Here is a 128,709-nt window from a genome sequence, read left to right on the forward strand (position 1 = left end):
GCGCCTTAGACCACTCGGCCATTTGTCTTCTTGGAATTCATTTGAAACTTTTTTGAAGGTATAATCGCAACTTCAACATAGGCCTACCACGTGACAAGCAAAGGCAGAAAACGTACCATATTTTGGAATTTTATTTGCCTAAAAACATTTATGTGTATTATTAGCGCTCAATTAAGTTAACTGCGTGTTTTATACAAAAAAAATCCAATAATAAACAGTGATAACTGGGCGTCTGTATGGACAATACATTATATCGATTTTGACACGTGCTTGTGTCTCAGTACATTTCCATGGTCAGTAAAATACTATAGAGGAAAACCTACCATTTTCTTGTATCACGTTCGATGTTTTTATCAATTACATAAAAATTCCATTTTAGACCCCAAATGTTTTTTCAGGAAATAAAAGATTAGATTACCATAAAAACGAAACAGTAATCTTTTGCCGGGTCTAATGTAATATTCACATAAGATTTTCAACGTTTTTTCTATCCTTATTTTTGCTCAATGAAAAAAATATTTTGGCGTATATAAAATTGAAATAAAATTCTCTGCTTCTTAAACGACATCAAATGTGCCACAATTGGGTATCACGAATCGTTATATATGATGTGCAGTTAATATTCATATTTTCTTTTATGCAGAGGATGCTTCAGTTTTGACAGGAAAATATTTTCTTGAAAACCCTCTCACTCGGTTATTTTAAAAGGTAACCACGCTTCCCTAGAATGTGCAATAAATTAGCATTAAAATTTTTCTTATTCTAACAGCAAGCGTTTCTAGAATGTATTTTGGCGAAATGTGGTGTGCACACCACTTATGAGTGACGTGCATCAGTTATCACTCCCGACTTACACTGACAATTGACTGACATATAACAAAGTGCTATAACAATAGGATGTATCACCAAAGGAACGCCCCTCTCATCTAGCTATTATCGAATAAATAGATCTGCGTTTAGTCCCATTTTCTAATCCATTGAGCATGTTAGTAGCAAAACAACATTAGTGACAGTTCGATCATTTTTACGAGGACACTGGACACTATACCACGAAATTCGCAACCACAGATATTTTTGATGATCCACCACTATTATTATACCAGTCAACATCGTGATCATCATCCATCTCACCACCATCATCATATATTTTCATAATTTTACACTCACTGGACATAATTCATTCTTCATGATGAGGTACGCACCTTACAGCAAAAACTTTGAACATAACAGTGGCGGCAACACACAAATTACAGATTCTTTTTCGGAATACAACTACCGGTGTCATGAGGATAAATTGCAAGACGGAACAGATTACCCTCCTGAAGGGGTCCGCGTTATTAAGCAAGAACCTCGAGGTCCAATCAAGGAGCATCTGAAGCGGCATTTTACGCCTTTAACTACGGTTAGTCACCACACGGCGAGATCAGATGGAAGCGTAAGTCCATCGTCTTGGTCTAGCGCAGGGAGCCCTGATGGAAATAGAGAACCCCTAACTGCTGTTAAGAGGGATTTTGACGATGGTAGTAACATGTCGGTAAGTGCATTTTATGCATTCTAGTCAAAAAAACTAACAGCCCAGCAAACACTAAATTAAATGTGTTACAGAAAATGTCATGTTATATAGGGTAAGCATGTAACGCGTTTTAATAACATTAATCCGAAAAATATTTGAGGACAAATAAACAGAATGTTATTTAAATCTTGACCAAATATATTACAAAATTGTTTGCCCAAAATGCTCTACAATAACATTTTTAGTTTTCATGACCTTTATATAACCCGACATTTAAATGTTATTAACACGCGTTGAATACATGTTTTAAGAACATTTTTGTGTTTACTGGGAGACAATGATAAAGACACGAAATAATAACTATTTGAGAACAAACAAATCAACACTGAAAGACAGATAGGTGCCTAAATTCCAAGAATGAACTCCGCAGGCCCATTATACTTGGGACCATACAAATACATAAACAAATCTTTACGGTTATTATTTCAAAATAATTTACACGTGTGACTTAATAAGCTGTCAAATACACAGTAATTTCCGCACTCTACATGTAGAGTGTATCTTTCGCTTTCCCCATCTGATCGAAGCCCACTTGTTTATTTGCTTGTAGCCTACACACCCCTACACAAACCAAAGTAGACCTACACAAATAAACGAAGTGCATGATTATGCAATTTCAAGTCCACTCAATCTCTGTACAGTTCTCGTTTGGCCAATTACTTCCCCCACCGCACCATAGTATAATTCATATAAAGTTTAAGATTAATAGATTAAGATTGGAGTTTAGGATTAGGATTAATCTATCATTCCCTGATTTTTTTACCATTACCTGATTTTTTTACCATTACCATCATCGTCATCATCACTCAGACTCGGACATCAAATACCAACAAAATATTTACCGTACATGCTTGAATCATCTGAATAGAATATTAGTGAAACCATGGAAATAGTAGGCCTACTATTTCCATGGTGAAAGTCATCGACTCATCGCTGAATCTGGTAAGACAACGTTGTGCAAAATGCGTGCAGTTTATACACTGTCCGTGCAATACGTATACGAAGTTATGCGATTACACCAGTTTCCTCTCCGACTTGGAAGTGTACTTCTAGTTCATACTAACCTTTTCCAATCAGGTCTCCACATACATTCTAAAGACTTAAAGACCCTTTCAGTGATCCCAGCGCAAGAGTAAAAAAAATTAAATTGTTTATTGCTTAACAGTGAAGGATAAGTCATTCAAATTGTCATTTGGTATTTTTGAAATGACAAATTTGGCAAAAAACAAAGAAACTAGCAGTACTGACGAAGTTGAAGCCCCATTCAAATACATGTAGCTAATTTAGATACTGTCAGTATCTAAATTACAGATTCGTGTAAAATGTCTTATTTTGTCTTAACAGCTTTTGGCTGAACCACTCGCAGGCTATGTTAGCACAATAGCACATCTATATGACAATGACAAAGGTACCAAAATCTGAATTTTGATGATTTTTACGATCGTCTGGATGAGCAAATCACTGAATGGGCCTTTAAACAAATTTAGTAATTTTATTCTATTTGGGACTTGCTAACAGGGAATGTTACGAAAATTAATCAGAATTATTTTTTGCTTGAATTTTCTTCTGCACAGACAAGACATGAATATCGTAAATCGAGAAAAAGTCCCTGAAAGCCGCAAGTAGGCATCATTTTATATTTTCGATAATGAAGTTAAGAACACTTAATACATCACTAAGTGTTTGTATCGATTTTAAGCACGTTCGTGAAAGCAAAACAACCCGAATTTTTCGAAGAATAAAATATACCAATACCCACATTTTAGTTAAATCAAGGATGTTTACCCGCCAAAATATTGATAATCGTTCATCGCCGACGTCAGTCCTTATGAATAATGATCACTCGTCAATTTAGAGCACCATTTCGCTAACTTCCACCAATTCATTCACAATTTTATATGGGAATTCTAGTTTAGGCATGCTTCGTGCGCCCTGCTATCACATATATGTGCCCTAACCTGAAGGTCCCGTGTCCCAGTCCCGAGTTACTCCCGACCGGGGTACCGACCTATAAAAAAGTCCCCAACCTAGAGTTTTTAACAACTTGTAAATTGGCGTCATGACGGTCATGCGTTAATAATAGTTTTCGACTATTTTTCCCTTCCTCAGAGCAACGAAAGTTGTGAGATGTGCAACGGTTGTGGTACTACCATAATCGACAAGTACCTACTAAAGGTTGGCCCTGGCATGAGTTGGCATGTAAACTGCTTATACTGCTCAACGTGTAACGGCAATATGGGTCAAAACTTAGAGGAGATGACATGCTATATGAAGGATGACAGGGTCTACTGCAAGATGTGTTATGCCAGGTAAGAGGGGTTTTCTTGATTCTAGCAACCTATTTTTATGGTATTAATAGATATCTACGAAAAAGTTTATTTCTGAACTGAATTTGCAGTGAAATAAAATTATGATAGGCTTTTTTTGTACTATAAACCCGTATACCGAACTTTGTTGTCGACTCTTTAATGTTTAGCTAACTATACCCGCCGTTGGCAACACCTATAAGCGTTATAGCTTCGTGTTTTTTCTGCAGTGTTCATTGTAAAGTTTCCCACATGGTATAGTGCGTAGTCATTCCCTTTAAAAGGGAATTTTTATTCTGAATACGGATATTACTGAAGACAACTACAGTGATGATGGAATTATCTCTCAGCTAGGCCTATACATAAATTCCAAACTTTTGATTGATGATACAATTTATTAAGTGACCAAACATAATGTTCATGATTTAATTTCACATACTGTCAATTTTGTAAAAGTTAGAATGTTCAGATTCAATTCACTAATTAAGGCGAAGGTATGCATCACAAGAGATGACAATGCGAAAACATGCTTCAATCAGGTGGAAATACCATAAATTGCAGTAGCAACCACGTAAATGATAACTCAAAAGTTTGATTTTATCAATGGGTCATTCAATACCCCATATTATCGTAACCCCGTTTGAACATGTGTGGAGGAGCTTGGAAGATTAAGTTCATGTCCCGGGTTCATGTCTTTCATACTCTCTAAATGTAAAAGAGTGAAAAACTCACACACCAAAAGAGTAAATAACAAAAAAAAAAAAAAAAAAAAGAGTGAAATGTGTTTTTAACTTTCAAACCACTCAAAATAGAGTGAAAACCACTCTAAAAGAGTGAATTTCAACTCGTTCAAGGAGTTAAATGAAGGATAACACATTTTGCGAGTTGTCCTTCATTGAACTCCTTGAAAGAGTTAACATTCACTCTTTTAGAGTGGTTTTCACTCTATTTTGAGTGGTTTTAAAGTTAAAAAACAAATTTCACTCTTTTTTGAGTGGTCTTATAGGTGAATCACTCTTTTGGGGAGTGAGTTTTTCACTCTTTTACATTTAGAGAGTAGGTGTGTATGTAGTTCAAAAGATATGGTATCTGAGATAAAACTTTTAAGTTTAAGCCCGTCTTTGGCACAGTGAGTCTCTGGTCATACAAGGGACCGAGTGTGTTTTCGCTAGGACCGACCGTTTAAAGGCCCAAAAAAAGGATTGGCTCTCAAACATTTTTGAAAAAAAGCTATGTGCTAGTGCTTTTTTGCCCTTTTTTTGTAGAAAAACAAGCTATTTTATGTTTTTAGCCACCTTTTTATGTTATTAAAACGGTATACCTTTATAACCCGATATTTAAACGTTTTCTGGTAATCTTTTCCGCATTACACTTAAATCTCGTTACGTACAAACATTTTGTTTTTTGCTGGGAATGCAAGTTTTGAAAATGAGCCTAAAATCCTATCTTTTCTTATTTTAGTTATATTTGTCCGAATCAAAGCCTTAGCCAAGTATAGTTTTCCTTGTGCTATTTCAAGCTTATAAAAATGAATGGTGACCATGGTGACAATTTCTAGAAACAAAGTATTTTTTCCTCGATAGGACAAAATAAAAGGGCAAAGAAAGTCTTAAATCTAGCGGAAAACCCGCCGAATTAATGTCACTATCAAACCACAAGATGTTGATCATTTATTTTCGATTCGATTTTGATTCAAATTTGATTCAATTTCAAGATGAAATGATCACACACTTCAAGAGATGTAATCAAATATTTTACAGTTTCTTGTGATACGCGTTTCATCCGTCCGACGGTCGCATCATGCGCGCGAGCAAGTTTATTTGTAAATGTTAGTTTAACGAACCGCTTATAGACATGCCGAAGAGAATGTGACTGTTAATGAACTGGAAGAAACCAAACAATATTTTCCATTCTTTTTATGATCGAATCTTTATTAAATCAAACAGAGAATCAAGCGATGATATCATTGTTTTGTTCATGGAATTCCACTGAACGAAATAGCCATCGTATTGATATTTGTAGAAAAAATGAATGTTTCGGGTAAAGTTTGAAAATTCGCTGAATAAAAAGATAAAATCCCGTCAAGCATTAGATAAAAACCACAAGATTATGAATAAAAGAACAGGTCCAGGGAAATAAAGGAACATTATACAAATTAACAAATGAAATTATATGCTTTTGCGCCTTTATGAATTTATATAATAATGTCTTTGTCATACACCCATAAGTTTGACCTGGTCAAAGGTTGATAACATGATTGTAGGAACAAAAGCAATATTGGTATCACAATTATTTTATGTGTTTGTTTTTGTTTGTTATTGTTTTGTTATTCTTCTTCTTTTTTTAAATAAAAACGTTTGTTTTTCTCTCTTTTTATTAGACAATTTGGCGTAAAGTGTTCGGCATGCACTCGTACAATCCAGTCAACGGATTGGGTACGGAAAGCCAAGGGTGCCGTGTTTCATCTAGCCTGTTTCGCATGTGATAGCTGTAATCGCCAGCTTTCTACAGGAGAAGAATTCGCCATGGTGGACCATAAAGTGGTCTGTAAAACCCACTATCTTGAAATGACTAATCCGTTGGAGGGAACAGAAGTTGATGGTGAGTTAATGCCTATTGGTATATATACGGTATTGAGGAATTTCATTCTTGTAATATAATTCCAAAATAAAGGCACATAACAGCCCTTATATGTATACACTCTTTCACTCGACCTCTATTTATGGATAAAGAAAAAAGAACAGCATCGACATTCCGATTTAGGATGATTTTCCTGTATGTACAAAAATGCAGAGTTTTTTTTATCAATAAACATACGTAGGGCATGTTAATAAAATTTGCTATAGATAAATGTTATATAAATGCTTTGATCCATGACTTAGGAACCGATGACATTTACAAACTTTTTGTTGTGCTATAGAAATGTTATGATATTTCAGAAAAGCACATTTGCCAACGGACGTATGCTTAACCATCCGCCAAACATGTTAAACGTTATATTGCTCATGTCGGAACTCGCGCTATCTACTGAAGATAGCACGTACGTGTCGTCAATGGTCAAGCGCACCATGCATGCATCATCGGTACTGATCTTGCTTCAACCATGCGAGCTCATGCGTTCTGTTATGGTTTAAAAAAAGATACTTGATTGAAAAGCAAGGAAATAACGTTTTTGTGGACCAAAATTAACCATAATTATAACAAATCACTGGGCAAATCACATTGCGCAAATCAGTGAAAAGTTAGACTATGCCATAGTCGATTTTTGATAAATAAAAGCATGTTATTAATGTTAATCATGATGAAAGCATTCAGTTGAACTCAAAATTATACTGATATTTATTACATCAAAATACTAGTATAAAATTGTTATGAAAAAGTTTATATAATTATATTAGTGACAGTAAAAGTAAAGTGTACGTAGCTACGTAGGCTTATATTATTGAATGCAACATATCATAATGTCATAATTGTATTGGCACTTCAATACTGAACAATTCTGATTTTAGAATCTGCCAGTTTATTAATCGCGAAATTCTAGGTTAAAATGGGAAGCTAACAAACAGAGGGAGTAGGATGACTGAAAAGATCAGATGTGAAAATCTATCAATTGTGCACACATTAATTAAATCAAGAGTTTTAAGCTTAAATTCTTGTTTAAATACAATATCCAGAGTATGCACAATGGGCAAGTGGACTACGGGATAGTCTAGTGAAAATTGCTCATTTTTAATTCAAGAGTTTTAAGCTGATTCAATTAAGCTGATATTCTCAGCATGTAGATATCGGCGTTAAGGTTATACACAATTTTGCCATTTTCAGAAGCAAAATGGGATGCACGTAGCCCCTTTAAACTTATCTATTTCTGGAAATAAATATCGGAGAGAGAAAACGCAAACTACGTCTAAAAGCTGAAAGTGTAAGGGTCATTATTATGCTTGAATTTTCCACTTGGCTCAAAATGAAATGTACTTTTCAAACATTTCAAATTTTTTCAATATCCGGAGCATCAAGATTTTTGGGAACACGGCCATAATTTCTCATTGGAAGTGGCGATTTTGTTGGGAACTTCGACGCACATTACAAACAAGTCAATAAAAGAATGTGCATATTCATTCTTGATATTGGTTGTCTCGATTTTTTATGTAAGCTTAAAATGTTGGCCGAATTTGAAGTAAAATGGCCTCCACTTGTATGTCGTTTTGTAACCAGTAATAATAATTCCGTGCAAGATTTCATAGACAAAATTCTGACCTACATTATTTCTATAAACCCTCTTCTGCATGCAGGTGCTATTTAAATTTTCATTTCGATAGCAGAAAATTGAGATATTTGCTATTTTTCCGACTCGCTGCTGCCAAATTGTCTAGTTTCGCGATAAAAAGATACAGCGAAATCAATTTTTTTTTCGAACCATGTCACCTCGTTTCGGCTTGTGCTTTGAAGTACACACTTCAAAATTGATATAGTGATTCTATATTTCAAGCTGCGTCATACTGTGTTTTTCTTACCTCTGATTGTCGCTGCTCAAGGCCAAAATTCGAAATTTTTTGGACAGAAGTGACACTCTCATTTCTTTTTAAAACACATGTTTACGTACGACATTGTTACGACGGGCTGTATTTGCCAAGTGGTGTTGCCGAGGGCAAGTGGTGTTGCCGAGTTTGGATTTTAAAATATTTAGGTATTTTCTAGCTTAAAATCCAGCGCCAATGCTGCGCTTGCAACAGGTAGATATTTAGAAATCCATTTAAGGTATGGGTATGGGTATGGAAATTGGGGATCCCAAAAAATTGGCATATGCCTATATATAGGCTATATGCAAAGGGATGGGGCATTTTGGCAGGCCAAGGGGAGGGGCCACAAAAATTTGGCAGTCCAGGGGGTGCGGACAAGCGATTTTCGGCTGGCCGAGACGGGAGGCAAGCGATTTTTAGCGAGTCGCTTGGAAATTTTGGCTTATAATTAGTAGGCTAATACCGGTACTGATTGCACAGCCTTTCGAGAAAGCAATTTTTTGGCAAGCCGGGGCCGGGGGAGGGAATAAAATTACTGATTTTGGCAGGTCGAAAGGAAGAATGACTTTGCACACATTAAAGGGGCATTTCGTCACACCACAGCCTCATACAACCCCATAGGCCTACGTCCTTTCTCACAAGTTAAGATTTTTATACCAGTCATCCGCTCTGGCCACATGTTTAGGCATTTTCACGCAGATCAATTCATTAAGCAATGGAAAATATTGCCAAATTTGAATTTCGTTTTAAAAGCCTACTCCCCATTAAAAAACCCACTAATTTTGGGGATTAAAAAGTTCTGTAAAATGAAACAAAAGGCTGCCTCAATCCTAATTATTCATTTAATAGGCCAGGCCTTCATTTCTGAAAATAGCGGGAGCTCAGTCACTCTCCTATGTGTAGGCCTACTGAGGAGCTTGACAAGGAGCTCAATTATATAATATCAATATTAAACCATAGGATTTTCAAGAAGTGAGCAGCTCAATAAATGCCATTAGTAAAATTATTGGGCCTACGATTTTTATATTTTATTTGACTGTGATCCGTTTTTCTATAGGCTATATACATGCCTACACTGTATATAGGCCTACCTTTAAAATTTCTAAAATTGGCGGAATACGCTCTAAATTTCTCATACGTCCAGCATAACCAAGGGCAACGGGGGGGGGGGACGCTATGGCCATACCCGTAGTGGCGGAACCAGAATTTTTTTCCGGGCATGGGGCCCGGGGGGAAGTGAATTTGAGACGGGGGCACTTATTGCACTTGAAATTGCCGCAAAAAGTGGAAAATTACATAATTGTGGGGATTTTGCCTAAAAACTGGATGAGAAAGAAAAAATATTGGGGAAATACTGCCCCCCCTAGCGGCGCCACTGCATAGCCTATCCATCCATGATGCTAGAATGACGGAAGTTCTGGCGCTGAAATTCAATTTCAATATCACGAGTTTTTATCAGGGATTTTACCAAGGGAAGGCGATAGTGTAGGATTTTGCTGATATACCAGGCAACACGAGAAAGGTGTGGCTAAATAAGGGAGTGTTCATTATAAATTTTTTCCATTATCATACTTTTGACGCCGAGAGCATAATTATTTGAAGCGTACATCGTGTCAGTCACATGGTCACATTATTTTCTGTTGAAAGAGAAACGCACATGTCTCTGATTAGCTCGGGGATTAGCTACTGCGCGCTGCGTGCTGGTCTGTTGTTGTCGAGTGGAAATGGGAAATTTATGAATGAACTTCCGCAAGTTTGCAACATCATCACGCAGCGGCGTAGCTGGGATTTTTTCCAGGAGGGGCAAGACTGTAGGCCCTATGGGGAGGGGCCCAAATATCCACCAAATTTCCCACTGGGGGGGGGGCCCAAATAGACAAGTTTTGCCAGGCTTATCATAATCGTATATGGTAGGCCTATTGAGCTGTATTGCATATCGTTTGGATTCCCCATCTCTCTGCCCCTCCTCTCACCCTCTCTCTCTCTTTTTCCTCTTTCTCCCCCCCCTTTCCCTCTTTTTTCCTTGCACTAGGGGGGGGGCCCAAATAGGCAATTTTTGCAATTGCCCCCCCCCCCGGCAGCTACGCTACTGTCATCACGGTAGACATACGCGGTAGGCCTACAAGCAGGGCTGTCAACTCTCACGCATTGGCCGTGAGTCTCACGCATTGGGTCACTTTCTCACGGTCTCACGCCAAGGTAGTATAATCTCACGCCTACGTAATAAATCTCACGCAAAAAGCTGGAAAATGAGTAAAATCTCACGCATCGTCCTGAATAATTTGTTGCTCTCTCCCCCCCCCCGCTTTTCACATTCCCGAGCGCCGTGGCTCAAATATTAATGGTTCAAAATGAACATTGAGTCGGCAAATCCCGGTACGCCTAGCTCTTTATACAGACAAATATAGTAGGCCTATCAAAATGTTGTATTTTTATATTTTCTGGTGGACTCGCGGAGAATATCATGTCATGTAGGTCCCGGCGCTGGGTTGGGGGGGGGGGGTCTCAAGGCATTTTGGTAGGCCTACCCATGCTTGATTCCGGGAGGTTTTTTAGCAGGCCCGACCATTTTTTTAAATAAAAACACCTCGGGCGGGTCTCTTCAAAACATTTGTACCGCGGGGATCAAAGTCATCAAAATTTGGCCTAATTTGACGCTTTTTCTAAGGGCACTTTTGCCAAAATGCGCCCAAAAGTTGGTCTTCGCTGTAAACCCACCCATCATAGTCGTTGAAAAGGTAGGCCTACCCCAAAACTGTGGCACATCCACGAACCCGAGGGAGAGACCTCCGCGGGTAAAAACACACCTCTAGCGGGACCAGATTTATAATTTGAAATAGGCCTACATTTTGGAAGCCAGTCATCACGACAAAACGGGCCATGGCAGTGTTAATGGTATTAACACTTTGATTTTAGGCTTAAATAACGAGTGTAGGCCTATAAATTACAAATTTGCACACACCCGGGGAACCTTCTCAAGCTGGTTTGGGTAAGGATGTGAGGCTGTGACTCCGAAAAACTACGGTACGATTTTAAACCAAATTTGAAGAAAACAGACCCAAAATTGTATCAACTTTTGGACTGAAAGTTTTCGCAAATATTTACTTTTTCGAGAAAATTATTGAAAATACCCTTCTTGAACCTAATTTTCATGACACTGAGGGTCAATAAAATCATGGCTAAAAATACAACAGAGTCTAAACTAAATGGCTGAAAATGCACCCCAAATCTGCCGCACCCAGTCCCCACGACACATTTCACCTTATAGATTTTGAAAATTGTCGCAATAAAATATGCCCGAACTTATCCCAAATTATCCCCCGAAAAAATATTTTTTTGCAGGTGAGGTTGGAGTCTTATTATTTTTATTCTCAGAGAGGATATGGGTTGATATTTTTAGCAGGGTACAATTTGTCTTGTTTTTTGACGTTGAAGTTCCAGATTCTTTTTTTATATGTTATTATTCATTTATTTATTTATACCCAGGATTTATACCCTGTACGTGGGGAAAAGTACACACGGCAGCTACAGAGAAACCACGAAAAACTCCTGTAAACTCCATGAAAATGCCCCGAAAATGTGCCAACCGAAACACCCGAACAGGAAGATAAAATTAAAAAAAAACACCAAAAACCCAGGAAATTTCCCGAAATAAGTTCCAAATTCTTTGTCCCCCACTAAAATATATGAACACTCCCTTATGAAGTCTGCCCTCTTCCGGCTATTCTGGTAGTAGGCGTTGACAATTACCTTCATATTTTTGAAGCATGTTTGAACCCGATTTGTTCTCTATTCACATTTTTAACGTTGCAAGTAACATTTCAAGACCTCTATTTGTGACAGGTATTTATTACCTTGCTAGAGATGTGCCTAAAGTTGAAATTCAATATTTCGGATCGCAAAGATCGAGAGATATAAAGTTGTTGAATATCAGTTTAACACCATGGATCATATGGGCGTCTTATATGAACGATTACGATAACTAGGCAAAAATGGCTGGGATACAGGTTGTGTAAATACTACATGAATATTCATGAACTATACAGATTCCATTCTTCTCTAATAATAAAGATGTCAATCACTCTCCCAGACGACAGTTGCTTGGCGCTTGTAAACAAATCGAATAATAGTGCTTGATAACAGCTAAAAAATAGGCTAAAAACACATTTTCACACAATTTTTTCCGGATTTTTTTATTTCACATGATAAGTAGACATATTTTCTTACGTATAAGGTAATAATATATTTTTTCTGGAGGTAAAGCCCTTCAACACTTTGTTTAACCTTAATTAACCCTGTAGGCTATAATAGAGAAATATTTCAATCAATTTGTTAAGGGGTGGGGTATGAACGTTTGGACAGTATTTATTGTGGGACATTAGAGCACATCAGAGATATCGAATTGCATTCTGAATACGAAGAATGTCCTTCTGATATCAAATAATTTTGATTTTTGAAATTCGCAATGTAATACACATTTTATGGCAAATCATTAAAATTGATATTTTGATATTTAACAGTACTCGAAGTAAACTTTATAAATCTGATGATTTATACTTGAAGTGTATGTAGGTAGGATGAAAAGCCGACGGTCAATTGAAAATTTTGACCTTTCGTATTGAAGATATGGATTTTTTTTCCCAAAACACCAAAAAAAAATTAGGTCTTTTTGGGAAAAAATCCATATCTTCAATATGAAAGGTCAAAATTTTCAATTGATCGTCGGCTTTTCCTCCCAGCTACATACACTTTAAGAATATATGATTAGATTTATAAAATTTACTTCGAGGACTGTTATATATCAAAAATGTGAAAAATATCAAATTTTAATAATTTGTCATAAAATTTGTATTATATCGTGAATTTCAAAAATGAAAATTATTTGATATCAGAAAGACATTCTTCGTATTCAGAATGCAATTCGATATGTCTGATGTGCTCTCATGTCCCACAAAAAATACTGTCGAAACGCTTAAAACGCTCATTCCAGATCCCTTAAACCATTAAAAAGTACATGGAACATTATTATTATAACCGAATGCTCTAACTTGAATTCTGCACCTACATTTGAATGGTACATCGAATTTAATTTTCATACTCCGGTCAACAAGAATACATTAATCAGAGGGAAAACTCGCACCGTCATTCATTGAGTTTTTGGGGTTTTTTTGACATTATTTTGAAAAGGCTTTAGAAATGGTCATCAACAAAGCGCTGCTGAACCAAGAGAAATTCATAGTATGCGTAATCATTAAACTATGTCAAGGCATATGTTAGTAACAGCATGATGTAGACAGTTTTGGCTGGTGTTTTTTCTTCTTTGTACTGTACAATAATTCAATAATTATATCTACTTAGCTATATTCATTATTAAATAACTTAATAAAGTGTGATAGTCTTCTGCTGACTTTTATAATAATTTCATAGGTCTCGTGCCATAAATCGATTAAGTTTGACGCTGTTGGAAGCCAATGTATCTTACGTGCGGAAAATGACATGTTGCATTAATAGTTAAGCACAGATTATGTTATTATGACTGAGCGAAACCTCTTTATCGCGATTATCACCTACACATAAGATGTCTTTATGAAACCTCTTTATTGCGATTATCACTTACACATAAGATGTCTTTATGCCAGAAGCTCTACATCAGTACATAGGCAGGTGCGCACGCGACAATATTATAATTCAAAGGATTTATTCATGTTTTTAAAGCCTCTCATTATGATTTTTTTCCATAATTATAATGAATTGAAAAGTTTTCATGCAGTGCCTTTGTGTAGTTACTCATTTTACATGACATGCATGTCAGATGGTATATCTGATTTTTGCTTCAATTATTTCGTCATTTACCGCAGGTCGAAATGCAAAATAATATTGTGAACGTATAATTTTTTAGCCATAAAACCAACAAAGTTTGCTAAAATAAATGTTGTTGAAATTTCATTACTTCCAGATGACTCGAGCTGTGGGCATGACGGTAACTTCCCAATAAAAACCAAACGGATTCGAACCACGTTCACAGAGGAACAGGTTGAGATACTACAGGCTAATTTTAACTTGGATTCGAACCCAGATGGACAAGATCTGGAAAGAATAGCACGGGGTACTGGACTCACCAAGAGAGTCACCCAGGTAAAGGAAAATGTGTAATTATGTGATTTACCTCAAAAACATAAACACATGGCATTATGGCAATATTGTTTTGGACCACTGAACATGCAGAATAAGTTATTCCGGCACCTTTTATTGGGCGGGTTGATTGTTTGTTATCAAATGTGGAGACAGAGGGGGAGAAAGAATGGGAGAAATACAGAGAAACAGCGGGGAGATGGGGAGAGAGAGGAACGTGGAGGGGAGAGAGAGAAAGAGAGCAAAATGAGCTATTCCAGTTAAAATTCATACACCCCCTACGAAAGGCATGACCTTCATCTCTCACACAGGGCGTGTGCATTTCAAATAGGGTTACCTGAATATGTGACTCCATTTTTAATGTACACCCATGTGTGGGATATAAAGTCTGCACAAAAAGAAACTCAACTGTTATAAATACGCCTATAGCTTCAGATCAAATAATTGTTTCAACAATATTTCTACATAGAAAGAAGGATGGTTTATTTACGCGCATTTTGATACCCCATTTGTCAAATGTTGTTCAATATTAACAACACAGCAGTGCTTTTAAAGAAAAATACCCGAATTAAAAAGTTGCAGTTTACAGCGATCAATGGTTATTACGCAATCATAGTGGCACGTAAAACCCTCCATTTATCTTCGCGCTGACTTCAAAGCAATACAAGTAGCTGCAACTTTTTAATTCGGTTATTTTTTCGTTAAAACGCTGCTGTGTTGTTACTATTGAACACAATTGGACAAATGGGGTATCAAAATGCGCGTAAATAAATCATCCTTCTTTCTATGTAGAAATAATGTGGAAACAATTATTAGATCTAAAGCTATAGGCGCATTTATAACAGCTGAGTTTCTTTTTGTGCAGACTTTAGGTCGTATCTAATGACGTTTGTGGATTTGAACTGGAATAGCACAATCGAAAGAAAATGTGAAGAGAGAGAACGAGATGGGTCGAGAGAGAAAGGGGGGTATGAACAAGATAGAGAAATGATCACGGGAGAAAGAGAAGGCAGCGGGCACAAAGAGATCAGGTGCAGGTGTGAGGGCGAGAAGAAGCCTTTATGTGTAGTTTCTGTAAACCTAACATGAATAACCATGGTAACATATCAACTAATTAATTGTTGGGTTTTCTCTTTTACCAGGTTTGGTTTCAAAACTCTCGAGCTCGCCAGAAGAAATATAGTAACGTGAAGACAGTTAACGGAAAAGATAAAGGAGAGCCAAACAGGAATGGTAGGTACTGAGTCTTGCACTTCAATTCAGTGGCGTAACCAGGACTTTTTCAGAGAGGTGGGCAAAGGAGTGAAAGTTAACTTTCAGGGGGGGGGGAATTTGACAAAAATGGGCTAAAAAGTACAAAAATGCCTAAAAATATTAAATATAAGGGCTGACAGCATCCAACAGGAGGGAAAGAGTATAGGAACTTTTTGTTTGTAACAGCGGCTAGAAAATCTTTAACCTATAATGATATGCCAAAAAATAAAAAATAAAACAAATATAAAAAGATATTTGGATACGTTTGTCGTAAACAACCCCTCCAAGCAAGACGTGGGAGTTTAATTTTGTTGTTTGTTCATTTGGTCATTGTTTTGCAGTTAATTAATTATCACGCAATGCATTTCTTTTTTAAATATCGTTCTCAAGATTTCCTTTTCACGTTACAGATGGTAACCATGGTAACAATGCAATCTATAGTCTTGTTTATATCAAATCACGATCAAAACGACCTAATGAATTGAATTGTACTATGTCTGATTACTCACTTAATCAACACTTTAAACAATAATGTTCATCAGCATTTATTCACCTTTCCCAAATGTTCGTCAGCCAGGGTATATATAATCGAGGCTTATTATTATAGGCCTAAACCCTCAATCTCAGATCTCATATAATTTCGTGTTATTTTTCATCCTATAAGTTTGTTTTGTACTGTTTGATTTCACCATCCGTTCTATAAAACCTGGTTGCTGCTTCATTTGTTTGAATGCTTGATTGATTGTTTATTTGTTTTATTGATTGACTGATCTGTCGATTTATTGATTGATCTATCGATTTACTGAATGATCCATTTGCAAGATTGATAGATTGTTTGATTTACGAATTGATTCATTATTTTTTCTTCTTTCCATCTTTCCTTCCTTTAGTTTTATTTCCTTCCTTCCTTAGTTCCATTATTCTGTCTTTCATTTCTTCATTCAATCAATTTTCTTGGTAATGAACTTGACAAATAAGCCCAATCGCCATTGTAACTTCCTGTTTTTGAGCAGTTTTGGGACACTTTGGGAAATTGCTGTAATTATTATTTATTAATTTATTATTATCATAATGTTATCATTAAAAATATTTAAATAATTAATTTATTCAATAATATTGTTTTTTGAGTTTGTTTTCATTCTTGTAAAACATTTTAGATTAGGCCTATACTTTGTATGCACATAAAACAAATTTTCTGAATTTTCCCAATAGGTCAGAGGGCAAAGTGTCCCAAAACTGCAAAAACTGTCCCACAATGCATTGCAAACTTCTGTGTATTAAATGGTTATTTATCCGGAAATTATTCCTCTTCGAGGTAACATTCTACGTCATAGAATTAGCAAGCCAGTATAAACATATATTTTTAATGAAGCTAAAATCTAAACCCAAATTAACGAAAATCATCTTTGTGCTTTTTATTCACAGCCCCACCATCCACACATGATCCATGTAAAAAGTGCGGCGTCGTTTACTGCACTTGCCGACAACGGGGGTACCACGAGGTTCGATCATTGGTCCCATCTTCGCCATCACCGGTCAGACTTTCGCCACATTAACGTACAACTCCATAAACTACACATATTCCAAACAATTCTTCACACTCATTAAATCGGCTGGAACTTCTGAGGAATTAGCAGCTGATGGACTTGTGTAGTAGCGGGAATGAACCCATCATAATTTGATCAGCTTTTGTAGCACAAGACAGATCACATAATTATGCAGATGAATTTATTTAACATATTATTATTAACAAGGACGCACAGTGTTATGTGATGATATTACACCGTAATATCAGCAACATCAGCATCCTTCTTTTAGCGGGGATTCTGGATTGGTCAAAGACTTTTTGAACAAAATTGTAACGAAAATGATTTTTTTTAAAGAAAAAAAGATGAACGGTCAGTGTGGTAGACTGATCACGGGAAAGGATTGATTCATTATGCTCAAGAATAGAGATCAGACAATCTCGTTCGGAATCTTGTTTATCGCTGATGCATTTAGCTTACAGTATCACAACATAGTTGTAACATATCATTTTAGTTTTATGTCGTTCAAAATTAGTTTTATTTGTTGTAAATAAGAGATGTATTATCATTGATTAACAACGATGATATTATTTTGATGTTAACTTTTATAAGGGACGTGCAATATTATATATCATGTTATTATAGAGCAAACGAGTTTATTACTGGTTTAGCATCACAACGTTGATTCGGTAGGCCTTTTGCTAACCAAGTGAATTTTATTACGTTTGTTCGTGGATATTGTTTCTATGTTTAAGGGGCATTGTGGGATTGGGTGGGTGGAATGTCATGGTCGGCCTGCGGATAAGTATAAAAACTGCCAAGCTTTCGTCAGATGCAGAATAAGCTCTGACTTCTTTAGGAAAAACATCTTGCGAGTTCCTCTTGTATAATGGGATGCTCCTTTGCCTAATATCAAATATATTGCACTGCTCTTTCTAAGATGGTGCTCTGAAAATAGTGGTATAAACTAGGGAACACTTTCATACTGATGTTTCGATGGCTCTGAAAAGACTCATTTCGAAGAGATAGCTTCATCATTGCAGGCATGCAGGGCCGGGTTTACATTTTTGGGGCCCTGGGCCGGGCCAACATGTGTAGCCCCTCCCCCGTGAGGAAGGCATGTGCGCTGAAAGTGGTTTGCTTTTGGTTTTCACTATAAGCCTACACTATAAGATCGACAGTGCATGGCGGAGGAATCATCAACATTTAGTGGGGGACGAGCATATTATTTTTTGTTTCCGCGATTATAGACATTCTACCCTATTTTTGGCCCAAACATTTTTGGGCTAAAAGAAAGATGCGCAGCAATTTTGGGACCTTTACCTGGGTTCTGGCCCAATGGTAAATGACCACGTGTTCGTGCAAATCAGTGGGCAAGAACAATCGCTTGAAACTTATACTTTAATCAATTAAACTTGATTTAATTAATATTGTCAATGAGATTGTATTATTAATTTCAGTTGAAATTTTTGTAAAAAATTATTGTTAATGTCGACAAAAACTTTACACATTATGAATAATGTGTATTATAATTATAACAGCATTCTTGTGCCTTAATTTCTTACGCATGCAGTGACTGACACTGTTTTACTCTGTCTAATTCTGTAACATGTGCACAAGTCTACGCATTGCTTAAGTTTATAAACTTGATGAATATATTGCTTTGTCACGTAAGTTCTTTACATGTTTTGTAAGTTATATTTTGATGTCAAACAGCAGAATTAAAAAAGCAGTTTCACGTGGAAAACATAATTTGTGGTGTTTGAGTTGTTATTTATGTTATTTGAAATAAGAGAGGGTTGTCAAATGCTGAAAAGATGTAGGAATTTAATATCGATGGGTACCCCTATCTGATTGGTGAAATCGATGTTGGTCTCCAAGATTAAGGGATCATGAGCGTTTATGGCGTTTCGATAGTATTTTTTGTGGGACATGAGAGCACCTCAGACGTATCGAATTGCATTCTGAATACGAAGCATGTCTTTCTGATATCAAATAATTTTCATTTTTTGAAAATCACAATGTAATACAAATTTTATGACAAATTATACAAATTTGATATTTTTCAAATTTTTGATATATAACAGTCCTCGAAGTAAATTATATAAATCTAATGATATATTCTTAAAGTGTATGTAGCAGGGAGGAAAAGCCAACGGTCAATTGAAAATTTTGACCTTTCATATTGAAGATATGGATTTTTGTCCCAAAAAGACATAATTTTTTTGGGTGTTTTTGGGAAAAAATCCATATCTTCAATACGAAAGGTCAAAATTTTCAATTGATCGTCGGCTTTTTCATCCCACCTACATACACTTTAAGTATAAATCATCAGATTTATAAAGTTTACTTCAAGTACTGTTAAATATCAAAAATATCAATTTTAATGATTTGCCATAAAATGTGTATTACATTGCGAATTTTAAAAAAAATCAAAATTATTTGATATCAGAATGACATTCTTCGTATTCAGAATGCAATTCGATATGTCTGATATGCTCTAATGTCCCACAATAATACTGTCCAAACGTTCATACCCCTTCCCTTAAGAGAGCATCATGAGCTATCATTCTATTTTGGCGGACTTGCGGCTATTTCACGCATGCAATGTGTTATCGTCGTTGTTCTGGCAAAACCTCTTTAACTCCAATAGCTGCTAGGTGTTAAATAGGTATATTGTATTGTACATATTTAACACATATAGCAGATATAGGAGTTATGAAGTTTGGCAGCAGAACAGCGACATTTATTAGAATGACGCTGAATTTATACTCCATCGCTGAGCGACAAGCGATTGGTTTATAGCCAAACAAAAAGCGCGCTACCTCATTGGACAAACAGCAATAAGTGGTGAAGTATAAATTCAGCTTCAGGGTTCCAATCAGCCTAGTAGTACTAGTAGCCTGCATACTCAAATCGTGCTATCTTCTGAAGATAGCTAATTCTGAATATGAATACAAAAATTATTAATCCGATTCCGCATTTCATGTTTGTTACTACTGTCTGTTCAATTAGCTTAGATTCTTGTATTTTTAAGATATTTGAAAAAATAACAAATTTTGGTCTAAGTCATCAAAGAAAAGTGTTAGCACAGCCTTAGACCCATTGTGATTTTAACTTTTCAAATTCCAAAGTTCAATTTAAAACCCCATTTCTTTTCAATTTTGCCTCATTTTAGGCAGTTACTTGGGTCCACCAAAAGGGTTCGCGACCTTTTCACAAATCGAGTGGGATGGTCCATTCTCAACTTAGGGCATAGACCCTATCCAATTCAGCAAAACAATCTGTCCTGCCATTTCAATTGTTATGTCGTTCCGGGTATTGGATAGGGTCTATAGGTGACGATTGTCCACATGTTTTTGTTGCACGAAATTATATGCGCGAATACGTTTTATGCATAACATTATGTTGAGCATTATCTTTTTCCTAAACAATGACATTAAAATTATGGATTTCGTTCTTATTTCAACTGGTTTACAATGTAAATTGAGTTTTGTTTAACACCATCATTTCTTTCCAATAATAAATATAAATACGCAAGAAATGTATTTATATAAGCTGGGCCTATTCTGGAAAACCTTAGTTCATATTCACATTTTTATAATAACGTAATGATTCAACGGTTTCAACATAAATAAAAATTCCCTTTAAAAGGAAAGCCAGCCTCAATGTAGAAGAGGTCTTGTAATTAGTTTTGGTCAATGTGAAAGGCATTTTTAGGATCACGCTTACATCTACATGACAGTCCACCAAACCATCAACGATGAGAACATGCACACTGAAACAGCAGAAAACATTAATTCCTAATCTCATGTCAACTCTTTTAATTCATTACTCCAAATTGTTCTGGTCTGTTTTTTGTTGTTGTTGTTTTGTTGTTGTTTTGTTGTTGTTGTTGTTGTTGTTGTTTTTTGTCTTTTCAGCTTTTTACCCACGATATCTCAATTTCCAATTTTGTAATACCAGAACTTACGAACTCAATATCTTCGCTTAGGAATGTCCGATTTCACTGCTTTCGATATACCACTTCACAAATACACTGCCGGTTTGAGTTAACTTACATGTACATTTTATTTTAAAATAACTTAATTAATTCGCAATGTATAGTTTAAGCCTACTATATTATAATAGATAGTGGCCAGCACATTTATAAAGGACTGGTTACTCACTACAATCTTCACTCTTAAACTGTGTTTTTCTGAATGGGCTGATCATGTTGATTGCTAGTCGGAAACTCCTGCGAAGCTATGGACATGGCATCTTACCTACTCCATTCTATAACAGTCTGCCTAGTGCCTTGTGGGTTTTCTCTTCAATCATTTTGTTGAATGTAATTTTATGAATCAACTAGTTATGTGTCATTTTATTTATAATAAAGAAGTTATTAAATTAATAAAGTAAGACAATTTATTTATCTATAAGTGCATGTCAAATGGGGTACATTGTTCAATACTATAGGCCTACATGCATAAATTATGCCCATATTATAGCTAGGCCCTAAAAACTTTATTTTGCATCGGATTTTTCCTGTTGAAAAGACAAAACTGATGTTTATGATAGCAACCATTTCATCAATAACATTTTGAGTCATTTTTATCCATAAAACGACACAGGATATGATAGATAACTACTTTCACATCAATATGGTCCATATGATCACAGATTGTTGAGAATCTGTGATATGATCCGGGGGATATGATGAAGATTTTGATTCTATAGATCTGTTATCAACATGATATCACGCTGTTCAGTGGTCAAGGAGTAAGGACCCCGGTCAAGGACACTGATATGACATCATAGGTGATGTCAGATTTTCTTCTGCTGACCATATGATGCTATATATTAACTATTATTGTTACATTTAGGCCTATACCTAGAACTTTTAAAGTCATAATTAGTTCAAACATAACTTTGGTAATACTCACTCGTTTTCTTTCGTTGAAACGGCAAAACATACTTACTTTTCCTTACAAATCGAATTAAAATATTTTTTTAAAAATTCAACCACAAAAAGTTTTAAACAAAAGTCATTCCAATACCAATAAAAATTAATCTCTTGAGCATACAAACACCATCCCAGAAATAGGTACCAGCCCGATGGGCTGGCGAAAAGTTAGGCCTACTGGCAAATATATCTATTTAGCTGGACAATACTTACTGATGCGGATGGTCGAATACTATATCTCAGCGCATCTAATTATTATGACATTCGTCCCCATTGCACTAAATGGATTGATTAAAAAAAGTTTATGGTACCTGACGTTCTACGGCTTTTTATAAAAATATCGCGGGAAAAGACCAAAATTGAAAAGAAATGGGGTTTCAAATTGAACTTTGGAATTTGAAAAGTATAAATCACGTTGGGTCTAAGGCTGAGCTAACACTTTTCTTTGATGACTTTGACCACCGTGTTTTAGTTTTTCAAATATCTTAAAAATACAAGAATCTAAGCTAATTGAACAGACAGTAGTTATGTTTTATAGGCATTCGATTGCAATATTGTGGCATGCAATATTATTATTATTTTAGATCTGATTCGAAGCCAGGTATTTTCGTTTAGTGTTCAAATAATGCATCTTCCTTGATTTCTGATTTGAGAAATAATTTACAACGTAACTTCATATGCAGTGTAGAAGCCGACTTAATTTTCGTGGTATGTGCTGCATTTAAAAGTAAACATGAAATACAATGGTTCAATAACAATTCAATAAATCTTTAAAAGGTTATCAATATTATTTCTCTAAGAGACAGAGACTTCTTTCAAAAGATAACCCTCGCATGTCAAGATTAGTAAATATTGGTATGTTATCAATTCGATGTTCAAGCACACATTTTTCTTAAAGTTAAGGCCGTGTAAGTGCACTCAGAACTTCAGAAGGCAATAAATAAGTTGTGATGATACAGACGGTTGCATATATATATACCAATCGTGCTATCTTCAGAAGATAGCTTCTGAAGATGGTGATGTTGATGATGCTGTTGATGTCAAAAATGACTGTGACGACGGTGATGATGACGACGACAATGATGAGATGATAATAATAATGATGATATTGCTGCTGCTGATGACGACAAAGACGACCATATCATTGTCATCGATGCTGATAGGGATTGATGGGGGTGTCGTTAGACCTTTTACTCGGGCTTTTAGTGCCCATGGCATCGTACATCTAAGGTCCTGTGTTTGATTCATTGTTTGCCTTTTGTAAAAATTATATGATGTCACCAGTGTTATCACTATTATTCTTTGATGATAAGAAATTGGAAAACTTAAGTTTAACAGTTATGCACTGCTGTGCTTCTGTTCCAGTATCGACCATTTTTAAGGGTTTTACACATTCATTGACAGTTTTAAATGTTGATTTCTGATATTTTAACTCAACATGGGTCAAGATGGTCACCTAGAACAAATCATACATATGGATTTATTATCATTATCATATAATCTTTACATGCCAAACTTTATCCGGTTTTCCGACACGAACTTTAACAGCACAATGGCTGAAAATACGCCTGTCACTTTGGAGGAAGATCGCCCACTGAGTTTGACTATTGTGATTATTGGAGATTGATATTGAGTGATTAGCAGCAAGAAAGCCCCATCTGCAATAGCTGCCAGCTGTCACTTGTTGATGTATACATGCAATATGCAATACAGAATTAGTCAAAATGTCAATAGGGCAGCTATTGCCGATATAGGTCTTCTGCACTAACTCTTGATATATGCCATTTAACAAACATACAAATACATTGAAGGTTGGTGATTATTACGATTCGTCTACTTATACTTACAGATTAGGTGCACAAATTATTGGATTGAGGTGAACTTTCCTTCACTTTTCCAATCTTCTGCCACGCGCTTTTAAATGATAATCCGCAGAATTAGCTATTTTTGTTGTAGTATGTTTGTGCGAATTTTACTGAAACCTGTGTAAATATGTTTGTTTAGTAAGTTTAATATATAATTTTTTAAAGGTACCAAACATTTTACAGGAGGAACTGGAGTTAAAAAGAACAATGCCGAGGAAAAAAAAAAAAAAGCAACACAAACATGATGGAAAGTGGATAAACAAAATAATAACAACACTTATGTCTTCTATTGTCTTGCTATTTTCCTTTTCCTTTATGTCCATGTCCCTATATGCATGTTTGTGTGTTGTCTTGTCACTCTGCCTTTGATAAAGATCCTGCTAGGATCGAAAGCTCAGGTCCCTAAAACTTTTTGAAATTTTACTTAACAGGCTATTTTTGTGGATAAGCAGTTTACAACAGCTCACTTTTTAACGTAACAAATAAATAAATATTTTTAAATATGTATTTATTTGTTAATTTGTTTATCAAATAGGTGCGCGCGTCCTGTCTGCTGTGTAGTAGGATGCATCAGTCAAACAAACAGAAATTCAGCCTGGATTCCGCATCATGACACTGCCCATGCCATTTTCTTGCCAAAATTTCAAAACTAAACAGTTGCTGAAAGTGCGAAAAACAAAGTTCTTTATATGGAGGAGGTTGACGCATAGGCCTATAATATAGGTCTACTCTCTAAATCGGAGTGGAAATAATGAAAAAAAAGAGTGAAAGAGTGAAATGGAGGACAACCCTTTTTGAGTGGAAAATTTCACTCCAAGGATTGAAAAAAGTCTGCATTAATATACTCTCAAAAGAGTGAATAATATAAAGAAAATGTGCTCTCTTTCATATTAGAGTGTTTTCCACTCAACAACGGGTAAATCGGTTGTCTTTCGTTCAACTCCTTGAAAGAGTGGAAATTCACTCTTTTACATTTTAGAGAGTGCATGAGCATTCTGAAGATCTGACATCTGATAGCGCGATGGGACTATCTAGCACAAACTTCTGACATGTCGAGCATTTGGGCCAAATTCGATTTGTCTCTCAAAGCTCCTCACATGGACACGCATTTTAATCGATATTTCATAAATGTTATCAATATGATCAATACTTGATTTACACATGCCTGGGCGCGTACCTAACCACGGGGAAAAACGCATCAATGAAAAATATAGAAGATTAGCATTTTGTGAACAAAATCAAATAATGCCTTAAATAGAATGAAAAGCTCTCAAGGATCATCTAAGATCAACAGGACAAGATTGCCAGGCGCCAAGTCGTCTCAGTATTGACTTATCAGGAATCGTTTAAACCGATCGGTTCGGGGAAGTGGTCGGAGGTTAGCCATATTGATAATTTTATTAAACTTATATCATTACCAATTATGTGATGTTATTAAATGACACATAGTTTGATCCTCATCATCCCATTTTATCCGCTCCACAAATTGACATCAAACAAATTCCCTTACGCCAATGTCCTTTCTCCATTCTCTAAAGTTCCATCTTCCAAGCATCTTTTTTGCTTCTCTCCAGGCCCACAGCCAGAAGGACACACCCTTTCATAAGGCAAAAAGTGTACCTTTTCTGTAATAGCAAAATTGGGCCCAAAATGTCACAAATTTAGACAAATGTACTCCGAATCATAAACTTTCTGTGCAATTTGTCTAAAATATAGGCTCAAAATCAATTGTAGAGAGGGTAGAGGTCTGCTGCTTTGAGAACGAAGATTCTTGAAAAGGTTGGAAGATTCGCACATCCACAGGTCCTGGCTAATGGCCTGCTTCTTTCTCGTTCTCATTCGTTCCTTTCCTATATATCACCTTCTTCCCCGGCCTTCTTCTCTTCATCCTTCATGTCTCCACATTCAATACATTTTACTGCAAACACATGCAGTGTCTAGATAAGATATTAAACACTTCTTAATTAATTGCAGCTTTAAGCCAAATTTTGTCCAAATGTTTTAACATATCTTTGTTTAAAAACAAAGATATCAGATCAGAAGACAATCGCAGACATCACATCTTGAATTCCTAAACACAAACCATCAAAATTCTGTAAATGTTTAGTTTTAAACATGTTCCAAGAAATCCAATAAGAAAATGTTTTAAAAAAATCTTTAAATCTCTATATTGTTTTCGCACTGTTGACTTTACACCACTCCTACTTTTCTTACCTACTTTCATTTTTGATCTAAATTCATTCATTCATTCACGGAGCGGAGTAGGCCGCGCCTAAATTATTTTTCCCGATTCTGATGGTCATAGTTCAAATATCAAAAATCAAAACTTGTGCCGAAATAACTGATAATCACATTAGCAACTTGAAAATTAATAGTCCAGAAGATTTTGATATAAACATGATAAAAGGTACAAATTGAAATGATTTGAGTGGTTCTTTTCAAAATATTTTGATAGGCCTCTATACTATTCACAAAAATGATAAATGAACAGGATTATAACTTATGGCCGACGGTTAAAGTACTATTTGTTATTGAAAATATCACGTCCATAATTACTCTGTTTTGATAAATAAGTATTTTTGATCTAATTGTCTATCCACAAATTCGGCAATATTGAAGGCTTAATCTTTATAGTTATGTGTTGATTAGCAGATTGGTTCAATTCATCGAATCAAAGACCATCAATTTAGCAATAATTTCTTTAACTTCACTATTAAGTCATTATTATCATGTTATTAAAGACTTTTGAATTGTTGATTTTTATTTCTAATTCTTAAATTGATTTATAAAATAGACTATTGGAGTGTTGATCCTTGACATGATACTTAGGAATCTCTTGAAGATACTTGAGAAAGAGGTAAGTGCCAACAGGCGACCAGCAGACTCCAGGCACTGATCTCAAATCAAAATGAAAACAGTTTGGAGGACAAAACGCAAATGGTAGTCAATGGTATAAAGCATCATTCAGTTCGCTTCATTTGACAGGTTTATCCTGCCTCTGAATTTTAAACCGATAAAGCCGCATTACATTTAAATGCGTTGTCCTTTCAAATGTGCAATGGTAAATTTCTGGGGGGGGGGTGCATATTTAAAAAATCGTCCTGCTCGAATCAATCAATTAATCAATCAATCGGGCAATCAATCAATCGACCAACCAATCAATCAATCAATTTTCGGTATGTCATAAAAGGGGGGGGGCGATTCTTGGCAGACCATTTTGAGAATCCACCACCGGGGGGTACACATAAATATTGCACATCCCCTGAAATTAATAAATACGAATGAAGCCTAATCAATCAATCAATCAATTTATCAATCAAACAATCAATCAATCAACTAGACTTCTTCGTAGTCCACTTGCCCATTTTGCATACTCTGGCTATTACATTTAAGCATAAAACTCTGATTTATATTGATTTGTGTGCAACTGATAGATATTCACATCTGTATCTGATCTTTTCAGTCACCGCACGTCACTCCCCCTGTCTGTTAGCTTCCCACGTGGATTTTCGTGGTTCGCTATCAATAAACTGGTAGATTCCAAAATCAGAATTGTTCAGTATTAAAGTGAGCCATTATAATTATGCAAGATAATGTTGCATTCAATTACTTTTAATTGTCACTAATCATCTGATATTCTTAATTCTTTATGACCATTTTACTATTGAATACTTTAATTCTGGATCTGGATCTGGATTATTTACTGCCCAACGCCCCTAAAGAGGAGTCACGCGAGCAGGGTGGTGCTAATCTGCAGATGCTTTGGTGGTTGCTTATTCTTTGCTTTCTTTGAAGTACTGTTTCACTGTTGTCTTAAACTTGTCCTTATCTTCTATGTCTGTGATGTAATGTGGTAACTTATTCCAGTCAATAATAGTACGATTGATAAATGAATATTTCAAACAGTTTTTCGTTGCTGGTAGTTGAGTGAATTTACTGTGTCGAGAGGAGCGTTGGACCGGGCGAAGGATATTATGCATTGGAATGGCGAGGTGACCCATTAGAGCTTGGTGGAAGACTGAGATTCTTGTTGTCATCCTACGTTCTTCGAGGGGCTCCCAATCAAGTTTGTCTTTCATGGTTGTCACACTGCTGAATCTTTCATAATCGGCCATTGCAAATCTTGCGGCCCGATTTTGCACCGCTTCAAGTTTCTGTATGAGTTCCTTTGTATTCGGATCCCACACAGATCCACAATACTCCATACCTGGACGAATGAGAGATTTATAAGCCAGGCTTTTTATGTGTCTTGAACATGAATACAGGTTTCTTTTAATAAATCCCAGAGTTCTGTTTGCCTTTGCAGCAGTATTATTAATGTGCGAGTTCCAAGTTAGTTTTGAGTTCAGTGTTACCCCCAGATATGGGTACTCACTAACTTCCTCCAATGGGGTGTTATTTAAGGTGTATTTATAATCTAATTGTTTTCTAGCATGAGTAATTTTGAGGACGAAGCACTTTTTGGCATTAAATCTCATTTGCCATTTTGACTGCCATGCAGATAGCGCATTCAAATCATTTTGTAACATGTCGGCATCTTCAGATCCGGTTATTTTCCTAAAAACCACGCAGTCATCTGCGAACAATTTCACAGAAGATGTTAAGTTCTGAGGCAGATCATTAATGAAAATGAGAAAATCCAAAGGGCCAGTAACCGTGCCCTGAGGGACACTAGATTTAACGTCTACCCAGTCAGAGCACTGACCATCCACAACAACACGTTGTTTTCGTTGGGTTAAAAATGCTTTAGTCCATTCAAGTGTTTTCCCCCGAATCCCGTAATTTTTCAACTTCAGTAGCAAGCGTTGATGTGGCACCTTATCGAACGCTTTTTTCGAAATCCATAATTATGACGTCCACTTGTTGTTTTTGATCAAGGTGGGTAGCTATTTCCTGGATGGTATTGATTAGCTGAGTCTCACAAGAGTGGTTTTTTCGAAAACCATGTTGGTTAGCGCACAAAATGCCATGTTCGTCCAGATGTTTCATGATGTTGGATTTTAGGACATGTTCAAAAATCTTGCTGCAAACTGAGGTTAGATTTACAGATCTATAGTTTGCTGGGTTTGTCTTGTCTCCCTTTTTGTATATCGGCGAAATGTTTGAAATCAACCAGTCACTAGGAACAACTCCACTGTCATAAGAGTGTTGGCATATGATTTTTAAAGCCTTTCCTATTTCTTTTGCAGTTAATTTCAGATACTTTGATGAGATACCATCAGGGCCTGTTGCTTTATTTTGATTAAGATCTTCTAGCAACTTGATCACCCCATCTTCATAAATTTCAAAGTCTGGCATAGATGGAATTTCACTATCAGGCATTTTAGGCATGTTTTCCAAATCCTCCAGAGTGAATTGGGACATGAATTGTTTGTTGAGAATATCAGCTTTCAGTTTACTTTCGGAAACCAATTTTCCTGACGATGGATCTCTCAGGGCGGCAATTCCTGAATTATCATTTTTTAATGACTTGATAAAACTGTAAAGCTGTTTTGTTGACTCTAAACATGTTTCATGTATGTATTTTCTATAGGCTCTTCTTGTTTCTTTCTTGACTAACTTTCTTAACTCATAATACTTGTTCCAATCCTCCTGTGTGTTTCTCTTTACTGCACTATTATATGCTCTCTGCTTTCGTCTCTGATACCGCTTAATTTTTGTGAAATCCAGGGGTTGTGTTGTTCTTCTTTACTATTTTTGAAGGAACATGTTGCTCAATCGATATGTTTCCACCTTATCTTTGAACTGACACCATAGGTCGTTTACATCAGTCACTGTAAGATTTTTACGCTCAAAATCCTCACTTATCTTAAGTGCATCTGCCTTCAAACCTTCGGTGTTAGCTCTGTGATACATAAACACTTTCCTGGGGATTTGTTTTGATTTTTTAACACAAATATCAATGACTACTGATGGTATGCCGTCATGATCGCTCATCCCAGGGACGGTTGTTGCCTTGACAACCAAAGTAGGATTTGAGGTGAAGAAAAGGTCCAAAGTTTTCTTCTTCCTTGTTGGCCTGTCAATAAGCTGCTCTAAACCGAAATCATTGGCTAAATCAATCATCTCTTTACACAGACCAATTTTTTGGCCTCCCGGTTTGACGGACTGGGTTGGCCAATTTATGTCACCCAGGTTTACGTCACCTCCGATCCATACGTGGCCAAAGTGATCTTTATTGATCTTATCAAGGGATTCTCTAAATTTACCCAGGTAATTTGAATAAACATTAGTATAATTTTGAGTTCAACGAAATGGGTTCATCATGACTAATATAATATGTATATTTTTAATAAAATTCGACTATGGCATAGTCTATCAATCAACCAACATAACCAGAACCTTCTGAAAGTTCTGAATGTTTAGTCAGCAGGGCGGTTTTCCGCAAGTCGCTAACTTGTGTGGGTTGCGCGCATTTAAATTGCAGGTGTGCCATCGTTTTGTTGTAAGTCTGCGTCAGTGTCATCATTCTGCTTGAAGTCTATTGTGTTTTTTGCTTGAAGTCTACAGTGTCTTTGTGTTTGAAGTCTACAGTGTCTTTCTGCTTGAAGTCCACAGTGTCTTTCTGTTTGAAGTCAGTGTCTTTCTGTTTGAAGTCAGTGTCTTTCTGTTTGAAATCTGCAGTTGCTTTCTGCTTGAAATCCACGGTGTCTTTCTGCTTGAGATCTACAGTGTCTTTCTGCTTGAAAACCACGGTGCCTTTCTGTTTGAAAACCACAGTGTCTTTCTGCTTGAAGTCTACGGTGTCTTTCTGCTTGAAGCCCACGGTGTCTTTTTGCTTGAAGCCCAAGGTGTCTTTCTGCTTGAAATCTACAGTGTCTTTCTGCTTGTAGTCCACAGTGTCTTTCTGCCTGGAGTCTACAGTGTCATTCTGCTTGAAAACCACAGTGTCTTTCTGCTTGAAGTCTACAGTGTCTTTCTGCTTGAAGTCCACAGTGTCTTTCTGCTTGAAATCCACAGTGTATTTCTGCTTGAAGTCTACAGTGTCTTTCTGCTTGAAGTCTACAGTGTCTTTCTGCTTGAAGTCCACAGTGTCCTTCTGCTTGAAGTCCACAGTGTCTTTCTGCTTGAAGTCTACAGTGTCCCCATTTTGCTGGAAGTTTACAGTGTCATCATTTTGCTTTAAATTTACAGTGTCATCATTCTGCTTTAAGTTTACCGTGTCTTTCTCCCATGGAGTTCCATTTCTTCAATGTTCTTGGAAAAAATGAATATTTAGAAGCGTCTGTTCTTGCGAGCGGCACTTCTGCTTTCTGCTTCCTAGTCCTAGTGGCAGTTATTTGCGAAGGCTTAATATACGTCTCCTTGTTTATACCAACCAAGTTGTCTTGAATTTTGTGTAACATTTTAGTCGAGCACTTTCCTCCGCTGCTCGAGTGTTTCCCAACCAAGCTCCGCTATCATCTTGGTGACGCTTGCTTCCCTCTTGTAGTTCCTCATGCAGAAGCGAGCTGCTTTTCTCTGAACCCCTTCTATTTTCTTGATTTGTCCTGCTTTGTAGGGATCCCATGCACAGCTTGCATATTCAAGTTTGGGTCGAACTAAGGTGATATAAGCAGTTGTCTTTACCTCCTTTGGGCAGAACCACAGATTTCTTCTAATCATGCCCATAGTACGATTTGCCTTTTTCACTGTGTTGTCTACTTGTTCAGCCCAATTTAGCTTGTCATCAAGCTGTACTCCTAAGTATGGATGAGAGTTAGGAACCTGGAGTTTTTGGCCACAGAAGATGTAGTCTCTGTGTGGAGGTTGCTTTTTATCTCCATAATGGAACACTTGGTGGGATTGAAACTCATCTTCCATGTTGAGAATGAATAATTTGAAGACCCTGGTGCTAACTTGAATCTGAATGGATGAATGAATGAAAATGAATAAATTGCCGGGATAAATCGTTGAACGAACGAAGTACGGTAACGAAGTAACGAACGAACCCCGGGGAACGAACGAATGAATAAAATGGATTCATGCCCCGGTCCCCGCACTCCGTGCATCCGCGGGTATTCATGCTCGTCGAAAATTTCGCGAAATAGGGGGTGTTTTCAGATGAAGAAATGCGATTCGCGAAACACACAAAAAAGGGGTGTTTTTTCAAACCACGTGTTCGCAAAATTGAAAAAAAGGGTATTTTCATGGAGCAGCCTACGTGTTTCTGTCAGAAAAGGGTATGTTAGAAATATCGTTCGCGTTTTAGCGAAAATTATTGTCGAAGGGCAAATAATTCGCGAAATCGCTAAAAAAGGGGTGTTTTTCCCCTAAAAACTTCGCGAAATGAGATGCAAAAGGGGGTGTTTTTAAAGTTCACCGACAAGCATGAATACCCGCGGATGCACGGAGTGCGGGGACCGGGATTCATGCATACAAGACTCTTCATGCATACCATGCACTACAAAATTATCTGGAATAGCGACCTCTTTAAAATTTAATCGATGCATTTGATTTCTTCAATAAGCTCGGTGAAAAGAGGGCGTAGACCTACAGAGAAACTGGCTGCAGGCAGGCCCTGCTGGCGCTGCTGCTCCCCTGACTGCTTCGAAACTCAGGCAGTGGGTGTTAGGACAAGGCGGTAGACGAAGCACATTCTCCCACTGTTCTCGTTGGATTATATTCTCCCAATCGATCCTGTGGTTGTTGTTGATCAATAATCGTAGTAGTGTCACTGCATGGAGCATGTGCTTTGTGTCTATTAATAGTTCACGGAGCATGTGCTAAGCGTGTGTCCACACATGAGTAAAGAAAGAAAGCCAAGAAAAAAACCAAATAAAAATAAATAAATAAATAAATAAACAAACAGACTTTTAATAAATTTTATTAAAAGAAAGAAAGAAAGAAAGCCAAGAAAAAAAACCAAATAAAAATAAATAAATAAACAAACAGATTTTTAATAACTTTTATTAAAAGAAAGAAAGAAAGAAAGCCAAGAAAAAACACCAAATAAAAATAAATAAATAAATAAATAAACAAACGGACTTTTAATAACGTTTATTAAAAGAAAGAAAGAAAGCCAAGAAAAAAAATAAATAAATAAATAAATAAACAAACAAACGGACTTTTAATAACTTTTATTAAAAGAAATAAAGAAAGAAAGCCAAGAAAAACACCAAATAAAAATAAATAAATAAACAAACGGACTTTTAATAACTTTTATTAAAATAACTTGAGACTCAATCAAATTTGATAAAATGTTTTAATAAAGTATTGTTAAAATAATATAAAATAATTATAAATACACGCATGTGTGAAGCAACAGCAGCAGGACGGCAGTGTCACTGTAGTATAAAGTCTACAATGTATGTTATTACAATTCGATAGGGTGATTGAGTCATAATAATAATCCCTCTTTATAGTCAGCGAGAACAGTGGGAGAATGTGCTTCGTCTACCGCCTTGTGTGTTAGGCGGTTAGCAGTTGATCATTTTACCCACACTCAACAAGGGAATCAATTAGAACTTTGAGTTTTAAATGAGAAAATAAATATATATTTCAATGTGGTATATAAATAAAGTATGATAAAACTTGATTAATTTTGAATAACAATGTTTCAATTAAGAAACGACTAATAAAAGAGACTACCACTTAGTTTTGATGGTACCCTTTATCTTTTTAAAAAATTTATGTGCGTGTTGTGGCAGCATGTACCCGGCAACATCACGTACCCATTAGTGATACGTGTTCTTGGGTGCAACGAGAAGGATACATTCGTCATGACATAAACAAATTCAAATCGAATTTTCGCTTTATATATCCCACAGCTGACCGCCAGGGTAGGCACGATGGGTCCCCGAATATACGAACGTTTGATTGGAATCCATCAGTGCTTCATGTTCTTGCTGTTGGTTGAGTTTGGAACAGTTGTCTCGGCCACAGTCGACAAAGCTGCACTAAGGTATAGCCGTATTTAAATGCACACACAATGTAAACAACTTTAGTCTTTAGACCTGCATGACCTTGATCAAATACAATGAATACTTAACTGTTTTTTGCGTATTCCTTTTACAAGTTAAGTTGATACTTTGGCACTTAAAGGAGTATTACGTGATCCTAGCATCCTCTTTATGACATTTTTGAATAGTCAATAGAGATCCACAAAAAAATCGTATTCCCAAAATGTCAGTTGTCGATTCAGATTTGCTAGTTCACCATGTTCATGAGTTACGCATGATATGTGTATTACACTGCTCCACATTGTTACTATAGAAAAATTGTTTAATTTGTGTACATCATGGAACATTCAACTACGCTTGTTACTCCACGACTATTAAATCATGCTAAATACATGACTGAGCATACAACGCTATATGCTACCCTACTATGTGTATGCGAGGTTATCTGCGTACAACAGCTTACTACGCACAGCCACGAAAAGAGTATGTTCCATGATGTACATGAATTAAATAATTTTTCTACAGCCACTGTGTTGAAACATGGAAATAGTATTTCTATGGTTGAAATACGTTCTGGTGTATCGGGCTGATGTCACAAAGGGGAAATAGCATTGTAAAACCATTGTGCGCAATCTGCGCATGTGCAGTTCCCCTTTCTCGAGCTGGTTGCTATGCACAGTTCCTGGATGTCCTGGATGTCCGACCGTTGAATAGTATGTGGCACAGAAGAACAGCAGTTGTTTACATTTTGAGAGAGTGCACTGCGTAAACACAAAGTGGGGGTCTGATTGGCTGATATCACTGTTTGTCAGGGGGTCAAACCCCACCCTTTTTATTTTTTTCCCCATGCTTTTTAGCCAGACACCCTTTTTATCAAAAATTGAACACTAAACACTGTTTAATTCGGAATTGCTCGAGAACTCTAGCTTCGAATTTGCACACGATAGTTACGTATTCGATGCTAGAGTACTTTACTATATGGTTTTTCGGTCGGACAGCGGTGCAATTTTTAACACCGGAGGTTATTTATTCTGTTATTAATGTTGAAATTTGAATGAAAGTTATTTCGATGAGTCAACTGTATCTTTTGAGCAAGATTTGCGTATTTTGGACTGTCTAAAATTTTGCTGAAGTGTAATTTTAGCAACATTTTTGATGCAATCGCCTGTCGTGATCGGCTGTGTTTACTTCTGACCTTCCATTGCTTTACACGGTGTCATGCTTCAGCGGATCCGACTAGATTTTGAATACAAAGGTCTCTAGCCTAGAATGTGAAGCTATCGGTGAGCAAATTCTTGGCTAGAGTTCTCGAGCAAATTCGGAAGCATGGAAGATTGAACATCGGCGCAAATTTTACAGTCACTTGTCACTTCCGGGTTCATTTATCACTATCTGCACCATCCTTGTCCATTTCAGATTCCAATTTGATGCACATAATTTATCCTCATCTAACAAACACTCATGATTTTCTTCTTCATCTGAATCATATGCGACATTATTGACACAATTACTGCATGCATTCATCTTATGAAAAATACGATCTTTGCCATTGGGTTGGAGGAGTCACACCTCTTGGTGACAGTGTCTTGATGCTTCTGACTCTTCCTGGCTAGCCCATTGGGTCTATTTCACTTTTGTTTCCTGTATAAACATGTATTGTGTAATTTGAATTTGCTTTTTGATGTATTTTAGCCGAATTTGTAAAATAAAATAAAATAAAATAATAAAATTGGATTGTGTACATGTATGCATGTGAACTAGGGTGTGTCATCAAGGCTCCCGCTAGCCTTCAAAAACTCTGCGTCCGATCGGACGCACAACTGTAAAACCTGGTCGGGAAATGTGCGTCCCACAAAATTTTTGTGCGTCCGTACATGTATGTTAATGTGTTGGACAACAGGGAATACAATTTTACAAAGCCCCGATTGCCGGTATTGCATCACAGTTTGATGCAAATATTTGACTATTTCCTTTCAGATTCCTGATGAGATTTTAAAGATTTATGTAAATATTATTGTCAATAACAAATTACGTGAATGCAAACTTGCTGACAATGTACGATAGTTAAGAAAGTTGTATTTTTACTCTCGTGTTTGAAAGCTTATCACGTCTCGCTGCCGTAAGAATTTTCCAATTTTCATTCAGACATTGACTGTGACCCAGAAGTGTTGCAAAATGGGAGTGGTTAAATGTGAAAGGTCAATAACTCGTTTACTGATTGGTCCATTGGTTTCAAATATTAATTAAGCTTTATTAGGAGAATTAGGAGTGATCAGTCAACATAATTTTCGCGATTTTTTTGATGATGAAGTTGGTAAGCTTATATTTATAATCACTCATTTTTGGGCTGAATCAACTTGCGTCCGACTGGACGCAACGGGTTGATGAAATTTGTTGAACATTGCGTCCAGTAATACAAAAATGCGTCTGGACGCAAGAATTCGCATCCAGCGGGAGCCTTGTGTGTCATGCCCCCTTTTGTCAACCAGATTTTATGTAGCTAGTCTTAAAATGTGCCAAATGATGAAATAATAAGATTCCCAAAATTTGAATTCATTCTGAGTTTGTCTCATGGGTCCTCCGTGGCCCGAAAGTTTGAACGAATAACCCATATGAACATTATGCAATAGGCATATATAGTAGCTATTCTCATAACATGTATTTTCAATCATAAAATTGGCTGCTCTACATATAAGTAATCAAGTACTTTGGGTGTTATTTTTAAAACTGTGTAATGGTATCAAATTCCATCCCCAAGTATGCCAGCAAGGGTGTTCAATGCCAGAACCTCCTGAATATCACTGCAGAATACAGCTTGAGCCAAATGATAACAGAACCAACACATCATACAGATGACTCTGACAGTTTGATAGACTTGTTTTTGACAAACAACCCCACATCAGTATCCAATATTTACCATATGCCTGGAATGGGAGTCTGTAAGCATGATTGCATCATGATACAAGTTGATATACAACCGCAGAGAACCAAAAGCCTGCCTCACAAAATTCTCATGTTCAAGAAAATGGACATTGAAGGTCTTACTAAAGCTGTTGAGGACTTCAGCTCAGAATTTCTGTGCTCCATCCAGCTACGAGTACGGTTGAAGTAAACTGGACTAAGTTCAAGAATAAGATAAATCATCTTACTGAGAAGTACATCCCATCAAAGATGATTAAGCCAAACCGGGGTTTACCCTGGATGACTAGAGAACTGAAACAAAAAATTTGTCAAAAGAACAGATGGTATAGAAAGTCAAAGGAAAGTAAAAGTCACAAAGTGTGGAGTAAGTACAAGTGGCTCCAGAAAGAGGTGAAGAAGGAAATGCTGAAGACATACTGGCACTACATCAATGCAATACTCTCACCCAAGATGGAGGGAAATCCTAAGATCTTCTGGCGCTTCGTTAAAGGTCTACGGAGAGACAACACTGGGATTGCAGCTTTACGGCAACATGGCCAACTTGTCTCAGATGGGAGAGTAAGAGTGAGATTTTGAACACCTACTTCAGCTCTGTCTTCACCAAGGAGGACCTTACTTGCATTCCAGACAAGGGAGCTCCAGCATACCCTACCATGGACAGCTTTGTTGTAACATCACCAGGAGTGGAGAAACTGCTTGCTGATTTAAATCCATCTAAAGCAGCAGGACCTGACGGTCTACCAAGCAGGGTTCTACGACTACTAGCTCCGCAGATAGCACCTGTATTAACCTTCATCTTTAACCAATCTCTTCAGACTGGATGCCTGCCATCTGACTGGAAGACCGCAAATGTCACGCCTATCTTCAAAAAGGTTGACCGGGCTGAACCAAAGAACTATCGTCCTGTATCCCTAACCAGCATTTGTTGCAAGGTTAGAGCATGTCGTCCACAGCCAGATTATGAACCATCTTGATCATCACAGCATCCTGTCTGACAACCAGCACGGATTCCGAAAGAACCGGTCTTGCGACACCCAACTTGTCACCACACTCCACGACCTCACCAAAGCAGTTGACCTGAAAAAGAGTGTAGATGTCATAATACTAGATTTCACCAAAGCGTTTGACACCGTTCCACACCACCGTCTTATCAACAAGTTAAAGCACTATGGTATCAGCGATCAACTCGTCACCTGGATTTCTTCATTTTTGATGGGACAATCTCAGAGAGTCGTACTTGAAGGCCAGTCTTCACCAACAACTGCTGTCAACTCTGGTGTCCCGCAGGGGACAGTTCTTGGACCCATGTTATTCCTTCTGTATATAACGACCTGCCAGACCAACTGACATCAACAACGCGTCTATTTGCTGACGATTGCTTACTATACAGAAGTGTTTCATCACCATCTGACTCCAGAGCCCTTCAAGATGACCTGGACAAGCTAACTGAGTGGCAGAGGGAATGGCAGATGCAGTTTAATCCCACCAAATGCTATGTTATGCACATGTCTCTCGCCCCGTAATCCTCACCATCATGATTACATGTTGTGCAACCAGAAGTTGGCTGTGGTAAAATCCCATCCATACCTGGGAGTTCACCTTCAAGATGATCTTGGTTGGAGCACCCATGTAGGCCACGCTACTTCCAAAGCCAGCCGTATGCTTGGAGTGGTACGACGCAACCTTTACGCGTGTCCAGAGTAGCTAAAAGAGACAGCCTACATAAGCCTAGTCCGACCTCATGCCGAGTATGCTTCAGTGGCACAGGATCCACACCAGAAGGGAAACATCCATGATCTTGAAAAAATCCAGAGGGGGGCTGCCAGATTCATCAAAGGCAATTACGAGCGCACCACAGGCACAGTCACTCATCTTCTGAATGATCTTGGATGGCATACGCTAGAAGAAAGAAGATGCCATGCAAGACTCGCCCTCATGTATAAGATCCACAACAACATCATCGACATCCCCAGTGATCGTTACCTAAAACCAGCAACCCGACGCTCTCGTCATAGCAACGAAAAAAGCTACATCACCCTCAGTGCTCGCCTGGACATCCACAAATACTCATTTTCCTCCAGAACTGTAGTGGAGTGGAATGCCCTTGACAACACTGTTGTAAATGCAACATCATTGAACACTTTTAAGCAGCAACTAAGTCAGTAATCCTCACACCCCCCGCACAAGCCTGGCATCATACTCTAACCGAGTCCAGCCAGTATAAGAGCAGAAGCAGAAATGATAAGGCAATCTAAAACCAAGCAGCTTTTCTAAACCCAGGATTAATCATGTAAATAAGTAGCTGCCTGCTGCCATATGCATTTCTTGTATTTGACACTTAACACAGTGAATTTGTGTATTTCTAGTGGGGGAAATGACTTTTTAAGTCACTTAAAAATGACTTTAGCTAACAATGTAATTGATGATTGGTCTTAAAATAGTGCACTTCCATTGTATCCCTGGGCACTATTCTTAAAAAGCTGGGTTTCCCCCGGCACAGATTCAGATGTATAATTATTAGACGGTATGCGAATTGATACTTTGGAGATCTTAAAGTCAAAGGCAGAAATGAAGAGAGATAACTACCTTGAATTCACTGAGCTATGTAAGGTATTGGGTGATCAGAAGGTCCTGACATTTAAAAGCAACCTGATGCAATCCACAAAGGCAAGGTGGATGGCAAAGTTACTGTCGATTTTAAAGATCACCATGTTGGAAAATATCATTGCCCAGCTGCCACAGGGAACAGTCACAACAAAACATCATCTACCCAAGATAGGTGACTTTGTTATATTTGCAACCATCATCTACAGTTCATGGTGGATAGCCTGTAGTCAGACACCCTGGAATGATCTTGACCTCTACAGGCGCCTATAGATGAGCATAGAATTCTGTGCATTCTTTAGTATCACAGAGTGCAATCAAGGCACTAAAATGCCATCTGTAGTACCTAACTGAAGAGATGATTCCTCTCACCCGCTTCAGTGGAATTGTGCCAGACACAGAGAAGCAAGTAATTGCAGTTAAACTTTTAGAGGTAAAACCAGTAGAAGAGGTTATAACTCCAAGTAACCGGTTTGGTATGGGGTTTAGTATAAACCAACTTTCCCAGACAACATCACACAAGTCAACTTCACTCGCAGACCTGGTAGGACCACAGAATTAGAGACAGAGAACCGGGACTCTACCGCCATCTTGATACAGGCATGGATCAAAAATTGGGGGTATTCGGTTTCCCTCGGAATGCGCTCGAGGCAATGCACGCGCAACACGGATGATGGGCGCATTTGAGAGACGCACACAGATGCGACCTGCACACGATACCAAGACGCTAATGATGATATGCATAATTGTTTTCGTTCGTCTCGGCACAAGACCGCCGGCAAGGACCCGAATACCCCTAATTTTCTCCCCATAGCTGACAGCGCGATTGTACGTGGCGGTATAGGGAGTCCCGGTTCTCCTTCTCTAATTCTGTGGGTAGGACCCATCTCATGGTTCATGATGAGGATAAAGTACTGCAGATCACCCATCAATTTCTTGAAGAGAGAGAGAAAGAGTGGGGAACTGGCTATGTGTGCTACTTATCAGACTTCTAAAATCAACATCAGTGCCATCAATGTTGTCAATGATGCAGCTGAGTGTGCAGTGAAATTGAGCTTGGAATTCTTCAGCACTGCAAAATCTGAACACCATTATCAAAATGTTCTACAAGTTGTTGAAAATGGACAGGAAGAACATGCTGCCAAACCTGCGTAAACTTGCAGACATTGACATTTCTGCCCTATTACATGTACATTTCAATTAAGCATACATTGACCAGCATATAGAGAGCAGAATAAAAATTTATGCAAATTACAAACATGTTCTGAAATTTTTGATGTATACCAACAGGAACAAAGCACAGCCCAGGTTTGTGAGCAGATGTAAATGGTGTTCATGTGAAAACCTGATGCTTGTGTAAACATACAAATGTTGCTCTTTATTAATGCTATTTCCTCATCCTGTTTGAAATTGTATACAAATTTAATGTAGTGTAAAGTGTTTAACCTGGCTAGGATGTTATACGTGTAAACAAGGGCTTTACTTTCATTTGAACCTTAGACCCCTCGCGTGTCAACCACAGGATCGCTGACCGGTAGTCACAGGTTTCACTGGCCTGGACAGCGATTCCATATGACATAGGGTGATTGCGTCATGGCATCATGTGGGATGGATGCATGCATGCGCAGTGGTTTTCCTTGTTATTTAGATTTTGTTACATTTGGAAGTACATGTATTCACGTATTATTGATGGGTTGTATATTTTCTAGAAAATTACATAAATTATGATTCATTATGTGCATATTGATCCACAGCAGCTGAAAGGAGTATCCCATCATGCATTGCAGTATATCTGCTTGCCCCATAGCAAATGTATACAAAATATAAACAAGAGCCGCTTAGATATTGAGAGCTATGGATAGTATCACAATACTCTAAGGGTCATATTTTTGCAAACAAAAGTCTAAGCTTCCCTGATTTAAGCGAGTTATTTAAAGTTGAAGTGAGGGATTTTGTGTACATTTTCTATGGCACATTCAGTTCTATTATGGTACTGCAAAGCATAATGGGATACTACCTTCAGCTGCTGTGATATTGATCTGAAATTAAATAATGTTATTAACTACAAGGCAGTTCACTCTCAACATGCCACCTTTCTTGTTTTCCGCAGTTATCTTTAGAAAAAAAAGAGTGTTCCCCTAAATTCCCCCATTCCCCTGTGGGAAATATTGAAACAATAATATAGAAACAATGAAAATTGCAAGAAAATAAGTATTATTTATTGTGACAATTTTTCCAATTTGTTTAATTTCAGAGAGGAAGTGCTGGAGATGTTTGATCATGCCTATTCATCATACATGGTGAGTATATACTATATGCCCTGTTCCCATGAAATGAGCGTAAAGTCACAAGCTGGTGGTTTTGAGACCTTCCAATTGTTGAGTTACTGTTCTTTGTTTGAAGACATCTGCATGCTCACAGGTCTTAATGGAATAAATACGGTACATTAAATGTGACCTGCTCCCACGAAAAAGTTGGGAGTTTTGAGATGTTCCAACTGTTGAGTTGATGTTCTTTGTTTGAAGACACATGTATTGGCAGTAGTATGTCCTTTGTGAATGGGGAATAGAATTTCACAAATGACATACTGACTATTAAGCAAGTCATATATTGTTTCCATTGTTTACACTTTACAGTGTTTTCTGTTACATCGCCACCAACTGATTTGCCCTTTTATGCCTTTTTCTTGTCTAAATTTGGCACCCAGTGCCCACAGCCAAAAACGGCACGAAGAAACATCATTTGGAGGCCTGTTTAAATTGCTATTAAATTTGCAATATTTTGTGAATATTTAAAATTAGCAATGGAATTGTTATGGAAATTACTGGTATGGATAGTTTGGCATTTTGGAATTAATCAGGCGGGCGCTTAATTTTTTTCTTGTTTTGCAAGTTGAAAAGTCATGTGATAGGGGCATGCTGGTAATTAAAGGAACAAATTTCAAATTTATTAGTACCAAGACGGCACCCCGGGACGGCATTATTATATGCCAATAATTATGGTATAAATCAAAACATTTGCAATGGAAAACAATACTTTAATTCAGACTCTGTATTGTAAAAAAGGAAGTTTTTGATCAATGTTATACATGTAGCCATTGTAACTCATTACTATGATTTTCTTGCTTTAAAGGGGTACTACACCCCTGACCAATTTTGTGCCTATTTTTGCATTTTTCTCAAAAATTATAGCACATTGGTGACAATTAAAATATGTATGACTACAACTACTGCAATGGAAATTTTATTTCAGCACAGACAACAGTTGGGGAGTTACAGTCAAAAATGAGGAAAACCAATATTTGATCAATAAATCAATAACTACTTGCCTTGAGTTGCTGAATTTTCAGTGCAGTAGTTGTAGTCCTTGCCCTATAATATACATATCTTACTTGTCACCAATGCACTATAATTTTTGAGAAATATGCAAAAATAGGCACAAAATTGGCCAGGGGTGTAGTACCCCTTTAATTTACGTTTTTTTCACCCAAAACTTCAACATGGTTTATAATATTTATGTTGAACAGGTGTGTATAGAAAATAATAAACTTGAAGCGGCACAAGGTATCTAGGTGGAATATTTATATTATTTGTTTGAAATAATCCATTCATAAAAAAAATCTCACATTGGCCGCATGTTCATCCGTATGAAACTGCAAGGGGTGTTTATTAGGAACAATACGGTACTACTTACCTTTTTTCCTACCTACCTATCCACTTACCTGCCTTCCTGTTTCCTACTCCTCTCTTGCTCTTTCTATCTGTACTTTCTACCTGCTTGTCTACCCGCCTGTACACTCGCCCATTAGAATACGTGTACATCCATATCAAACCGATGCACTTGTCAGCTGGTAGTGATATGTGTGTCTCATTTTGCATAATAGCTAGGAATAAACACTAGACTTGTCTCTCACTTCAAATCATTCCCAAGTCACCAATAAGACTTGGATGATTTGAAGTGACCTCCACTTGAGATGAGCTTGGTATTTATACAAAGCTATAGTATTATGTGAAAAGAGACACATGTAGCAGCCGACAAGTGCATCCTTTTGTATTGATGTACACATTCGTTTTCTTGCCCTCAATTGGATTGGGGAGGGGAGAATCGACTTAATAATGGGAATTGTAATCAAAATATAAGTCAGTGACAATCACCATGGTTGCTTTTGTTAAACATATTTGAAACAATGAACATTTTAAACATTACCATTCCTTTGTAGGATCATGCCTACCCTGCCGATGAGCTGATGCCACTTAGTTGTAAAGGGAGAGTACGTGGTCAGGAACCCAGCAGAGGGGATATAGATGATCTGTTAGGAAAGTAAGTATGGGTAGCTAGCTAACAATAACATGTATTACATCTTTTCAATATATATTCAGTTGTATTCACCTGTTGATACGGGCTTTTCTGTGAATACTATAAAATCTTATAAAAGCCCCCCTTAAACAAAACACTGCATTGAAACTTAAATAAGAGCAACATGCAATGTCCTGGCTGACCACATGTTACCAATGGGGATCAACACCATAAGAGTACTTGTCCATGTACTTTGAGAGAGCAGCATCAACAACATCCTTTTACTGGTTAACTCTTAGGGCATTCACTTATTTACCAGCTTGGGCCAGGGTTAAATTTTCTAATTAAGTGAGACTTCGACAGTTTCTTCAGGGAACTGCAGGGTACCAATGAATTGGAAGAGATGTTAAACAGCCTTAACCCAGTCGAGTATGCAGCTTTTAGCCTAGCGTAATCAGTGACATCAACATGTCAAAACAGCAGTTTAGTGTTCCAACCTTCCCAAGTGTGCGGCATCTTTAACGCGTATGTATTCCAATGCTTTGGGTGAATATGCAGTTTAAAACTGCAGAGTGTACACCGAATAAACTTTATTTTGATGATGAATTGTTTTATCCAATTTTGATTTATATTTGCAGGTTTTCCTTGACAATTGTTGACAGCCTTGACACCTTGGCCTTACTGGGTTTATTTGACAAGTTTGAAGAAGCTGTGAAACTGATCATCAAAGATGTATCATTTGATACTGATATTGTTGTGTCCGTGTTTGAAACAAACATAAGGATGATGGGGTAGGTATTTACATACAAAGGTGTGTGTGTGGGGGGGAGGTGGGTGGGGGTGTGTGTACATGTTTACCTGGAGCCGAGGACACACACAAGACATTCTGCATTCAAACCATGGACCTACAGACCTGCTAACTGTCCCTCATTTTAAGGGACTGTCCCTCATTTGGGGTTTACCAAAGTGAAAATGAGGGACAGTCCTGTTTTCTGAAAATTTCAGTGATGGCAAATTTAAATGTAAGAACAGCAGAAAATGATGAAAATGTCTCTTTAAAATTTGCTATAGCATTCTCTTATAGTCTATTGTGATAAATTCAGGCCTGCAAAACCTCTGAATTCTGAAAGTATTGCACACCATAAGTCTTTGGATTTGTCGGTACCTGGTTTGTGTACATGTACAAGGTTTTGGTCTCAATGTCCCTCATTCTGAATTCAGTAGGTTGGCAGGTCTGGACCTAGCTGCAAACAAGCACCATCCTTGTTTTGCACAGGTCTGCAGTAGGTCCCAACTGCATGCCAAATGCATTTGAGAGATACATCCTATATAGTGCATTAAAATAGTGATCTCAGTTGGCAGGCATATTTTATAATCTGTATCATACACAGCTGCACACAAGAAAAATTTGCCATTTTTGTCCTCGGTTTAGTGATTAAATGTTTATTCAGGTGTCCTCGGTTGTTCGGCAATACACAATGTCTATGGTTGCCGACAGGCATAGGTAGGGTGTGTACATGTGTGCTGTCAATCATGGGCGATCATTTGAAAACACCTCTAAATGCGGACGCACAAGGAACCGTGGATAGTCTTCAGTGCCATACTTACATGTAATAGATTAGAAACACCTTCAAATTACATGTGACGATAAGTACCGTATTGGTTAATGCTAGGCTTGTTCATGCTAGGCTTTACCTCTGAAAAGGTAGCTTTGTACAAAAATGTAATTAAAAGCAAACCTGTATGTGTGTGTTCAAGGTCCATTTAGCAATTGGCTGAACCATAGCACCCTAAAATTCATCAAAATTCAGATTTTGGCATTTTTGAAACAAGCATAGAGGTGCTACTGAAGCGGACAAATGGCAAACATGAAACAATCTGATAAAAACAAAATTGGACATCAAAATAAGATATAATGAAAGTATATCCATACTCTTATTACTTTTAAAGGCTATTAAATTTAGCATGGTACAGCACTAGCAGTAGACACCGACGATACCAATTTACACCTTCTGAGCAGGTTACATGTTTTATGTGGTAGTCACAATATTGTGATCAAATCGGTCTATAAACTATTGTTGGTTATTTTGTGATATACTTAGACAGACTTGTTCAGCCATAACTGAATAGGATGTTGAGTTTGTTTGACATTTTACATTTTTATAACAAATTTCCATAAGAACTAGAAAGAAAATACCACAGTGATTTACTAGGTCTATTCAATTCATCTATATAAATTGGTTCAATTACTGCTTGAGTTCAGCGGTGCATCATAAATATTTTGCTATAGAAGGACATTTCACACTTGTAATGGCATTCCAAAACTAATATTAGGGATAACCATCAAAATTTCATGTTGACCCTATTGCTACAAAAGATTGTTTTCTGAGTAGAACTAATCAACAGAAGTATTTTGGTGGTTAAATGGTCAAAATCGGTCAAAAACTTTTGAATTATGAATTATCAAAGTTTCCCATTCTGACCGGTCATTGGAGCGAAATAAAATGACAAGGTCCAAAAATAGCAGTTGGGGAGCAAAATTGGCATAAGCATATATTTACCTTTATATATTTCTTTATTTTAACATATTTGCAAACATGAAACAAGCATATTGTGAAAGTATCAAAGGGTTTCTTATGAAATGGCACTTAACTAGTCACTGGCATAACTTATTTTTTTCAAACCAAGGCATTGAAATCATGCATTTAGAGGACACTCCAAAAAATCATCCAAGATAGCCGATATGGCACAAAATCAAAATTGCACTAAGTAGGTGAACTTTTTTTTCACAACCAAGAATTTCAATGTTATTGGGTTTAATATGACCAATTAGTAGGTGTATGTAAACAAAATCTTAAGTTTTGAAGGTCATTGACTCATTCACAACAATAGAGATTATCCTCATCATGCTCATGTGTATTCCTGTAGTATTCCTCATTCAAACCAAAGTAGCACTCAATACATTATGAGTATCTTTGTTCAAACCAATTCAATGCTTGACCTCGGAGTTACCTGCATGACTATCGCGGGCTATTTTGAAACAGTTATGGTTGCACATTCAGGTACTTCTTTTGAAAGTCCTAAACAAGGTATAGCCAGCAGCAAGTTGTAGATGTTATAGGCCTAAATATAAAAACCCGTTTCGGGTTAAGATCAGGTGAACAATACATCGAATGAGCACGAAACTTCACATTTATGTTCAGAAAGGTGTCTTCTTAACATGATTTGAAAGGAATATAAAAATTCCAAAGGGAAGCTGGTGATTTAATTTGTAACTCGAGATCTACTTGTTCAATTTTTTTTTTTTTTTTCAGAGGGTATGATAGAGGTATTACTGGTAACTCTGCCAAATTACAGCTCAGTAGGCTACGTTTTTCACCTGATCTTACTGATTTGAATATTTTGTGCCATTCTTGAGCAGTGCTAAACTCAGCCACTGGCAATTAAGCGCACTGTGGCGATGGACCAATTTTGACTCGCACTTACAGAAAAACAAAATAAGTTATGTTGCTGTAATTTGCAAGATAGTTACAAAATATAATTGGCAGTAACTTCCCCAAATTTTACAGAAAAATATTGAAAAATAAAAGAATGAGATCAATTTAGAAATGTATGTGCAAGCAGTGCACAGTTGAGCTCCCTGCATGTCTATGGGAGTGTTCTAATCAAGTTGATGGTTCATTGGTCATCCCTACTAATATAGTTTGGCCTTGTAACTTAATAGAATTATATTTTGTCAACAAATTATATTTATAGCTGATCGCAATGTCTGCTGAACATCCCTGTCTGCTGAACTGCAAAATTGTAGTCAACTTGTATAAGTAGTGAAAGGCTATTTTTGTTTTTGCCTTTATAAGAAATTCTTTTTTAGTGTCATTACAAATGGGCAATTCCAAGCGTTGCGGAATGATGCAAACTGCCTTCGTACAAATTTCTTTTTGATGCAGCAGCCAAATATGTATTAATAGCATAAGGTGAATAGCATAATGTTAAAGTATTTTTGGTAAGTGAATGATTAAGGTAGAAGAAACTTTTCCAAACCACTCTAATTTCCTAATTTGCAATATGCAAAGTTCGTGTTGCGGAATGATGCGCACGGGAGCAGTATTTTTTGCACTAAAACATTTTTGACAAACTCTATGAGTTTAGTAATCTGAGATATTAAATTTGCCACTTAATGTAAAGCTTAGGATGTAAACTGACAATTGTCAGTATCGATTAAAAAAAAATTTGGGCATCGTCTCTTTATGCCAAATTTGCCGACACTAGGTCACGTTGCGGAATGATGCAAGGAGCCTTGCGGAATGATGCTGTGTGTAAAATCCCATAGAAAATGAAAAGCATTCCATGTTTGAAAATAAAAATAAATATATCAATAAATTTGAGTAAATTGTGTTTTATATACTTAGCTACTTATGTTAGCTGACAAATATCAATATTTATCCAAAAATATTTATCACCGATTTTTTTTAATCCGATAACTTGTGTTGCATGGTCACATTTTGAAACTAAAATTATGTCAACATTCTGCTAGTCTAAAATTCTTGGAAGTGAAATTGGACTGGATGTTAGCCATAGGATGTAACATAACAACTATCACCATCTATCAAGAAATAATCATCACTGTTTTTATTTTCCGTAAATTTAAAGAAAAAATCCTTGCAATCCATGAATCCTTATGGCGTGGCGGAATGATGCAGGGGGTTTTGTGGAGAAATGTCACTTACAATGGTTCAGGCAATGCTGAAACATCAATTACTGTAAAGATAGTTCTGTGCAATGCATTTCAGAAAGTTTTAACCCAAAATTGTGAATATTTTTTTCAAACGGGCACATTATGAATTATGCATCATTCCGCAATGTTCCACACAGGGAGCTACCTGAATGGGTCACTCCATTTGATATCTTCTCTCCCTGTGTGGGAGATTAAGATCATTATCTTCTGTATGGGGTATATGGATTTCAACTGGAATAGCCGATTGGTTACCATTTTTTGACTAGTAACAGGAACATTTGGATCCTTTCCTTGTAATGTGTGCCTTTTTTATTTTTATGTGATACAACAAAACCTATCAGTATCCAACAAGAAATTCAACTTCTTATGGGTTTCAAATCAAAAATAAGTTCGATACCTGATCAATTCACTTATAGGCACAACAAATTATAAGATATCTACAAACTATGCAATATATAACAACGACACAGTGATGGATAAAACATTGAATTGTAATGTAGGAATTAAATGATGCACTAAATAAAGATATGTTATGGGAACCTGTCAGCTGCGTGCTATACAGCCATGCCATACAGCCAAGTTTTCCAGCAATTAGACAAATTTTGTATCATTTGATTCCAAACATGTGTGATTAATGGTTCTGTTTTGTTTATAGTCCAAAGACAGCTCACATGAATTTGCTTTAAAAAAAAAATGTAGATATTTATATAGCGCTTTATGCCGTAAACAGCCTCAAAGCGCTTTACATTTATTATTAGAATATGTCAGAACCACGTTTGCTGCCTACAAAATGGCGCAGGGTTCATCAGTACAACGACTGTGACTACCCCTAACAGCTTCCCATTGCACCTGGGTGGGGTGAGGCAAAGCGTGACAAAGCGCCTTGCCCAAGGGCTTAACACGGTGGCGGGGACGGGGACTCGAACCCACGCACGTCAAGCAAGCTCTCAGATTATGAGTCCAAGGCCGTAACCACTGAGCCACCGTGCCCTCTCCACTCATAAATCAGGATTGTCTTTTGATTTTGATTTTTGGGTTGTTTCTTTGTACTTTTACAAATTATGTATACAATTTTGTACTTCAAATATGTGACCCATCACATCAGTTGTCAGAAACATGTGAAGAAAATAAAGAAAATGTGGATGCAAAATAAAGCAAATAATAAGGAATTTGTGCTGTATTAATTCATAAAATCTATGTTCTGCATCCAGCATCATGTGTGATGCGCTATTTAAAAAAACAACAGTTTATTATGAAGAGCTTATTTCCAAACTGTGTTTAGTCCACAAGATTCACTTCGAAAAAATTAGGAATTATGGCAATGAAAAATAGTTAGATTTCTATAAAATTACTGTGAAGTGAAGGTGACATACATGAGGGCGCACTATAACGTATAAACACGTATAATTTAATCGTGTGTATTGACTCAAAATAATCATCAAATATCACCATTTGGTTTTGCCATCAACATTTCATTTTCATCATCACCTACTATTTGTATCCTGTGGATCATACTTGGACCATATTTGACTGGTTTTGTTACTTTCAACGATATTTAAGTGACTTTTTGTGTCCGGAATGGGTCCACCAACACCAACAATGGAACTGAGAGGTAGGAGCGGGAAAGTTAAACCCGTGAAAGATGATGATGTGAGTACTGATATTCAACCTCAAACAGAGCCTGACTTGAAACCTTTGTCAGAAGCTCCCTAAGAACTATAATTGATGGTCAGAATTCCTTCACGTGAGTCAATTACTAGCCTCCAAAAGCGTCAAGACAAACTGGAAGCTATGGTTAAAGAAAGCGAACAGAATTTTGATGAATCGATTGAATTTCAATCATCCCGTACATCGGACATAGAAAAACAGGTCTCAGCTTTAAAACAACAAAACTCTAAGCTGATACACCAAATAGACCAACACAAAAGTGATGTGAAGAAATTGCGTGAATCAAGTGATAATCTAGAAAGGCATTCACGGCGTCATAATTTGTTGTTATGCAACTATGGTCCTGAGAAGAAAGATGAGGTCCCTGCAGAGATCGTAAACAGAGTTCTGAAAAAAGATCTTGGGCTGAACATTTCGGTAGAGGTTGCCCATCGGACGGGTAGACAGAGTCAAGACAAGAATCGTCATAGGCCAATCATTTTTAAAGTACTTTCGCTAATCGATAAAGATTCCATTATCACAGCAAAGAAGGAACTTAAAAAGGCCCGTATTACATCAAGACCGGCGAAATCGAGTCAGACAGAAAGGAGCGGTTCAGACTGAAATCAGTTGCGGAGACCGGCGTATAAAGCTGGCAAGAAAACAGTTTTCAAAGCGGTAAACTGTTCATAGATAACAAACTGTACAAAGAATCAAGTGACAACGCTGAGAATACGGGTTCTCAAGAGAACACGGGTTCTCATCACGATCATTCGGACTAGGACAGAGTTGGCTGTCATCATTCATTACTGAATTGGATGCTGGAACATTGGGGGTTGGTACTTAGAAAACTGTGAATTGCGTAAAAATATTATTGCTAAGTGTGATTTTGATATTATGTGTCTTGTAGAAACTCATATGAAAGAAAATGATGTTATAAATGTTCCCAACTATATGTGGTTTGGTCATAATAGATCCGTTCTCCATTGTAAAGCAAGAAAAGGTTCAGGTGGCGTTGGTATCCTTGTACATAAAGCGTATTCTTAAATCTTTCACAATCAAAACTGTGGAAAAAACGCATGATGGTATATTGTGGTTGAAATTTACTAACAAAAGTGCCAAGGAAAGTTTTTATGTTTGCTGTTGTTATCTACCACCGAAAATTCAAGTCGCGGTGGTCACGCTGAAGAGTTTTTTTATGCATTAATTTCTGATATTTACAAATTTCAAGATACTGGTTCGTTGCAAATATGTGGTGATTTTAATGCCAGAATTGGTGACAGTGTAGATTATATTGAAGGTGTTGATGAAGTTAAAACTCAGTAAAGTCATTGATTTTAGTACGAACTCACAAGGTAAACCATTCATTGTCTTTTGTATAAGTGCTAATATGTGTTGTCTAAGCGGTAGAAATGATGATGTAATAGATAATTTTACTTGTGTTTCAACAAAAGGTAAATCAGTTGTTGATTACTGTCTCGTTCCATATGATGGCTACGTGAACTTTGCTCAGTTTGAAGTGTCACTTGTTCAAGATCTTATTGAAAAGTATAGTGTACCTGTGTGTAGTACCATACCTGATCATTCAATGTTATCATGGGTGTTCAAAACTAATGTTTTCTCTTGTTATGAAAAATCTGTGAATAAGTCAAATGTCGACTTGAAAAGTCTGGCTAAATTGTATGATATGCGTGAAATACCGTCCACTTTTCTTATGGATGAGTCTAGTGTGTCAAAAGCAAATGAATTGATTGCTGAAATAAATACCAACCAAGGCAATCAGAGTGAGGTTGACAGTGTATATGACAAGTTTGAAACTTACATTAAGTCTGCAGTTGAAAAGAACTTTAAGAAAAAGAACAATAAGCGTGGTAAACACAATAAGGGTATGAGACATACTCCTAAACCATGGTGGAGCGAATCACTTCAATTGATTTGGGATGAGGTGTGTTGTAAACAAAAATCTTGGCTAAGATGTAAAATACCTAACATGCGTAATACCTTATTTGTGCAATATAAATCAGCTCATAGACAATTTGATAAAGCTGTGAAGAAAGCTAAACGACAATTTCAATACAGTAAGATCAAAGATATTGATGATATGTTGAATGGTGACCAATCTATGTTTTGGAAAGAGATCGGTAAAATTGGTGTTAACAGTTGTAAACAAAGTAGTAGTATACCAATGGAGGTAATAACAGATACTGGTGAAACTACAGATAATACTGACCATGTTTTAAACAAATGGTGTAATGAATTTGAATCGCTTTTCAAAGCTGATGCAAATAATTTTGATGACGAGTTTTTGTCACATATAAAGACAAAATTGAAAGATCTTGAAGCTAGTTCGTCTGAGAAAGATTATACTGCAGTTAATCTCAATAAACCTCTTGAGCTTGATGAAGTTATTGGTGCAATTAATAGAGCTAAATTGAATAAAGCTGCTGGTGTTGATGGTATTGTAACAGAATTACTTAAGAACAAAACTATGACAGTTGTTCTCCATGCTCTCTTTAGCCGTTGTTTTACATGTGGTATTTGTCCATCCAAATGGAGATTTGGTTTAATAAACCCAATACCTAAATCTGGTAATAATGATCCTAGAGATCCGATGAGTTACAGAGGTATAACGCTGATTTCAGTGGTATGTAAAATATATTGTGATGTGATCCGTAAAAGGCTCACAGATTGGCTTGAAGAAAATAACATTATCAATGAAGAGCAGAATGGATTTAGAAAGAATCGTAGTTGTCTTGATCATTTATACACATTTTCATCTATTGTACAGAATAGAAATTTTTGCAAAAAAGACACATTTGCTTGTTTTATCGATGCCAAGAAGGCATTTGACCGTGTCAATCGTGATTGTTTATGGTATAAACTTAGAAGTATAGGTATTAATGGTAACTTTTATAACTGTATTAAAAGTCTTTATGAAGATGTGAAATGTTCTGTAAGGGTTAATAACTTTATGACAAATTGGTTTGATGTTGAAATCAGTGTGAAACAAGGTTGTTTACTTTCTCCGTGCTCTTTAACATTTATTTGAATAGTATTGTGAATGAAATAAAAGAATTAAACTGTGGTGTTCCTGTGCTTGACACAAAAATTGATCTGCTAATGTATGCAGATGATATTGTACTTGTTGCTGAAAGTGAAAGTTCACTTCAAAGAATGTTAGACTGTGTATCAAACTGGACTAAAAGATGGCGTATAAGTTTAAATGACACAAAGACTCAGGTAGTTCATTTTCGCACTAAAAGCCGTGAAAAATCTAATGTACAATTTACATGCTGCGATACTAACATCTCTACAGTAAGTGGTTATAAATATTTAGGCATTTGGTTTGGCGAATATCTTGATTTTCATGTGTCTACCGAAATCTAGCTGCTTCTGCATCCAGAGCTCTGGGAATGGTCATCAGTAAAGTCAAAGCCCTGGGTGGTATCAATTTCAATTCTTTCACCAAGCTTTTTGACTCTTTCGTTGGTCCAATTTTAGACTACGGCAGTGGGGTCTGGGGTATTGATGAGTTTTCCTCGATTAATTCTGTGTTCTACGGCGCTTGCCGATTTTTCCTTGGTGTTGGGAAATATGTTCCAAATGACGCCATGCTTGGTGACTTGGGATGGGTTTCCCCTTTTGAGCGATCAAATGCAGTCAGTGGCTAGATTGTGGAGTCGTCTTTCAAAACTAGACAGCAATCGTTACCCAAGTAAAGTTTTTCAATGGTCCCAACATTTAGCAGGTAAAGGTATTAAGAACTGGTGTTACAAAGTAAGATCGTTATGTTCTAAGTTGAATTGTGATCTAATTCTGAGTATTTCTGAACAGATCGGTACTCGAAACTTAGTTAATCATATATCCGATGCTGCTAAATTGTTTGTAGAAAATCGTTGGAAAGAGGCAATCTTTAATGACCGAAGAAAGAACCCAAATGCTCTTAATAAACTTCATGACGTATCGCACCTTTAAAGCCACTTATGGCACTGCTGAGTATGTAAACACCATTATGAAGAAGTGTAATAGGCGGGCTTTAGCCCTCTTCAGGTGTGGATGCGCTCCAATTGCCATTGAAGCGGTCGTTATAATAACACTCAAGTACAGAACCGAATTTGTAATATTTGTAATATGAATTGTATTGAAGATGAGTTCCATTGTTTTATAATTTGTTCAACGTATAATGATATCAGATCCAATTTCTTTAATGACATGGTTAAATTTAACCCAAGTTTCTCAAATCTTTCAGATTACAATAAATTCATTTTTGTAATGTCAGATGGCAACCATTGTTGCAGGGTAGCAAAATTTGCAAATGAAATTCTCACACTTCGTCAATCTATTGTGTACACTAAGGGATAAATAAAGTGTAATTATTATTTAGCTGTCTCCTCATGTACACGTCAACATCATGCTTGCTTCTGCCATGTTGCGCATTTGCGGCTTCTTGCATTTATTTTGTTCTTTTGATCTAGGCCTAAAAGCATGATGGGCGTTTGATGAGGTTTCAGCTAACATTGCCTTGTGTTTATTTTTTAACAATGTATATGCATGTTATTGTTTTAAAAACCTTGACTATATTTACATGTATTATTATGTGCTATTTATATGTATTATTTATGTGCTATATTTTTATATTGTATATTATTGTTTTGTCACTCATAAGCCAGAATTGGCTGGTCTCTATGTGAGAGTGTGACGTTAATAAAGATTTAAACTAAACTAAACTAAACTAAACTATATAGGACCATAAAAACATGTTAAGTTAAAATCTGGAGACATTTAATTTGTTTTAATGAATTTGTTTTAAAAAGATGGGTGGACTTAACACGGTTTGGAAATAAGCTCTTCATAATTATGTGACTTCAGACAAATGTAATAGGTCATTATGCCATAGTTGAAATGAGTAATAAACATCTGTAGGAAATGGCTATATTTATACATAAAAATGTTAAACAACAATAATACTAAGGAAATACTTCCTTTTGTTTCCTGTTGTTTTGGAAAGTCTTTAATTGCGCATATCTTTGGAACTGGTTGTTCAATTTCAATGGGGTTTTCTGCAAAATCCAACTTTGTAAATGTTTGTTACTATCCTATAAGAAACTGAAAATTTAATATTTCCGAGTTCCGACTGATTTTGCTTGATCGCGTCACATATATGAAGTATGAACTGTACAGATTATATTATAGATAGATAGTAATCTTTCTTTATTGAGGGTAAAACAGTTTCAGTGACAATCATTGCTGTCACAAAATACATGATTATATACAACATCGTAGATATTTAAAATTTACATCATAGATATTTAAAATTATGAACTGTACAGATTATATTATAGATAGATAGTAATCTTTCTTTATTGAGGGTAAAACAGTTTCAGTGACAATCAATGCTGTTACAAAATACATGATTATATACATCATCATAGATATTTAAAATTTACACACAAATTGTACAAATTATAAAAAACTATGGTCAAGCTACATGAAATACAACAAATAATGATGCCATTATTCGCCCTGATGTGATGTCAACATGTTGAGGCGACTTTTGCTTGCGCATCTATGAGGCGTCTTTAATCGCGTATGTATACACCAGCGTTTGAGGAAATGCTAGCGATTTGAAGCTGCACCTAATGAAATGCGCACTGATGTGACAGTCACATCAGGGTGAAAAATGGTATAAAGATAAATTGTGTAAAAAAAGTCAAAATAAGTAATATACTGCAATCATAAGTTTCACTCCTTGTAAAATATCGATTTAATTCTGTGCAGTATTGTTCAAAGAGGAAATCTTTTACCCAACAAAGCATTATTAACACCATACATAATTACTTCTATTGCAGTGATTTCTAATATTAGCAAGTAATATAAATGCACCTTGATTGTGGATAATAATAGACAGGCAATAAGGCATTGCTTTATTTATAAATTTCATTATAAAACATGTTCCCGTAAATTTTGCAATTTTCAACTTTTCATGGACAAATTGAATAAAGCTAAAATATCAGTGATTCTTTTAATGTGTTTACTTTTGGTATATCTGTTTTTGTACATTTGTGAGCATGTTTGTTTTCTGTCTGTCTGTATGTTGTTTTTTTATCTTTGTGTATGTGGAGGGTGTGTGCAGGTGTGTGGGGGTGTGTGTGTGTGGGTGGGGGGTTGTATGTAATTAATTGTTTGCAATGTATGCTTTAACATTATTTAAAACTTGGAATGAATTAATGTTTTCAAAGAATTAGAAATGTGTGTAACATTTACAGTAATAAATTGGTGTGTGTGAAGCTGTTTCACATACCCAAAACTTGAATATTTCATTCTCATTTGAGAAGATTATCATTCATCCAGGTAGTAAATAATAAATTATTTTGAACTACAATCTAGGCAACTGGACTTACATTTTTGAGTGGGAAATTTTCACGTTCTATCCTGAACGCATCATCAGCCCGACTGATCTTCTGGCGGTAAAAGTTCATACAACAACATCCGTTTCACAGGTCATTGAACTTTTACCGCCAGAAGATCAGTCGGGCTGATGATTCGTTCAGGATAGAACGTGAAAATTTCCCACTCAAAAGGACTTACAAGTCCAGTTGCCTAGATTGTAGTTCAAATGAAATATTTTGTGTGTGAACCAAAAATAGCAGAATCTAACAGTTAAAATGTTTATTTTTGTTATCATTTTCAGGGGTTTACTTGGTGGTCATGTAATGGCCCTAGAGATAATGCAGAGGGGGAAATACATGCAATGGTACAATAATGAATTACTAACATTCGCCAAAGAACTTGGAGACAGACTACTTCCAGCATTCAATACTACTACAGGGATGCCCTATCCAAGGGTAAGTGCCATATGGGGCTATTCTGGTTGAAATCCATACACCCCATATGGAAGACATTACCTTAATCCTCCACACAGATAGTGTGAATTTCAATGGGGCTACCTGAACGGGAGATTCCATTTGAAAACTACACCCCTTGCTTAGGAGAATAAGGTTATGTCAACCATAGGAGGTATATGGATTTCAAATAGAAAAGCCCATACCTTGATTGCTTTAGGACTTGATACAAGTCTAAGTACTGTAGGTATAAAATGTTGTAACAAAGACATGCAATAGTGGCTGATGACAATAAACTCAGAATGTTGCATCTGTGACTTTGTCAGGCAGAGGTGCTTATGATTGGTTGCCGATTTGAGCAGTATGGCTATTCGGTGTGATTTACAAAACGTCAGATCCTGAGTTTATCTCTGCTGGTGAATATAATATTTTTCAAAAGTGAAGATGTGAGTAACAAGCAGGTGAAATAGGAGAATCCAGATACTACCATGATTGCATGTTGCTCATGGAAAAAATTTGTACAGTGCAAGTAACTATTCATTTATTTGCATGGGCCCACAGCAAGAAGACTACAAGTGATTGGAAATCATGCATAATGTAATCATTTTTCATCACAAATTAATGATATGAACGCACATGTCACATGATGTATGAATGGAATAGAATGTATGGATGGGTCAAACAGATCATCAATATTAATATTTTACTAGAAACACTAATGCAAACTTAAAACTCTGAGTCACTTGTACATCAACGTGAGAATCAAGGTCCTCAAAGATAAACTTCAATTCGTAGGATGTGCTTGTTTGTAATCTGCATATATATAATGGGTTGTACTGATCACATGCACTATAAAACACTACATGCATAAATATGTAACACTCATGCTTAAAGATGCCCACAATCATCTGATATCTGGCCTTTCCCATTAAAGACAGCTAAGTTGATCCCTGTACATTTGGCTATTCCAGTTGAAATTCTTACCCCCTATGGAAGACAGGTAACCCCATGTGAAATTCACACTTCCGATGTGGGTGATTAAGGCCTTGTCTAACATTATCCACAGGGGGTGTATGGTTTTCAACTGGAATAGCCATTTAAAATGCAATGTAGATTTTCCACATTGTTGTGCACAGCGCTGTACAAAGTCTGGTATCTCCTAGTCTTGACTAAAATAGAGGAGGTATTATTATGCTGATGTCAGTAGTAGTTCTATATAAGCTTGATTTGTAGGAATAAATGTCCCTCAAAGCTACAATTGGTTATTTAGTAATGATGCTGTTATGTAAGGTAAATAAACATATCCAAAAAAGAAAGTCCTCACTATAGTGTTCAGAGTAATGCTATGACAGATTCAAGTCAGTGCGTTGACGCGCTCCGGTAGCCAGCATACGGACAAATTGCCCTTCTACACATGTGCATACGCTACGCAGGATTAGGTTAGTGTGCATGATTGGAATCTGTCTCTGCACATGGCATCTCTCTCAACTTGAGTCAAGATAAACTATAGGTTGAGTGGTCATAGATAGCCTTGAGCACAATTAATTAAAAACAATAAGAATGATAACATTTGGAGAATTTCATTAGCTGCAACTGGTATGATACCGTACTTGTGTAAAATTAAATCAGAATGATCGAAAAATTATCAATTGAATGAACTTTGGTGTGATTGGAAAAGTTACTGCGTAAAATGACACATTTAATGGATGCAAACCATTCATAATGTTCTCCAAATTGAAAAGACCATCATAATCATAAAGGTGTGTTCTTATCGATCAGTGACACATGCTGACTGCCGCTCACTTCAGGTGAGTGGATCATGTTAGGCTATTGGGTAATCTGTTTGAATTTATAACTTCTTAAATTGCACCAAATTCTGTTTATTCACTAATTCTTTCAATAATTTCTATTCCTTTGTACACAAAAGTGGTATCATAATGCACCTTAAAAAACTCTCCAAATGTTCGTATCAATTTTATTGCTTTTAATTAATTGTGCTCAAAGTTATGTCCACTCAAAGTAGTAGGGTCTTTTTTTGGGGGGATATGTTTACTAAATTTGGATACATAATCTCTCAAATTTCATATTTCCCTGAAACTTAAATAAATAGTGTAGGGATTGTTTTCATGTTAGTTAAAGAAACAGGTAAATAAAACATTTCATCTTACATCTCTTTCTTCCCCAGGTCAATTTAAGGCATGGTTTAGGTAAAGGGCGGTCAGAGAGAGACACATGTACAGCTTGTGCCGGTACTATACTACTGGAATTTGCTGCACTCAGTAGACTTACAGGAGATCCTATATATGAGGTAAGAATTGAATACCTGAGTGGAAGAAGGGCCCAACTCCAATTTTTTACAAAAATGAGTTAGACCCAGCATTTTATTGCCAGCAGACTGATCTTCCTTGTGTGTGAAGGATGAGCCAAAATCCACTCTCCAAATAGTCTTCCACGTACACTTAATCATGGTTTTCATGGAAGAAAGGCCCAACTCCATGGAGTTGGGCCCTTCTTCCACAAATATAGTGTTAAAGAGGAATTTTGTTCATCCATGAAATCTGCTTTTCACTGCAATAAATTTCCTTGCCAACCTATTACATGAGTTCTAGTTGTGCAATTAATGGTAATTATCTAATTTCTGTAGCTATTTATAACACAGAACTGGTACTTGTGGTATATTAGTGGAAGAAGGGCCCACCTCCAGCTCGTATTAAGACCTGTACCGTTGCCATGGAAACATCATATATAATTTGAATGTATGTACTATTGTATGTTCGTGTATTAAAGGTCCCCTGAAGATAAAAACGTTCTGCCTATAAAACTTTTCCAAATATTAAGTTTTTTCTTAATATCTCAAAAACAGTTTTGATGGAGTTGGGCCCTTCTTCCACTCAGGTATTCAATTGCTTCCAATATAAGGGACTGTGCGATAATTATGAGATAAAATTCCCAAACAGTGTACTAAAAATTGGTTTCTTTTAAAGCTGCTTTAGAGAGTTTTAGTTAAAATGTGTCCCATAAATGTGTACCAAAAATTGCTATTTGCCCCTCCATTGACTTGCCAAAAATTGCTTCTCCCACCCATTTTGGCTTGCCAAATAATTCTTGCCCCCAATTTTAGCCTCCCCCTGGGCTCATAATTATTGCACAGCCCCTAAGACAAATTACAAGAATGGAACATATTGCGTTTCTATTGAGAACTATTATGAATGTTGAACCGTTTTAGAGTCTCATTTTTAACATTGATAAAATTAAAGCCCCAACCTGTAGCTGTCAATCACCATGCACAACCACAAATCCAGTGTCGGAACTACAATCCTGATCATAATTGTTGGAACACTTTAACATGGGTACTTCAAATATGCCCCCATTCCCCCGATCAATGTTGCTAGTTGTTTTTTGGTCATGCACCCCTAGAGACATCCAACATTGATTGGTTGGGCATGGGGACGGTTGTAGTAGTAGGAAATGGTTCAGACTTCACACCAAAGAAATCAAAATTGTAGTATGTAAAATATATAAATAGAAATACGGTTTACAACAGTCCTACTTTGACACAAGTGTTCCAAATTACCGGGATTGTAGGGTTATATCAGGGATTAAAGTAATAGAACAAATCTAAATATGTAGCCTTACTGCATATTTTGTTTTGCTAAAAGTCTATATGTGATTAGATCATCTACAGGTAAATTAATTAATTCTTGGCCACACTCGAATGTGCCTCTTGCGTTCATGTAGCGTACTAAGCGTGTTCGCAATGTAAGTTGCATTTTTTTAAAGGGATTCAATCAATCACTACAACTGTCAAAACTGCTTCGCCATAAGGAAAGTAATTGCGATACTTCCACCTCTTCCTGTTCCTGTTCCTCTATGGGTATTGGTTCTGAAAAAAACAAATGAAATTAAATTATATATAACTGTGAACGAGGAGTTCAGATTCATTGGTTGAACCTTGATGTAGTGTAGTGTTCCTAGTTGCATATCAAGTGAAGACTGCAAATGCAGAATGCAATATGTGACACGATCTGGTTAATGGAGGCATTTAAAAAAATTGAGTTGCTATAATTCTTCGGTCACAACACATAGTGGCGTAGAGTAATTTTTCCGAATTTTCTGTTTCACATAGTGATGTGTAAGTTTAGAGGTAGCTATATCCTATGATAGTTCATCCTTTTTAACTATTGAAGATACAGTTTAATAGTTTGAACCTTAAACTTCAATTCTAAATGGAATCGGGCCACTGAGAGATAACAGTGGAGGAGTATCGACTCCGTTATTAGTAACTTTTTAAAAACGTTTTCAGTCTGGCAATAAAATATGGTCGGTTTTGTAAAAAATCGGTATACAAGCTTAAATTTGTATAGCAGGCTGTCCAAAATGGGGAGCATTTTGCTCTGCTACACCAGGTAAATCGAACACTGGAAACTCGGTCGGTGGAGGGCAAGCAACAATCGTGTTTTTTTTGCCTTGGATGTCAAAGGTTATCTGACCTGATCTGATCCAAGTCGGCTATCATTAAATTGAGATATACATGTAACCAAAAATATGGTGAAAAATACAATAAAAACTTAATAAAATGAACAAGTGTAGGTACTGTACAAGCTAGAAACGGTAATGGGCTATTCCAGTTGAAAATTCATACATCCAAATGGAAGACATGACCCTAATCTCCCACACAGGAGGTGTAGATTTCAAATGGAATCACCCATTCAGGTAACTCTATTTTGTAATTCACATTGCCTGTGTGGGAGATTAAGGTTGTGTTTTCCATAGGTTGTATGGATTTCAACTCGATTAGCCCAATAACTCAATATTCTAAATTTCCTACTTTGGTGTGAGTGACTCAAATTATGTCACATAATTTGAGATCAAAATGTCAGTTGAGGTCAAAATATCATGGCCTCATCAATTATTATCCCCCTGGCTTTAGCCATGAGGGGGATATTGCGATAGTGTATTCCTTCTGTATGTATGTATGTGTATGTGTGTTCCATTTTGGTTAGGTTTTGCCTTCCGCCTATTTTCTTGGAGACTAGGGGTCACACGTTTCTCAACTTGATGGGTGGGTGCATCTTGACCCGAGAAAGAACCGGTTTGTATTGGTTAGTGGGTCAAGGTCACTGAGGTCATCCAGGGGTCATCTGAGGTCAAATTAGTAAAAACTGTCGTTTGGGCATGAAACTTGGTGGGTGGGTGCATCTTGACCCGAGACAGAACTGGTTTGTATTGGTTAGTGGGTCAAGGTCACTGAGGTCATTCAGGGGTCATCTGAGGTCAAATTAGTACAAACTGTTGTTTGGGCATGAAACTTGGTGGGTATGCTTGATGACCCGATCCCAACCATGTGACAGATTCACTCTAACGCCCCCGCTCCTGTTGAGTGACGGTTGTTCGGCTCGTACCCACACTGCTTCTTTGACTCCCGTTCAAACCACGGGGTTCACGGTCCAAAATGACAACGTCGTCAATGTCAAAACTGACCACTGCCCTTAAGGTGTTTGTAGACAGCTGAATCGTTGCCACTTGAACTGGCGCGTCTATGTTGGGACATGCGACTCTGCAGGGGTTGGCCGGTTTCACCAATGTAATGTTCTTGGCACACCTTATCTTCAGCAGTGTGGGTACGAGCCGAACAACCGTCACTCAACAGGAGCGGGGGCGTTAGAGTGAATCTGTCACATGGTTGGGATCGGGTCATCAAGCAACTTCCTCATCGATTGACCTCGGATGACCCTAAATCATCCACCCAGCTGAAGGCCAAAGGTTTTGGCCGAAACGTCGGTGATTCCATCTGACCAAAAACTGAGTTTTTCTGGTTGACCAGATTTAATTATCTACTAACTTGGTGGGTATACGCTGGCGAAGTTACGTAATAATCGGATTAACTACCATAGCAATAGGTACAAACAATTTTTGATTATATCGCGCTGCACAACTACGTTCATGCAGTACCTCTGCATTGAACCATAGATGTCAAAGAAATGCTAATCACTTGCACCTGTAAGATTAGTCTCTTTGAAAAGAGCGGTATTGTATTCAATCTATTATATGATTGACGACAGGTGATGAGTGCAACTTGCTTGTAGTGCAGCGCGGTATATTCAAAATTGTTTGTACCTATTGCTATGGTAGTTAATCCGATTAATTACGTAACTTCGCCAGCGTATAGTCAACATTTCAAGCCAAATTTTTTGACGGTCATTTCGAGGTCACCAGGGGTCATCTGAGGTTAAATTAGTGAAACCTGTCGGATGGGCATGAAACTTGGTATGTACAGTCGACATTTAAAGCCACATTTTTTAAAGGTCATTTCAAGGTCAACAGGGGTCATCTGAGGTCAAATTAGTAAAAACTGTTGGATGGGCATGAAACTTGGTGGATACAATCAACATTTAGAGCCAAATTTTTGGAAGGTCATTTCGGGGTCACCAGGGGTCATCTGAGGTACAAGTTTACTGATCGCCCAGCCAGGGGGATCGTGTGGTTCGAGAACCGCCTATTTTTATATTTTGTGTTTATATTGTCTTTTAGAAATAGTTTTATAAGTCCAATTGCAATCAAATTGTTAACTATTACATGTAAAATTCCTTTGTTCTGATTCTTAACAATTAAAAAAAAACTAACCTTGTGGTGGTCCTTGATGCAAGCGTCGACTATGGTTCCAACCAAGTACTGTGTCTGGGATTCTGTCACAATTATCTACTGTGATTCCGTCTAAGTTATGTTTGGTTGCAAACTGCTGTAGTTGTCTTGATACATCTTGATAAATTTCAGAAAGTTGATTTCTTGGTAGCTCTACCACATCCATAGGTTCATTTTTCAACTTTGCACTAAGTTGATGACCTTCTTTTCTCTTTTGCAAAAGTTTGATATCTTTTTCACTTGCAATTTCTTTCAGTGTGGCGCAGTCTTTTTGATAACTTTCAGCCTTGGCCTTGGATTCTTTGCACTTGCTTTCTTGTTGCCGAATGTTTTTTTTAAATTGACAAATATTTGTTCTTGCAATGTCCAGTATGTGTATCAGTTTATCAGCATCACTTGTCATTTGTGATGTATCTTTGGGGCATTCTTGTAGTGATTTCTTGAAAACTTTCATGCGATTTTCAATTGTCACTACGTCTTTATCAAATCCAGCACGTATAGCTTGTGCTTCATGCTTGACTGGTGTAACATCATGCTTTTGAATCATATGGTCATTTATAAGACAAACCTGACAGATGCATTGCTCACATGTTTTACAGAAGAAAGTAAGCGATTCCCCGGTGTGATTTGAACAGTTGCTTTCAGTTTTCTTGTTAATAATATCAATCAGACTTTGGACTTCAAAGTTAGGTTTGTACAACTTCTTTACAACTTCTTCAGCGACCCGTTTCTTCGATGATTGTGAACGTCGTGGAAGAGGATTGTCAAATTTAACAACACCTCTACATTGTGGACAATTAAACATATATTCATTTCCTTGTAACCTTGCAGTAGTTTCTATAGTTTTCTCCAAGCAGCCTTGACAAAATGTATGGGAACATGGGGTCACCATTTTTGGATTTGTGTACTGCTGAAGACATATGGAGCATGTTAGTTGGTTGGAAATATCCTCTAGGAGTGTGGTTTCTTTGTGGCAACTTGGGGAAGTGATTTCTAACTGCAGACTTTGTTGTGACACTTCTGCTGGATTATAACCAAAGGCTGGTACCGTAATTAGTTGTTGAACTTGTCCTGGAACTCCTTGTTGTGAAACTGCTGAATAGTTTGATGGCAGATCTAATCTGAACATCATATCTTCTATGAATTGGGGAAATTGTGAATTGGTGGCCATTATTTCTGAAATAAATAGTGAGAAATAAAGTAAAATAGATTTGCAGTAACACTTACAAGCTATAATTTGTGATTTGCTCCACATGTACAATTTACAAACCTTCAGACCCATCTGAAACTGAATTCCAGCATAAAACTACACACACAAAAACACAACAAAAACAGTGTGGTAAAAAAATCATTTTATTTATACAAATTTGCTCATCAATAGTAAGATATTTGTTTTGTCCTGAAGAAGTCATCAGCTAGTCCTGACAACAGTTTTTTATGTGTCTGATGGCAAACCCATTGAAACCCTAAATTTTTATAGGTATTTTTCCGACACGATCATGTACCCAACTTTATTATGTAGGCTTGCATGCAAATGTGCACAGATTGGGATACATGTACACTTCACACTTGCACTAATATACATTTATAGACACACAAATGGAAACATTCAACAAATTTTTATTCAAATATAATTTGAAACTTCCTTTTTAATCATTGAGTTGCAAATTCATTAAAAGTTTAGTCTGGTGAAACAACATACATTTGTATCCCACACATACAATATACTTACTGTGAAATTGTAGAAATTCCGTCAGTGTAATTGTGACGATAGTGCTGCCAGACTTGTCTGTTTGGAAATATATACCTAGAATGTTCTACAGGTGTGTTTAGAACAATTATTTACAAAGTTCAAGTTGTTTAGCTCCAATGCACAAAAAAAAGATGTAATGTCCTTATTTGGTAGGGACTGCTTTTGTTATTCATTGGACTGTAACTATATTCTCAGACTTCAGTGAGCACATGATCTCAATGAAGAAATGTATGTGATTGCATGATCCATTATCATATGGGGGATTGAAAAAATGTATGTGATTGCATGATCCATTATCATATGGGGGATTGAAAAAATGTATGTGATTGCATGATCCATTATCATATGGGGGATTGAAAAAATGTATGTGATTGCATGATCCATTATCATATGGGGGAAGATATGATGAGATTATGGGTACTTCAAGCATTCATTGTGGCTTGTTAGTTTTTGGTCTCACACCAATGTGTTGTGTGGGCTTACACAAATGAAAGATGATTGTGAGTTTTGCATCACCCATGCCTGTTCACTTTTTTATGCTGCATTGAAAGTCAATCATTTTGCAGAAGTAATTCATTATTGTAACATTTTATTGAAAACTTGGAATATTTCAATCTTTATTCTACTTTTGATTGTCTCTTAATATGTAAAATACCTCCAACATACAGAGGTGTACTGACCAAAGAGGTCCCCCTGGCTTGAAATACCGGGACAAAATTGACCAAAGGTTTTAATGTGTATCTTCCTTTCGCCCAGCGATACTTGTCCTCATTTTGGCCCATAGTAATTAAAATTGCACATTTGTCACGATAAAGTCACTTTAGCAGCATGTCAGCAGGAACGATTTTGAAATTTTGGCAGGCTGAGAGGGGGCAAGCAATTTCTAGCATGCCATTTGGAAATTTTATTTGGAATTTTTGTGAGAAGCCGCCAATCGATTGTCGCAGTAACCACCATCTAAATATGTGTGAATCAAACTTGATTCAAGATTTTCAAAACCAGTGCAGTAGATCATGCAAGAATCATATAATTCCTTGATAAGAATAATTTGATTCTTGCATTCTTTGTGATGCTATTGTGACCCGATGTGTTGAGGTATAGATCTTCAACAAAAAAAATCTATGGTTGAAGTGATGATGTCACAGTACAGCCTCCACTTCCTGTTTGCAGTATGTGCTTTTGCATTATGTCCCACTAAAGGCTTGTATTAAATTTTTTTACTGTCTTGTTTCTAAACAATTATTTTGGCTGTTTTCTAGTACAGTACTGTAAAAGTGGTCATTTTCATGAGTGCTACTTGACTATTTTTCTTGTTTTTAAATTAGCGATTTTGAGTTTATAGTAACAGAACATATGATATTCACATGTTTTTATTTTTGTGGTAACTGTGTTAAGCGTGGAAATTTATGATCCACAAATATTTTCATTTCGACAGTATGGTCAAAATTTGGCCAACCCTCTGATGTCTCCTTCCCATTCACGTTTTTGCAACATGCTTCTTCGCCATCCTATTTGTGGGTTTTGTGCCAATTGTGGACCTCTTGATTCCTCTTCCTATTTTTACACAGGTTCTGAAAAAAAACCAATAGATATAAAATGTATAAATAAGATGAGGTGTTTGGAAGAATTGGTTGAACTTTGATTTAATGGTGACTTGCTGTACTTATAAATGGCAAAAGTGTTTTGGTGTTTGTTACTGCAGATATCAATAAAGTCCCAACTTACGCTCATGTAAATTCACATAAGCGCATGCCTTTCATGCAAAGTTTGACTACCGTAGGTGCAGTGCCCAATTACGTACCAGTCATTCTATATCAAGTCACAATACTATGAGTTTTGGAAACCCAACGTTTCCCCCACCAATCAATGAAAAACACATATTTTGCTCATTGACCCTGTGAAATACAAGGGCTGAAGGGCTGAAAATTTCACATAGCCTCCTTCTGTATAAGCACTAGTTTTCAGCCATGACTCACCAAGCTAGGAGCGCTGCTCTATGAGTTCTTTCTTGAGTTGTTTCCATCTGCAGAGAGACAACAAAGAAGCTAAATGAAAATTACATATTAACACCAACATTACATTTTTGCATCATTGGTGGATTTGAAGAGATCACATTTTACATATTTCTTGGCCCACTTTTTAATTCTCAATGTGTACTTTTTATGTGTATCAATCATGAAATTGTACCCATGTGACTTAAGATGTGTTTGAATTTTTCCTCTTACGAGGTATCATGACATAACTCGTAGCAAACTCCCACCCTTTGATTACACAGATCTGTTGTATTATTTCAATTAATTTGATTAAATGCAAAAGAATGAATGCTTGAAAGAATGAATACAAAATGGCTCCAAAGATGACCTTACCGTTCAATAACTTGGTCTCTCTTGTCTCGAATGGCTGGACCGTCATAATGGTTGGCATTGATGAGACCATCAGCAAAAGAATTGAGTGCATCGATACTCTGCTCTTGAGCTGTGATGGCTTTGTCAAAGTCTTCATGTTTCTTGATGAGGGACTCGGCACCATCCTGCAAGCCTGTGGTGTCGTGGCTAGCAATAAATGCGTCGCAGGATGCCATCCGGGCCTCGGCTTGATCGCAGTCACGAAGGAACAGTCCCAGTTCCAAGCACTGATCCAGTTTGTTACGGCGATCATTCCAGGCCCTGTAAAATATTGGTACAGTGAATCATCTTTGTGCCTGTTTCAAATTAGCTAAATATCGGTAAAAGTGGGTAATGGTGAATCCAATGGACGAGGACATCCAAGGATCAATAAATGATACAAGAGGATACCTTGAATATACGAACACTGAAAAGAAAGAGAGCAAGGTATACCAACTTGATGTAGAGAAACAAAATACAGACTAGATGGGATGTAAAGGGGGACAAAAAACAATAGATGTAGGCATAGAATTAGGTAAAGTTCGATAGCCAAAAATTACCAATTCCAAGGCCCACAGAAGAGTTAAACCTGCAAAAACAACAGGGATCAATAGGAATACAAACGTGCACTGGAACTAGTGATGAAAATCACTGTGCACATAAGCAGACATGAAGAACCAAACAACCAATGTAGGTACAGGCAAAATTTGATGGCAAAAAATGGCCAATTAGCCCAAAAAGTGTCAGGAAAACAGTACAAAAGTGTACAAGTGATGAAAATCACTGTGCACATATAAGCAGAAAAACAAAAAAGAAAAAAATACCGGTACGCATAAAATAAATATAAAACACTAATAAGCACATGGTTCGACCATTTGACGTGGTAAAAAAAATTCTGTAACTACGAAATTTCAAGAGAGAGCACTGTTGTACATACATTTTATAAATGGAGAGCGATGAGTAATGTGCTTCATATGGATTATATGTAATGCTAAACAGTACAACATATATCTTGTCCTTTCCAGAGGGAGGATGTCAGATGCAAGGAACCAACTGATATATTTCTTTACTTTTAAATTGATGACTTGATGACTTGATGATTGAAATATAGATATTCTGGGTCTCATCCTTATTCAGCTTACTGCAGACTGGTTTGATCATTTGTATCAGTTCAAAGTGTTATTATTACCCTTGACCGGCGCACATACCTGTACCATCTTTACATGTGAGTGCCCCAGAGTTTTTCTATCTTTTTTCCTGATATGTTGTCAAACATTAACCCTAACATGCCCGAGTACTACAAAATACTACTTGATATATATGCTGTTCGTGCATGCATCCCACGTGGTGTGATGATGTAATCACCCTAAGTGATGTATAGGCATGGTTTCGCTAACCAGCGAAGCCCAAGACCTGTGGCAAAGTGTCGCCGACCATCTGCATGGCATGCGAGGGGTCTCGCATGCGAATCCCACCCAGAGCAAACAACTTCTTTCTTTCTTTTCTCTCTTTATTCCTTCCTTCTTTCCCTTCCTGTCACCAAAAAGCCCCTGGCAGGTTAGGGTTACTCCCATAATGACGAAACCATTCCGTGGATAAGATCTTAGGACCTTAGCCATGAGGGTCGATAATAAGTATGGGTGCATTATCGAACTGAAAAAGTAGCGTAAATAGTGTGAGCGTATACAGGAAAGCATGAGGAAAGGAAGTTATGCATTCCGGTTATGCATAGATGAGCGAGGTCGCCAGATTCTAACACCTGACAGCTGAACCAATAAGAAAATCCAAATCAAAGAGACTCTTACTTGTCAAGATCTTCTTGCACTTGTGCAAGTTCTTTCAACTTTTCTTGGATCTCGGGGCTGGCGTAGTGGTGAATGTGCAGCAGCTTCTTGCCTAAAGTTTCACATGCTTGGAAGCTGCCGGCAAATGTCTGGAAGCTGCCAGCTTGGGTCTCAATCTGAGCCTTCAGCTCCTGTTGAAGGCAAAGGATCAGGGTCAGTAACATGGTAGATGAACCTTTCCTACCATACACTGCATCAGTCTTGACCATTCTTAATTGGATCTGTTTAATTTATTGCTATTATTATTTTCATTGTTAAATCATCCTAGTGGCATAAAACTTTGGGACAAAATGTATATATGGTTCAACTCCAAGTACAGTAGTGATGTATGTGCGTATTTTGCCGGTCGCAGTTTTGAATCATGTGCATAAAGTTAATTGCGCTGACACACATGCACAAGGGCAGTTTCTTGGTATGCTTACGGCACAACCGCAATTAGTATTGATGTCACTATCCAACTTGAAGCGAACCAATGTATAGTCCCATAAATCAAATGTTGGGCTCATTTGAAACTTGTTTAATCCACATCCTTATGATGGCATCTGCACACTTTGCACTCTTGTCCATTCAACTCTCACCACAGTTTCAGGATCTGTGCTCTCACAGAGCATGCAGAATATACATGTAGACCATGAAGTGCCACTTTCAAAACTGCACCTTTTCTTACTTTAGCTTTTGTGATCAAGCGCAATGATGTGTGACAATGTAAATGTAACCAGGTGTGTAAAACAAAATGGGGTGTACACCAATATCTTGTATTTTTTTTAAATTTCATGCAAAACCTTTCTAATTTATTTAAAAACATGTTAGGGGGAACTGCAAACTTTGAACCCTTTACTACATCATACCTGATGGCGTACAAGCAATACCTCAGCTCCATTTACATCTTTAGCTAATTCATCACTGCACACTAAAGTCTTCATGCCATTGATCCAGGCCATCAGATCATGGAAATTACTCAGGAATCGCTGCAGATCATAGGAATCCATCAGTTTGAGATGTCTATCACTCCAGTGCCTGTGAAATATACAAGAGAGAGCACTATTGTACATAAATGCATACATATGTAAGTGGAGAGTAATAAGGAGCTTTTGAACAGATTTCACCCAAAATTTTACCTTAAACATTTTTTTTTATATATCTTGGTGCCAAAGTGAGCTACCCTTTTTGAGTAGCATTAAGTTGTGAACTTTTCTTTGCCCATTTTCTTGTGTTTTATCAATTTTATTTTTATTCCATTTGTTTTGCCTGCATCTCAATTTCATTATTTCCGAATTGGGTCTGATAACATCAGATCGTGTCACACACATAGTTTATTCTATCAGGATCTAAGAAAAGAACAATCATGGATGTTGGTTCTCAAGCATTTCGGGAGACCAATATGAAGTGAAACCAAATCAAACAGACTCTTACTTGTCAAGATCTTTCCTCTCTTGAGCAAGTTCATCCAGCTTTTCTTGGATCTCAGGGCTGGCATATTGGTCACTCTGTAACAGCTGATTGCCAAAAGCTTCAAACGTCTGGAAGCTGCCAGCATGATCCTCAATCTCAGCCTTTAGCACCTGTTGGAGGGATGGGATATATCAGTAACATGGTAGATTGACTGTTTTATGTACTCACTTGTCACATACATTTCGTACTAAAGACTACCCCCACCTACACTTTGCTGTTGGCTGTATAAACAGTGCATGAGACTATAATAATGCATGTGCATGTCTATTACATTCACTGAACGTTGCCATCAAAAGGAAGCTGCTGTTTTTAGTCCACCATTGCTAGACAACGCAATCTAATGATTGCAGACCAATGTACTTTCACTCCAACCATCCGCTCTCTACTGAGGATTATTTTTGTTCAAAACTTATTTGATGTGATAAAGGATACATCTAGAGATCACAGTTTGGTTAAATTAATGCGAGACAAAGTTGGATACAGAATTGCTTGAGGCAGATTGGAAATACCCTTTGGTTAAAAACCTGTGGAATGGAGTGGCCACTCACATTCCTGCAAATAAAATGTTTTGAAGCTGCCCACATTATGGCCATTTATTGTTAGATTTTATTAGGTAAATTATGCTAGCGATATGCGATAGAGGAAAAGCGGTGATACAAAAAGTCATGCCTATTTATTATTTCATCATACCTGGTGACGTTCAAGCAATACTTCAGCTCCAGTTTCATCTGTAGCCAATTCATCACTGCACACCAAAGTCTTCATGCCATTGATCCAGGCAATCAGATCATGGAAATCGCTGGAGAATCGCTGTGGATCGTAGAGGTCCATCAGCTTGTTATTGAAGTCATTGGCCTGTGAGAGAAAATTGTAGAATAAAATCTTGAGTTATGTAGCTCTTTAAAGATTTTAGAATATAAAGGGTGACATAGAGACCGGGGGGGCACTTCAATATGAAAGTGGCGTACCTGTGCCTACGGAGTATGACACTATGGGTCAATCAATCGGTGGGGATGTATGTGGGAAAAAAGAGGTCATCCAGTGAGGGCTGCAAGAAAATGGGGGTCATTGACCATAAAAAAGTACAGAAGAAAAGGGGATCTAATTGACAAGCACATGATGCATGCCAATATATGCTAGCACTTGTTCAGTGCAGAGGTGACAGGCCTTCTCTGGCACTATATATTTTCCCCTGTGTTTTGTGATTCAATGACCGAAAAGGCAAAATGCATGTAAATGATGTATACACTCTCACTGACTATTAATTATTATAGACCCTTGGTACCTTCGAGGGAGGTGTGTGTGAGTGGGGGGTGTATTTATATGTGGCTCAAAATAAGCTAAGGTGTCATAAAAGTGTAACACACAATTATTTTTCCAGCTCTTTTCTTTTGGTCTCCAACCAGGTTTAAATTATAGTATGCACATATATCGTTCATAATACACTAAAAGAAAGATAAGTTATAGACCATTTACTTCACAAATTTAATTTTCTAGCCCTTGCGTACGTTATATTTGGCAGACACAATTTTGATGATTTTCTGCAATCAAATAAAAATTTATAAAGTATTACATAAGGTATTTTGTGGTTATTTAGGTGTAGGACCTACAGCAACTGATTGTGGAAAAATGTGTCCAAATATTACAATAAGGAGGATAAATTGTTATAAATAAAATATGTGTGTCTGTCAAGCCATAACATACATAAGATGTCTGTCAAATGTAACATACAGAATAATAATTTGGCAAAAACAGTAGTTCAAGATGGGAAATTGAATAAAGATCACATGCAGTTTATAAATCACATCATAATGTGAACATCAAGTGATTTATAATTTTTTTAAACGTATTGCGTATGTTACTTTTGACAGACACATACAAATCTTGCGTACAAACTTGCGTACAAATGTTTGACAGACAACACTTAACAATGGATTGTGTCATCAAAAAAGCTTCTCCTCACAAAGTGATAGTGCCACAAAGCTAGGTGGAGCTAAATGCATGTCATGTAGCATAATTAGCTGTATCACCCTAGTTTAGCAGGAATTACAGCACCGTCTTGCGTATGTTACTATTTGACAGACATTTCAAGAAAAATTTTAAAATTGTTATATGTTCAAAAAAGATGGCAGCCACTTACAAATTCATTGATTATAATTAATATGGAGAAATGAGGTTATTTACAATAGATTTACCCTTTAGTTTATGCTTCAAGTCTTTGTTTATAAAAAACTGAGGGACTTCAAAATCATCAAAAGTTTGACAGACAATAGTAACATACATAAAGGCAAACTTTTAAATCCTTTTTTGATCTGTTAACTTATAATTCATAATGCCTCTTTCTGTTTTTTTGATTGGTTTACTGCACCATTTTGGGAAACAGGTCACATGAATTTCTATAAGGATCCATAAAAAAATTAAAAGCTGTTGAAAAAAGGCGTCTCTTGGCATGTTACAAGTAAAAGTGTAAAAATAGGCATTTTTACAGCTATTTTTTATTTTTTTTATTATTTAGAGTGAAAGGATTTTACTTAAATTGTGTATGCTATGTCTTTACTACCTAAACTTGCCACTAAACTAGCAAATATTCCATTTCTATAATTATTATTTTTAAAAAAAGATGTCAAAATATATGGCTATAATATGACACCTTAGCATATTTTGAGCCATGTATGTGCACACCCACAGCAATGTACTATTCAAGTGTGGACACACATTCCTGAAGTCAATTGCCATGTTGTGGAAATATACTTGAAATCATACTATCACACATTACACACATGAAATCATACTATCTAACTGTCTAACTGTAACATGTCCTATAACCCCAAAGGATGTTGGCTCTAAGTAGCATTTGTACACTATTTGTTACCTCTTGCACCTAACAGGGAACTGTGGATGTCCTCAGTTTGATGTGTGTCCACAGTTGCGATGAAAAAAATCATTATGTCCTCATTTGGAGGTGTTTGCAAACACACACCTTCTCACCCCCACACACATGAATAAAAACATAAAGCAAATTGTCATTTATACTTACTGTGAAATTGTAGAAATTCAGTTGGTATAGTCGTGACGATAGTGCTTCCAGTATCTGTATGGAAATGCGCTGACGTCAGTACATTTTCATCACTTAGCAACAGGTACGCAAAGTGTGAACCGGTAACCAAGGAATAATCAATAATAATGTACAATAATGTACTTCTGGTGTGTTGTGAATGAACAAAGTTCAAGTTGTTTTGGCTTCAATGCACAAATATTGTTTTTCTTTTTTTTTTAGTAGGGACTTCTTTTGTCATTCATTGGACTGAATTTTCAACCTTCATTGAGCACATGACCTGAAGTTAGCAGGGAGTCTTGGTTGTTTTTTGTCTGCCTGTCGGTTTAGTTTTGTGTGGGAAGTGAGCATCTCGTCGCACAAGGGTGTGTGAGGGGGATGTGCCCCCTCAGAAGTAAGAAACTTTTGCAAAAAGAAGACCTAATTGAAGCGATTTGGTGGACCATTTTGTCACTATTAGTGTATAAAATTTTAGTTTGAAAAAAAACGAAAATTTGTGAAATGACGGCCCGTCCATGAAGTCATTATTGTCATCTAGTGACTTTGGTGACATAAATGTAATAGCTGCATATCGGCAGGCCCGCAGTAATTTTCACAAGCTTTTGGTATGAGGACCAGTCTTCAAGCAATGCCTAAAATAATTGCAGGCCTATATTATAGGGCCTATTTCCTATCGACCTGACTGTGCGGTTTTTTAGGCATGGAGCTATACTCAATTACGTGCAATTTAACTTTTTCTGTTCTCCTTTTCACCCTTCTCTTTTTCTCCTTTTTTTTACCTCTTTTCCTCTTTCTCTTTTCTTCTCTCAATTCCTCTTTTTTGTGGGAGGAGGGCCCGCAAGACACAAAACATATTCAAACCTTTGATGCAAGGTTGTTTTGTGCCCACCTGCTTTTAGGCACCGGATTTGAAGTCGCGATAATGGTGGTTCATAAGGCTAATGAAAGTTGATTCCCATTTTCCTGTTACATAGTTTTTCATGACTGGGTAGGTGACTGTTTCATTATTCATTATTTTTGGCTCTTAGCGGAGCTAATGGGCCTAAGGAGTCCAACTCGATGGTAGCCATATTTTACCTCATTTTTCGGCAACTTCCGGCGCTGCTTTTTTATATATATATTTTTGTGTGTGATATTTAGATATCAAATTGGGTTCTAAGCTTTGCTGAGTTATTTTTCAATCGATTGCACTCCTTTAGAGGTGAATTTGGGGTGGGGAAAGTACTTATTTTGAAGTGAGAAAAGTCAAAAGTTGTCACGAGAAACAAGTCATTTCTATCTTTTGCTTGGTTCCCTGTATGCGCTAGAGATTATTTTGGTCTGAGTAATTTAAGTTGCGAGATCATGGCGGGAATTGACGGATTGCACTATTTTTCTTTGGGAAAGTGACCTTTTATCATGAATTTTTGCGGTGATCTCACATGGCTAGAAACGTGATTGGATGATTCCTTTGTCCAGATTGTTTATTGAGTTCTCGGGAGTTTCGTCACCATGGGACAACACTTCAAAATATTTAGAGACCAGTGGCGTTGTAATTTAGTTAAATTAACACTAAATAACCAGGGTTGCCAAAAAACATTCAGCCCGAATCAAATAATCGAAAATTTTTTCTTAACCCTTTGTATTCTATGGGGCAGGAAATTGTCCCGGTTAAAATCTTCAATAGTCGCCCAATTGGGTTACCAAATCTCGGGTTTGACAACCCTGATAACAACGTCTCGCCAGCGAAGGTCACAGCTGGCATTGTTTGTGCGCTGCTTTCTACCAGCGTGGGGTTGGGAATGCTGAAAATCTGTAAAAAGGGTGGGGGTTAAAATTTTGTGGAATAAATGGTGGGTTTCTAAAAAGCGTGGGAGCAATATATAAAGCGTGTGGGTAACGCTACCAATTGAAAAAATATATATAATAAAGTAATTTGATGATCTGTTGAAAAACATTCATATTTTCTTCATAAATCTCGAAAGAAAATGTCGGAAATTAATTTGCTGCTGTCTTCAATTCGTACAGACGTCACCCATAGTAGAATCGACGCGCCGTGAATTTTATGAATGAATCAGGAATGAATATAATTTTTAGTCTCTACACCAGCCGCTTTGGTCCGCTCGCTCCACACTAGAAGTGAAGGGACCGGAACCACAGCGGTTGTGTAGAGACTAGAGAGTGATGAGCATGACGTAATGCAATTAATTCAGGATGTCAGCCCTCTACCATTCGCACATGTGTTCACAATAAACAATAATGGCGAAAGTCATAGTTTTTGGAAAGATTAAATTGCAGTGATTCAGTTGTGCAAATAATGTCGCAAATGTTTCAGATGAAGAAGAAAATCATGAGTATTTGTTAGATGAGGATAAATTCTGCATCAATTCGGATTCTGAAATGGATCAGTGGTGCAGATAGTGATAAAATGGACCCGGAAGTGACTGTTCAGTCTTCCGAATTTGATTAAAGTAATGTTGTAAATGTAAGCATAAGCTTTGGATACAAACACTGCAAAAGAGTGAGGGTTTGATTTTTGTCTCGTCTGAACTATGTTTATATCTGGTCTCATGAACCGATACCTCGTTCAGGATGGGCCTTAGTAGGCCCTAATCACTATTTCTGTCTGTCCGTGTGTGTGGGGGAGGGGGCGTGTGTCCGTCCGGAGCTGTATCTGGGGAATCGTAAGACCTGCGGGGACGTTACTTGGTGGGAGGAAGCATATCCAAGTTTGCTCCGTAACCTTATGTTTTCGGTGAATGCGAAAATCAGCATAAATTGATAGCATGGTAAGCGAAACCTGGTGGCAGGAACGATCAGGGTATAGCGCTAGGTTGCTTTTTGGGGTCCCGGACCCACCAAAATAGAGTTCGGACCACCTATTTTTAAATTTTCTGCAAGTTCAGGGGTCCCTGCAGATCCCCAGTTTTTTTCAATCTAGCGCTATTGCAGGCATATTTATGCTGCATTTGTGCAAATCGGACTCGCCAAACTCTACTCCGGACCCCCTACTTTTTAATTTTCTGCAAGTTCGGGGGTCCCTGCGTACACTGGAGTGTTTAGTTCTAGCGCTACCCTGGGGCGATACACACCTGCTGATCACCTGGTTAGTTTTTTGGCAAAGATTATGCGCATTTAGTTGTTAATTAAATTTGCATAATTTATGCGGAACACTTCTACAAATATGGTTGGAAACCTGAAGAAATCCGCCTTGTGGGGCTGTATATGGGGATCCATAAGAACCCTTAGCGCTATGATGATGTAACTTGATATGGGTAGCATGACTAGAGGGTCTCGACCTGATTCGATTTTGAGCACAAAGTATGGTTATGAAATACTTAATCTGCATAATTTGTGCATTACAGGCGAAAGCCCATTTTCTCAGAGACTGGGGGTCACACATTCTTCAAACTTGGTGGGTGGGTGCATCTTGACCCCAGACAAAACAAGTGTGTATTGTTTCGTAGGTCAAGGTCACCCGGGGTCATCTGAGGTCAAATTACTAAAAACTGTCGTATGGGCATGAAACTTGGTGGGTACAGTCAACATTTAGAGTCAAATTTTTGGAAAGTCATTTCGGGGTCAACCAAGGTCATCCAGGGGTCATCTGAGGTCAAATTACTAAAAACTGTCGTATGGGCATGAAACTTAGTGGGTACAGTCAACATTAAGAGGCAAAGTTTCAGAAGGTAATGTCAGGGGTCATCCGAGGTCACCAAAGGGTCATCTGAGGTCAAATCACTAAAAACTTGTATATGGGCATGAAACTTGGTGGGTACAGTCAACATTTAGAGTCAAATTTTCAGGTCATTTCAGGGTCATTCAAGGTCACCCATGGGTCATCTGAAGGTCAAATTGCTAAAAACTGTCGTATTGCCATGAAACTTGTTGGGTACAGTCAACATTTAGAGTCAAATTTATGGAAGGTCAATTCAAGGTCATCCAGGGGTTATCTGAGGTCAAATTACTAAAAACTGTCATAAGGGCATGAAACTTGGTAGGTACAGTCAACATTTAGATTTAAATTTTCGGATGCTCATTTCGGGGTCATTCGAGGTCACCAAGGGGTCATCTGAGGTCAAATTACTACAAACTGTCGTATGGGCATGAAACTTGGTGGGTACAGTCAACATTTGGAGTTAAATTTTTGGAAGGTCATTTCAGGTTATCCGGGGTCAACCAGGGGTTATCTGAGGTCAAATTACTAAAAACTGTCGTATGGACATGAGACTGGGTACAGTCAACATTTGGAGCCAAATTTTGTGGGGTAGCATGTTCCTCAAACTTGGTGGGTGCATCTTGACCCCAGGCAGAACAATTAAGTTTGTATTGGTTAGTGGGTCAAGGTCAACTGAGGTCATGCAGGGGTCATCTGAGGTCAAATGAGCAAAAACTTGTATGGGCATGAAACTTGGTGGGTACAGTCAACATTTGGGGTCAAATTTTTGGAAGGTCATTTCGGGGTCATCTGGTGTCACCTAGGGGTCAGCTACCAACCTGTTGCGCATTCGACTTCAAGAACAATCGCTTTCCCACCAAAGAAGCGTAGAGCCACAGTACCATTGGTGCTCTTGTTAACTTTTATTTATCGGTGCAAAGTTAATTACGGAATGCTATGTTTTGAGGTCCAAATAAAATAATAAAGTATAGTAATGACCACGCTTCACTCAAAAAATTTTACCAACTTGGTCTTCCTACACTACACCTCACGATGGAGAGATCTGCATCACAATTCATTGACAGTCCAGCAAATAACACATTGAATGACTGGTCAGTGTCAGTGGTAACAATAGTCCATGACAGTCTGACCTTCTCCTCCTCCACCTTCACAGAAACCAACATATAGGCACGTTCAGACCCGAATTATTACTCGAGTTAAATTTTTTACAACCCGTGATAAAATACCACAAATATTTTCACTAACTCGACTGATTGTCCATACATAGCTTACCCCGATCTTTTAACACGACCTGCTGACGTGAATTTACCACAACCATTTTGTACCCAGGGATAATTTCCGGAAGTAGCGCGCAGGTTCTAAAAGTAAATATGCAGTCAGATTGTAAACCAATTTCATTAGAGTAAAATTCGCAACGGAAAATGGAAAACGTGATGCAAAACATTCTAAAAGAATTTGATTTAACTGTTGACAAAATATTTTACCACAATGTTTGCCCAAATATAATGTTTTAAAAACATATTCATGATCTTTATATAACCCGACATTTAACTGCTAGTATTAAAAAGTTTTGTATAGGCCCTAACATGTATTTCCAGGGTCATTAGGCCTACACTCTTCCGCGAAGAAAAAAACGCATGCCTTGATTCATGTAAAGTAGTTTAGAGCAAGAACTGACTGAACGCCGATGTTTAATTAGGTCAAATCTGCAGATGTTTACCTCGACTGTTACCTCTAGTGCGATCCACACAGGCATCAACCTCGACTGCTCCGGTCGGGTTAAGGATTTACCTCTGACTTTTTTCAGAGGTAAATCAGTCGGTTAAGGTCGGGATAAGCTGCCCGACTACTGTCCAGGCGGGTACAAACTCGACATTTATCACGAGCTTACCCTGACTGGGCACTTTACTCGAGGTAAATACCCCTTTACTCGAGTTAAATACCTTATGTCTGAACACGGCTATAATAATAACAGCACTTAATATAGCGCTTTTCCAACCTGATCAAAGCACTTTACAAAGATACAAAATATATACAAAAAACATATATAATACCAGAAAGAGGCTTAAAAAACAGCAACAATCAGTACAAGTGAGTTTTTAGGTTACTCTTGAAACTATCTACAGTGGGGGAAACTCTGATGTTTAATGGGATGTTGTTCCATAGTTTGGGTCCCTGTACACTGAAAGACCTATCACCAACTAATCTGTTGCTCCTGGGGACAACTAGACGAGTTGCGTCTAACGCCGAGCGTAAACCCTCTCTGGTTGGGATATAGATCGTCAAACAATCAGACAGGTAGATTGGTGACAGATCATTCAGTGACTTGTAGATGTATAAGAGGATTTTGAACATGATGCTATATTCATGTATATTTCGACAAGGACAAACACATGAACAAATAAACAAAATTAGGCCAAAAAAAAAAAGTGTTTGTTTGCCCAGACACGACTGACCCAAAAATTCAAAAAAACATCATACACTTTTTTTAAATTTTTTTACAATGATATAAAAATAAAGAAAATGGCATTTTTTCCCCATCAAAATGCCAAATGACACTTGAAAGTTAATATTCCTGGCAATCACAGCTTTCATTTTTCCCATTTAGCCCTCCCCAACCATGCCAACAATATTTTACTATCAATCAACATCAATATAGAGAAAAGAGGTTAGAAAAGTATGCGGAGTGCATTGATTGTGTATAATATGCAAACCGCGTACTACGTGCAGTGCTTTCGAACGATATCACATAGCATAGGATTTATTTATTTTTCGGACGGGTTGATGCATTTATATTTGGTCCTATTTTCCAACATTTTTAGTGCTGATAGTTCAATAAAAAACAGCAAAAAACACATTTTTGTTCTTCTTGTGTATGTGTATTAACGCGGCTGTGTACTCTAGACATGGTTTCTTTCGCAAAATTGAGTTTTTTTGATAAGTTTGTACTTTGTTATGTTTTTTATAAATACAAGGAATGAAAATCCAGATTTGCAATATTTTAAGGATTTTATTTCACTATTCCACTCGTATTTGAAATTGAAAAGGAAAGAAAATCTTTGTTGTACCAGCAGGGTACACGCTGCGCATAACCAGCGCATCGTGTTGCGATCGCGAAATTCGTTAACGCACAAATACGCTACGCACGCAACGCTTATCTACATGCGCTGGCGCATCTTATGGAAGCACCACGGAAGCACTGATTTCACAAAACCTAGCGGTCAAATGGCTCCGTTTAGCTGATAAAATGTGTGTTTTTTCAAGTTCTTTCCCCGATTTAAATATCAAGTTATGAATGGATTTCGCTCAAACTTCTCAAGGGGCTGTGGATTTACCCGATGTTCACGTTATATAAGGTAGAAAAACGAAAACTGCCGCATTCTCCTGCAAGATTCGATGAAAGTGCATAATGTGATCACTTTAAACTTCAACGGCCATTATTTCAATGTTCATTTTCTCGGTAAAATGACGATTTAGGTACACGATAACTCAATAAATACAACATCTATAGGTAAGCAAATATGATCATCGTAAAAAGCATGATCGACTCAAGAAACGGTTTTCTCATTTTTTTATATTTTGGTCTATTTATGATTTTAGGCATCATTTTGTGCAAATAGGCATTTGTGAATTTTAAAAGTACAATATGATGCATTATATGGTCAATATCTAAAAAAATAAGGCCAATATCAAAAAAATTAAAAAATCGTTTTTGGAATGGAGCCTCAAGATTGAGCTAAAAACAAAATAAAATATTTTGGAAAGAGTGTTTTTATGCCTCCACCATGAGGCATACTGTTTTTACAATGTCCGTCCATCCGTGCTTCCGCAGCTTCCGTCTTTCCGTCCTTCCGTCCGGATGCCATATCTCGGGCATGGATGGGCGGATTGACTTCAGATTTTCAGGATAGGTGGGTCATGGTCAAAAACTCTGGCTACTTTTTTTTGGGCGAGGTTCAAGGTCATATACTGAGGTAAAAGGTCATTTGAGGTCAGGGGGCTCATTTTCCTTATTTACCTCTTTTCTCGGAGACTAAGGGTCGCATGTTCCTCAAACTTGGTGGGTGGGTGCATCTTGACCCCAGGCAGAACAAGTTTGTATTGGTTAGTGGGTCAAGGTCACCTGAGGTCATGCAGGGGTCATTTGAGGTCAAATTAGCAAAAACTGTCATATGGCCATGCAACTTGGTAGGTACAGTCAACATTTAGAGCCTAATTTTTTGAAGGTCATTATGGGGTCATTTGGGGTCATCTGAGGTCAAATTAGTAAAAACTGTCGTATGGGCATGAAATTTGGTGGGTACAGTCAATATATAGAGCCAAATTTTTGGAAGGTCATTTCGGGGTCATCCAAGGTCATCCAGGGTCATCTGAGGTCATATTAGTAAAAACTGTTGGATGGGCATGAAACTTGGTGGGTACTGTCAACATTTAGAGCCAAATTTTTGGAAGGTCATTTTGGGGTCATCAGGGGTCATCTGAGGTCAAATTAGTAAAACTATCATATGGGCATGAAACTTGGTGGGTACAGTCAACATTTAGAGCCAAATTTTTTGGAGGTCATTTTGGGGTCACCAGGGGTCATTTAAGGTCAAATTAGTTAAAACTATCATATGGGCATGAAACTTAATGAGTACAGTCAACATTTAGAGCCAAATTTTTGGGACATCATCTTGGGGTCACCCAGGGGTCATCTGAGGTCAAATTAGTAAAAACTGTTGGATGGGCATAAAACTTATTGGAAGGTCATTTTGGGGTCACCAGGGGTCATCTGAGGTCAAATTAGTTTGAACTATCATATGGGCATGAAACTTGGTGAGTACAGTCACATTTAGAGCCAAATTTTTGGGAGGTCATTTTGGGGTCACCCAGGGGTCATCTGAGGTCAAATTAGTAAAAATTGTCATACGTACATGAAACTTGGTGGGTACAGTCAACATTTAGAGCCAAATATTTGGAAGGTCATTTTGGGGTCATCCGGGGTCACCCAGCATTGTATCAACTTGTGAGTACGTGCCACATCACTCCCTTTGGTGGAGGCATCACGGTCGACGCTTTGCGTCGAAAACCGCGACATCCGAGAACCGCGGTCCATCTAGTTTTGTTATGATGTACCTAACAAATATTGCCAAAAACTCACTTTTTTGTGATTTTCTTCATAATTGTTGTTTTTACCCCAAATCTGTATTTATATTAAGATTTATTGATGTCTTGCCTTCATAAAAATGTATACTTTTATATATCTTGCGCGAATAATTACAAAGTTATTGCACTTTTACTACATGCCTATCTGAGTCTGAGAGTACACAGCCACCTTAATGAACACATATTACTTGTTGCTTGAGAAATTAGACAAAATAATGCACTTGCGCTACGCATCAACATCCGCGCGCATGCATTATTTTTGTCTAATTTCTCTCCTAACAAGTAATACACATACATTTAACCTAGTATAAAAAGTTTGACATAAGTACAAAATGTAAGGCTGATTGTCGTATATTTTCTCTTACCCCACTTGCTGCAACAAGTGTATAGATCTAAAAAAAAAAAAAAGAAAAAGAAATCGACCTACCGACCCACTCCTTTCTACCCCATGTCTGGGCAAACAAACACTTTTTTTTTTGCCTTAGTGACAACACTGAAAGCAGACAAGGTATTAAACTAAATTTGACAATTTGAACATTCACATGGCGGTAGCTGGTCAAATCATCACAGGGTGCACGTGTAAATAATAAAACAATTATGCAAGAAATTGACAAATGAACCATTTTATTATAAGTTTATTTTATTAAATTACATTATATTTGTAAGAAAAACAGAATAATTTGACTTTAAACTTTATTTATTTTATTTATTTTGATGTTGTTCATATATAGCGTGCTACACAATGCACAGTAGAAATGCTTTCATATTTTTTCATACGCTGGTTCCTGCGAACTTGGCTACCTCTCTTCGTGTTGGGTCTATCCATTTTCAGTAGTAGGAAAAAATTAGATGTAGGGAATTGCTAGTCTCCAGTAAATGCGCCGTACGATATCGTCATTTTACCACATAGTTTAAACCAGCATTCGGGTTTATCAATCAGCCAGGGTCGGCGTAAAAGTGCTTAAAATATGTCTCGGACATGAAAGATGACATTAAAACTATCCTTTTTTTCTTGTGAAAATGTGAAATAATGAAATATTTGATCGGCATTTCTTTCTGACCGGAGTCGGATAACAGGAAACTGGGAATCAACTTTCATTAGCCTAACCAGCATAGCTTAATCAATAAAATCTACTCATCGCTAATTGATTATACAAAAATATACAATGTACCATGATAGTACAATAGGGGAAGGTCTTGTGGACTCTCCTTCTATTTTTATCTCCATGATTAAACATTGCCCAGTCTGTCACAGTGATGCCAACGCCGCGCCTTAGGCGCACAATTGGGCTACTTGGCGATCACTTGCCGCTACTCAAAAAAGCATGCCGCTACTTGTCTAAAATTGGGGTACTTTTGACAGTCTCAGGTCGCGGCACTAATTTGATGTATTTTCCTTTCAATTTAGCCGATTTATAAAGGTTTTGAGTCTTTGAAGCTCCAAATTGAAATTACAATGGGTTTTGTGACCATTTATTGATCGGTCAGTAACTTCCCAGTAAGTACCGGAAGTTTCAAAGTCAAGTGCCTTTCCGCCCAATTGGGTGTTTTGCGTTCTAAATTCGGGTAAATCCGCCTAAATATCCTTTATTAGGCGCTTTTTGGAAGCTTAAAAATTGGGCTACTTGAGAATCCTTTACCGCGGCCTGGCGAGTCAATGCGCCGCGCCTTGACACTGAAAAGTTTTGGCAACACTGGTCTGTCATTGGATACTGCGTTTTTACAACAACAACAACAATGCCCAACACCAAAAAGGCCTCAAGGCACTTTACAAAAGATAAAAAACTTATAACTACATCCTAAAGAGTACATCTTAAAAACTACCAATTAAAAACCAGAAAAACTATACACTAAAGTAACAAAAATATTTACAACGGATTGTCAAGCAAATGAATCTTTAAAAGTCTCTTGAAGATGGCAAGACTGCCCGCTTTCTGGATTCGTGCAGGCAGCTTGTCCCACAAAGTTGACGCAGCGACAGAGAAAGCCCTTTCACCATAGTAAGCCATCGAAACCTCACGACTGAGCGGCATATTAAGGAGAAGTTTTGAGCTTGACCGAAGAGTGCTTATAGTCACATTATGGTTACAGGCAAGTTATTACATAATTATTGTCCAATGTCCATTATAATTTGATTTCTTTGATCCTTGGCCATCATATATGAGCTGATATAACACAACTACAGCATGCATGACTGAACACTCGCCATTCGCAATATTGAATCCCTCGGATGTGAAACTGATAATCGGCGCTGAACAATATTAAGTTCAGTTAACTGATTTATTTTCGATGTATCAAATATTGCATGACTGTAATTGTGTGCATCATTACTATTTATGACTGTAATTGTGATCATCATTTATTGCATAGAATCAAGCTAGAAATTTTAATTTTAATTGGAGAGAGATGTGTTTAACAGTTATTTAATTTGTGGTCTGGTTGTAAGCTGTTATAGTTTTTGGTAAATTAGAATCATATTTAAAGATGCAAATATTTAAAAAAAATCTTCTATCAGTTGGAAACATTGCTTAAAATTCTATTTGCTAAGAAACACAATTGATTATTTTTGATTTAATCAAATTGTTGATAATTTGATTGCAATGTTTTTCAATAATCCATTTTGTTGATTAATCAATATCAAAATAATCGCTCAAGCCAGTTAACTGGAAACACTCTTCTACAGCACTCGCTGTTATTCCAGCTCTAGTCCACTTTCTTGGTCTAGTCAATGTAGACATTCTGAAAAAAAAAAAAAAGGATTAATTGATGTACACGTATACCCCCTTGACATTGGGCAAAAGTCGTCATCAACTTAAAGTTGTGTTTGGAATGACGACCGCAGATTAGCATAAATTTATTTGTTTGGTAGGTTTTTACACTGAATCAGTCGAATTCAATTCAAAATTTGCATTCAGGAAACACAATTTGTTTATTTATCATAGGTGTGGATCCTGGGTGGATGGGGGATAAATCCCCTAATTATTTTGATAGGGGGATGATCCATACAGTCATCCCCACCCCCATATTGACACCTGTATGTGGCTTTCTGTCCAAATTAAACTAGAATATTTGGCCACTTTTAGTCTGAAAAGTGCCAATTTGTTTGTGCTTTGTGTGAATTTTGCACCATATTTCACCAGTTTAGCTACAATATGGCACTTCCACTTAAACTTAAAGGTGCTGGATTCACAATACTTCAAGAAACATTTTCCCACCCAATGTCAAAAAGAAACCTATGCCAATGCCATAAGTATAAAGAAGCACTTTTTCCTGATCCTTTGTCCAAAATGTGGGCCTTTTAGTTTACTTAAATTTGCCGTTGAAGAAGCCATCATCAAAAACAGTTAACCTGAAAAAAACCCTGAAATTATGCATAAAAAATGAAGTGATTTTCCAGATTCAACAGAGGTAAAAATTATGCTACACCTGGGGTTATGGCCAAGTACAATGATCGATGCATATAGAAAAATAAAACAGCCAGCCCAAACAATCCGGATGCCACCTGGGATAGCCCGAAGTACATCAGCCAGGGGTCGCTTGTACAACAGGTAAACATAAATTCAACAACATAGTTTTTTTAAATAGCAAAAAGTAAACAACCTGATATATTTGGGCAAAAAAAGTGATATTTATAGTTTAATAATCAATTTGAACTAACCTTGATGGAGTTCGATGACTTTGGCCCCAATTATGATTGGTACCAAACTCATTTAGTGCTCTTGATGCATCTTGATAAACTTCAGGAAGTTGGTTTCTTGGCAATTGTGGTGTATTTGTAGTGTTATATTTCAATTTTGTTCTCAGCCGATGAGCTTCTTTTCTCTTTTGCAAAAGTTGGACATCTTTGCCTTCTGTGATTTGTTTCAACATGGCACAGTCTTTTTGGTAACTGTCAGCCTTTGCTATGGATTCTTTGCACTTGCTTTCTTGTTGCCGAATGTTTTTTTTGAATTGACAAATCTTTGTCCTCGCTGTATCTAGTATGTTTATCAGTTCATCAGCATCGCTTGTCATTCGTGATGCGTCTTTGAGACTATCTTGTAGAGACGACTTGAAATCTTTCATCCGATTTTCAATTGGTATCATGTCCTTATCAAAAGCAGTGCGAATTGCATGTGCTTCATGTTTGACTGATGTGACATCATGCTTTTGAATCATATGTTTGTCTATGTGGCAAAGCTGACAGATGCATTGCTCACATGTTTTACAGAAGAAAGTTAGTGATTCACCTGTGTGTTTTGAACAGCTGCTTTCAGTTTTCTTGTTAATAATATCAATCAGGCCCTGGACTTCGAAGTTGGGTTTGTACAACTTGATCACAACTTCTTGAGCGATCCTTTTCACTGACAGCTGGTAACATGGAAAAGGATCATCAAATGTAACAGTACCTCTACATTGTGGACAATTGAATGTATATTCCTTGCCTCCATCATTTGAGCTCGCATTGGTTGCAATGGTTTCTTCCAGGCAGTCATTACAAAAGGTGTGGCAACATGGGGTTACAATTTTAGGGTTTGTGTATTGGTGCAAACAGATAGAACATGTTAGTTGCTGTGAAATATCCTCCAGAAGTGTGCTTTCGTTTGGGACATTCGGGGTTGAACGAACTCGTTTATTTACAGGAACATATATTTCTTCATCAGAATATTCTTCAGATTCGGAGGAATAGCAATTTCTCTTATAACTTGCATGCCCAGCCATATTTTCTGAAATAACAATGAGACATGTAGTGAATATAAAATTCAATATTCATACGTAGTGGTATAAACTAAATTAGAAGAAAATATAACTTGAACACTACTCATTTTGATCACCTATCAAGGTTTTCGAGCCATAAAACATTGGAGCCACATATCTGGCTGAAGACGCACTTGGTCCTGTGAAAGCGCTCCCTGCAGTAAGCGATCAAATTCAGTAGCATTCTAATGTAGTAAATGGTTTGGATTATCTAAGTGGCATAGTTTGAAAGCCGATCTTGTCAGTCACTTTAGTAATACTTCAATGTTGTCATTTAGCATATACAGTCATGCAATCAAACATGCATGCACTTGTACACCCCGTCCCACACCCATCTGTCTCTTTAAATTCCTGCGAACGAAGATGTCATTCTGCATATGATTTAATTCTATCTAACCGAGGAGACACACACCCGATTTCAATCAACACACCATGGACCTACCCACACATACCTGACAACTTCCTATCCAACCATGAACTACCTGAACCCCTTAAACTTGGACCACCTTTAAATGCATTTTTACATTATTTGCATTGTCCTTGTTATATCCAGCAACCGTGGACATGCAGGTGTGTCCACGTTTGCGATGTGTGTATCCTAATGTAGCAATCACAAATGCATATCCCCCCACACACACCCTGGTTCAGACATTCACATATTATAACTTGTAAGAAAACTTACATGTACTGTAATAATATTCATGTAGAAATTCAAGCTGTTGGCTCCCTGTGCAGTAGCAGGTTGATATCTGACCAAAAATGCAGGATATGAGGTGTTTAGTAAGTTCAAGTTCTTTAGATTGCAACTTGTGATCAGTTTAGCAAGAACATGTATGTACATGTATGGAGCTTGTTACAATCCAATGAAGGGAAACTACCCAGACACCAGACACTCATGCAATAGTACTGAGTTCTATAAATAACCCTGTTATTGCAGCAAACTATTGCATGATATTCTGGGTAGTCACTCACTCGTAATAGCATAACAGCATGTAGCTATTTAGTCAGTAAAAACAAAGCTGCCAAATCTGATGCATGTTTTTATAGAATAGGATGGAGACTTAATGCAATATACACTCGAATAAATGAAAAAATGTAATTGATTCTCACACTTGTTGGCATTCCCTTACCCCAACCCTCTCACAATGATTTGGGTAAAATGGCCCTTTTGCACTCTGCCACCCTATCCCAGGGGAGGGACTCAGGTTATGGCATTTTGTGGCTCTGTAAGCAGGGATGCAAGTTTTCAGGCTTTTGCCTGAACTCAGCCTTTTTGGCTTTTCCCCCAGACTTTACGTAAATTCTTTTATTTTCAGCCCATTTTAGGGCCATTCTGGTCATTTCATACTGGCTTTCTGTCAAAAGTGGACTTTCACCCCTGATTAAGGTTAGGGCTAACCCTAATGCTAGTCTTAAGCTTATAACTTGTGGCTTAAATGTGTCCCTTTAAGGTAGGAAACTCGGTTCCCACACGTCGGCAAGGAAAAAATAATAAAAAATATTCCACCTCCTAGTGCACACACCTTGATTTTTATGAGTAAACTACACACCCCAATGCTTGAAACCACAAAATATTTGAGTTGCTAATTTGCATTAATTAATGAATATCAATTAATTAGTTCAACCTTAATTTTACGACTAATAATTATTGCTAGCAAAAACTTCAACTCTGATTCCAACTTTTACTATTGAAAAAATTGTAAATAAATATTATCTAAAATCTCTCGCCAGCTAAGTCCACTAATTACGTAATAGCATGTGTTTCTAGTCTGTGAAAATATTGATGTCATTAAAAATTTATTTCTGCTTAAAGAAGCTGAAAAGTAACAAAAGCTGGCGAGAGAATTTAGGTACTCTTGTTATGTTTAACTTTCAATTTAAAAAAAATGTCTACATTAAGCCAATTTTTGTGACAATAATTCTGAAAATCCCCTATTTTATGCATTTTTTACAGAAAACACTTTTGCGTGTGTAAGTGTCCAAATATTATGTAGCAAGTTGCAAATTTCTTTCATAAAGAAAGATCTATTTATAACAATTAATCTTTGCTGCTTCAAAAGTCTCTGACCAAACACTAATACTTTCACTGGGTGGGAAAACACTATTCAGATAAATCCTTCAAAGGTAAATAAAACTTTTTCCACTAAACAGGGAGTGTTATTAAATATTGTCGTAATTTTGCTCGCTGCCGTCTTCTTTTTTTTGTGAGTTCGCGAGATGCGTGTTATCGCAATTGGAAAAAAATATTTAGGCGATGCCCGGCGCTGCATGGGCTCCTTTAGTTGTAGTTTGTACAGCGTTTAATGGAACAGGTCCATGGCGAAATCATGAAATTTACCCGGCATATAAACCCAATAATAATGGTTCAGTTTTAGAAACATGCATATCTCCACTTTATTTATGACTTTGAGGTACTGGATATTTACCAAATTGACTGGTAAGTTAATTGTGCACGTAAACTAGTGAAACTTGGGAATCAAATGGCTCCGTATATTCGGTGTGCGGGGTGTATGTGTGTGAGTATAGGAAATGCTCACAGCTGACTTCCCGGTGACAATTTCGAGAGGCCAGGGAGTCGCTGTGCATGAGTGTGTTGAATTTTGTCGCTCGCTAAATGTTATTTCATATATTCTTACTGTATAACTCATAGCATTCTAAAAAATTTCCCAGAAAAATTAGACAAAAATGTTCAATGAAACTACGCTAGCTACGCAATGTTATTATTGCACAATACTTTTGTGATTGCGCAATATCAATGAGACGGCTAAGTTAGTGAAAATTGACATTTCGTTTTGTGCGGATTCAGAACGATTGAAATGATGCCCCGATCTGTAATTTTGGGAAGATATTTATTACAGGATAGGGCACAATTAAGGAAATTTTGAGGGGATTCGGTGCATGACACGATAGCCGACGATCCGACCTTAATGATAATATTGTTATAATATTTGAATTCAGTGATTGGTAGTATCATACATGTATGTTTTCTATTCAATTTTATTTAATGTACACAATGACATTGAACTTTGCAGTTGTTTGTTTGTAACTCTGTGTTCAAACATGGATCCTAAACAGGTAGCCAGGAATAGAGATAATGTCATAATTATATTATCAAATCAAGATTTAAATACAAATCCGGTTTGTCTAGCCATGTTTTGGCAATCCATATTTGGTTGTCTTTCTTGAAGGCCAGCTGATTCGGTAGTGGTATGCTTGTTGACATCAGATGACAATGCCTGCTCTCAGTCAATGAGTTGTTTTTTTTAATTTCAATAAGCAAAATGTTGACTGAATTAAATTCCTGATGAAGTGCTTCAATGAAATAATTATAGGTTTGTCAGGGATGCCAGTTTTCCGGATATTTCCAGAAATCCGGACCGCACGTTTAAAATTCCGGTCGGCCGGTCGCAAAAAAATCTCCCGTTGGAAGGAAAAAATCTGAGGAAATCTCCAATTTTAAAATGAAAATTCCTTAGAACCCTGACTGGATGACTCAACTAGATAATGGTACTCATTTAACATGCATGTGGTCAAATTTTTATATTATTGAGAACACCTTTTCATGCCCAAAATTGATGAATTTTAGTCCATTATCGGACCAGCATATTATACTGAGTGTGTCGGCTTTTGCGTTCAAAAACTCATCTCTTTTTCCTCAACAAATATTACCCAAGTAAGAAGTATGTAATGTGTATTAATGAACGATGACGTTTGAGATGATGCTGGACTGATGATGCTGATGCCGTATAGGCCTATGTATACTCTAATATCAAGTCATGTTTAAGTCTAAATGGAAATGAACTTCGGTCAAAGGTTTGATATGAACCTTTTAGCTGTATCCTTTGGCTTTGTGTAGCCGTCGTTGTGAACATGGGGGTGGGGGGAGGTTGGGTGGGGGTGGTTGAGTGTGTATAGGCCTATGTATTTCCTTTTTAGGCCTACTATTTTAGTCCCAATTTGTAGTGACATCACTCTGTCTCTGTATGTTTAACATACCGAATTTTACAAATTACTCTTATCATACAATGTCCGGGTACAATGTATTCTTCATGCACAATCATAAGTACCCTCCCCCCATGTGGGCCCCCTCCCACATACCCGAAGGGGGGGAAAAAATTTGATGAATCATTGTTTTTCTATTGCGCATTACATATATCAATTTCAATCATGTAGGCCATGTTATTAGGCCAAAAAAACACTTTGAAGAATGTCTCCCATGTACAAAAGTATAGGAAACAGAACATTTAAAACCACTTTTTTAGGATGAAGGAAGCATTTTTCAAAAAAAGTCTAAAACAGGTTTTTTTTATTAAAAATGGTCTCTTTTGGGGTGCTAATCTGCTAAAATGTTTGTCGTCCTGAAATTTTAACCAAAAGGTGGGGGTGGGTGGTGTGGGGTGGGGTGGGGAGGCAGTGGATGCCAAGCACAAATTGTTAATTATTGTTTTATTTTTCTGCTTCACATATATCAACATCAGCCATATTGGTCATGTAATAAAGCCAAAAAACAGTTTTTAAGAGTGTCTCTTGTGCATAAAAGTATAGGAAACTCAAAACTTTAAAGCATGTTTTCTGGAAGAAGGAAGCACTTTTTATTAAAAGTGTAGAACAAGCTTAAGCCAGGAGCTTTGAAATGCTCTTTTTACCCTCTGAAATGGCCTTTCCTGTGGTGCTAAATGTGCAGAAACCATCTGGCTTCGACCCCGCCAGGGGCCCTTAAACGGGCCCCTGGACCCCACGCCGTGAAGGACGAGAGCTCCGCTCGCTACGCTTCGCATTTAGTATTTTGTGAAATATTTTTTTCCTCCCCAACTTCAGGAGGCCACTGGTATCCCTGGTTTGTGTATCACTTGTTTGCAGTGAAATGCACACCTATTGAGATGTTGATAATTGAGATGTTGATGCATCTAATGCACAGGCCCAGCAGGGGAATGCAATAGAATCATCAACATATCAGTACAAGTGCATTATTTTATACAAAAATGATTTTTGTTGGAAAATGCGAACAAATATGCAAATATAAATGCATCAATCTGCAAGAAAATATAGAAATAAGCATAGTACACGTACACAGAGTGTGCGCCTCTGCATTATACAAAATCAATGCAGGATGCACTCCTGACATTTTCTAACATTTGCTCTGATTGGTTCTCGCTATCTAAGAGGGTATGAAATAATCTTTAACTAATGATATATTCTTTTCCTTCATATTTGTTACTTTGTGCAGATCAAAGCCAAACGTGTAATGCAGGAATTATGGGAAAGACGACAACGAGTTAGTAATCTAGTCGGTACAACCATCAACATCCACACTGGAGACTGGGTTAGAAGAGGTAAACTTACTCATTACAATGATAACAATCCAAAGATAATTATGATCAAAATTGAAAGGATTATGCTGAACCATAAGCCCAGTGGGCTGTTCCATTTGAAACCACACTCCTACTGTGGCAGATTTTAATTCTAACAAAATTCAGCAGTTTAAATTATTCCAAATCCAACCAATTTTATCCATAAAAACTGGAAAAAGAAATGGAAGATTTTGGAAATCGAAACAAAATTGTCTAATTTTAAGCCAAATTGTGCAACTTGATTTGATACCTTCAAACACTTTTCAGCTAGAATTTGACATAAATCCAGCTGGATTGACCATGAGGTGCAACTGGAATTGTGATGGCACTGACATCCTCAGGGGTGTGTGAATTTTAAATAGAATAGCCCAATATGAATATGATCTTAGGTTGTTTTGATGGGATATAATTATGGTTATCACTCAGAAAAATTATCACTTTCAATGGATGACACATTGTACATTGTGTAGGTAAACATAACATACATGTTTTTTTTGTTTCATGTCCCCCAGCCTAATGGTTGCTTGGTAAACAGTGTCATTACCGTGTACCTAAGCAAATAATTGCCCAAATTTGGTATCCCAATATCTAGTTCTAGATTATTTTTACCAAGAAATGATATTTTGATGTGATAACTGACCTAGTATTGACTGTAAAAGCTAAGAAACAAATGAAAACAAATCAATAAGCAATATGATACTAATTCCTATAGCAATATCATATCAATAAACAATATGTCATGGTATAATTTGTGATTTTCTTCTTTACAGATAGTGGTGTAGGAGCTGGAATAGACTCATACTATGAATATCTAATTAAAGGCTACATCTTACTGGGAGAAGATGACTATCTGGATAGATTTAATACTGTAAGTAGAAAACACAACTACTGTAATTAAAAAATATTTGGTCATTTTTTGTCATATTTTTGGTAAAGAACCCGATTACTAAAATCTATGAGTAATCTTATATCATTCTTTCTTTTTTGAGAGTCAAGTGTAAATTTTCCAGTGTTTTTATGTCTAGCACATGTTTTTATTACTTTTTCTGGAAGACAAGCCTATTTCTTGGAAGTTGGACCAATTGGGTCACATATCTTACCATATTCCAGAGTAGTCTTGTGATTCCACAATTTGAGCTTGTGACCAGACCGCAAATAGGGGTGAGGGAGAGGTAGCCGGGTGGTTAAGGCGTTGCGCTGTTGGTTGGGAAAATACGATATAGGAGAGTTTGAGCCTTGGGCTTGTCTTAAGCGAGAATTCTTTTCCTCTCCCAAAATGTGCCTATACGGTTGGAAATTCTGCAAGTATGTTCAGTTACGTTAGAGAATGTAATTGTATATAGAATTTCTTCTCACCTGAATACATTTTCATTGTTTTTTCCAATTTATAGCATTATGAAGCTGTAATGCGCTATGTAAGTGATGGCCCATGGTTACTAGATGTCCAGATGCATAAACCACAGACAAGAACAAGATCCTTCATGGATTCATTGCAGGCATTCTGGCCTGGTGTGCAGGTAAGACAACCAATGACATGAGCTAAAGGCAAATGGCATTGTTAAAGTAAGACTAACAATAATGCCGCGGCTTTGACTGATCATAAGTAATTATTTTCCTTGAGCTACGGAAGAAACAAATTTCATCCTTAATCTTGAGCAGGATTTGACCCTAGGACCTTGTGTATCTAGCCAGCACTCTAACCAACTTAGAATTGGATGTATCTAACGCCACATGCGTAATGCAGCAATACACGCAGTATGCCATCACGCAGGTAAACAACATATTCTATGCACTTATGAGCCAGTGGACGCAATATATGGAAGGAAAGGAGGATAAAAAAGATAAATGGATGGGTTACAGGTACAGGGTTATAGTTTATGTTAGGGGATGGGATTACGAAGACGATAAAAATCACAAGGGTACGGGAGGAAGGAAGCTAAAATAATGGGAACAGGGTTAGATAAATAAATAACATGGAAATGGGAAATTGCAACTTAAGAAGCAAGGATAGATTTAAAACAATGTGAACAGGATTAGATAAACAAATAACTTCTAGCGGAGACCAGCGTTGGCAAACTGGTATTCAAAGTGCATTGTTATTTGTGTACTAATACGTTATGCCAAAAATGAGTACTGATTTCGCAAACCTTTGTGACACTTAAGCTTCAATTATTTTATATTAAGGGCTCTTGCCGAAAAACGTGGGAGGTGCATATGTTCCCTCCATGAGCAACAAACCAAAATGGCAGATTTACCATAGCATTACACATGGGACAATTTTGAGTCAGTTCTCTTTGGGTATAATAACTTTGTATATATGCTCATCTCTGTTTATTTCTCTCCCATTATAGGTACTGATAGGAGACATCCGTCCTGCCATACAAACTCATGAGTTATTGTATCAGGTCTTGCAAAAACACAAATTTCTTCCTGAGGTAAGTAAACAGTATTCACATGTTCACTATTCAGTTCTGGAGGGTGGCTACACCTCCACAGTGAGTCTGTTACCGTCCCAGTATTGAATAAACCGGTATCCATTTGTGGGTGGGGAGAGGCAATAGGGTGAAGAGCCTTGCCTAAGTTCAACACGTTGACACCTCAGGGACTCGAACCTATTGCCTCAAGGTACCTCACACTTATGAGTTGGAAGTGTTAGACCGCTGTGCCATCATGCCTCCTTCAAGTAGCATTTCCTAACTTTAACCCTAGTGTTACTTTAACCCTACTGTTAGCCTTAAAAGCAGGTGGTCCCATTATTTCATATGGCATTTGAGGCATATCACTAAAACAATGTGATTCTAAGTTTTAAGTGAAATTGCTTCAGCAATATGGATATTAAAAACAAAAGCTTGTAGTTCAATGGACCATAGAACAGTGTAGGTGGTAAACCATGGGGCATGAGGCTTTTTTGAAACATCTTAGGCCTACAACGTAAGTAGAGGCTGAGTACCCATTTTTAACTCTAACATAAGGGTGTGTCTTCATCGACCCCCAAATGGAGCCAAGGGACTCACTGAAGTTGATGTTTCCACACGAAACTTGAGATCTGAATCTCCCTCGTTAGCAGCATACGAAAGAAGAAGAAGGGTGTGTCCTGAATTCAATATTAATTAACCTAATGTTCACACATATCAGGCATATTTAGCATTTCTTTTTCCAATATGTTAAGTTCATTGTTTCTTGTTTCAGGCCTTTACAGCTGATCTTGAGGTATACTGGGCACAGCATCCACTAAGGCCAGAACTAATAGAAAGCACATATCTCCTATATCAAGTAAGTGACACATAAATGACTAGTTTATGATTGGTTGGTCTTAACCCTGGAATTATGAAAATGTGTGGGCCTCATGACTGTTAAATTGTTGGTCTAAAGTGTGTAAAAGTGTACATATTTAGAATGGCAAACACTTGACAAACCCATCTGTGACATCATATTTGGGTAAAAATGGTCAATTTCATAACCTCATGAATACTCACGACACATTTGATCCAATCTTATTTGATTATTTGTGAACATGCTGAAGCAAATGCAGGTCATTAATAATTCACAATTCACCACAACATGCATTATTGTTCCAATCTCGCACATAAATGTATTTTATTATTGTCTAAATCACTCCCATAGGCATTACACATAAAATAAGGGTCCTGTTTCCAGCCTTAAAGTCTAGTTATCATTTGTTTTAAATATGTGACACAATCTGATCAGTTCAGTCCAAAGTTAATCAAATTAAACGTTAAATGCCTGATATTATACCAATTTGTCACATTTTGTTTGCAAAGTTGGCATTACAGGCATAATAAACTGTTGCAGTAAGCTTTTCACAGCACAAATTAGTGGTGTGGACCTTGTTTGTACTGACAGAAGAGCATAATGTATTTCCTAGTGAGAATAGCTTTCTCCTAACATGATGTCAACAGAACAGTGATTTATTCATAATTATATATCCAAACCTTTTTGTTTCCTATAGGCTACCAATGATCCCTACTATTTAGAAGTTGGCCAGAAGATCATGAATAATCTACAGGAGCATGCTCGTGTACCATGTGGGTTTGCTGGTATCAAAGATGTCCGCACTGGAAGCCATGAAGACAGGTAAGCAGGATCTTAACACTATGAAATGGTCTCATGTGGGAGGGGCATAGTTTCACTACCAGATTCCTATTGCTGCCCAGCTACTTTGTGGTACTCTAGTACCAGTAGAATACCAATCCAGCACCAGTGTATGTATTGACATGTTATTCGGATGTGTGTACTCCAGAGTACCTACACTGGTACTCTACTAATGAAGTAGATGGGCAGCAGTGTACCTTTGATGGTACCAGCAATAGGAATCTTGTAGTGGTTTTAGTAACATTCATTCAACATCCCTAGTTGAGAAGTTTGCTTCACATTGGGGAGGATGAGTTTTTGTACCTTGTACTTTCTGAGTGTACAATAATATGTAAGATATTTGAACTTGTACTGTTAGATGGTGTTGGCTTCTAACCAACACTGTGATGCTATTAGTTTAATGTAAATAAAAAATCGTATCTTGGAACTATTAATGCTAATCATCATTAGCTAAAGGCTAACTGGTAATTAGTTGCACCTGTTGTTACAAACAAAAATGCAAAGTATTCATCATATTACCAACACATACTTGGCGCATAATCAGAAATTAATCGAGATGTCATCATATGACGTCACGCCGATGTACACATCATTTAGCGATCATCGTTACTGAGCAATGCAAGTCGGCATGACATTAAATGTCAACATCTGAGGTCTAACCGCAATGAATTATGGAATTTACCAGGTCAATTGTGGAGTGGCAAAATCACATGACTCTCTTAATGTCCTGAAGTCATGTGACTTGCTATATCTGCACTATTAATCAGAGGAGTTCGACACTCTTTTTATCAATGTTATTTGCTAAACCAGTAATGTGGGCAATTCCAAAAAAATATCTGATATTAGGGTAGGCTATGTTGTCATCAGACCTGATTACCTCAATCAATAAGAGGTGCAATTTGCATGGTTTCAATCTAAGAATAAACCACTGAACCAATACAGGGCTTTTGTACTCATCTTAATGCATATATCATGCTGATTCAAAATATGGTTATGAAAATTTACAATTCTTGAAATTTTTATAAAATTTATTACTTGTCACCTGCAGTCGACACCCACGTGGAGAGGATTAAATGTTTTCAATTTGTTGTCTTCTCCAAACAGAATGGATTCCTTCTTCCTAGCTGAGACCTGCAAGTATTTATACCTGTTATTCTCTGAGCCAGATGAATTAGATATTCCTATGGAGGGTTATATCTTCACAACAGAAGCACATCTTCTTCCTCTATCCTTGTCTAAGATTAAACTGAATGCCACAACGGAGGAGGAAGACGATGACGAGGAGGTAAATAGTGTCAACTTTTGGTACTTAACCCCATGAGAACTACCTACTGATTGGCCAAAATGAATATTGTGTCTAATTTTGAACCAATCGAGGAGGGTATTTAAAGATCATCTGCAAATGCAAGTTTGACCATAAATAGTTTAAAGCCAAGTCATAATTGGCAATTAAAATGAGCATTTCAAGTTATCAACCAATCAGAAATGCTGTTAGATGATCAGTAGTGTCAAGGAGGTTAATATAAAATGGTAACGGTGCTTAGCTAGCTTGTAATATGAGAGGTGGTTTAAGCTAGTCATTGGTCATGATAATAATCAAGATTCAGGCACTTGATGAGGGAACAAGCCAAAAGATTCACTAAGCCTGATGAAAGGGACTATTTTTGTTTCATTGCTAACTTTCCTACCCTTCCCTGTCCGTAACAAAATAGTTTATGTCACAGACATCAATGAAGGGAACCAGATGTCAAACTTCAAAACTTAATTTATTCTTTACCAGTTCTTCACCTCTCTTGAACATGTCTACATTTCTTCAAACCCCACATCACAATTGTTACTGCTAAGTCTTATGACCTGAATTAAGAGTTTAGGACCCTGCAATCTTTAATTTTCCTAAAATTTTCATAGTATTACCTACTCTGCACAAATTTGACATTAAATATTTGTGATTTGAGGCTTAGGTTGAATTAAATCTTGATTCTCAAAACAAAATAAAATATGCATTTTTACATTTTGGTCACCTGGCTTGTGCATTTTACATAGGTTGGATTTTTCAAATGCGTTTCCCAGCTAGGTAAACAAACAGCTGAAGAGTTTGAAGCCCCCTGCTGTAATGTAACAGACAGTAACAGACAATGACACTATATGTAATTAGTTTGCTATTGTGTCTTAATGTGTTGGTACAGGTCCTTACACCAGGTGGTAGTTCATCTGAGCGTTCCTGCCCTAACCATGACTTCCATTTTCCAAGCTCTGGGCGAGGGTTTGCTGAGGCTATCCGAGAGCCACTTCGACGACAAGCTGAAGAGGGCGCTTGTCCTACAAGACTAAGTACTTCCAAGAAGTAAGTGACCACAGAATTTTTACTCAACTACTTTATTTTCACCTTGGCAGGTGGATATTTCATTGGGTGCAGCTTCAAATCACAAGTGTTTGCCCAAAATCCTGGTGCACACATACACGGGTGATTCTCTGAAAAGGGGAACTTTTAAGTCCCGCGACTTTCGGCGCTCATAAAAGTTTTAAAAGCGGATTTTTTATTCTTTTTGGCTTAGTCATGGACTTTTGTATGTATAAAAATAGTTAAGAACATCCAAGTGGGGAAAAATTAATTTCTTGAGTCAAAAATTCTTCAATATCTGCGACCCCCTGAAAACCCCATGTCCCGATGTCACAAACCGAATTTTAGTGATTTTGTAGTATTTTTGTGACCAAGTGTGGGAAGTGAAAATTACCACTGACTGGGGTAAATATCATGTCTAAGAAGGTTTAAATGCTTAAAACCACTTTTAAAGTCAATTTTATGGAATAATTCAAAAATTTGTGTCAAAAAATTGCTGTCCCTTGGTTTTGCATCATTGCCGTCACATTGGCATCAAAACGGCTGGAGGTGAAGACCAAATATCAGAGGTCAATAATTTGACCCTGAACGCTGCCTTTACAGACGCACGAAAAACATCAACCCGAATAGGTGCACATTGGCACTCTTTTCCTGCCAATTTTGAGGTATCTTCAAGTATACACGCAGCGTACCTTTATTCAACATCATCTCCAAGCGTTTCTGATCAATTTGATATAAGTCTTATTGTTGAATTTTTCCGGAAAATAATGATGGTTGAATATGTCCCACAAGCTGTTGTGGTGATATGTAACACGTGGGTAAGCTTAACCCTGCTATTAATCGTAAGCAATGTCTGAACCATCATCTCCGCTACATCAGTTGGCGTCACAATTTGCCGTGGCGGAGATGATTCTCTATAGGAATTCGTGTAGAAATATCATCTCCGTCACATCACCATCATCTCCATCACATCACGGATCTTGAGATACAGCGAAGTCCAGTTTAGTTTATCAGAAAATGCTTACCAATTCTAAACCTTCTCATCTGTATGAATTTCATTTTCAAGTAGTGTGAAAACATTACTGAAATCAAATGTCTGTGACGGAGATGATTCTCTGTAGGAATTTGTGTAGAAATATCATCTCCGTCACATCACTATCATCTCCATCACAGCATTGTCATCTCCATCACAATTGTTGTTGACCTTTATTTGACCTTTGACCCAGACAACATGGAATTTACTATTTGGAAATGTAATTGATATTGTATGTGTTTACTATGTCAATAAAAATTTATTTAGTTATTTCAAGCAAAATTATGAATATACTTAAGTTTGTATAAAAAAATACTAACAGACATGACATTTTCCGTACAGCCTGCCTCTCATTGTCCCAACTAAATGACGAAAGTACAAAATCATATTTTTTTTAAATGAAAAAAGCAAACATGAATCAAGCAACTTACAAGTTATCCATAAAACTCATAATTAAGAGTTTTAACAATTTTTTGTTCTTTTTTCCTTTTTCGCCTAAATGTGACGGAGATGATGCTCACCTGGCACAACCTTCAGATTCGCCCTCTATAATATAGAGGCGCCCTAAAGATGCGCCAAATATTGTTTCCATGCACTAGAGACTTACATCCTTACAGATATGTAAAGGAAACATTTTTATAATCATTTTCAAATTCCTATTTGCCTATCTTCCAATAGTACACCTTTTCAGAGAAATACCCACACATGTTTAAAGACTCTGCATAGATACATGTCAGAAACAGTTGCCTTAATGCACTGATGTCACAGACTGAAAAATAGTATGTGCACCATAAGTTCAAACAGAAAAATCCTATACTTTTTCTATTTGAGCTGCCTCATATGACTTAAATATTTTCTCATCACATTTAGGTCCAGTAACATTTAACTCCAGTAATTGAATTGTTCCATTTGGCCATACATATGATATGCATCTGTAATTTGAATTTGAATTTTTATTAATATTAGCAACTTAATGTTGATAATTCTGAACCTTTTGCACTCATAATACATAACATAATAATCATGGGGGTTTGCACCTTCATTACTGTTTCATTAGATATCACAAATTATGACATATGGTCGTAAATATAACTAAAACTGTAGGCATAAGTGGTTCTTTTGGGTTTCAGTTATATTCATTCTCAATTCTGTTGACCTCAATGACACTTGTGTACTGATAACCTAATTACAAATATCTGCTGCCTTCTTTGTCATTCTTAGATCATCACTACGTCTGAAAGCTATTGAATTCATCCCAGGCAATGCTGATCACATGGAGGAGTTAAAACGTATGGGAATTAGACTTATTACTCTAAAGGATGGTCGTGTACAACTCATGCATTCAGCTTCGCAGGTAAATGAATATTTCAAAAAGTAATGTTTCTCATAATGGGTTTATTCTGAATTTCCTCACGTCTTTCTCATCCAGGTCATTTAAAAAAAATTTGTAATTTCATCTCTCCATCTAACTTTCTGTCTTCCTGGGTGCCTAGTACCATTTCTAGGTATCCATTCTGTAACCAATTTGGTCTTAACACCCTTAACCCTAACCGCCTAGGGGCTTTTTGGCGACGGGAAGGGAAAGAAGGAAAGAATAAAAGAGAAAAGAAGGAAAGAAGTTGTTTGCTCTGGGTGGGATTGAACCGAGACCCCTCGCATGCCAAGCACTCGATCGGCGACACTTTGCCACAGGTCTTGGGCTTCGCTGGCCAGCGAAACCGTGCCTATATATCACTTAGGGCGATTGCGTCATCCGTGGGATGCATGCACGAACAGCGCATATATCAAGTAGTATTTTTTAGTATTCAGGAGCGTTAGGGTTAAGGAGCACTATAAAAAGAAGAAAATTATTATTTTCATCACGTTTTGAATGATGAAATGACTTGCTCGCATACTTTACACGTGGCATGGCTGCACTGTTAAAACGCAAGGAAGAAACTGGCCTACTAAGATTATTAAACTAAATTAATTCAGCAAAGTTAACAAACAAGTCGGAAGATAGAATTCATGTTCAGACCGAAGAAGGCAAAGATATTTTCCCATATTTTGTGAACAAATGGGGGTAACTAATAGTATTCAATTGTATTCAATTCATTGTATTCATTTTATATTTCTATACATATTGACATCGCAGGCAGCTAGTCCTGATGACGCTGAGCAAGGGATGCTATTTATGCAGGAAATGATTGAGTTATCCAAGACACAAAGTGCTGAAGGTATGAAATATATATTGATTTGTCTCTATCTCGGCAGGGCAAAGGCTTCCCTACGCTGGTGCCATTTGGTCCTGTCCTGTGCTACTCTCATCCATGTCAAGCTTGCAAACCTAAAATTTTCATATCACCATCATATTTCTTACCTACCCCTACTTCGTTAACTTGTCCTTGGCCTTCTTTCTATGCAAAGCTTTGTCCATCTATTATCATTTAATTGTGACATGTGCCCTGTCCGTCTCCATTTCTTGTTGTTGATTCCTTCAGTGATGTTTTGAACTGTACGCAGGCTTTTAAAACAAACTTACACACCCCTACACAGTTTTACAAACGTACACTGTCTTCTGCAGAAACTTGTAGTCTTTTTTAAAATCAAACATCATATACACTTTCTTTACAAGCTCATGTCAATTCCACTGCTATACATTGGACATGGAACTTAATTGCCTTTATGGGTCAATCACTAATCTTTTTTCACACAAAATTTTGCAAAATGGGGTAAAAACTGCAAAAAATCAGCCTACTTTTCATGCTCAGTAATAAAAATAGCTAGCAATATTTGCCCGTTATGTGTAGAACTAAAATAAAGAAGCATTTCAGAATCATTTCACTATTAACTCTCTCCACGAGTGTGTCGTCTGCAAACGACAAGTTTTAAATTTTTTCTTAAAAATGTCAGAATTGTACATTTTTATGGCTATATTTTGAGAAATTATCTCACAACTTGGACATGCTGAAGCCTATGGCTAGCACACAGAGCATTGAGGTACATAACATTTGATTCTGATTGACCCCAACAGCACCCCAATATAAATTGAAGAAGTGGGGTCAAAGGCAAAAACGGATAAATGATTACAAAAGGAAACGTCAGGGTGACTTGAACCCACAATTGAATGGTAAAAGGACAAAAGAATCTTGCATAGAAGGTGAGAACCTGCAATGGAATGGTTTCACTTTTGGCCAACGTTGTCTCATCCCCTTGGGCACAGTTTATTCACACCATGTAATAATCATAGTTGAAAATTTGAGCATAGGTCGTGGAGTATGAGTTTTAGTACCCAAAACATTCAAAGGTCATTATTATGAATGTATAAACATCATGGTTAAGTAACTGTGTCCTGACAGATGAGATAAGCATGTTTGAGATGCTAGTATAGAAGTAGGATCTGCTACACCAATCCATGCTCTGATATAATAGTCAGGGAGTGAAAGCAGTTTAGGTAGAATTAATTCCTCAGTCGACGATTTTTGTACCGGTGGATGTAGGATATATTGTAGTATTGTATAACAAAAATCGACTAAAATCTACTTTGGGCAAAAAAAATTACAAGCCTTTGAAAATTGCACTTATTCTAACTTTGAGCAAGATTAAATACGAAGAGGTAAATAAAAAATACTTTTGCGAAGCGTGGTCGCATCGGCTATCGCGACGGCATTACGCGCTGATACATGAGCGTCAAATTGCGTATATTGCGCATACACCGTGTTCCGCGCTGACTCGCATTTTATTATAATTATCCTTCCGCTGACACACGGCACGTAGCATTGATTGCATATATTTTGCCTTTCATTGACGGTGGACTGTTTACGTTTGTTTTGCCAATGAAATGCGGATTATAAATTGGGATCTTCAGCATTAATAGCTTACAGGGTATTTCGAAGGTTTGGTATTTAGTAGGCCCCCCTATTAGTGTAATCTTACTATAAATAGAGGAATGTTGTATGTGTATCTATCTATGTATCTATCTATGTATCTATGTATCATGTATAAAGGCTTAGTCAGTTTCGATCCAAATGTCGCCAAATTCATACGGGAGATCGAAGAACATACCTAGACGGTTATGCGAAAATTTGGTTGGAAACGGGCAAGAATTGGCTGCAAAAACAGTGAAAATATGGGTAAAAACGGGGCTTTTGTTATGAAAATCGGTTACCAGCCTACGCGTCACTGCAGCTGGTCGGCATCGACAAAAAAAGTGGAAGAGCTGATTTTGTATTTCTTACAAAAATGATCTCAAAATTGGTGGAAATAAAAATAAACTTAGGGCTGTTTTAGCGTATAGGCCTACAATAATTTATATGTCTGGAAAAAAAGACAAGGGCTTAGTTTTGTTGTTGTTCTGGGAGGGTAGGGCCTCTCTAATTAGGCTAGGCCTATGTGAGCACAAAACCTTCCATGATGTTGGATTCTTTTATTTAAAGGTATAGGTATAGGTATAGGCCTACGATCCACTTAAAAAGTTTTAAGTGGATCGTAGGCCTAGGCCTATACCTATATATACATACGTGGTCCAGGGTAGCGTGTAGTAGGTAGCCTGTATCCTGATTGACCACCTTTTCCCTCGTGAAGCAGGAAGTGCCAAGATGGTGAAAGTCTAGAATAGAATCTGGATTTGTCAATCATAACAATCTAAACGTTTTTTACTTCAATCCTACTACAAATCTGTCTTTGTACAAATACATCTTTTAAAGCTATGGGTTAAACTAAGTTCCGTCAACTTTCGCTTAGAAATAAAATAATATTTGAGCAAGATTTAATGATAATCCGCCATCGAATGTCAGTGACTCAATTTCATGGAGCGATAACATTTCAATCACCCCCCCCAATCATATTGATCTAGCGACGTCCGGGCCCCTGCGTTCACGTTTAATAACTCTTGCATACATTTCTTCCCGAAAACAAAATAACATTAATAAGGACCTATTAAACTGATATCGGATGATATTGCAAACAATTATTTTAATCAACAGATCAACATTTAGGCCTATAGTATAATCATGGATAATGGTATAGGCCTAATAGAAAATATCAAACACACGCGATATCACATGTGTAGGCTATATTAAAGCATGTGCCAGCAGATATACAATGACGTAGGCCTATAGTCATACTATTAGGACGTCAGTTTAAAATACATTAGGAAAATAAAAACACGATAAATCTACTGCATTAGCAAAATAATTGCATATAGCCAACCAGTTAGTAGGCCTAGGCATAGACCAAACTGTTAGCAGACTAAATGCTTGTCGGACAAAATCATAGGTTTGTAGACCAAATGGTTTGTAGACCAAATGGGTTATTAGACCAATCTAATAATGGTTTTAGACTTATTATGTACCGGTATTAAACTAAATGGTTATCGAACCAACTGGTTAAAAACGGAATAAAGGTGCACGGAAAGAATGCAAAAAAGAGGGAATATGAGATAGAGAAAGCCAATCCACGGAGATATACTTAGGTCTAGATAACTATTAATTTCCGTTGTATGCTTCTTATTATGTCTTATTAGGCCTACCGATCAAGTCTGGCCTATACCATGTAGGCCTAGGCCTATAATATCTTTTTCATAACAAAGTCCCATACTTTTTCTACAGAAAACAATATACATTCTTGTCGACCGTTCTGATAAGTTTGTATTTATTTAGGATGTAAGTGTTAAGCCCTATGGGTTTATAGACCTATATAAGGTTTAAATTGATTAGACGTTTAGTAGGCCTATACTATAATGACGTATAGGCTTAGCTTTAATGACTAGGCCTAATTACAATTAATTGGTAAATGACATCAATGTATTTTATACATAAAATGTATTACTTAAATATTTTTTTTTTTCATATCCATTCAACAAAATAGGGACATTTTAATTCAGGTATGACAAACAGGTAAAATTTGCAAAAACTTCAAACATGATAATCTCAAAATGGCCATTTTTGTGATATGCCACTATGTCATCCGAGCTATAGACATTGTTTGTCTTGGATCCGAGCGACAAATTAGATGCACAAGGTGGCGATCAATTAGACACCGACTTCGTGTGGTGTATGATGTGACGCTCTGGTTTACGCAGTATGCAACGCAATACGCTCACTTGTTGCGTGAACGCAAATACAAAACAGTAAGCGTGGGACGCGTTAACCATGCTGCGTAAATGCGGCTTAATAGTCGGAAACGTTCGTGATTTGTGTATTTTACTGTAAAATAGTGATTTTCAAATGCCTGTAGATTTTTTTTTGCCCAGGGTGGATTTTGGTCGATTTTGGATATGTGATAGAAAAATTGAAGCCACGTCTACCAGTACAAAAATTGTCGATTGAGGAATTAATTCCAGCAGACAGCCTTTCCAGAGCTCTCTCTCCCTCACTATAAGTCGACTCACTTTCTGCATGTACATAGCCGCTTTCGCCAAACGTTTGACAAACATTTAGCGATCAAAAGCGTTTGCCAAGCGTTTACGGGCGTTCATTGAAAATGTTTGACAAGCGTTTGTGCTCGGCAATTGTTTGACAAACGTTTGGCGAAAACGGCTGTGTATTACAAGACAGACCACAACAGAATTAAGTTACCAGTTATTTTCACCCCTGTATATCTTAAACAAAGACTGATGGGTCATAATTAGAACCAGCAACCAAAAGCAGCATCTGTTAGCTCGGAATTAAGACCGTATTCGTTAAAATCGGTCAAGAAATGGAGACACTGTGATCCAAAATCCCAATGAAGATGCAAATTCAAGGGTTGCAGTTTGCTCCATTAGATGCTCTATTGATTTGTACACAAAGCATTCTCAAACAAGAGAACTAGCGCTGTGCTTTCCATCGATTAGAACATTAAAATACAACTTTTAATTTGTTCCTTCCTTGGGTTTTAGGTCACTATTTCTTTAATTCTCAACCAATTTCAACGAATGAGGTCTTAAATCAGAGCTTAAGGATACCGGTATTGGCTGTTGGTTTTGACATATTTGCCTTTGTTTAGGATATGCAGGGGTGAACATAATTTTACTGTCTGTATTTGGCAGAGAAGAATAACACTCTATTGTACTGATTGACGCATAATTCCTGTTTATTGCGTAAAAAGAACTAGGTCGTGCTATTGTTTGGCTTATAATTGGCAAAAACAATGAGACCCATAACACTATGTATTGGTATACGAGGGTCATTCAAAAAGTTCTACCTGTTGGGAGGTAACTTTTGTTTTGTTAAAGGTAGCTACTTGAAAATTTGCGTACATATAGTTCGTAATGTCACCTACAGGTGGTGAAAATATCATGTCAAGACCATTTTCAGATTTTTGTAAGTGACCTGAGAATCACAGTAAGATATGGTACACCGGAAACGGTGATGCATCTTTGGATATTGCACTTGAAAACATGCATGCAGCCAATGTACGAACTTCCCTCTTTATACAAAAAAATCATATTAGTAACAATATAAATTTTGAATGAATATACACCTTACAGTCCAAAACATCATCTGTGACTGAAAAAGTAAACTTTTGATGGACAGAAATTACCCAGAATTCCAATTTTGGAGGGATATCTTGTAACATCTCAGGTAATGATAATCAGCATAGTGTCCATCCCTACAGCGTGACTTTTCTAGCTGCGCTTTTAGATAAGATACAAAAGTTAAAGCTACTATAACACATTTTTCAGTCAAAAAAATAAATTTAATTCCTGTTCAATTGTGATCTATTGTGGTATTTTATTCCAAAGAAAGCGACATAATGCCACCATTTTACACCATGTTTTATTAAGTCAATATCTTCATAAACTGTGTTTGTGGTCATTTATACTAAGTTTATTACACTGGCTATTTGTTCTATTAGTTTTGTGCATATTAATATCCATCATTTTCAGTTTGTGGCAACCTTTTAACCAGTACATATAAATGTATGATTATTCTTGTGTTTTAAACAGTTTTTACTGTATAACATGACCAAATCGAATAATTATGGGATCTTCAACACACTGTACTTGAGATGCCTTTGTAAATATTGTACATATTTTGACCGTTTCCGGTGAACAATATCTTACTGTGGTTTTCAGGTCACCAACAAAAATCTAAAAATGGTCTTGACATGATTTTTATACCACCTGTAGGTGACATTACGATCAATATGTATGCAAATTTTCAAGTAGCTACCTTTAACAAAACAAAAGTTATGACCCAACAGGTAGAACTTTTTGAATGACCCTCGTAGAATGGCATGTAGCATTTGGACAAAGCACTCACTCTATTTGCACATTGGGTAATACGTGACTAGCGTTTCCTTATGTAAATTTACACAAGCATAAGTGGGGACTTTCTTGATGCGTGCAGTAGCACTAAAACAAGTAATTTCCACCAGTTATAGTCAAACAAACTATAGGATAATGCAATGCTATGCAGCTTGGTTTAGCAAATTTAATGAATGAAGTCTCGATGTTTCACAGCTTTCATGACCAGTCTGTCCCAGTACTCGTAACGGTAACACACCAGTTTGTTACCGTCAGCCATAACAAATCACATCTCTGTTATGGCTGACCGTAACATATTGCCAATCTCTACTTTTTTTACCCATTCTGATAAATAATTCCCTATTTATGCACCTTTAGAGTGATAAGTTGGATTCTGGTGAAGAGATATACTACTAGTGATATAACTGGCGGTTATGTACAAGGCATCTTTATTTAGCTGGATAGGGGAGTAAAATGGGTTGATTCACATGTATTGTCCTTCAGCTTTGAGGACTGATTTAGTAATGAAGGAATCAAAATATCTTAATTGAATTGACATAAGTAAGTTATTAGGGTATTAGTTGAAGTATTTATTCATATAGATTTTGTGGGGGCGTTTATTTAAGAATGGGTACATTTTAGACTGTGGGGTGTTTTTACCATTCTTATGAAAAATGTTACGGTTGGCAGTAACACTTTTATTGAGTTATGGATATCCATAACAAATGATTGTTACCGTTAACCATAACATTTCCAGATTTGACCCTCAGCCTCATTTTGAATTCTCCAATGTGTTATGGCTGACCGTAACAAATGGTGTGTTACCGTTATGGGTACTGGGACAGACTGATGGCATCATTCAATTTGCCAAACAGACCCCAAGTTCTGAGTTAAGGGAAGGGGTATGAACGTTTGGACAGTATTTATTGTGGGACATTAGAGCACATCAGACATATCGAATTGCATTCTGAATATGAAGAATGTCCTTCTGATATCAAATAATTTTGATTTTTTGAAATTCGCAATGTAATACACATTTTATGGCAAATCATTAAAATTGATATTTTTGATATTTAACAGTACTTGAAGTAAACTTTATAAATCTCATGATTTATACTTAAAGTGTATGTAGGTGGGATGAAAAGCCGATGATCAATTGAAAATTTGGACCTTTCAGTATTGAAGATATGGATTTTTTCCCAAAACACACAAAAAAGGGTCTTTTGGGAAAAAATCCACATCTTCAATATAAAAGGTCAAAATTTTCAATTGATCGTCGGTTTTTCATCCCACGTACATACACTTTAAAATGTATCATTAGATTTATAAAATTAATTTCGAGGACTGTTATATATCAAAAATTTGAAAAATATCAAATTTTAATAATTTGTCATAAAATTTGTATTATATCGTGAATTTCAAAAATGAAAATTATTTGATATCAGAAAGACATGCTTCAGTATTCAGAATGCAATCGACACGCCTGAGGTGCTCTCATGTCCCACAAAAATACTGTCGAAACGCCCATAAACGCTCATTCTAGATCCCTTAACACTGTGTATTTCATTCTTCTCAGCAGGCACAAGTAGTGATGGACTGATATATAAATCAAGTACAGTATTAATGCACATTTAATGAAATATAGCTACTATAAATATGAAAATGTTGATATGCGGTGGAAGTTCAGCATGCAAACACATTGCAACATATTTCTCATACAAATCCCATGATTCATGTGTCACTGTCCCTATTTAGCGATATCTGTTCTGGAATTGAATGAAAATACAATGGTATATCAATATAAGGTGGAAGCTTATCATGCAAGTACATCATTGCAACATATTTCTTACACATAAACTGCATGACTCGGGTTTGCCTATTCAAAGTTACCCAGGTCTGTTCTGGAATTGAATGACAATATTTCATTATTAATTTGAGGTGGAAGTTCAACATGCACACTTTTTTGCAGCATATTTCTTATAAACAAACCATGTGATTCAATGCCAAGGTAGCCAAGTCTGTTCCAGAAATGAATGAATGAAAATATATGATATGGTATATCGATATAAGGTGAAGGTTCAACTTGTCAGCACATTGCAGGTTCCACTGGTGCACTGAAACTTTTCTGTCAGCATTTGTTCCCATTCTTTAGCTGATGTTGCACATTAAATGATTTAATTTAAAAGTGGACCTCTGATTGGCTGTTTGAAATGGGACATTTTTTGTAGCAATACACTTCCTTTATATCAACAACTGCAAGATGCTTGTGATTGCAGTTGGGCATACAATCATTCATGCAAACTCTGTGGTCCCAGCCTGGCTTATGCACAGCACATCTTTATTTCTTGTCAAATTTTATTACAAAGTTCAAAATTGGTAAGTAGTGTCCGAGTTTAAATGATGCACTTTCTTATCCTTTTGGTATGATATCTTCCCCATTATTCCTCAACTTATGCTGGTTTCATACTTTTCTGCCGCTTGCTGCTCTTTTTTTTTTTTGCTTCACTGGGCAGAAACGGTAGGTATGACCAGTGGCAAGCTGATATATCGATCATTACACCGCTTTGCCCAAAACTGACATATGAGAACAAGACACAATTTTGGCCAATGAGCATAGAGCGGTGCTGAGCAGCAACATTGGCATTCAGAGTCATGCCGCTGCTGCAGCGTGCAGTTGCACTTGACTGTTTGCAGAAAAGTACAGTCGGTATGATGAAGTATCACACCGCTCAGCGGCAAGCAGCATAAAGTATGAAACCAGCATTATGCTCTTTTAAGCTCTTTTGAGGTTTAGTCAGACAATTGTTATTATTATGTTATCAGTTTTGGCTTTCTTTAGCATGTCATAAATAGAACTACCAAAAGTGGTGAAAGATTTCATATTTTGGATTGATCTGCTTAATCTGTGGATATATTACTGAGTGCCACAGTCTGCTTCCAATAAGAATTTCATTGGAATGAATAGAGCAGTATACGATGCATGGTATTATAAGGCTCTGCGTGCTAGCTATAGGCTTTGACATAGAAAAGTTTGAGATATTTTTTCAAAATTTCAAGAGCAGTCTTAAGAACCACCGAACCAATACTAGGCTTGTTTGTACTCATTTTAATGCATTTTTTCATGCTGATTCCAAATATGGTCATACAACTCTGTGGCGAGAGCTAAGGGACATGTGCTGTATTCATTCAAATGAAAATCTATAAACCAAATTAAACTACCAGTTGTTCAGTTAGAAAGGCTCTATACTAAATCCCTTTGTTATTATTTGCATATTTTCTTATTGTTTGTTATTTATTTTACATTTATGTTACAGTTGAGTACCAACCTCGAGTAGTGCAATTTATATCACCACCTTACCTTGGTAACATGGTATTAGCTGCTGGACCAGCTCAGTTTGGAATGGATCTCACAGATAACGTAGGGGTAAGAAACTGAAGTGAATCTATTCATTGCAATACTTCTTTAGAAATCAGGTTTTAATACTGTGTAGCAGGATATTTGGGTGACAGGATCTATTCCATGAAGACCAAAAGCGGCAAATTTGAAATTGAGATACAGGCAAAAAACCACAATAAAATACATAAGAAAAATAGACATTACAAAACTTCATAACTTTAGAGCCAAGTATGCTACACTTTTGGTGTTTTCAGTATATGATAGCCTATTGTATGTATAAGGTAATATTTATAGCAACTCAATAATGTCTAAAATGCCTCCTTTAGCCTCCATGGACCAGGTCATGTCACATTTTGAAAATGGGGAGCAAAGAAAATTTGGCTAAAGCAGGACTTGACCCGCGACCTCTGCTTTGCGAGACCAATGTTTTTCATTATTTTGTCTCAAACAGTTTGTGGGTTTTTTATTTGTAGTTTTAAACAGCTACATATTAGGATATTCCAGTTGAAACCCATACACCCCTATGGAAGATGCGATCTTAATCTTCCACACAGGGAGTGTGAATTTGAAATGGGGTTACATACATGGGTGATTCCATTTGAATTCTACACTCCCTATGTGGGAGATTAAGATCATGTCTTCCATAGGGTGTATGAATTTCAACTGGAATAGCCCATTCAGCCTGAAGGACAACAAAATTTCTGTGAGCTTTTAAATTGCCAATTCTGAAATTGACTATGAAAGTGTGAAAATTCAAACCTCATTGAAAAACTCGGCAAAATGGTTCAAAATAGAGTGACAGATTTTTATAAATTTGGAGTAGTTATTTTATTTGATGATATTGAGATAATCGTGTGAGCACAAAGTCAAATGAAAAAGCCAGTATGGTTTGAAACAATTTATTCAGTGAGTAAGGATGGTGAGTATGATGAGTGAGTATGATGAGTGAGTGATGGTGAGTGACTCAGTAGGTAGAGTTTGTGGGTGGATGAGTTGGAAGGTGAGTACACAGTGGTGTAACGTCATAGGGGCACAGGGGGCATGTTCCCCCCAATCAATATGAAAATTAAGAAAATCCCATAGGAAAATGGCTTGTGCACCCCCCATCATGGTCGGTGCCCCCCCCAGGATGACTCGCTACACTACTGAGTAAATGAACTAATGAGAGAATGAATGAGGGAGGAAAGAAGTAGATTGTTGATTAAAAGGGCATTTCGTGATCCACAGCCTCATCCCCCACTTTTCTCAAAAAAAGTTGAGATTTTTGTGCCACTGAAAACCTCTGGCTACATAATGTTTATGTACCAAATATTTCTTGCAGATTAATTCGTCTTGCAAAGATATCGTGAAATTTGAATTTCGTTCTGGTGCACCAGAACGAAATTACAACACATTGTCTATGGAACAGTGTAATACACATAATCATGCATAACTCACAAACGCAAAATCGGAATCAACTGGAATTTTGGAAATACGCTTTTTTCATGGATATCTACTGAAAAAATGTCACAAAAAGAGGATGTTAGGATCACAAAATCCTCCTTTAAGTGAGTTGATGGACTGAGGAGTTCTTGAGTTTGAAAGTGACTGAGGAGATAAGGGAAAGAGTTGGTTATTTCTCTATGTCAATAATCAAGTAAATATTGTAATCACGAGTTTACAGATTGGATCATATTATACTTGTGGCACCCATACACTTTACATACACTAATTACACCTGTTTTAATATGTTGTAGGTAGCAGGTGAGGTAGTGATAGCTGAGCCATACCATGCCTGTCACGATCTAAGCAATGCAGACCAAATCAAAGGCAAGATTGCACTCATGGTTAGGGGAGAGTGTATGTTTATTGACAAGGTAAGTGTTTGCATACAAGATACTTTGTCATAATATTGCAAAAGGAAGGCATCTGAGGAGCAATTGCATGTCCATAGTGTTGGCTTGGGGTGCATTTCACTCATATTTACAACACATTGCAAGTCCTTTAATGCATCATAAGCCCCAAACCCATCATAGCTGTAACATAAATCCTATGGATGAGTTATGATGGGTTTAGGACTTACAATTAATGTAAGGACTAAAATAATGCATACATACTGAGATGTTAGTGTGTCTAATGCATGAGCCCCACATTTATTAACCTATTTCATACACAAGAAAAAAATCCTGTGATTTTTGCTATTTTTATAACAAAATTGCCACTAAAAATGTTGGGAAATATAAACAAATATTAATGCACAACCCGCAAGAAAAATGAATGTGTCCGAAATCACTGCGCGTAGTACCTGGAGTGCATGGCCGTGCATTATACACAATCAATGCATGGTTCGCATTTTTCTAATGTTTACCCTGATTGGTTCTCGCTATCTAAGAATGTATCAATGTGTTGTAAATTTATTGTGGGAGGCATAGTTGTAGATAACACAGAGGGCTCTAGCAGTGATACATCAGATATGTTTATTATATCTGTTATTGTTTGTTCTTATTCCAGGCTCGTAAGATAGAAGCCGCAGGAGCAGTGGGAGGCATAGTTGTAGATAACACAGAGGGCTCTAGCAGTGATACATCACAGGTGTTTGCGATGTCTGGAGATGGTACAAACAATGTGAATATCCCAGCAGTATTCTTATTCCATAAAGAAGGCAGGATCCTTCATGATGCAGTGGCTGGGAGACCAGGTGTCATCAAAGTCATGCTATTAGATAAGGCTAGGACTGAAGGTGAGAAAACTTAAGTTTGTTTGGCTTATAATTGGAGAAAATTATTCGAGCGTGCATTAATAAAGTCCCAAATAAGGGCATGCCAGTCTCGCATTTCACAACATGCAACTAGCGTAAGTGCTACTCCATTTTATATCTATACACAATGTTATGAGTCTCATTTTTTTTTCGCCAAATATAAGTCAAACAAGTACTGGCAAAAAGTGGCAAAAATTTACTTGCCAATATATTGCCACATTTATAAGTTGAAAACAAAAATTTTCAGGGCACATATAATGTTAATTAAATAAATGAATAAATGAATGAATTTGCTTCTGTGATTTTCACGCTACCATGAAAACAGAAACAGGCAAATGTGTCCTTTTAGGCCCAAAAAAATAAATTGTTCGGTTGTCCACGACTGACCAACCGTAATTCTTGAGCCAACCCAAAACATATTTTGTATATTTTATGTTACTTTTACTTACCATTATATTACCACATGTATAAGGTTCCTGCTTGAGATATTTTGCAGTGTAAAATCTTACAAATTTTTCTCACTTAAATTCTGCTTTTAGTAAAATATACACCAAAATTTATGATAGTTGTTATACATGACAGCATCCCTTCAGTCAGACCTATGGCTTTTGGGGCAATCCGATTGAACTTCATCTGCAGTTATATGTTGAGAAATAAAAAAAAACAATCCTTAAAAATTCTGACCGGCCGACCCTGTCTTCCGCAGGGTGCTTGAGGACAACTAAACAATTTATTTTTTTGGCCTTATGGACAGGTCTGTATAAGAAAATTCAAAATCAAAAATTTAACCCCATAGGCACTACTGCCTTACATACAGTGGACCTGATTGGTTAATTACATGATATGATCATCTGAGTAACCAATCAAAATTGAGCTTTTATATCTCTCAGCAAATTTAAGCTAAATCCTCGTCAGTTCTACTGACTATTCTTACCATATCTCTGATTAGCTCAATACATGATATAGCCCTCTTCGTAGCCAATCAATATTGAAACCCAATTTATTTGATCCCATCTTAACAGATGAACTTGTGGGTTTGAAGCAGAATTTAGGAGCCAATACAGGAGGAACCCCAGGGGGAGCACCAGGAGTTGTTACTACCAATGGTGACACACAACAAACAGGTAAATCAGCCATTAAGCAAAACAAAAAATACTAGATTTGTCTCTGGTCTCATGAGAGGTTGGAATTGCAGTGCAATATGCATGTTTTCCCCTCAGTGGTCTTTAAATGGAGTATTTCAACCGTGAATGAAATTCTATTTATATATTCAATGCATACTTTCCGATACAGAATTTTATTTATGTTAACTCATTTTGCTGGAAGCTTTCTTCAAATAAAGTTTTTAAAAAAAACCCAAAACTGAGAAACAAACAGTATATGTCTATGATTGCGTGAACACACATGGTTGACGGGAGACGAACCTTCTTTTTTCTTCTCTTCTTCTTCTTCTTGTCGAATACTGCCCAATCCTCCTTAGGGAAGCTGACGAGCAGGGATGAGTGTGCATGCGAAGATTTATTTAGTCCTTGATTCCCAAATCCTTAGTCTGGAAATGGGTGTGTAGTGCTTGCTTGAATTGTTCTGGTTCAGTAATTGATGTTAAGTCCGGTGGCAGATCGTTCCAATCTTTGATTGTTCTTGGAACGTAGGAAAACTTGAAATTCTCTGTGCGAGCTTGTGGCTGGATGAAGGTGTCTTGTCTGGATCGACGAGTGCGTCTTTGAGTCGGTTGCAGGTATGTCTGGACTGGCAGTGCCAGGTGCCCCCCTATGGCTTTTTGGAGGATGGAAATTCTGGCAATCTTTCTCCTTGTTGAGAGCATCTCCCATTTCAAATCTGTCATCATTTGTGACACACTGGCCTTCCAGTCATAGTTATTACAAACTAATCTTGCAGCTCTACGCTGAATCTTGCCCACCTGAAGTATCTGTTCTTTAGTGTGGGGGTCCCATACCCCTGAACAGTACTCCAAGGTAGGCCTGACGAGGGCTTTGTAAGCAGTGGTTTTTGTGTCCTTAGTACATGAAGCAAGATTTCTTCGTCTTTGAAATTCAATTACTTGCCAAAATGATTTGATCCTTATTCTTTGGGATTAGTGTTAGGGGATAAAAAAAAATACTGTATTCTTTCATATTAAAGCCCCCCCCCCTTATAAATGCCCCTACGATTTTCTTCAGCAAAACTGTTCCATAAATGCTGAAAATACCATACAGTACCCATATTTTAAAACATTTTTTTAAAAGTGGGTGGGGGGGGGGGGGCACCCAGCCAAAATTGTTAAAAACTGGCTGAAAAGAACAAAAATGGGTCATTTTGCCAAAAGTGGGGGGGGGGGCATGTCCCCCCTGGATTGATGCTCACGGTGTCAGTCCATTTTTATCAACCGTATTTACAGTATTTGTAGAAATTCCTTTAATGTGAATTATCATTATAAAAAAGGCCTTTGATTAATGCCTCCTTTTGGAAAAACTATCACCCAGTTGATATTTATCAAATATTTTGGAGATGAACCATGAAGGCAATTGTACATATGCATCAATATCCCGAAATTGATTCTCTGCAGGACAGGCAACCAATTGCAACAAAGATGCAGCACTAGTGCGCTTGCGAATTGGCAAATTAGACATACTTTCTTGCACCTACACCTTGATGTGTTATCTCTGCTTCAGGCTAGTTAAGGGGGTGTGTTGCTACTTCACAATAGATTGTAGAGAAAATCTTAAATATTAGTGTTTCAATGGGCTATTTCATTTAAAACCACACCCCACACCGAGGAAGACTTTGAAACTCTAACCAAATGCAACAGTTTTGATTATTCCAGATTCAACCATTCTCATCCATAAAAAGTGGAAAAGTTGTGAAAGAGTTTGGTATAACAAAAATAAGTGGTCTAAATTTGGGCCAAATTGTACAAAATTCAACTGGAAGATTTGACAGAAAACTTGCAAAGAATTCCCAGCTGGATAGAACGTAACATGCAACTGGATTCGAGATGGCAGTGAAATCTTCCACAGGGTGTGTGTGGATTGAAATGGAATAGCCCAATGGTCTTATCAAATGGGCTATTTCAGTTACAATCCATACACCCTCTATGGAAGACATGACCTTCATATCCCATACAGGGGGTGCAGATTTCAGATGGAGTCACCCATTCAGGTAGCCCCATTTGAAATGCACACTCCTTGTGTGGGAGATTAAGGTCATGTCTTCCGTAGGGGTGTATGGAATTCATTTGGAATAGCCCTTGTGTTGCTTGTTGAATTTAACTATATCAATATTTCTCTCTCTGTAAATCAACAGGAGCATCGCCATCTGGCCAAGATCAAACTCAGCAACTTCTGCACACTCTCCAAAATAATCAAAATAATCAGCAGCTCTTCCAATCGGACATCAACATCCAGGATTTTGTAAACAAACTGATCATCAAAGATGGCAAACTATACATCAGTAATAATCCAGAGGAGCCAAACGCAAACACGCAGCATGACGGCAAAGTATTCATCTCATCTATTGACATACAAGGCTTACAGATGCAATATGATAATATGATGCAGCAATACTTGCAGACGCCCAATGGCAAAGAATACCAAGATGCAAAAATCAAATCAGATTTGAAACATGGCGACTTGGATTCATCTAGTACTCCTCTTTCTGGGAGTGATATTCTTACTGAGAACGACCCAGCTAAGCAGCAGCAGTTAGATCAAATACTTCAACAAATTCAAAAAGAGTTCATGAATCTAGAGAGCTTAAGATTAGCTTTTGATCAAATCAATCCTAATAACAAGGATGAAACCAATATTGATAATTTCAAAGATGCTATTAATGCAATCAAAGAAGGTGTTGGTGAGTTACCTGTAGACTCCACACCACCTGTAGAGGAGTTAGAGGAGCATAGGACTCCATTACAAAGTTCCTCTACTTCCGCTAGGACTAGTAACGATTTATCATCGGGTGGAAGTCTACCAAGTCGAGATGCTGTCCAGACTCTTCCAGACAGCACCGTAAATCAGGGGGGTAGTAGTGGTAATTTGAACACTCAAGGGAGTGCAACCCAAGAACAGAATGGCAAAAAGCCTGCTGGCGGGCATATAGGAAATGACAATGTAAAATTAGCAGAAGATGATGTGATTGATCTTATAAAGCAGCAGCAGGAAGATGGACAGCAGCAGCAGTTTCAGCGACAGCAGGAGCTGTTACAGCGGCAGTTTGAACGTCATCAGCTGCTGATGCAGCAGGCTGCAAAGAATCAGGCGGCTCAAAGAGAGCCAGTGCCATCCAAGAATGAAAACAAAGAGGAAAATTGATGATGAATATTGACACATAGTGTATCACATTTCGCTGGCGAAGTGATGTAATAATTGGATTAACTACCATAGCAGTAGAGTAAAACAATATTAGAATATATCGCACTTCCCTACTATGTTCACACGGTACCTCTGCATTGAACCATATCATGTTGATCACTCGCACCGGTAAGATTAGTATCTTTGAAAAGAACGGTATTGTATTCAATCTATGATTGCAGACATGGACAGGTGATGAGTGCTACCTGCTTGTAGTGCAGCGCGATATATTCAAAAATTGTTTTACCTATTGCTGTGTTAGTTAATTCGATTATTACATCACTTCGCCAGTGAATATGCTGCAAATTATTGTCACAATTTCTTCACATGGTTTAATACAACCTATATAAAGGATTCACAATTTCACAAGCTCTAAGCCCCCCCCTCCCGAATAATTTGTAAATCTAATGTTGGTACCCTGATTTGTTTAACACATCTGGTTGCATTCGGTCACAGTGGCTCATTTTGGAAGAAAAGGTGCCATTTTGAAAGTTGCACTTTGATTTATTTAGAGCTCACAAAGCATGCAGAATGTAATGTATATGAACAAAAACTTGAAAGTGATGGTCTTATTCTTAACTTCAATAACGGCACCAATTATTCAAGTTGTAGCTGTTAGTGTTTAGGAAAATCCTCAATGTAGATTAGGGCTCTCAACTAACGGGTAGTTATGTACCGGGTACCCGATTGAATTTTGGCGGGAATCCGGTACCGAAAATCTGAAAAAAAAATGTTTTATTTTTTTTTTCAAAGTTTTCGGCGACTTTGGAGAACCACTGGACCTATTCTGAAATGCTTAGATCATTAGGATCATTTACAGTTAATTTGAAAAAAAAATTGAAAAAAATTACGAAAAAATTACAGTTTGTTATTCTTAATATGTTAACCACAAACTTATGTTTACCTCTTCATCTATCACATATGTGACTCCTCGCCACAACTGAGCCCGGGTGTCGCCAGTGCCACTATTGAAATATGCTCCATCGAACTTAACAATAAACAATAGGAAAGAAAGGATTTATTGACTGTTTTATTGATTTTTCACTACTTAAATGTCAAGTACTATAGACATGATATAATCATTTTAAAGCTAATTTCAAGCAGAATATTTTGGTTGAATATCTCAAAAATGATGATTGGCGACATCCGGGCTCAGTTGTGGCGAGGAGTCACATATTATAAATGCATTGGTTTTCCATGCATTTATAATATGTAATATATGAAGAGGTAAATATTAGTTTGTGGTTTGTATAGCAAGGTTAACAATCTGTAATTTTTTCGTAATTTTTTTTTCAAATTACCTGTAAGTGATCCTAGCACATCAGAATAGGTCAAGTGGTTCTCTAAAGTCGCGAAAACTTTGAAAAAACTTATTAAAAAAAAAAAATTTTAAAAAAAAATTAAAAAAAAAAATTTAAAAAAATTTTCGGGTACTTTGACCCGTGAATTCGGACCCGGGTAGGCCAAGAACGGGCGGGAACTCGGGTACCCGGGAATTGGTGAGAGCCTTAATGTAGATTGATTGTTTGGAATTGAAACAAATTTCATGGACTAAAGGTGGTACATCACCAATCAGCAGATTTGAAATTGCTCTTTTTTCTAGTATATTTGCAATCTGACTTCATCTTTTAACATTCTGTTATGTATTCAATTAACTTAATACAATATTTAATTGTCTTATGGACAAAAGTGATTTTGCATCTTTGGATATATCATGTTTTCCATATTAATTTACAACTTTTTTAAAAACCACAACTGGTGCCCAACATTATGGAGCATATTTTGAAAATAAAAATGGTGACCATATTTGCAAATAAACAATTAAATTTTTGTCCTAGTTAATTGAATAGTAATCTCATTTTGAGCCATATGGTGAAATTGTGACGATAATTTGCAGATATAAGCTGTCTGATTGTATAGGATTTTATACTGCTCACTTTATAACTCTAAAATGTCACATGACCAGAAGATTTGGTACAAGAATACTGTGAAATCTTCTAGATAGGCAGTAGTTATCTTGAATATAAGAAGAATAATCAGTCGGGGTTAGAATTTTGTTGCATGGTACATGCAAAGACATTTCACAGATATAATTTGATTCTTGCAAATTATCTACTGTGTATATCTTCTAGAAAAATCCACTTGGAATCAAGCAAATCTAATCTTTAAAAAAAGCCTTGTGTTCAACATACAGTGGGCTTTTGAGGTGACATTCACACCAAGCACTATATAAATTTGGTATTGATAATCTGTGGGAGATAAATTTGTGAATTCTCACCAAAATTCTAATCCTGTCAATGGGCTATTACAGTTGAAATACATACACCCACTGTGAAAGACATGAACTTTCCACACAAGGGCTGTGAATTTCAAGTGGGGCTACCTGAATGGGTGACTCCATTTGAAACCTACACTCCCTGTGTGGGAGATTGAGATTGTGTCTTCCATAGGGTGTGTATGGATTTCATATGTAATAGCCCAATATAAGTGCCTATGACTTGATATTAATAGACAGCTAGTTTGTTTTTATATTTACATGTTAGTCTTGTGCACACACCTGTTACTAAATGGTACTGTTTTTTCTTGTATGAAAATCATTTGACAGCAGCACCATTTTAAATAAATTCATGTAACAAGGGACTGATTTCACACAGACATGTTGAGGGCTCAGTGCACTGTGCAGCACTGAGGACATGATGAGGGCTCAGTGCAATACTGCCTCATGTTCATTTTGGTCAAAAATTAGATTTTTGTAACAAAAATTTCAGAAATTAATTGGCTTTCCAGTAACAGTCTGCTCATTACGGATGTATAGTTAGATTATAAACTGTGATAGGTGCTAGTATAATGATACATGTGTGTCAAAAGTTCCAGAACTTTGTATAAGTCAAAGCATAATTTGACAGTAAATAGCATAATAGAAACATTTTAATTCCAAATATGGTGGGGGTTGCGCAGTAATATCCTCTTTCATGCCGTGTCATTATTATGCCACCAACTAGTGGTTTCAATAAGCAATATCGGTTATAAATTCCTAATTCATTCATTGTGGTTTGGTACAACTGAATCTGATCTATCAGGAATTACTTTCTTGAGCTTACAATATATTGCTTGAAATGTTTTCCTCAAGTTAAAAAATTACAAAAATACTTAAAACCTGAATCACAATATTTCTTTTCTTGTTTTAATTTCAGTAAAACAATTGAATTATTATTTTGTAAGCATAAAAATTTTTCTTGAAAGGTCAGAGTTCAGCTGTACCAAAATTTACCGAAACAGTCCCACAATGCATTGAGAATTTTATGCTGATATCTATTCTTTGACTTCTTCGTTGTTTTGTGAAAGAATAATGTGAATGTGTTATTCCAGTTGAAATCCTTACACCCCTTATAGAAGACATGACCTTAGTCTCCCACAGATGGCATATAGATTCCAAATGAAGTCACCCATTCAGGTAACCTCATTTGAAATTCACACTTCCTATGTGAAAGAGCACCATAGGGTGTAAGGATTTTAACTGGAACAACCCAGTGTAACTACAATTAAAAACAGTATAGTAATTGTATTTGAATGAACAAAACAATGCAATTTCCACCCTTATATGTTGCTATCATGGTTTAGGTATGAAAGAGAGTATAAATGTCTTGGATTCAAAGTAAGACCTAACCAAATTAGATCTACATGTTAGTATTGGTTTTGAGGACCTAATTTATGGAGTTGACCTATATCTTGCCAACATCTGACTAATCTTCCAAGGATGGCAAGAATAAAAATGTTGTTATCTTGAAGTGTACCCAAAGTATACTACATGGCATATTAAAACATAGTACATCCCATCAGGTGATTCAGAACTACACAACCATATTCTTATGGCCAGTTATTGGGTGGACCATAGCAGAGTTACTGCGAGGGTACTCCAAGCTGGAGTAGCCCCGAAGTAACTTCAGAGCTACTCCACCATGAGCTACTGCTTGGTATATTGGTGTGTACAATCTTGGAAATTATATGAGTTACTTCAATTTTCTCTCTCTTTACTGACTATTTTTGTAATTTGTACAAGATGGTTTTCAAACAGCAGCAGAAAATCTCAAAAGTTTCCCAAGACTTTTTTTACCAGGATTGTTTGGTTCTGAACTCACTTGATAGGGTGTGCAATGCACACTGTGCAATCTGTATGACCTATGTCATATTGTGTTGTGATCATTTTGATCACAATGAACAGTCATTATTGTCCCTTTAGATAGGTAGTCTAGCAATACATCACACTCTATATTAGTCAGATCTGATTTTTGGATGGAATTCCAGCGATATTTCCAATTTTTTGTTTGTTTTTTTAATAAATTGTTTTTTGGATTTATTATCTATACTGCTGCTGCAGACAGCATAATGTCAATTTATGCTCAAATTGCTTGGGGAAGAAATCAAAAGTTTTATGACATCATATAAACAAAGAGCTTTCGTAGTAGGAGGCTGACCCTTCCTAAAATATGAGAATGAAATGTTGAAAATTCCAACTTGTTAGATCAACTTTGACCGATATTTAACTTTTTTTTATAAACATCATCAGACTTTTTGACCCCCCCTAACGATAGGACTTTTGTTTATAGGACACCATCAAACTTTTGGTTTGTTCCCTTAATTAATGTGCAATGTCAATATAATGACAAAGACCAGGTTTATCATTGGCAAAATCCAAGAAATGTCGCAAATTAATTTTAATACATTTACACTTACGACTTTACTGAATTTTCCAAACAAAATGTATATAAAAAGAAGATTGATCTATTTAAAATATGGTGTTTGGAATGGGTCTAAAGGAGATTCCACAAAAATAATGTGGAATAATAATCCATTAATAAGAGTATGTGTTAATACTGTCTATTGACTAATGAGATGAAAGGATACTGGTCACTATCCAGTGAAATGGATTGTTATATTTACACTGAAATGTACAATTCAGATCATTGGTGGGCAGACCCAAATCACTCACAGCTAGTAAAAATTTGACCAAAACAGGTCAGATTTCTTCAGATATAATTGTTACAGCATCTGTATACAGTTAATTTGTGTTCAATAACTTCAAATTTAGGACAGAAATTACCATAAACATTTTGACAACTGAAAAATATTAATTCTGTTCATCTGGACTTAATAATTATTTGGGATGCATCTCATTCAAGAAGCATTTTCAGGCAGAGTGGTTTGGCTGTAAACTGTTGATTTATAGAAAGGCTGGATTGATGTACCAGGATAGTTGTTGAGGGACATATATTAATATTGACATGTGCCCATGAAGGTTTAATTTTCAAGCAATGGAACCATTTTCAAAATATGCTGAGGATCCCATCATTACATTTCTATGTGGAAGCATTTTTGTGTGTATCTAGGCTAATCACTAATGAATCAAGATATTAACAGCAGTTATCTGTTACTAGATAGTGGTGATGGGTTGTACCCAAGATAACGGTTTACATCCGGCTTGAGGCTCTGTGTATGCGGGTTAGATACAAATTATTGGTCAATTTTGTTTACAAGTCCAGTAATTTATTCGTGTTGTAAACGTTTCATCTTCCGATCGGAAGATGTCATCAGTAATGCGCCAATCTAGCAACATTACTACTCTCATCCCCAAAGTGTTCTGGGGATTGCAGTAGCTGATTGTATAGAGGCCTTGCATATGACGTATCATCCCGTAAATATGGCTTACTACTCAAATGCATTCAACAAAAGCATGAATGCAATCTACCGTGACAGTTCGTCTCACACATAACCCTGCACTGCGATCAAATAGGTTGATAACAACATTTGATTGAATGGACTGCACTCTGCCATAACTACGGTGAAGGACACTGGCTCAAATCCTTTGTTTGGAGCCAATCGATAATTTCATGCAGGGCCTCTATACATGATATAGATTGGCACATTACTGATGAAGTCTTCCAATCAAAAGCGAAGCATCTAAAACATGAGTAAACAAACTGTACCAATAGTTTGATACCTAACAGTTTTGATGAACTTATTCAAGTTGGTTAAATAACAATATGTTCAGGAAGGGCATACCAAATACTGGCTGAAAAGGGGAGAAATGGTCAGTGTGCATTATTTCCTGTATGGCTGTATGCAGGATTGCTCTGACAATAATATGGTGCATACATATATTTGGATTTCAAAGGTATATTTAAGCCCAATTATCTAACACTTTGTAATGCACATGGTTGCATGCTGATAGTACAGATTGTATTACAAGGATAATATTGAAAACACAAATGTAAAGGTAATAATGTCTTGCAAAAACTGAATGGTATTGATTCAATATCATATGTATCTTGTGGTTATGGCCTATTCTGATACACCCTCTATGGAAGAAATGACCTTAATTTCACCCCCACATGCAGCGTGTCACACCCCATGTGTAGGAGATTAAGGTCATGTCTTCCATAGGGTTTGTATGGATGTAAACTGGAATAGTCCAATTAGGCTGTATAATTTGGAAAGACTATAGACCTGGTAATTATTGTAATTGGACAATTATGTACAAGCATCAGATTTTTTGTGATTTCCACCCCAGCATTTGTTAAATTAACTTGATAAAAAAAAATGTATTCCCGATGAATTTCACTTCAAAATTTACAATTGGTTAAGTAGGATAACTATTTGAAAATGGTACATTTCTATTTTCAAGAGAATCTTTTATTTGGAAAGTTGGAAAAGAAACCCATTCAGAATGGTAAAAATTTAAACAAATGTTACGGGGAACTTAAAAAGTTTGATGCAGGTATATTAATGGGTTCTGGTGCAAAACATGATATTCACTGATCTGGAAAACTATATGATTTGTGGAAATGAAATAAAGAAACAAGATCAAAGAATTGTAGAATTACTATGTTAAATGTCATTACAATTTGTGATATAATTCATTGTGAATACAGTATATCACTTTTTTGGACTGATGTTTAAACAAAACACATTAAATTTTGATTCAAATATCAATATAGAAAACTAGAAACAATCCAACGTATATCATGTTTTACATCAGAGCTTCATAATAATTATTGATTTTGTTTTGTGTATTCATGAAGAGTCCACCCACTTGGGTTGAATTTATACTTGATCGCTTTTGTAGAAAAGTGAATCGCACACATGGTCATTGGGAAAAAATATCCCGCTTATGTATGCTGAGCATGCGTGCAATTCACTTTATTGCAATAGTGATCGATTATAAATTCAGCTTTATTCACTGATTATTCCATTGATTCTCAGGAATACTTAGGGACTCTTTCTTTTTTTAATGCACTGTATATTTTGTGTTAATTTTCATTTTATGTTTCATTTTATGTCTTGTAAATGCCACTGTTTCAAGAAAGTATATATTTTGTACATAAATATTTAATCCAAATCCTATTTCCAAATAATGTCTTGATATAACCTGTATACAGTTAACTGGACAATTCCAGTTGAAATACATACACCCCCTATGGAAGAGATGACCTTAATTTCCCACACAGGAAGTGTACATTTCAATGCAGTCACCCATTCAGGTAGCTTCACTTGAAATTCACACTCCCTGTGTGGTAGATTAAGGTCATGTCTTCCATAGGGGGTGTATGGATGATGACTGGAATAGTCCTTTGTCAAATGAAACAGTAATATTTCTTGTTTTTGTCTTCAGAAAGTATGCAACTGTGACACTCCCACCATCAGTAACACTGATATTTTATTTTCATGGTATAGTTATTAATTTTTCTTTCATTTTTTTAAATTTATTTTTTTGTGACAGTTTCATTAGGATAAGATCTGGTTTAACCAGAATCTGTATTTTAGCCATTTTATTTTATTTTTATTTTATTTTGAAAATATTTATCTTCATTATTTTGGTCTTATTGTGCTTGGTCATTGTATTGTAATTAATGTAATTAAATGTTGTAATTAAACGGTGGGCTTATTGCATACTTTCTAAGTTTTAGTCCAAACAAGATAAATTGTATCAGGCTATTCCAGTTGACTTTCATACACCCCCTATGGAAGACTTGATTTTAATCTTCCATACAGGGAGTGAATTTCAAATGGGGTTACCTGAATGGGTAACTCCATTTGAAATCTACACCCCCTGTGTGGAAGATTAAGGTCATGTCTTCCATAGGGGGTGTATGGATTTCAACTGGAATAGCCCTCTGTAATCTTCCTTCAGCCTTCAGAGTCAAATTTTTCATAAACAACCCCTCAATTATCAGATGAGAATAGTCCTTGTCTGAGCCAGCAGGCTTCACAGAAATTTAAAACACAAATTCAAACACAAATTCAAACAGAATTTTACTCATTTGCCTGTTGGGGAATACCACATAAAAATACTCTCACCCAACTTGATATTTTTTGCCCTGCTTTTTGCACACATTGTATTCGCCTTATACCTGGTGAAGTTAGGATATGGTAGTCATCAGAGAAGCTGACCCAGTACATTGTACAATGCATGCTTTGTGTGTATTTTGTATAAATATACTTACGGTAATGTCATTGCTAAGAGTGAGCAGTTTACCACTGGATAACAAACACTGTGGGGATGCAGTAAGTTACTTTAGCATACATGTTTTGTTTTACTGAATTTTGGATTTTTTTTCTTTCTCGATCTGCATTTTTTTGTTGAAAATAATAACATTGCATGATCTTGAACATGTCCGGTATTACCATGCCTAGCTGACATAGTAGTGTCTTTGGCTTCCCGACGTTAAATTTTGGTTATCCTGTACTCCCTGACAGGAGATTCTGTGTGGCCTGTGAGCCAGGTAATATAATTGGGTTATCCCAGTTGAAATCCATACACCCCCTTTCATGACCTTAATCTCTCACAAAGGAGTGTAGATTTCAAATGTAGTCACCCATTCAGGTAACCCCATTTGAAGTCCACACTCTGGAAGATTTAAGGCCATGTCTTCCACAGGGATGTATGGATTTCAACTGGAATAAGCCAATTTTGATCTTGCTATGTTTTTTAGAATTACACTATTTTCTGTTCATATGCTGAAGGATAATGCTACAATTTTGCTTTGATTTGGCATTATTATTATTAAGTGATACCTGTATATGAAATAATATAAACTTAATTTATGATTGAATCAACATAACTGTCATAAAATCATGGATATGTTTATTATAGTAAATTTATGTGCCTAATTCAAATGGATACTGTAAAATGGTGAAAACAGAGAAATAAACTAAACAACATTACATCGTAGCCATCTTCTTAATCCACATGTCAGATGTTGTGGCTGACGACGTCGTCCAAGAGTAAACCGGATGAAAGCTTCCTCTCTCTGGTAAGCAATCCAGAGAAGATATCTTACCCTTCCCAGAATCCTTTGCAACATGATGCACCACCTCATTACAGCAAATGACACTCCTATTACTTTGTACAGGTTCCCTTTGTTTTCCTGTTGAGAATAGACTGGCTAAGCATGGGTTGAATGTCA

The 128,709-nt window shown here is 36.9% G+C and overlaps 6 protein-coding genes across 7 annotated transcripts; 2 read left to right on the plus strand and 4 right to left on the minus strand.

Annotated features, from left to right (window-relative positions):
* Nucleotides 1–947: 947 nt before the first annotated feature.
* On the plus strand, nt 948–17,654 carry LOC140137898 (LIM/homeobox protein Awh-like). The gene is made up of 6 exons (XM_072159704.1): nt 948–1,534; nt 3,683–3,882; nt 6,260–6,480; nt 14,353–14,531; nt 15,671–15,761; nt 17,208–17,654. Exons 1-6 carry the CDS (start codon nt 1,187–1,189, stop codon nt 17,336–17,338), a joined length of 1,170 nt encoding a protein of 389 aa, XP_072015805.1. The 5' UTR covers nt 948–1,186; the 3' UTR covers nt 17,339–17,654.
* A 16,123-nt stretch (nt 17,655–33,777) lies between these two features.
* LOC140137901 (ER degradation-enhancing alpha-mannosidase-like protein 3) lies at nt 33,778–119,885 on the plus strand. Of its 2 annotated transcripts, XM_072159706.1 has the most exons (22): nt 33,778–34,001; nt 41,780–41,825; nt 43,745–43,845; nt 44,460–44,612; nt 56,895–57,048; nt 59,231–59,353; nt 92,943–93,048; nt 93,837–93,934; nt 94,458–94,583; nt 95,418–95,501; nt 96,256–96,339; nt 97,037–97,161; nt 98,284–98,464; nt 99,366–99,523; nt 101,775–101,907; nt 102,688–102,769; nt 110,339–110,374; nt 112,077–112,186; nt 113,896–114,015; nt 114,650–114,878; nt 115,919–116,020; nt 118,200–119,885. In XM_072159706.1, exons 1-22 carry the CDS (start codon nt 33,889–33,891, stop codon nt 119,204–119,206), a joined length of 3,471 nt encoding a protein of 1,156 aa, XP_072015807.1. In that variant the 5' UTR covers nt 33,778–33,888; the 3' UTR covers nt 119,207–119,885. The 2 variants fall into 2 exon arrangements, with proteins under 2 accessions (XP_072015807.1, XP_072015808.1); XM_072159707.1 differs by lacking the exon at nt 110,339–110,374.
* On the minus strand, nt 59,354–65,616 carry LOC140137902 (tripartite motif-containing protein 55-like). Its single transcript, XM_072159708.1, has 3 exons — nt 65,420–65,616; nt 63,670–64,863; nt 59,354–60,928 (listed from the first exon to the last, which is right to left on the minus strand). Exons 2-3 carry the CDS (start codon nt 64,856–64,858, stop codon nt 60,834–60,836), a joined length of 1,284 nt encoding a protein of 427 aa, XP_072015809.1. The 5' UTR covers nt 64,859–64,863; nt 65,420–65,616; the 3' UTR covers nt 59,354–60,833.
* LOC140137903 (spectrin alpha chain, non-erythrocytic 1-like) lies at nt 65,810–68,161 on the minus strand. Its single transcript, XM_072159710.1, has 3 exons — nt 67,807–68,161; nt 67,417–67,463; nt 65,810–67,011 (listed from the first exon to the last, which is right to left on the minus strand). The coding sequence occupies exons 1-2, from the start codon at nt 68,019–68,021 to the stop codon at nt 67,421–67,423; spliced, it is 258 nt and encodes an 85-aa protein (XP_072015811.1). The 5' UTR covers nt 68,022–68,161; the 3' UTR covers nt 65,810–67,011; nt 67,417–67,420.
* On the minus strand, nt 69,626–71,983 carry LOC140138269 (spectrin alpha chain-like). The gene is made up of 4 exons (XM_072160182.1): nt 71,811–71,983; nt 71,082–71,230; nt 70,517–70,685; nt 69,626–69,799 (listed from the first exon to the last, which is right to left on the minus strand). Exons 1-4 carry the CDS (start codon nt 71,949–71,951, stop codon nt 69,626–69,628), a joined length of 633 nt encoding a protein of 210 aa, XP_072016283.1. The 5' UTR covers nt 71,952–71,983.
* Nucleotides 85,296–88,600, minus strand: LOC140137899 (uncharacterized). The gene is made up of 3 exons (XM_072159705.1): nt 88,398–88,600; nt 86,637–87,684; nt 85,296–85,717 (listed from the first exon to the last, which is right to left on the minus strand). Exons 2-3 carry the CDS (start codon nt 87,677–87,679, stop codon nt 85,606–85,608), a joined length of 1,155 nt encoding a protein of 384 aa, XP_072015806.1. The 5' UTR covers nt 87,680–87,684; nt 88,398–88,600; the 3' UTR covers nt 85,296–85,605.
* Nucleotides 119,886–128,709: the final 8,824 nt, after the last annotated feature.

Source organism: Amphiura filiformis, chromosome 17, assembly GCF_039555335.1.
Source record: "Amphiura filiformis chromosome 17, Afil_fr2py, whole genome shotgun sequence".
Classification (NCBI taxonomy): Eukaryota; Metazoa; Echinodermata; class Ophiuroidea; order Amphilepidida; family Amphiuridae; genus Amphiura; species Amphiura filiformis.

Coding starts and splice junctions, on each gene's coding strand:
- LOC140137903 (XM_072159710.1), bottom strand. CDS start 68,021: ATGGCATCCTGCGACGCATTTATTGCTAGCCACGACACCACAGGCTTG. Junction 67,464..67,806: donor AGAGACCAAGTTATTGAACG/GTAAGGTCATCT, acceptor GTCTCTCTGCAG/ATGGAAACAACTCAAGAAAG.
- LOC140137902 (XM_072159708.1), bottom strand. CDS start 64,858: ATGGCCACCAATTCACAATTTCCCCAATTCATAGAAGATATGATGTTC. Junction 60,929..63,669: donor GCATCAAGGACCACCACAAG/GTTAGTTTTTTT, acceptor TGTTTTTTTCAG/AACCAATACCCATAGAGGAA.
- LOC140137901 (XM_072159706.1), top strand. CDS start 33,889: ATGGGTCCCCGAATATACGAACGTTTGATTGGAATCCATCAGTGCTTC. Junction 41,826..43,744: donor ATGCCTATTCATCATACATG/GTGAGTATATAC, acceptor ATTCCTTTGTAG/GATCATGCCTACCCTGCCGA. Junction 97,162..98,283: donor ACTGGAAGCCATGAAGACAG/GTAAGCAGGATC, acceptor TTCTCCAAACAG/AATGGATTCCTTCTTCCTAG.
- LOC140137899 (XM_072159705.1), bottom strand. CDS start 87,679: ATGGCTGGGCATGCAAGTTATAAGAGAAATTGCTATTCCTCCGAATCT. Junction 85,718..86,636: donor AGTCATCGAACTCCATCAAG/GTTAGTTCAAAT, acceptor TTTTTTTTTCAG/AATGTCTACATTGACTAGAC.
- LOC140137898 (XM_072159704.1), top strand. CDS start 1,187: ATGATGAGGTACGCACCTTACAGCAAAAACTTTGAACATAACAGTGGC. Junction 14,532..15,670: donor TCACCAAGAGAGTCACCCAG/GTAAAGGAAAAT, acceptor CTCTTTTACCAG/GTTTGGTTTCAAAACTCTCG. Junction 15,762..17,207: donor AGGAGAGCCAAACAGGAATG/GTAGGTACTGAG, acceptor TTTTATTCACAG/CCCCACCATCCACACATGAT.
- LOC140138269 (XM_072160182.1), bottom strand. CDS start 71,951: ATGGACCTCTACGATCCACAGCGATTCTCCAGCGATTTCCATGATCTG. Junction 71,231..71,810: donor TATTGCTTGAACGTCACCAG/GTATGATGAAAT, acceptor TCCCTCCAACAG/GTGCTAAAGGCTGAGATTGA. Junction 70,686..71,081: donor GAGAGGAAAGATCTTGACAA/GTAAGAGTCTGT, acceptor TATATTTCACAG/GCACTGGAGTGATAGACATC.